The 144,179-nt window shown below is 36.7% G+C and overlaps 12 protein-coding genes and 1 long non-coding RNA gene across 16 annotated transcripts; 12 read left to right on the top strand and 1 right to left on the bottom strand.

Moving 5' to 3' along the window:
* The first annotated feature begins 16,030 nt into the window (after window positions 1-16,030).
* LOC141486844 (uncharacterized) lies at window positions 16,031-21,356 on the top strand. The gene is made up of 4 exons (XM_074185416.1): window positions 16,031-17,196; window positions 17,319-17,417; window positions 17,513-17,644; window positions 17,951-21,356. Exons 1-4 carry the CDS (start codon window positions 17,061-17,063, stop codon window positions 18,241-18,243), a joined length of 660 nt encoding a protein of 219 aa, XP_074041517.1. The 5' UTR covers window positions 16,031-17,060; the 3' UTR covers window positions 18,244-21,356.
* Window positions 21,357-24,858: 3,502 nt separating this feature from the next.
* LOC141486839 (uncharacterized) lies at window positions 24,859-35,981 on the top strand. Its single transcript, XM_074185410.1, has 5 exons — window positions 24,859-25,346; window positions 25,463-27,457; window positions 27,580-27,678; window positions 27,774-27,905; window positions 28,212-35,981. Exons 2-5 carry the CDS (start codon window positions 27,322-27,324, stop codon window positions 28,502-28,504), a joined length of 660 nt encoding a protein of 219 aa, XP_074041511.1. The 5' UTR covers window positions 24,859-25,346; window positions 25,463-27,321; the 3' UTR covers window positions 28,505-35,981.
* LOC141486845 (uncharacterized) lies at window positions 35,310-36,501 on the top strand. The gene is made up of 2 exons (XM_074185417.1): window positions 35,310-35,614; window positions 35,731-36,501. Exon 2 carries the CDS (start codon window positions 35,741-35,743, stop codon window positions 36,200-36,202), a length of 462 nt encoding a protein of 153 aa, XP_074041518.1. The 5' UTR covers window positions 35,310-35,614; window positions 35,731-35,740; the 3' UTR covers window positions 36,203-36,501.
* A 193-nt stretch (window positions 36,502-36,694) lies between these two features.
* Window positions 36,695-40,551, top strand: LOC141486841 (uncharacterized). The gene is made up of 4 exons (XM_074185412.1): window positions 36,695-37,725; window positions 37,848-37,946; window positions 38,042-38,173; window positions 38,480-40,551. The coding sequence occupies exons 1-4, from the start codon at window positions 37,590-37,592 to the stop codon at window positions 38,770-38,772; spliced, it is 660 nt and encodes a 219-aa protein (XP_074041513.1). The 5' UTR covers window positions 36,695-37,589; the 3' UTR covers window positions 38,773-40,551.
* A 35-nt stretch (window positions 40,552-40,586) lies between these two features.
* LOC141486838 (uncharacterized) lies at window positions 40,587-46,248 on the top strand. 2 transcript variants are annotated; one of them, XM_074185408.1, is made up of 2 exons: window positions 40,587-45,882; window positions 45,998-46,248. In XM_074185408.1, the coding sequence occupies exon 1, from the start codon at window positions 40,777-40,779 to the stop codon at window positions 41,917-41,919; it is 1,143 nt and encodes a 380-aa protein (XP_074041509.1). In that variant the 5' UTR covers window positions 40,587-40,776; the 3' UTR covers window positions 41,920-45,882; window positions 45,998-46,248. Both variants share the same exon structure in this region, with proteins under 2 accessions (XP_074041509.1, XP_074041510.1).
* Window positions 45,942-50,600, top strand: LOC141486843 (uncharacterized). Its single transcript, XM_074185414.1, has 4 exons — window positions 45,942-48,024; window positions 48,147-48,245; window positions 48,341-48,472; window positions 48,779-50,600. Exons 1-4 carry the CDS (start codon window positions 47,889-47,891, stop codon window positions 49,069-49,071), a joined length of 660 nt encoding a protein of 219 aa, XP_074041515.1. The 5' UTR covers window positions 45,942-47,888; the 3' UTR covers window positions 49,072-50,600.
* Window positions 50,601-50,628: 28 nt separating this feature from the next.
* Window positions 50,629-64,678, top strand: LOC141486836 (uncharacterized). 2 transcript variants are annotated; one of them, XR_012468069.1, is made up of 3 exons: window positions 50,629-52,422; window positions 57,714-64,311; window positions 64,428-64,678. XR_012468069.1 is itself a non-coding variant. In XM_074185406.1 (2 exons), the coding sequence occupies exons 1-2, from the start codon at window positions 52,406-52,408 to the stop codon at window positions 59,599-59,601; spliced, it is 1,905 nt and encodes a 634-aa protein (XP_074041507.1). In that variant the 5' UTR covers window positions 50,629-52,405; the 3' UTR covers window positions 59,602-64,678. The 2 variants fall into 2 exon arrangements, 1 of the variants encoding a protein (XP_074041507.1); XM_074185406.1 differs by having other exon boundaries at window positions 57,714-64,678.
* Window positions 61,877-68,429, top strand: LOC141486840 (uncharacterized). Its single transcript, XM_074185411.1, has 4 exons — window positions 61,877-66,454; window positions 66,577-66,675; window positions 66,771-66,902; window positions 67,209-68,429. Exons 1-4 carry the CDS (start codon window positions 66,319-66,321, stop codon window positions 67,499-67,501), a joined length of 660 nt encoding a protein of 219 aa, XP_074041512.1. The 5' UTR covers window positions 61,877-66,318; the 3' UTR covers window positions 67,502-68,429.
* A 17-nt stretch (window positions 68,430-68,446) lies between these two features.
* On the top strand, window positions 68,447-83,109 carry LOC141486837 (uncharacterized). 2 transcript variants are annotated; one of them, XR_012468070.1, is made up of 3 exons: window positions 68,447-70,853; window positions 76,145-82,742; window positions 82,859-83,109. XR_012468070.1 is itself a non-coding variant. In XM_074185407.1 (2 exons), the coding sequence occupies exons 1-2, from the start codon at window positions 70,837-70,839 to the stop codon at window positions 78,030-78,032; spliced, it is 1,905 nt and encodes a 634-aa protein (XP_074041508.1). In that variant the 5' UTR covers window positions 68,447-70,836; the 3' UTR covers window positions 78,033-83,109. The 2 variants fall into 2 exon arrangements, 1 of the variants encoding a protein (XP_074041508.1); XM_074185407.1 differs by having other exon boundaries at window positions 76,145-83,109.
* On the top strand, window positions 80,308-86,860 carry LOC141486842 (uncharacterized). The gene is made up of 4 exons (XM_074185413.1): window positions 80,308-84,885; window positions 85,008-85,106; window positions 85,202-85,333; window positions 85,640-86,860. The coding sequence occupies exons 1-4, from the start codon at window positions 84,750-84,752 to the stop codon at window positions 85,930-85,932; spliced, it is 660 nt and encodes a 219-aa protein (XP_074041514.1). The 5' UTR covers window positions 80,308-84,749; the 3' UTR covers window positions 85,933-86,860.
* A 12,296-nt stretch (window positions 86,861-99,156) lies between these two features.
* On the top strand, window positions 99,157-101,540 carry LOC141486795 (uncharacterized). Its single transcript, XM_074185357.1, has 2 exons — window positions 99,157-99,510; window positions 100,500-101,540. Exons 1-2 carry the CDS (start codon window positions 99,157-99,159, stop codon window positions 101,046-101,048), a joined length of 903 nt encoding a protein of 300 aa, XP_074041458.1. The 3' UTR covers window positions 101,049-101,540.
* Window positions 101,541-130,591: 29,051 nt separating this feature from the next.
* Window positions 130,592-133,607, top strand: LOC141486812 (uncharacterized). Its single transcript, XM_074185380.1, has 2 exons — window positions 130,592-131,147; window positions 132,472-133,607. Exons 1-2 carry the CDS (start codon window positions 130,937-130,939, stop codon window positions 133,296-133,298), a joined length of 1,038 nt encoding a protein of 345 aa, XP_074041481.1. The 5' UTR covers window positions 130,592-130,936; the 3' UTR covers window positions 133,299-133,607.
* A 5,419-nt stretch (window positions 133,608-139,026) lies between these two features.
* Window positions 139,027-140,343, bottom strand: LOC141486806 (uncharacterized). Its single transcript, XR_012468056.1, has 3 exons — window positions 139,964-140,343; window positions 139,491-139,894; window positions 139,027-139,402 (listed from the first exon to the last, which is right to left on the bottom strand). It is a non-coding gene; the product is annotated as an uncharacterized lncRNA (long non-coding RNA).
* Window positions 140,344-144,179: the final 3,836 nt, after the last annotated feature.

Consider the following 144,179-nt stretch of genomic DNA (forward strand, 5'->3'; position numbering starts at 1 on the left):
CCATGTTCACAAAAAAGTTGAATGAAGTGTTTTATTACGTTTTTGACCAAAAATTGCAAATGTAATATAATATAATTTTGTTTTTAAATGTTTTTTTACTTGTTGTATTTTTTCTGCTGGACCATTTTTACCCACTAACGCCATATGGCGTCATCCGCATATATCCTTGAAACTCTGGTACTGTGCGTAGGACGCCAATAGGCGTCCGAGCCTGATTTTTGTATAAATGAAGAATTACTGCTTTCCACAAAAAAAAAACATTAAAAAAGCATACAGCCCCAAAAACTTTATTTAAAAAAAAAACATGTCCCGCACAGGAATAGAGTCCTTAATTATTTTACGCACCGAATGTACTAGGCGGAGAGACCGGAATGGAGAGCATATACATTAGGGGGATGCTCTGCGACACCACAAAGGAGGAGATAGTTGACGCTGTGAGGACAGTAGTAAAAGCCTGGGAAGAGAACTGGGGGTTAAGTGAAAGATAGCAGAGGCAGTAGTACCCCAGGGATTCATAAAGGTAGGACTGACCCGATGTAAGGTGGAGATGAGACACAGAGTGCCAAACTGTAGGAAATGCTGGAGCTACGAACATAACTCTGAAAATTGCAAGGGAGAGGACAGGACAGGAAACTGTTTCAGATGCGGCAAAGGAGAGCACAATTCAGCAGCTTGCACAAATGAAATGTACTACCTAGTGTGTAGAATGAAGGGCCACAAATTGGGCTCTATGGGGTGCCCTGCTTTCAAGGTGGCACTAAGAAAAACAAAGCAGAAATACAACCAAGACAAGAGACAGGGAGGGACGGAGAAGAAAGGCTGGACTGGAAACTTCCTGCTGGGTGACGCGGTGACCAAGGCAATAAATGCTATGACGGCAGCGGCGGCAGAAAAGCAGTAAGAAAAGAGGAAGAGCGGGATATAGAAGAGAAAGAGGAAGGGAGAGGGGAAGAAGAGGAGGAAACACAAAACAAGTAATGCCAGTTAATATACTTCAAATGAGTGTAGGTAGGTCCAGGGCTGAACACGACTTAGTTTTAGCAACGGCATTGAGGGAAAACATCGATATTGCACTGGTCAGTATTCTAGCTAAGAATTCAGAATGGATTACGGATGCTAAAGGAGTTGCGTCAATCCTGTTTATCAATAAACGTATCAAAATAAGTAATCAAAGGAAGGATAGACACAAAAAATATGAATATATATAGCTGCTACATATCACCGAACATCCCCATCAATAAGTATAAGGAAACTACCGACGCAATAATGCAAGACGTAATTGACCAAGGCAAGAAAGCGATTATAGCCGGAGATTTTAATGCGAAATCATCACTATGGAGAGCACCACATACAGATGACAGAGTTAACTATCTAACCCCGGGTCCACACTGACGCGAACAATGTTCGCTAACATTGTTAGCTAAAAGTGTTCGCGAATATTCAAATAAAATTGAATTGAAATAACATATCCTACTAACGTTTGCATTAAAAATATCATTGTTAGCGAACAAAAATTGATGTTCGCTCAACGGGCGGTAAACTTCCAAGAAAACAATGTTATTTACGTTTTTTGATTGCAAATCCACTTCGTTCGACTGTCCGAGATGGGGTAGAGAAAGGCGGGAACTCGAAACTGCAACAGGGAGAAGCTTTACCGTAGGCCATTTTGAAAAAATGGTCGTTAGTTTCTTCAAAGAATTCAAGACCTTTGCAACTAAGATCATGTCTATCAAAGAGAGGGAGGAGAAAGAATATCAACAACGGTTAAGGGAACAGTAAGGAACCATGCAGGAGGAGGGGTTTAGTGATTAAACAGGAATTGCACCATCATGTCCTTGAGTCTCACACTTCCGGGTGAGGGCGGAACCTCAAACCCGGGGTCCATGAAGGATTTCCCCTCCAACCGGTTAATCCGAGATGCCATGTCAATCTGACGATTCCTCGAATTAACCAGATGAGCAAGAAAAGGTTAGGTTAGGTTAAGTTAGGTCGAGTGAGGTTGGGTTAGAAAGTGGAAGGTAGGTGGGTCGGTGGAAGGTATGACATAAATGCCAAATCACCGCAATGTGGGGCACCAAAATCGGACAACAGAGAAGAGATTTGGACAGAATAGATGAGCACCCTCGATCTGGTGGCAGTGAACACAGGAGAACCGACATTCATAAGGGAACAATCTCGAACACATATAGACGTCACCTGTTGTGAGGCCAGAAAAGCCAACAGAATAACAAATTGGAGGAGCGTGGAGGAAAACATATTGACGTACCACACCCATATAAGATACGACATTCTCACGGATCAGAATGGAAAAGCCGCCAAAGAGAAACCACGGAGAATAAAATCTGTTTTTCCGTTAATGTACGATATGAACATATTATCACAAGAAATAGCGAGAATAGGAACAAGGCGAGACATTCAGGAGATTAACCTGATTGGGAAAATAAAAAAAGGAATGAAAAAGGCAAAAATTAGTAACAGAGATTATCATGAAAGGAAAACTCCATACTGGTGGAATCAGGAGATATTTGACCTAAAAAGGCAATGCCTGAGAATGAGATCAATAACAAGAGCACACAGAACGGATTCGGAGGAGCAGAGGAGAACCAGGTACCAAGAAATGAAGAAGAAGAAACAGCTGAAAAAGGCAATCGGCGGATCAAAAAAAATGCTGGAGGAAACTATGCGAAGAGCTCGAATCGGATATATGGGGCCGAGGGTATAAAATGGTCGTGAGAGAACTGAACCCCTCACCCCCATACCCACAAACCATAGATAGTATGAAAGAATCTGTCAGACTACTGTTCCCGGTGAAGGACGACATATAGGAAATAAGAGAAAAAGTGGATCAGGTACCGGAAATAACCAGACAAGAACTACAAGAGGCACTAAGAGGGATGAAGAGGAATAAGGCCCCGCGACCAGATGGAATAACGACAGAAGTCATGAGAAAGGTAAAGGAACAAATAGCAGAGACGATCCTCAGCGTCCTGAACAAATTGATAGCGCAGCAAAAATTCCCAGAAATATGGAAGGTGGCAAAGTTAGTGCTGATATGGAAGAAGGAAAACCTGCAGAAGACCCAAAGGCGTATAGGCCCATATGTTTGATTGACGTACCTGGGAAAATATATGAAACAGTCATTAAAAACAGACTGGAGAGACAACTTGAGGAATCAGGACAAATATCGCAACACCAATATGGATTCAGGAAGGGAAGGTCAACGGTACAAGCAGCGAAACGGATACGGGAAGAAGTAGCAAAGTGCAAGGATAACTGGATGGCTATGGTGACGATAGATGTCGAAAACGCTTTTAATACTGCGTCATGGAGCCTGATAATACAGGAACTGGCCAGGAAGGGTATAGAGGCATACATTGTTAACATAGTGAACGAATACCTAAAAAATAGGAAGATACAGATGGGAGACGGCACTAAAATAAAAATAAACGGAGGAGTTCCACAAGGATTTGTACTTGGCCCGATACTGTGGAACGTGCTGTATGATGGAGTTCTCTCTCTGCCTCTAGACCATGGAACAAGAGCAATGGCATAAGCAGATGACCTAGTTATCCTTGTACAAGCAAACACGAGAGAAGGGATGGAAAAGAAAGCCAATGCGGCAATAAAAAAGGTGGAAAAGTGGATGATAGATCATGAACTAAGAATTGCAAGCCAGAAAACCGAGGCCGTTATACTGAAGGGGACCAAGCAAGAAATAATTAGAAACAAGATAAGTTTTAAAGTGGGAGAGAATATCGTAAGACCCAGCAGAAGCCTGAAGTACCTCGGAATACATATGGATTACCAAGGCACCTTCGGGATATATGTAACCGAAACTGCTAAGAAAGCCAAAAACAGGATGTCCATACTGGCTAGATTGATGCCGAACATAGGGGGGCCTAGCAGCAATAAAAGAAGAATGCTTTATGGAGTTGTACTACTGGACTGTAGTCCATCCTATAATATGGAGCTCCGGTGTGGCACAAGGCAATGAAAATCGAGAGACACAAATTAAAAATGACCAGCGTCCAAAAGAAGGCACTGATACGGCTAACGCGTGCATACAAAACCACGTCAGCAGCAGCACTCCAAGTGATATCGAGAATCCCACCAATACACCTGCTGGTGGAAGAGAGTGCATACATCTATGCAAACTCGGACGGGAACAGAAAAGGAGTAAGAGCGGCAGCTAGGGATAGAACGATGAGAAGTTGGCAGAGAGAATGGGAAGAAGATCATGGAAGAGCAGAATGGAACAAAAGTATTTATACCAAAGGTGGAGCCATGGGCGAAAACAAAACACAGGAAAACGGATTACTTCTTCGCAGTTTCTTACTGGGCATGGAACGTTTAAAAAAATACACGAGATGATTGGGAAAACGATAGATGATAGATGCGAGGAGTGCGGCGAAAGGGATACACCAAACCATGTTGTATTCGAATGCCCACGATATAAAGATTAAGACACAGGATGCGAAAGAGGTAGGAGAAGAAATAACAGCAAGAAACATAATAAGCCTCATGATGGATGATGAGAGAAAGTACGAGATAATATACAGTAGGGTAAGGAGAATTATAGAAAAGAGAAACGAAGAAGAAAGAAAAAGAGGATGGAATAAAGATCAAGCACCAAACTGCCTGACATTAACCGGATGCGGTGGTACCGGTCAGTTCTGGAGAACAGAACGGAGGGGTTTTAGTGGGTAACTGTCTGCTAGAGCAGCGGAGTCCCACACTACCGTCAATAAAACCCCTGTGACGTGTGTCCATAAAGGATTTCCCCTCCAAAAAAAAAGTTGGATTAGGTTAGGTTGAGTTAGGGTAGGTTAGGTTGAGTTAGGTCAAGTTAGCTTGAGTTAGGTTAGATTAGGTTGAGTTAGATTAGGTTGGGTTGAATTAGGTTAGGTTTGGTTGAGTTAGGTTAGGTTAAGTTGAGGGAAAAAAATCTAAAGCGCCGTGCCTGAAAGGTAACACCGTCCTGAATAAGGAAATATTTTCAGCCGTACTGACAATGACCTCCCACGACGTAACACCAGATAACGTTGTGGAAAAGCTAAGCGGTGCGCAGAACTTGGCCTCTGGAAGAAGTCATAGAGACCGAAGACGAGAACAACCGTACTGGTGGTCGTCGGAGATCGATACGTTACGCATGGCATGCAACTCCCGTAGAAGCAGGGTCACCAGGGCAAGGGCAAGAGGTGCTGAGAACGAAGATCAGGAAGTAGCATATAAGATCGCCAAATCTCGTTATGGAAAGGCAATTAAAAAGGCCAAAATAGAAAAGTGGAACGAGCTCTGTAATGAGCTGGACAACGATCCATTTGGGCAGGGGTATAAAATTGTCGTGCGGCACTTGAAGTACCCGCAGATCCCCTACGAAATCAGCGCGGAGGAAAAGTGGAAGATCGTGGAGGAATTAATCCCAACAAGAAACGACCCATGGAAAAGAAGCGAGGCTACGCCCCTTAGGGCAGAGCTTGAGTTCACGGAGGACGAGGTCCGACTGGCTGCGGGCAAGCTAAAAACTGGTAAATCTCCGGGTCCACATGGCATCAGTGTGGAAACGATAAGAGCTGCGCTAGAAGAAATTCCTGAGAGGCTAACTAATGTTTTTAATGATCTGTTAAGAGGGCAGAGCTTTCCAGTACCTTGGAAACGGGCGAAAGTAATACTTATCCCGAAGGGACAAATAACAGAAAATCGCAAATACCGTACGATTTGCCTCCTTGATACTATGGGAAAGTTATACGAACACCTCCTTAAAGGGAGACTGGAGACGGAACTAGAAAACATCGGAGGACTGTCGATAAACCAGTTCGGCTTTAGGAAGAAAAGGTCCACTATCGACGCAGCCAGGTATGTGATGGACATCGTTAAAAGGGGACCTGAAAGGTGGGCAGCTGCTATTGCATTTGACATAAAAAATGCCTTCAACACCGCAGGCTGGAGTACTATCCTGAAGTGCCTTAGGAAAATCGGCATCAGTGGGTACTTGGTGAGAGTCGTTGAAAGCTACTTCACAGACAGGAAAGTCTTCATAGGGAAGAAACAGTTGAATATGACGCAGGGAGTCCCCCAGGGGTCGGTCCTTGGACCGTGCTTGTGGAATGTCCTGTATGATGGGGTGCTTCATTTACAATTGCCTGCAGGGTGTTACACCGCCGCTTACGCGGACGATCTGGTGTTAGTCGTGAAGGCCCAATCCCCCTAAGTGCTCATGAATAATGCAAACGAAGCGGCAAGGAAGATAGTTGAATGGATAACCCAAAGGAACCTAGAAATGGCCCCTGAAAAGACGGAGGCGATCATTTTAAAGGGTCCCAGGAATCGCGATGGCATCTCCTTCGAAATCATCGGAAGGATTATAACACCGGCAAGGAAATTAAAATACCTGGGAATATGGTTCGACGACAAGTGCTATTTTGGACCACACGTTAGAGAAGCGGTTCGGAAAGCCGAAATGTTATCAACGGCTCTTATGAAGTTGATGCCAAACATGGGAGGAATGGGCAGCCAACGCAGAATGATTTTAAATGGGGTAGTTCAGTCCATAATCACGTATGGAGCTCCTATCTGGCATGGCGCAATGCGTATTAATCTATACCGGGAGATGGTGACTAAGCTTCAGAGAAAGATGCTCCTGCGTTTAGCTAGTGCTTACCGAACAGCAGCCACGGAGGGGTTATACGTGATCACCGGGGTCATCCCGCTGGATCTACTGATAGAGGAAAGAGCCGCAACTTTTAATAACCCAAATGAAAGAGATAAGACCGAAGAGAGGCGAGCTACGATCGCGAGGTGGCAGGCCAGATGGGAGCAACATATAGAAACGGCACAATGGACTAAGCACCTCATCCCGCGTATCGAACCCTGGGTATCTTGTATGTTCAGGAGACTGGATTACTTCCTAACGCAATTCCTAACAGGTCACGGGTCCTTTAAAACATACACATGTCGCATAGGAAAAACCGCAAATAACAACTGCGTGTACTGCGGGGCCCGTGATACTCCGGAGCACACGGTCCTGGAGTGCTATAGATGGACCCGAGAGAGGCAGACAATAGAATCCCACCTGGGAGTGAGGCTAACGTCCCGAAATATAACGGGAAAAATGTGCGAGGACCGCGCTAAATGGGACGGCATCTATGGTTTCATTAGAGATATCATGTCGCGGAAGGAAAGGGATGAACGGGAAATGAGTGAATAGATACTTGCCGAGCTACTCCGAAGATATGTCCGCAGAGGACGGTTCCGGATGGCTTAAAGGGCAAAAGGGGGGAGGTTTTAGTCAGTAAGAATCCGGCACAACGTCTTATGCAAGATTTCCTCCTCAAAAAAAAAAAAAAAAAAGGTTAAGTTGAGATGGGTTAGGTTGAGTTAGAGTCGGTTAGGTTGGGTTAGGTTAGGTATGGTTAGGTTAGGTTAGGTCAGATTGCAAGTTTCGTTCGGAATGTCATGAAACAAAAGGAGACAGAAGAAGGGGAGTTCCAGTCCAATGAGAGGAGACTTAACTAGCGAGACATGAAAATTGAAATCGGATAAGGAACATGTGACCAGATGATGCCGCTCATATCTGAGTTCATCATAAAGGACAGTTCCGGGTATGAGAGGGCAAAGGGTGGTTTTAGCCGGTAAAAGTCCAGCACTACTGGTGATGGACACCAAGCGGCCAGTGCCCATGAGAGTTTCCATCCTACAAAAAAAATGTTAGGTGAGGTCATATTATGTTAGGTTAGGTCTAAGAGTGGCTTGAAAGGAACAGATTTGAACCCATTGAAAAAATGACCATCGATGTGGAAATACAGACTGACCACAAACCCAATTGCAATGCCTCCACACAAACTAATCCCTGGAAGAGGTGTTACCTCAGCTCATCACTCAGATTGAGGAAAGCATGTCCTGGGGGGAGTTTCAAAAAATCGAGGCTCTAAAATGGGAAGAGGGAGTTCACACGAACACCAAGGTGTTCGTGCTGATAGCGGATAATACAGTCAAAGTAGTCATGGTCGAACCAAAGGATAAGGGGATGACCATGAGTATACAGAAAATTTATAAGGAAAACTATCCTGAGCTGGGAGAGCTAGAAGAGGAATTAATGGTCTTGGAGCAGTCTACCAAAATAAGAGGTACAGATACTCTTACCTGCAGGAAGGTCATTAGAATCATGAAGGAACCCCCGAAGATATATGGAGGCGCAGGGAGGAAACAATTGGAGATAGCAAGATCTACATCCACTATATAGAGGGAATCTCTAATAAGCAACTCCAAAAATTGACGAAGACTACCTTCCACTAGGCAGAAACCAAGGTTGAAATATACACCACAGCCAAATATGGTGGAAAGACTATAAAAGAAAAAAAACCTACGGGATTGTCAGCGGAGACGCTGGAAACTACAAGGCAATCCTAAGCAAGCAAGCATAATCTTCTAGAAACGCCCCCAGTAGAAAAGCAGGAGGAGTTGGACTCCATAGAACTCCCAGAGGGCACCGCATAAAGAAGTCTTCCCTCTCCAGAAAAGCCTTCTCAAAATTCTACAGATAAACGTAGACAGAAGAAGAAACGGTCACCATCTAGTACAAAGGATAACAGAGGAGAGATATTGATATCTTACTGGTTCAGGAACCGAACAAATCACTGGTTAGCAAAGACCAAAAATGAGGATATGAATACTGCAAACTGGCGTCGAAACCGCTTATGCGGAGTAATTGGACACGAATGTAAGAAAGGGCTTGTGTGTCTGAACTTCCGCAATTGGTCCATATATAACTGTTATGTCTCCCCAAACACCGGACAAAGGAATTTTGATATATATGTGGACTCTGTCATGGACCACATTAGAAACGCAGGAAAGGAGGCCATAATTGCTGGGGACTTCAACTCAAAGTCGGCGCTCTGGAACTCAGACACCACTGACAGAAGAGGGGAATGCCTAGCAGAATGGGTGCAGTCGCTACACCTCACTATACTAAACTCTGGACACACGCCAGCATTTGCTAGAGAGCCACAGAACTCTATAATAGACATCAATTTAACAACTTAGAGGCTGACAGGCAGAGTAAGCAACTGGGAGGTATCCAAGGAAGAAACTATGAGCTTGCATCGACATATATACTACACAGTGGAGACAACAGGAGATACTAGAAGGCGGAAAGGATTCAAAGCACGAATTATAAACAAGAACATATTAAAAATTATATTTCAACTGGTGGAGGGTAACCTAAACCAGCTGGAAGGCGTGAGTAAAGCACTACGGGATGGTCAAAATGCCCCAGTAGACCAAGGACAGAGCGGGAGGAGAAAAAAACAACCCGTCTGGTGAAATGATGACATCCAAAAAGCCAGAGTCAAAGGCAATCGCGTCAGGAGGGGGTTAATAAGAGCGAGAGGAAGAAACGGAGACCTGGAGGATATAAGGAATAGAATACAAAAGCGCAAGAAGGGAACCTAGGCGAGAAATAAACCGCTCACAAAGGGAAAGCTGTCAAATGCAATCGCGTCAGGAGGGGGTTAATAAGAGCGAGAGGAAGAAACGGAGACCTGGAGGATATAAGGAATAGAATACAAAAGCGCAAGAAGGGAACCTAGGCGAGAAATAAACCGCTCACAAAGGGAAAGCTGGAAAGAGCTCTGCGATGCCCTGGAAGATGACCCGTAGGGACAGGGATATCAGATTGCGGTTAAGCAACTGGGCATAATAAAACACCCATATGAAATCGATCCGCAAAGGGAGGCAGCCATGCTGAGAGAGCTTTTTCCAAACTGCGATGAGGAGCACATGGGACAACGAAAGGAATCGGATGAATCGGTACATTTCACGATGGAAGAACTAGAGTGCCGCGGATAAAAGGAAGAACAAAAAGTCCCCCGGACTGGACGGAATACTACTGGAAACAGTGAAGGTAGCGGCCCGGACAATGCCCATGAACATCCTCAGTCTTATGAACACGTTACTCACTACCGAAGTTTTTCCACGGTTTTGGAGAGTGGTCAAGGCAGTACTCATTCCGAAAGGAAACACGGAGGGACCTGAAACCAAATATAGATCAATCTCTCTTCTAGACTCTTTAGGGAAACTATTCGAGCAAATGTTCAAAGCTAGACTTGAGATAGAACTTGAGGAAAAAGGAGGCATCTCTGATGGCCAATACGGCTTTTGTTCTAAGAGGTCTGCCCCACAAGCAATACAAAGGGTGCTGCAACCAACAACTAGAACTAGAACATGGGGTGCGGTAATCCTCATCGATATAAAAAACGCCTTCAACACTGCCAGGTGGGGTCTAATAAGGAAAAACCTAAACCAGATGGGCATCAGCGGCTATCTGCAGAATATCGTCGAAAGTTATCTGAGTGATAGGTCAATCGTCTGTAAGAAGTACAGACAGCAACTGACGCAGGTTGTTCCACAGGGATCCGTGCTCGGGCCCACCCTCTGGAACGTGCTCTACGACGGAATCTTAAGACTGGAGCTTCCAGAAGGATGCAACACTGTCGCTTACGCGGATGACCTAGCACTCACAGTTAAAGCGAATAAGAAGAAAGACCTCATCACAAATGCTAACACAGCACTCACTAGGATAAATGCCTGGATGAGGAAAAATAAATTGGAAATGGCAACACAAAAAACGGAAGCGATAATTCTAAGGGGACCGCGTATGACAGAGGACATTGCCTTCACGATCGATGGAACTCAGACCATGCCCATGAAATAATGCATTCAAAATTTACAGGGACTCGTGATGGTGTTTCGAGGAGTACCCGACCCCGAAACTGAAGAAATTAGAGATGACCTGAAAGCCAAGGGCTTCCATATCATATCGACAGCCAGGCTTAAAGAACGCAATAAAAAGCCAGTCCCGCTCGTACTGGTTCTCGTTACGAGACAATAGAACCACATCTACGAGGTCAGGGAGTATCGTAAGTATTCGGACATATCCGTATTGTATTAAAAAAAAAGGAAGATCTAATAGTATAGCATTTTTATACTAGTTGACAAAATATTTGGATGTTATCGATACAACTGTACAAATATTTTCAATATTAAATAAATGAGTAAAAGCATTTTAGTTTTTAATAGTTACCTCAATGAAAGCTGCATTCATTAATTTTTGAATATTCCATAATTAATGCCATTCTAATATAGGTAATATTTTATTATTCTGTAAGTTTTCGTTTTTGTAGAATTAATATAATTTGTATTATAAAAATACTTATAAACAGGGAAATACTTCACTCACGATTCAATTAAAATATAAAAAAAGTTACATATCAGTGATTCAACTGACTGAAATAAGTGGCTGTTACCTATTAGAGAGACAGAGCATCAATATAATATAAAAAAAATAATGGTAGGATATCAACATATAAAAAAATTTATGTAATTTATCAATGATTCAACTGAGTATGTAAGTTACTGTCATCAGTATTGAAAAAAATGTATTTATGAAAGACACCATTTGTAGGGCATTTGAGGGCTTTATAGTTAGTTTTGTACAAGTTCTTGTGTGACATTCATGATTCATATATAAATTAGACTTTACAACAACGTAAAGAGTTACATAAAATTTAAAAAATCTGGAATAAATGATATATTTTTTCATTGTATTCGAAAAAAAGGAACATCTAATAGTATAGTATTTTTATACTAGTTAAAGACAAAATATTTAGATGTTATCGATACAACTGTACAAATATTTTTAATAGTTACCTCAATGAAGTTGCATTCATTCATTTTTGAATATTCTGTAAGTCTGTAAGTTTTCGTTTGTGTAGAACCAATACAATTCATGTTTTATAAAAATACTTATTATAAACAGGGAAATACTTCACTCATGATTCAATTACAACATAAAACAGTAACATATCAGTGATTCAACTGAGTGAATAAGTGGCCGCTGTTACCTATCAGTATTTATGAAATGTTTTAGCTATATTTTATTTACGAGAGACAGCATTTGTAGGGCATTTAAGGGCTTTTTACTTAGTTTAATTAGTTTTGTAAGAGTTCTTGTGTGGCATTCACGATTCATATGTAAATTAGACTTTGCAACAACGTAAAACGTTACATAAAATAAAAAAATCTGGAATAAATGATATTTTTTAGTTACTTTTGTAATACTTCTTGTGGGGCATTCATAATTCATATGTAAATTAGACTTTAACAACGTGAAAAGTAATACAATATAAAAAAATAATGGCAAGACCCCAACATATGAAAAAATCTTATGTAATTTATCAATGATTCAACTGAGTATGTAAGCTACTGTCATTAGTATTGAAGAAATGTTTTAGCCATATTGTATTTATGAAAGACAGCATTTGTAGGGCATTTAACCTTCTGTTAGTCGCGTTCGGTTTGTGAGACCGACCATACACTTTATTCAGCGTTATTCTGGAAATCAAAGTGGGGGCCACCTTCCACTCCGTGTATCTTCTCAAGCGGAAGCGACAAAACGGCAGTGCTAACGTGAGTGTTACAAAAGTACGTTGTGCCAAAAATATTTCGTCCTACGGTGTGAGAGACCGACGCGGCTAATCACGTTTTATTTTTGATTATCGTGCAATTTTTATTGTGAGGTAAGTTTTTCTTTTTATATGTAATACATGTAAATCAATAACAATATTTATTTTAGCTATGTGGTTTTACGAAAGAGAACAGACTCGACTGCAGGAAATGCTAGAACTTGTCAATGACGAAGAGGGACGTATGGCGTATGACGAACATTCAGATACAGATCAGTCTGATGACGAGGAGGTGGATCATGTTGAAGAGCAACACGATAATAGTGACTCTGAGCAAGATATTTCTGACGATGAAGAAATGATAGAAGAAATTCATAGCATAGCACGAGAAACCGCTTAGAACCACTGGCAATATGGGAGTATTTCTTCAATGACAAAATAATCAATATTATAGTGGAATGTACCAACGAATACATCGAATATGTTTCTGATAATTTTGCTCGAAGAAGAGATGCAACCCCAACGAATCAAATTGAAATTCGTGCATTTTTTTGAGTTATCTACGTGGCTGGTATTTATCATGCAAACCGTCTATATACCGAAGAATTATGGAGGGGTGATGGATCTAGTGTAGAGATTTTTCGCCTCACGATGAGTTCACAAAGATTTAGATTCCTAATTCGTTGTTTAAGATTTCACAGCAGAGAGACTCGAGTGATACGAAAGGAAATAGATAAATTGGCTCCCATACGCAATGTTTTTGACCGTTTTGTTGCTAATTGTCAGAACTGCCTCCACCACTCAGAATCTGTAACAGTGAACGAGATGCTTGCAGGATTTCGAGAAAAGTGCAGTTTTCGCCAATACATCCCTTCGAAGCCGAATAAATACGGGTTGAAAATCCTAGTATTGTGTGATGCCAAAATGTTCTACACGAGCAATATAGAAATTTACGTCGGAACACGTCGGAAGGTCCGTACAGAGTTTCGAATAGTCCTTTCGATGTAGTTTTACGACTCTGTCAACACTTTTTTGGTTCTAATCGCAATGTTACGATGGACAATTGGTTCACCTCTGTACCTCTTGTGAAAAAGCTACTTGACCACAAACTCACAGTTATTGGAACTATCCGGAAAAACAAGAGAGAATAACCAATAGAAAATTGTGCTGTTACTTTCTAGTATGCATGATAGAGTTGAAATAGATGCAGGAACAGATGCAAACAAAGCAGTCATGATCATAGACTACAATAAAACTGAAGGAGGTGTAGATACAGTGGATAAACTAACTGCAAGCTACAACTGTTCCAGAAACTCGAGCGGTGGTACTGAAGTAAAACAAGAATTAGACCTATTTAAATAATCATTTTCCGGTTCAAAGTCACGTTTTTGACATAATATATTATGCAAACATACAGCTGGTAAAATAATATCTTGTGCTGTGTCTGGCTGAACTTCTATGTATCGAATAAAAATTCTCCAGCGAGCAGCTAAAATCCCAAAACTGTTTTCTACTACTCTTCGTGCCCTTGGCAGACGGTAGTTAAAAATTTTTTGGCTTCATCTCCGCCATTTCTTTCACTATAAGGGCGCAGAAGATAAGATTTTAACGGAAATGCTTCGTCGCCTACTATAATTGCTGTCAGTTTCTCATCGGCAGGTACATTAGTAGAGGGGATAAGAGACTTTTGGGGCGTACGGTAGTGAGTGGGAAAGAGAGATGTGCGACGTAATCGATGCATAGAAGGATGGAATGAGCATCGAGTAGATTCATTTGACAGATAACGGCGCGGTGAAATTACAAAAATAAGGTATAATATTATTAATGAACGAAAAATCGGATTAACTCTTTCAGTCATGGTGTTCACCTTAGTATACGTCCATTTAAATGGTGAAGAGCTAATATTTCTTATTTTCGATAGCTTATGAAGACCACAGGGGAATATCGGGCTTAGTCACAAACAAATCATTTTTGAGTTATCCATGCCGCGTTGTAGCTAAACTGCGACTCTATCGTTTAGCTGTGAAGAACTGGCTAAAAACGAGCTAAGTTCCGAGATAGTAGCGTGGGAAAAAACGATGCTCGGGGGAAAAAGGTGGCGTAGTCCAGCGGAACAGGGGAAGAATGGGCTGAGTCCGACCATGTGATATGTGTGTGCTTGCGCGTTGACTCCGCCATTGTTGTTTACAAGAGTCGTTCTGCGTTGTTCGTGAAATTTGAACGCATTTGTAAGCTGTTAATATTATTTCAACTTAATTAACTGATTGAGAATGGAGTGTGACATTGATAAAATAAAAGTGTTAGAAAAGCAACAAAGAAGAGACAGTCGTTTGGTAGACTCACAGACGTAGCCAAGCGTCTAAGGCTGCAATCTCTTACTACTGGAGATGATTGCAAGTGCAAGAGACTGAATTATTTTACCAATATTACAGACGAAGACAGGAAAGCAACAATTAAGTATTTTGATGCCCTGGGAACGTATGATGAACAAAGTTTGTACCTAACAGGGCTCATCACAGTTCTGCATGTAGCTAGAAGGCGACCCCGTCAATCCGAGGCTGTTGCTGATTTTCATGAAGCAACCTACCGTTATAGGTGAGTGAAATAGTCCAGTTTTGTTATAAACCACTCTAAATTATGTTAATGAGAGGAGATAAAGGCCATAATCCAGCAGAATTCCGTTGAAATAAAATATTGGTGTTCATTTTTAGGGCTCGCGTCATGCGTGACGGAAAATATGAAGACGTCCCAGTCTGTCGCAAGGCATTCATTCACGGAACAACAAAGAGGCGCATAGAGCACATCGTCATGTCACTGAAACTTGAGGGACAGGCTCCTACCGATGGTCGTGGAAAACACAAAAACAGACCGCACAAGTTGAGTGAAGCAAAGGTGGCTGCTGTAAAGAATCATATCGCTTCCTTCAAAGGACGAAATGCTCACTACAGCCTTCAGAAAACTTCTAAGATCTTTCTTCCTGAGGAGCTAAACGTGAAGAAGATGCATCTCATGTACATGGAGAAAAATCCAGGTTTGGCTGTATCATATGAATCGTACAGGTCAAACTTTGTGAAAAACTTCAATATCTCGTTCGGCTACCCACGCATAAATACGTGCAGTTTCTGTGACGAAACTAAGGCAAAAATTAGCGCATTAGAAGCAGATTTAACGAAAGGTCTATAAGTGGAAAATGAGCTTAACACGCTAAAAGTTGATTCACAAGTCCATTTAGCAAGAGCAAACCGTTTTAATGAAGTAAAAAAGAAGGCTAAACTCCTCAGCCGCACTACTTCTGATACTGAAGCTATTGCAATGGACTACCAGAAAAATTTACCACTTCCCAATGTCACCACTAACGATGTTTATTATACGCGGCAGCTTTCTTTTTATTCGTTTAATATACACCAGCTATCAGACAACGAAAGTGTTTTCTACACGTATCCTGAAGGGAGGTGAAAAAAGGGGCTGATAACGTAGCATCCATGCTTCATGACTCTATACACAACTTCCTTAAGCTGTCGGTAAGAAAATTGCTTATTTTCTGTGACAGCTGCGGTAGACAAAAGAATTACAAACTGTTCCGATTAATGCATTACCTTGTGCACATGGAGAAACGGCTTGACTACACCACAGAACACCCTATCTATACAGAAGCGCATCTGAAGCGTTTCCGCTAAATCGCAAGCTTGGCTTGTATATTGTCAACCTCACATTAGTCATTTGTGTAAGTGAGGTTAGGTCTTAGAACAGTAACAATAATACACTCAACTATTAACAACTAAAGATGGCTAGCTACCGAGGTGGAAGTGTTTGTGCCTATCGAGGATGCGACTCTAAATCAAGGAATAGGACGACGTCTCTCTTTAGATTTCCTAAAGATATTGAGGCCCAGTTGTACAATCGTGGTTTAAGCCGAGGTTCACATGAACCAGGTTCAAAAATGAACTCGGCTCAAAAACGTATTTTGTTGTTCATACAATATTTGAGCTAAGTTCTTCGAAACCAAGTTCACGGAATAAAACCATAGGTTGGTATTATTGGCGCATGCGTATTTTCAATTCATGCGTTGAAATTTTCTCATAACCGTTTTTGACACAAAACAGTTGTGTAATTTTTGACTAATACTAATAGCAAATAACAAGTTTTTCATTATTCTGTGGAGTGAACGGTGATAAACTATTTGGAAGAATTTCTTATCAGAAATTTTACAATATTGTTAGACTCCTGACTTCCGAGGTAAGCAATCAGTGTCAGATGAAAAATATTTTATATTTTCTTGGGTCATATTCTTACTTATATGAATTTTTATAGTAGACAATGGAAACATCTTCAGAAAGTTAACACCAAAGAGCAACAAACTTCAATTCAAAAGAAGAAGCAGTTTTGCTTAGTATTGTTACAAAATATAAGGGAATTATTGAAAATAAAAAAACAGACAGTAACAATAATAAACAAAAGCGTGAATGTTGGGAAAAAATTGAAGTACAGTTCAACAGTCACAGTGGTGAGGTCTTCAGAGATTGGAACACGTTAAGGAAATAATATGAAAACATTAAAAAAAGGAGTAAAAGAAAAATAGCAGATGCAAAATGTCATGTAATGTCTACTGGAGGAGGCCCACCGAATAAACCAATTGAAGTCAATGATGTTGACATACTTGTAAGGGATATTTTGGGCAGTAGAGTTGAAGGACTGCAATCTGAGTTTGGAGGTGATGCATCTATTTCAGGAACAGGTTAGTTATTACCATCTTTAACAGAGAATTGTGTTTTATTCATTCATTCAAATTTCATTCAAGACTTTCTTACTGAAATAGCAATATGTCGCTAGGATAACTTTGATTTCCTTTGTTTTTAGAATTTATAACAATTGAATGTGAGGATAATGATATCTCTTTTGGAATACCTGAGGTGATACCAAATAATGATTTTACGGAGGAAGAATATGCCATTCAAGGTAAGATACTACACAATTATTTTAATGAAATGAATAAGGTATACTTAATGCCACATTTAGAAATATCGTTTACCAGAAAATTACTTTTTTTCAAGGACAATTGGAGAATACACAACATGAAACAAAGAGAATGGATCAGATGAAAGAAGAAACAAAGGCTAAAATGGACTGGTCCAAATCTACTCCCGACAACTTAAGGACCCCAAAATCTAAGGTTCTTATTTCAGGTAGGTAAACATGTACTTTTTTGAGATGAGCATCAATAGCCGATGTTTCAAGTACGATGTCGATGTTTTTTTGCCATCCAAATGTTCCATGTTGTTGGTATATCTCGATGGTATTGTTTTGAACTACCATCAATGTTTTGTACAATGGTACATATAGAATTTAGTGACGGGATAATTCGAATGGAAAATGATTATTCGATTCTTGCAATAATCAATTTTTGTCGACAACTTTAACATTTTGGTTAGATAATATTTAGTAAAATAAAACCTACTGACCGAAAAATAACGTTTCAATTTTACTTTCAGGCGAGTCTGGGAATAAGCGAAAAAGGAATGAGTATGAAACACTTTGTAGTAAAGTAAGTCACTGGGCAGAAGCCAAATCAAGTTTAGAGCAAATAAAAATTTCTCAGATGGAGAAAGAACACAATTTGAAATTGAAAATAATGAAAGATAAATCAGGAGCTGAAATTGAAATGATGAGAAAGGAGACAGAAGCCAGGATTGACAACTCCAGAAAAGAACTGGAGGTAACCAGATCGTCAGGACCAGATGATGTCCTACTACCCTTCTTTGAGAAAAACATTATTCTGGTATAAAAAACTTGGTGTTCATATCCTGCAGCTCCTTTTGTTCAATTCTTACGTGATATTTTGCAAATACTCGGGAAGAAAAATGACATTATATGATTACCGTTTAGCTGTGACTGAAAATCTATTGCCTGATATACCACGTAGAATAGAATATATGATATTCAAACACGTATCTAGTAAAATTGAAACGGTTGATGCCACAAAGAGAACACCAAGAAAAAGATGTCGTTTTTATTTCCAGAAGAAAATCAGGAACGACACTGTGTGGGAATGTAAGACTTGTCCAGATAAACCCGGTTTGTGTGTTGAGCCATGTTTTAGTCTTTTTCACACTTTTTTGACCAAAAATTGCAAATGTAATATAATATAATTTTGTTTTGAAATGTTTTTTTTACTTGTTGTATTTTTTCTACTTGACCATTTTTACCCACTAACGCCATATGGCGTCATCCGCATATATCCTTGAAACTTTGGTACTGTGCGTAGGACGCCAATAGGCGTCCGAGTCTGATTTTTGTATAAATGAAGAATTACTGCCTTTCCCAAAAAAAAACTATACAGCTCCAAAAACTTTATTTAAAAAAACATGTCCCGCACAGGAGTGGAGTCCTTAATTATTTTACGCAGCAAATGTACTAGAGACCGGAGAGTACGGAGAGACCGGAATGGAGAGCGTATACATTAGGGGAATGCTCTGCAACACCACAAAGGAGGAGATAGTTGACGCTGTGAGGACAGTAGTAGAAGCCTGGGAAAAGAATTGGGGGATAAGTGAAACCAAACCGGCAGGAAATAAAACTGTAACAGCCACTTTGAAACTGCCAAAAATAGATAGCAGAGACAGTAGTACCCCAGGGATTCATAAAGGTAGGACTGGCCCGATGTAAGGTGGAGATGAGACACAGAGTGCCAAACTGTAGGAAATGCTGGAGCTACGAACATAACTCTGAAAATTGCAAGGGAGAGGACAGGACAGGAAACTGTTTCAAATGCGGCAAAGGAGGGCACAATGCAGCAGCTTACACAAATGAAATGTACTACCTAGTGTGTAGAATGGAGGGCCACAAATTGGGCTCCATGGGGTGCCCTACTTTCAAGGTGGCACTGAGAAAAACAAAGCAGAGATACAACCAAGACAAGAGACAGGGAGGGACGGAGAAGAAAGGCTGGAATGGAAACTTCCTGCTGGGTGAGGCAATAAATGCTATGACGGCAGCGGCGGTAGAAATGGCAGAAGCGGCAGCGAAAGCAGCAAGAAAAGAGGAAGAGCGGGATATAGAAGAGAAAGAGGAAGGGAGAGGGGAAGAAGAGGAGGAAACACAAAACAAGTAATGCCAGTTAATATATAAATGTAGGTAGGTCCAAGGCTACACACGACTTAGTTTTAGCAACGGCATTGAGGGAAAACATCGATATTGCACTGGCCAGTGTTCTAGCCAAGAAGTCAGAATGGATTACGAATGCTAAAGGAGTTGCGTCAATCCTGTTTATCAATAAACGTATCAAAATAAGTAATCAAAGGAAGGATAGACACAAAAAATATGAATATATATATATATAGCTGCTACATATCACCGAACATCCCCATCAATAAGTATAAGGAAACTACCGACGCAATAATGCAAGACGTAATTGACCAAGGCAAGAAAGCGATTATAGCAGGAGATTTTAATGCGAAATCATCACTATGGAGAGCACCACATACAGATGACAGTTAACTATCTAACCCCGGGTCCACACTGACGCGAACAATGTTCGCTAACATTGTTAGCTAAAAGTGTTCGCGAACATTCAAATAAAATTGACTTGAAATAACATAGCCTACTAAAGTTTGCATTAAAAATATCATTGTTAGCGAACAAAAATTGATGTTCGCTCAAAGGGCGGTAAACTTCAAAGAAAACAATGTTATTTACGTTTTTTGATTGCAAATCCAGATATAATAGGTTCTTGAATAAGTCCAATTTTAAATCTTTCTTTATAATTTTCGTAATATTTCTTTTACAATGAAATTTATATCAATCTTAGTCTTCTCTACAATATATGTTTGCTCTGGGATCATCATAGAGCAATGTGACTATAATTTCTTTTTAACTTCTGATAAAAAGATATGTCAAGATGACATATGTACAAAAGAATTTTTTGGCCTATTCACCCTTGATAAAGGTTCTCGTATCTGTTTAATACGAAATGATGGATCAAGACTGAGTTTCAGCTTGCAGAGTATTAGCATGCATTACTATTATAAGGATTACTATTATGCTTGTATCCCCGCTATGAAGGTGTCTACGGAATACAAGTGCATTAACTCAGATAATTGTAATGCAGAAATGTGTAAGCCAACAGTGTTGAGCTCAGGACCTGGAACATTACCAAGAAGTACAAACTCAACAGATTTCTTTTACACCGGTTGTATTTATCAAGGATGGTGTACAGGATGGTGCTTCTATGACTTAAATGATAGATGCGGCTGGGGACTGGTGGAGGTTATCCCTCAGACATGTTATAAGATCTTACGAAGAGAAAGGTCCGAGTGGATAGCTGAGATAGTCTATGAAGATTCAGAAGTAAGGAATACAATCTACCTGAGTCAAAGCAATCCTGTTATTACTAAGCCTTTCGCCATGACGATAAATTCGATGATCCTCCAGTCTGAACCTATCCAAAATAGTAGGTACCTTCTTGAAGTCACTCCAATACTCTATAGATATGTTCAAGCATGCGAAAAGAACTTTCCAGTTACAGGGATGATAGGGGATTATCAACAGTCTCTCGATCACATAACAACGACATATCCATTAAACAATATACAGTGCAGAGGTGCATCTTGCGAAATCGCTTGTACTATACCAACTTCTCCTATAAGCAGATATTTGAATAGCTCTAGCCTTAATACGAAATTAGAAGATATCCCTTACGTCATCTCTCGTCCAGACTTAAAGAGTTTAGAGGTCCGACGTGAGGTAGAAGCCCACTTAACGTTAACAGCGGTGACTGGTGATGTAAAAAACCTTAAAGTTGTGAGTCCAAATTGCAAGATCTCTTCTATTTATACGATGGGATGTACGGGATGTTTTGAATCTTCTATTGTCGGTCTTCTCGCATCGGATATGAAGAATCCGGGATCGTTACAGTCGAATCAAATTAAATTGTTTTTCTGACTTCCGTAGTGCATTGAATTGTTGTGAGCTCAATATTTTCAATTCAGTTACGTTATAAGGCTTTTTCAAAACTTCGACAATTCCGGGGTGATCAGTCCTAGTTTCATCGTTTACACTCGGGTTATCCAGCAATCTCTTTGTTCGTGAACGTGTTTAACATTCACAGAGGCATCAATTTTTCTGGACATTTCTTTCAAGTTGTCAGATGGTATTTCTACTCGAGAAAGAGCGTCTGCAACGTTTGAATTGCCCTTAACGTACTGTACTACATAGTCATATTCATCTAAAACAAGTCGAAATTTCGTCAGTCTACTAGACGGTTGATTTGAGCCGTACAAAAATATAAGAGGCCTATGATCGGTCTGTATTACAAATTTTCTTCCATACAAATATGGTCTGTAATGTTTCACTGACCAAACTATAGCTAAAAGCTCTAGTTCAATAATGCTATAATTTCTTTCTGCTTTATTTAATGTTCTACTGGCATATGCAATTGGTTTATTGTCTCCGTTACAGAGTACTCCTGAAATTGCTATTTTTGAGGCATCAGTTTTCAGTATGAAAGTGTTTTCAGCTGAAAACTCTGGATATTGTAAAACTGGAGGTGATGTTAATCTTGATTTCAAATTTTCAAATGCTTCTTGACATTCATCAGTCCAGATAAATTTTTCACCTTTTCTAGAAAGTTTGTTCAGAGGTGATGTTATATTAACAGGGAAATACTTCACTCATGATTAAGTTACAACATAAAAAAAGTAACATATCAGTGATTCAACTGAGTGAATAAGTCGCTGTTATCTATCAGTATTTATGAAATGTTTTTATTTTATTTACGAGAGACAGCATTTGTAGGGCATTTAAGGGCTTTTAAGTTAGTTTAATTAGTTTTGTAAGAGTTCTTGTGTGGCATTCATGATTCATATGTAAATTAGACTTTGCAACAACGTAAAAAGTTACATAAAATAAAAAAATCTGGAATAAATGATATTTTTTAGTTACTTTTGTAATACTTCTTGTGGGGCATTCATAATTCATATGTAAATTAGACTTTAACAACGTGAAAAGTAATACAATATAAAAAAATAATGGCAAGACCCCAACATATGAAAAAATCTTATGTAATTTATCAATGATTCAACTGAGTATGTAAGCTACTGTCATTAGTATTGAAGAAATGTTTTAGCCATATTGTATTTATGAAAGACAGCATTTGTAGGGCATTTAACCTTCTGTTAGTCGCGTTCGGTTTGTGAGACCGACCATACACTTTATTCAGCGTTATTCTGGAAATCAAAGTGGGGGCCACCTTCCACTCCGTGTATCTTCTCAAGCGGAAGCGACAAAACGGCAGTGCTAACGTGAGTGTTACAAAAGTACGTTGTGCCAAAAATATTTCGTCCTACGGTGTGAGAGACCGACGCGGCTAATCACGTTTTATTTTTGATTATCGTGCAATTTTTATTGTGAGGTAAGTTTTTCTTTTTATATGTAATACATGTAAATCAATAACAATATTTATTTTAGCTATGTGGTTTTACGAAAGAGAACAGACTCGACTGCAGGAAATGCTAGAACTTGTCAATGACGAAGAGGGACGTATGGCGTATGACGAACATTCAGATACAGATCAGTCTGATGACGAGGAGGTGGATCATGTTGAAGAGCAACACGATAATAGTGACTCTGAGCAAGATATTTCTGACGATGAAGAAATGATAGAAGAAATTCATAGCATAGCACGAGAAACCGCTTAGAACCACTGGCAATATGGGAGTATTTCTTCAATGACAAAATAATCAATATTATAGTGGAATGTACCAACGAATACATCGAATATGTTTCTGATAATTTTGCTCGAAGAAGAGATGCAACCCCAACGAATCAAATTGAAATTCGTGCATTTTTTTGAGTTATCTACGTGGCTGGTATTTATCATGCAAACCGTCTATATACCGAAGAATTATGGAGGGGTGATGGATCTAGTGTAGAGATTTTTCGCCTCACGATGAGTTCACAAAGATTTAGATTCCTAATTCGTTGTTTAAGATTTCACAGCAGAGAGACTCGAGTGATACGAAAGGAAATAGATAAATTGGCTCCCATACGCAATGTTTTTGACCGTTTTGTTGCTAATTGTCAGAACTGCCTCCACCACTCAGAATCTGTAACAGTGAACGAGATGCTTGCAGGATTTCGAGAAAAGTGCAGTTTTCGCCAATACATCCCTTCGAAGCCGAATAAAGACGGGTTGAAAATCCTAGTATTGTGTGATGCCAAAATGTTCTACACGAGCAATATAGAAATTTACGTCGGAACACGTCGGAAGGTCCGTACAGAGTTTCGAATAGTCCTTTCGATGTAGTTTTACGACTCTGTCAACACTTTTTTGGTTCTAATCGCAATGTTACGATGGACAATTGGTTCACCTCTGTACCTCTTGTGAAAAAGCTACTTGACCACAAACTCACAGTTATTGGAACTATCCGGAAAAACAAGAGAGAATAACCAATAGAAAATTGTGCTGTTACTTTCTAGTATGCATGATAGAGTTGAAATAGATGCAGGAACAGATGCAAACAAATCAGTCATGATCATAGACTACAATAAAACTGAAGGAGGTGTAGATACAGTGGATAAACTAACTGCAAGCTACAACTGTTCCAGAAACTCGAGCGGTGGTACTGAAGTAAAACAAGAATTAGACCTATTTAAATAATCATTTTCCGGTTCAAAGTCACGTTTTTGACATAATATATTATGCAAACATACAGCTGGTAAAATAATATCTTGTGCTGTGTCTGGCTGAACTTCTATGTATCGAATAAAAATTCTCCAGCGAGCAGCTAAAATCCCAAAACTGTTTTCTACTACTCTTCGTGCCCTTGGCAGACGGTAGTTAAAAATTTTTTGGCTTCATCTCCGCCATTTCTTTCACTATAAGGGCGCAGAAGATAAGATTTTAACGGAAATGCTTCGTCGCCTACTATAATTGCTGTCAGTTTCTCATCGGCAGGTACATTAGTAGAGGGGATAAGAGACTTTTGGGGCGTACGGTAGTGAGTGGGAAAGAGAGATGTGCGACGTAATCGATGCATAGAAGGATGGAATGAGCATCGAGTAGATTCATTTGACAGATAACGGCGCGGTGAAATTACAAAAATAAGGTATAATATTATTAATGAACGAAAAATCGGATTAACTCTTTCAGTCATGGTGTTCACCTTAGTATACGTCCATTTAAATGGTGAAGAGCTAATATTTCTTATTTTCGATAGCTTATGAAGACCACAGGGGAATATCGGGCTTAGTCACAAACAAATCATTTTTGAGTTATCCATGCCGCGTTGTAGCTAAACTGCGACTCTATCGTTTAGCTGTGAAGAACTGGCTAAAAACGAGCTAAGTTCCGAGATAGTAGCGTGGGAAAAAACGATGCTCGGGGAAAAAGGTGGCGTAGTCCAGCGGAACAGGGGAAGAATGGGCTGAGTCCGACCATGTGATATGTGTGTGCTTGCGCGTTGACTCCGCCATTGTTGTTTACAAGAGTCGTTCTGCGTTGTTCGTGAAATTTGAACGCATTTGTAAGCTGTTAATATTATTTCAACTTAATTAACTGATTGAGAATGGAGTGTGACATTGATAAAATAAAAGTGTTAGAAAAGCAACAAAGAAGAGACAGTCGTTTGGTAGACTCACAGACGTAGCCAAGCGTCTAAGGCTGCAATCTCTTACTACTGGAGATGATTGCAAGTGCAAGAGACTGAATTATTTTACCAATATTACAGACGAAGACAGGAAAGCAACAATTAAGTATTTTGATGCCCTGGGAACGTATGATGAACAAAGTTTGTACCTAACAGGGCTCATCACAGTTCTGCATGTAGCTAGAAGGCGACCCCGTCAATCCGAGGCTGTTGCTGATTTTCATGAAGCAACCTACCGTTATAGGTGAGTGAAATAGTCCAGTTTTGTTATAAACCACTCTAAATTATGTTAATGAGAGGAGATAAAGGCCATAATCCAGCAGAATTCCGTTGAAATAAAATATTGGTGTTCATTTTTAGGGCTCGCGTCATGCGTGACGGAAAATATGAAGACGTCCCAGTCTGTCGCAAGGCATTCATTCACGGAACAACAAAGAGGCGCATAGAGCACATCGTCATGTCACTGAAACTTGAGGGACAGGCTCCTACCGATGGTCGTGGAAAACACAAAAACAGACCGCACAAGTTGAGTGAAGCAAAGGTGGCTGCTGTAAAGAATCATATCGCTTCCTTCAAAGGACGAAATGCTCACTACAGCCTTCAGAAAACTTCTAAGATCTTTCTTCCTGAGGAGCTAAACGTGAAGAAGATGCATCTCATGTACATGGAGAAACATCCAGGTTTGGCTGTATCATATGAATCGTACAGGTCAAACTTTGTGAAAAACTTCAATATCTCGTTCGGCTACCCACGCATAAATACGTGCAGTTTCTGTGACGAAACTAAGGCAAAAATTAGCGCATTAGAAGCAGATTTAACGAAAGGTCTATAAGTGGAAAATGAGCTTAACACGCTAAAAGTTGATTCACAAGTCCATTTAGCAAGAGCAAACCGTTTTAATGAAGTAAAAAAGAAGGCTAAACTCCTCAGCCGCACTACTTCTGATACTGAAGCTATTGCAATGGACTACCAGAAAAATTTACCACTTCCCAATGTCACCACTAACGATGTTTATTATACGCGGCAGCTTTCTTTTTATTCGTTTAATATACACCAGCTATCAGACAACGAAAGTGTTTTCTACACGTATCCTGAAGGGAGGTGAAAAAAGGGGCTGATAACGTAGCATCCATGCTTCATGACTCTATACACAACTTCCTTAAGCTGTCGGTAAGAAAATTGCTTATTTTCTGTGACAGCTGCGGTAGACAAAACAAGAATTACAAACTGTTCCGATTAATGCATTACCTTGTGCACATGGAGAAACGGCTTGACTACACCACAGCGTTTCCGCTAAATCGCAAGCTTGGCTTGTATATTGTCAACCTCACATTAGTCATTTGTGTAAGTGAGGTTAGGTCTTAGAACAGTAACAATAATACACTCAACTATTAACAACTAAAGATGGCTAGCTACCGAGGTGGAAGTGTTTGTGCCTATCGAGGATGCGACTCTAAATCAAGGAATAGGACGACGTCTCTCTTTAGATTTCCTAAAGATATTGAGGCCCAGTTGTACAATCGTGGTTTAAGCCGAGGTTCACATGAACCAGGTTCAAAAATGAACTCGGCTCAAAAACGTATTTTGTTGTTCATACAATATTTGAGCTAAGTTCTTCGAAACCAAGTTCACGGAATAAAACCATAGGTTGGTATTATTGGCGCATGCGTATTTTCAATTCATGCGTTGAAATTTTCTCATAACCGTTTTTGACACAAAACAGTTGTGTAATTTTTGACTAATACTAATAGCAAATAACAAGTTTTTCATTATTCTGTGGAGTGAACGGTGATAAACTATTTGGAAGAATTTCTTATCAGAAATTTTACAATATTGTTAGACTCCTGACTTCCGAGGTAAGCAATCAGTGTCAGATGAAAAATATTTTATATTTTCTTGGGTCATATTCTTACTTATATGAATTTTTATAGTAGACAATGGAAACATCTTCAGAAAGTTAACACCAAAGAGCAACAAACTTCAATTCAAAAGAAGAAGCAGTTTTGCTTAGTATTGTTACAAAATATAAGGGAATTATTGAAAATAAAAAAACAGACAGTAACAATAATAAACAAAAGCGTGAATGTTGGGAAAAAATTGAAGTACAGTTCAACAGTCACAGTGGTGAGGTCTTCAGAGATTGGAACACGTTAAGGAAATAATATGAAAACATTAAAAAAAGGAGTAAAAGAAAAATAGCAGATGCAAAATGTCATGTAATGTCTACTGGAGGAGGCCCACCGAATAAACCAATTGAAGTCAATGATGTTGACATACTTGTAAGGGATATTTTGGGCAGTAGAGTTGAAGGACTGCAATCTGAGTTTGGAGGTGATGCATCTATTTCAGGAACAGGTTAGTTATTACCATCTTTAACAGAGAATTGTGTTTTATTCATTCATTCAAATTTCATTCAAGACTTTCTTACTGAAATAGCAATATGTCGCTAGGATAACTTTGATTTCCTTTGTTTTTAGAATTTATAACAATTGAATGTGAGGATAATGATATCTCTTTTGGAATACCTGAGGTGATACCAAATAATGATTTTACGGAGGAAGAATATGCCATTCAAGGTAAGATACTACACAATTATTTTAATGAAATGAATAAGGTATACTTAATGCCACATTTAGAAATATCGTTTACCAGAAAATTACTTTTTTTCAAGGACAATTGGAGAATACACAACATGAAACAAAGAGAATGGATCAGATGAAAGAAGAAACAAAGGCTAAAATGGACTGGTCCAAATCTACTCCCGACAACTTAAGGACCCCAAAATCTAAGGTTCTTATTTCAGGTAGGTAAACATGTACTTTTTTGAGATGAGCATCAATAGCCGATGTTTCAAGTACGATGTCGATGTTTTTTTGCCATCCAAATGTTCCATGTTGTTGGTATATCTCGATGGTATTGTTTTGAACTACCATCAATGTTTTGTACAATGGTACATATAGAATTTAGTGACGGGATAATTCGAATGGAAAATGATTATTCGATTCTTGCAATAATCAATTTTTGTCGACAACTTTAACATTTTGGTTAGATAATATTTAGTAAAATAAAACCTACTGACCGAAAAATAACGTTTCAATTTTACTTTCAGGCGAGTCTGGGAATAAGCGAAAAAGGAATGAGTATGAAACACTTTGTAGTAAAGTAAGTCACTGGGCAGAAGCCAAATCAAGTTTAGAGCAAATAAAAATTTCTCAGATGGAGAAAGAACACAATTTGAAATTGAAAATAATGAAAGATAAATCAGGAGCTGAAATTGAAATGATGAGAAAGGAGACAGAAGCCAGGATTGACAACTCCAGAAAAGAACTGGAGGTAACCAGATCGTCAGGACCAGATGATGTCCTACTACCCTTCTTTGAGAAAAACATTATTCTGGTATAAAAAACTTGGTGTTCATATCCTGCAGCTCCTTTTGTTCAATTCTTACGTGATATTTTGCAAATACTCGGGAAGAAAAATGACATTATATGATTACCGTTTAGCTGTGACTGAAAATCTATTGCCTGATATACCACGTAGAATAGAATATATGATATTCAAACACGTATCTAGTAAAATTGAAACGGTTGATGCCACAAAGAGAACACCAAGAAAAAGATGTCGTTTTTATTTCCAGAAGAAAATCAGGAACGACACTGTGTGGGAATGTAAGACTTGTCCAGATAAACCCGGTTTGTGTGTTGAGCCATGTTTTAGTCTTTTTCACACTTTTTTGACCAAAAATTGCAAATGTAATATAATATAATTTTGTTTTGAAATGTTTTTTTTACTTGTTGTATTTTTTCTACTTGACCATTTTTACCCACTAACGCCATATGGCGTCATCCGCATATATCCTTGAAACTTTGGTACTGTGCGTAGGACGCCAATAGGCGTCCGAGTCTGATTTTTGTATAAATGAAGAATTACTGCCTTTCCCAAAAAAAAACTATACAGCTCCAAAAACTTTATTTAAAAAAACATGTCCCGCACAGGAGTGGAGTCCTTAATTATTTTACGCAGCAAATGTACTAGAGACCGGAGAGTACGGAGAGACCGGAATGGAGAGCGTATACATTAGGGGAATGCTCTGCAACACCACAAAGGAGGAGATAGTTGACGCTGTGAGGACAGTAGTAGAAGCCTGGGAAAAGAATTGGGGGATAAGTGAAACCAAACCGGCAGGAAATAAAACTGTAACAGCCACTTTGAAACTGCCAAAAATAGATAGCAGAGACAGTAGTACCCCAGGGATTCATAAAGGTAGGACTGGCCCGATGTAAGGTGGAGATGAGACACAGAGTGCCAAACTGTAGGAAATGCTGGAGCTACGAACATAACTCTGAAAATTGCAAGGGAGAGGACAGGACAGGAAACTGTTTCAAATGCGGCAAAGGAGGGCACAATGCAGCAGCTTACACAAATGAAATGTACTACCTAGTGTGTAGAATGGAGGGCCACAAATTGGGCTCCATGGGGTGCCCTACTTTCAAGGTGGCACTGAGAAAAACAAAGCAGAGATACAACCAAGACAAGAGACAGGGAGGGACGGAGAAGAAAGGCTGGAATGGAAACTTCCTGCTGGGTGAGGCAATAAATGCTATGACGGCAGCGGCGGTAGAAATGGCAGAAGCGGCAGCGAAAGCAGCAAGAAAAGAGGAAGAGCGGGATATAGAAGAGAAAGAGGAAGGGAGAGGGGAAGAAGAGGAGGAAACACAAAACAAGTAATGCCAGTTAATATATAAATGTAGGTAGGTCCAAGGCTACACACGACTTAGTTTTAGCAACGGCATTGAGGGAAAACATCGATATTGCACTGGCCAGTGTTCTAGCCAAGAAGTCAGAATGGATTACGAATGCTAAAGGAGTTGCGTCAATCCTGTTTATCAATAAACGTATCAAAATAAGTAATCAAAGGAAGGATAGACACAAAAAATATGAATATATATATATATATATAGCTGCTACATATCACCGAACATCCCCATCAATAAGTATAAGGAAACTACCGACGCAATAATGCAAGACGTAATTGACCAAGGCAAGAAAGCGATTATAGCAGGAGATTTTAATGCGAAATCATCACTATGGAGAGCACCACATACAGATGACAGTTAACTATCTAACCCCGGGTCCACACTGACGCGAACAATGTTCGCTAACATTGTTAGCTAAAAGTGTTCGCGAACATTCAAATAAAATTGACTTGAAATAACATAGCCTACTAAAGTTTGCATTAAAAATATCATTGTTAGCGAACAAAAATTGATGTTCGCTCAAAGGGCGGTAAACTTCAAAGAAAACAATGTTATTTACGTTTTTTGATTGCAAATCCAGATATAATAGGTTCTTGAATAAGTCCAATTTTAAATCTTTCTTTATAATTTTCGTAATATTTCTTTTACAATGAAATTTATATCAATCTTAGTCTTCTCTACAATATATGTTTGCTCTGGGATCATCATAGAGCAATGTGACTATAATTTCTTTTTAACTTCTGATAAAAAGATATGTCAAGATGACATATGTACAAAAGAATTTTTTGGCCTATTCACCCTTGATAAAGGTTCTCGTATCTGTTTAATACGAAATGATGGATCAAGACTGAGTTTCAGCTTGCAGAGTATTAGCATGCATTACTATTATAAGGATTACTATTATGCTTGTATCCCCGCTATGAAGGTGTCTACGGAATACAAGTGCATTAACTCAGATAATTGTAATGCAGAAATGTGTAAGCCAACAGTGTTGAGCTCAGGACCTGGAACATTACCAAGAAGTACAAACTCAACAGATTTCTTTTACACCGGTTGTATTTATCAAGGATGGTGTACAGGATGGTGCTTCTATGACTTAAATGATAGATGCGGCTGGGGACTGGTGGAGGTTATCCCTCAGACATGTTATAAGATCTTACGAAGAGAAAGGTCCGAGTGGATAGCTGAGATAGTCTATGAAGATTCAGAAGTAAGGAATACAATCTACCTGAGTCAAAGCAATCCTGTTATTACTAAGCCTTTCGCCATGACGATAAATTCGATGATCCTCCAGTCTGAACCTATCCAAAATAGTAGGTACCTTCTTGAAGTCACTCCAATACTCTATAGATATGTTCAAGCATGCGAAAAGAACTTTCCAGTTACAGGGATGATAGGGGATTATCAACAGTCTCTCGATCACATAACAACGACATATCCATTAAACAATATACAGTGCAGAGGTGCATCTTGCGAAATCGCTTGTACTATACCAACTTCTCCTATAAGCAGATATTTGAATAGCTCTAGCCTTAATACGAAATTAGAAGATATCCCTTACGTCATCTCTCGTCCAGACTTAAAGAGTTTAGAGGTCCGACGTGAGGTAGAAGCCCACTTAACGTTAACAGCGGTGACTGGTGATGTAAAAAACCTTAAAGTTGTGAGTCCAAATTGCAAGATCTCTTCTATTTATACGATGGGATGTACGGGATGTTTTGAATCTTCTATTGTCGGTCTTCTCGCATCGGATATGAAGAATCCGGGGATCGTTACAGTCGAATCAAATTAAATTGTTTTTCTGACTTCCGTAGTGCATTGAATTGTTGTGAGCTCAATATTTTCAATTCAGTTACGTTATAAGGCTTTTTCAAAACTTCGACAATTCCGGGGTGATCAGTCCTAGTTTCATCGTTTACACTCGGGTTATCCAGCAATCTCTTTGTTCGTGAACGTGTTATAACATTCACAGAGGCATCAATTTTTCTGGACATTTCTTTCAAGTTGTCAGATGGTATTTCTACTCGAGAAAGAGCGTCTGCAACGTTTGAATTGCCCTTAACGTACTGTACTACATAGTCATATTCATCTAAAACAAGTCGAAATTTCGTCAGTCTACTAGACGGTTGATTTGAGCCGTACAAAAATATAAGAGGCCTATGATCGGTCTGTATTACAAATTTTCTTCCATACAAATATGGTCTGTAATGTTTCACTGACCAAACTATAGCTAAAAGCTCTAGTTCAATAATGCTATAATTTCTTTCTGCTTTATTTAATGTTCTACTGGCATATGCAATTGGTTTATTGTCTCCGTTACAGAGTACTCCTGAAATTGCTATTTTTGAGGCATCAGTTTTCAGTATGAAAGTGTTTTCAGCTGAAAACTCTGGATATTGTAAAACTGGAGGTGATGTTAATCTTGATTTCAAATTTTCAAATGCTTCTTGACATTCATCAGTCCAGATAAATTTTTCACCTTTTCTAGAAAGTTTGTTCAGAGGTGATGTTATATTAACAGGGAAATACTTCACTCATGATTAAGTTACAACATAAAAAAAGTAACATATCAGTGATTCAACTGAGTGAATAAGTCGCTGTTATCTATCAGTATTTATGAAATGTTTTTATTTTATTTACGAGAGACAGCATTTGTAGGGCATTTAAGGGCTTTTAAGTTAGTTTAATTAGTTTTGTAAGAGTTCTTGTGTGGCATTCATGATTCATATGTAAATTAGACTTTGCAACAACGTAAAAAGTTACATAAAATAAAAAAATCTGGAATAAATGATATTTTTTAGTTACTTTTGTAATACTTCTTGTGGGGCATTCATAATTCATATGTAAATTAGACTTTAACAACGTGAAAAGTAATACAATATAAAAAAATAATGGCAAGACCCCAACATATGAAAAAATCTTATGTAATTTATCAATGATTCAACTGAGTATGTAAGCTACTGTCATTAGTATTGAAGAAATGTTTTAGCCATATTGTATTTATGAAAGACAGCATTTGTAGGGCATTTAACCTTCTGTTAGTCGCGTTCGGTTTGTGAGACCGACCATACACTTTATTCAGCGTTATTCTGGAAATCAAAGTGGGGGCCACCTTCCACTCCGTGTATCTTCTCAAGCGGAAGCGACAAAACGGCAGTGCTAACGTGAGTGTTACAAAAGTACGTTGTGCCAAAAATATTTCGTCCTACGGTGTGAGAGACCGACGCGGCTAATCACGTTTTATTTTTGATTATCGTGCAATTTTTATTGTGAGGTAAGTTTTTCTTTTTATATGTAATACATGTAAATCAATAACAATATTTATTTTAGCTATGTGGTTTTACGAAAGAGAACAGACTCGACTGCAGGAAATGCTAGAACTTGTCAATGACGAAGAGGGACGTATGGCGTATGACGAACATTCAGATACAGATCAGTCTGATGACGAGGAGGTGGATCATGTTGAAGAGCAACACGATAATAGTGACTCTGAGCAAGATATTTCTGACGATGAAGAAATGATAGAAGAAATTCATAGCATAGCACGAGAAACCGCTTAGAACCACTGGCAATATGGGAGTATTTCTTCAATGACAAAATAATCAATATTATAGTGGAATGTACCAACGAATACATCGAATATGTTTCTGATAATTTTGCTCGAAGAAGAGATGCAACCCCAACGAATCAAATTGAAATTCGTGCATTTTTTTGAGTTATCTACGTGGCTGGTATTTATCATGCAAACCGTCTATATACCGAAGAATTATGGAGGGGTGATGGATCTAGTGTAGAGATTTTTCGCCTCACGATGAGTTCACAAAGATTTAGATTCCTAATTCGTTGTTTAAGATTTCACAGCAGAGAGACTCGAGTGATACGAAAGGAAATAGATAAATTGGCTCCCATACGCAATGTTTTTGACCGTTTTGTTGCTAATTGTCAGAACTGCCTCCACCACTCAGAATCTGTAACAGTGAACGAGATGCTTGCAGGATTTCGAGAAAAGTGCAGTTTTCGCCAATACATCCCTTCGAAGCCGAATAAAGACGGGTTGAAAATCCTAGTATTGTGTGATGCCAAAATGTTCTACACGAGCAATATAGAAATTTACGTCGGAACACGTCGGAAGGTCCGTACAGAGTTTCGAATAGTCCTTTCGATGTAGTTTTACGACTCTGTCAACACTTTTTTGGTTCTAATCGCAATGTTACGATGGACAATTGGTTCACCTCTGTACCTCTTGTGAAAAAGCTACTTGACCACAAACTCACAGTTATTGGAACTATCCGGAAAAACAAGAGAGAATAACCAATAGAAAATTGTGCTGTTACTTTCTAGTATGCATGATAGAGTTGAAATAGATGCAGGAACAGATGCAAACAAATCAGTCATGATCATAGACTACAATAAAACTGAAGGAGGTGTAGATACAGTGGATAAACTAACTGCAAGCTACAACTGTTCCAGAAACTCGAGCGGTGGTACTGAAGTAAAACAAGAATTAGACCTATTTAAATAATCATTTTCCGGTTCAAAGTCACGTTTTTGACATAATATATTATGCAAACATACAGCTGGTAAAATAATATCTTGTGCTGTGTCTGGCTGAACTTCTATGTATCGAATAAAAATTCTCCAGCGAGCAGCTAAAATCCCAAAACTGTTTTCTACTACTCTTCGTGCCCTTGGCAGACGGTAGTTAAAAATTTTTTGGCTTCATCTCCGCCATTTCTTTCACTATAAGGGCGCAGAAGATAAGATTTTAACGGAAATGCTTCGTCGCCTACTATAATTGCTGTCAGTTTCTCATCGGCAGGTACATTAGTAGAGGGGATAAGAGACTTTTGGGGCGTACGGTAGTGAGTGGGAAAGAGAGATGTGCGACGTAATCGATGCATAGAAGGATGGAATGAGCATCGAGTAGATTCATTTGACAGATAACGGCGCGGTGAAATTACAAAAATAAGGTATAATATTATTAATGAACGAAAAATCGGATTAACTCTTTCAGTCATGGTGTTCACCTTAGTATACGTCCATTTAAATGGTGAAGAGCTAATATTTCTTATTTTCGATAGCTTATGAAGACCACAGGGGAATATCGGGCTTAGTCACAAACAAATCATTTTTGAGTTATCCATGCCGCGTTGTAGCTAAACTGCGACTCTATCGTTTAGCTGTGAAGAACTGGCTAAAAACGAGCTAAGTTCCGAGATAGTAGCGTGGGAAAAAACGATGCTCGGGGGAAAAAGGTGGCGTAGTCCAGCGGAACAGGGGAAGAATGGGCTGAGTCCGACCATGTGATATGTGTGTGCTTGCGCGTTGACTCCGCCATTGTTGTTTACAAGAGTCGTTCTGCGTTGTTCGTGAAATTTGAACGCATTTGTAAGCTGTTAATATTATTTCAACTTAATTAACTGATTGAGAATGGAGTGTGACATTGATAAAATAAAAGTGTTAGAAAAGCAACAAAGAAGAGACAGTCGTTTGGTAGACTCACAGACGTAGCCAAGCGTCTAAGGCTGCAATCTCTTACTACTGGAGATGATTGCAAGTGCAAGAGACTGAATTATTTTACCAATATTACAGACGAAGACAGGAAAGCAACAATTAAGTATTTTGATGCCCTGGGAACGTATGATGAACAAAGTTTGTACCTAACAGGGCTCATCACAGTTCTGCATGTAGCTAGAAGGCGACCCCGTCAATCCGAGGCTGTTGCTGATTTTCATGAAGCAACCTACCGTTATAGGTGAGTGAAATAGTCCAGTTTTGTTATAAACCACTCTAAATTATGTTAATGAGAGGAGATAAAGGCCATAATCCAGCAGAATTCCGTTGAAATAAAATATTGGTGTTCATTTTTAGGGCTCGCGTCATGCGTGACGGAAAATATGAAGACGTCCCAGTCTGTCGCAAGGCATTCATTCACGGAACAACAAAGAGGCGCATAGAGCACATCGTCATGTCACTGAAACTTGAGGGACAGGCTCCTACCGATGGTCGTGGAAAACACAAAAACAGACCGCACAAGTTGAGTGAAGCAAAGGTGGCTGCTGTAAAGAATCATATCGCTTCCTTCAAAGGACGAAATGCTCACTACAGCCTTCAGAAAACTTCTAAGATCTTTCTTCCTGAGGAGCTAAACGTGAAGAAGATGCATCTCATGTACATGGAGAAACATCCAGGTTTGGCTGTATCATATGAATCGTACAGGTCAAACTTTGTGAAAAACTTCAATATCTCGTTCGGCTACCCACGCATAAATACGTGCAGTTTCTGTGACGAAACTAAGGCAAAAATTAGCGCATTAGAAGCAGATTTAACGAAAGGTCTATAAGTGGAAAATGAGCTTAACACGCTAAAAGTTGATTCACAAGTCCATTTAGCAAGAGCAAACCGTTTTAATGAAGTAAAAAAGAAGGCTAAACTCCTCAGCCGCACTACTTCTGATACTGAAGCTATTGCAATGGACTACCAGAAAAATTTACCACTTCCCAATGTCACCACTAACGATGTTTATTATACGCGGCAGCTTTCTTTTTATTCGTTTAATATACACCAGCTATCAGACAACGAAAGTGTTTTCTACACGTATCCTGAAGGGAGGTGAAAAAAGGGGCTGATAACGTAGCATCCATGCTTCATGACTCTATACACAACTTCCTTAAGCTGTCGGTAAGAAAATTGCTTATTTTCTGTGACAGCTGCGGTAGACAAAACAAGAATTACAAACTGTTCCGATTAATGCATTACCTTGTGCACATGGAGAAACGGCTTGACTACACCACAGCGTTTCCGCTAAATCGCAAGCTTGGCTTGTATATTGTCAACCTCACATTAGTCATTTGTGTAAGTGAGGTTAGGTCTTAGAACAGTAACAATAATACACTCAACTATTAACAACTAAAGATGGCTAGCTACCGAGGTGGAAGTGTTTGTGCCTATCGAGGATGCGACTCTAAATCAAGGAATAGGACGACGTCTCTCTTTAGATTTCCTAAAGATATTGAGGCCCAGTTGTACAATCGTGGTTTAAGCCGAGGTTCACATGAACCAGGTTCAAAAATGAACTCGGCTCAAAAACGTATTTTGTTGTTCATACAATATTTGAGCTAAGTTCTTCGAAACCAAGTTCACGGAATAAAACCATAGGTTGGTATTATTGGCGCATGCGTATTTTCAATTCATGCGTTGAAATTTTCTCATAACCGTTTTTGACACAAAACAGTTGTGTAATTTTTGACTAATACTAATAGCAAATAACAAGTTTTTCATTATTCTGTGGAGTGAACGGTGATAAACTATTTGGAAGAATTTCTTATCAGAAATTTTACAATATTGTTAGACTCCTGACTTCCGAGGTAAGCAATCAGTGTCAGATGAAAAATATTTTATATTTTCTTGGGTCATATTCTTACTTATATGAATTTTTATAGTAGACAATGGAAACATCTTCAGAAAGTTAACACCAAAGAGCAACAAACTTCAATTCAAAAGAAGAAGCAGTTTTGCTTAGTATTGTTACAAAATATAAGGGAATTATTGAAAATAAAAAAACAGACAGTAACAATAATAAACAAAAGCGTGAATGTTGGGAAAAAATTGAAGTACAGTTCAACAGTCACAGTGGTGAGGTCTTCAGAGATTGGAACACGTTAAGGAAATAATATGAAAACATTAAAAAAAGGAGTAAAAGAAAAATAGCAGATGCAAAATGTCATGTAATGTCTACTGGAGGAGGCCCACCGAATAAACCAATTGAAGTCAATGATGTTGACATACTTGTAAGGGATATTTTGGGCAGTAGAGTTGAAGGACTGCAATCTGAGTTTGGAGGTGATGCATCTATTTCAGGAACAGGTTAGTTATTACCATCTTTAACAGAGAATTGTGTTTTATTCATTCATTCAAATTTCATTCAAGACTTTCTTACTGAAATAGCAATATGTCGCTAGGATAACTTTGATTTCCTTTGTTTTTAGAATTTATAACAATTGAATGTGAGGATAATGATATCTCTTTTGGAATACCTGAGGTGATACCAAATAATGATTTTACGGAGGAAGAATATGCCATTCAAGGTAAGATACTACACAATTATTTTAATGAAATGAATAAGGTATACTTAATGCCACATTTAGAAATATCGTTTACCAGAAAATTACTTTTTTTCAAGGACAATTGGAGAATACACAACATGAAACAAAGAGAATGGATCAGATGAAAGAAGAAACAAAGGCTAAAATGGACTGGTCCAAATCTACTCCCGACAACTTAAGGACCCCAAAATCTAAGGTTCTTATTTCAGGTAGGTAAACATGTACTTTTTTGAGATGAGCATCAATAGCCGATGTTTCAAGTACGATGTCGATGTTTTTTTGCCATCCAAATGTTCCATGTTGTTGGTATATCTCGATGGTATTGTTTTGAACTACCATCAATGTTTTGTACAATGGTACATATAGAATTTAGTGACGGGATAATTCGAATGGAAAATGATTATTCGATTCTTGCAATAATCAATTTTTGTCGACAACTTTAACATTTTGGTTAGATAATATTTAGTAAAATAAAACCTACTGACCGAAAAATAACGTTTCAATTTTACTTTCAGGCGAGTCTGGGAATAAGCGAAAAAGGAATGAGTATGAAACACTTTGTAGTAAAGTAAGTCACTGGGCAGAAGCCAAATCAAGTTTAGAGCAAATAAAAATTTCTCAGATGGAGAAAGAACACAATTTGAAATTGAAAATAATGAAAGATAAATCAGGAGCTGAAATTGAAATGATGAGAAAGGAGACAGAAGCCAGGATTGACAACTCCAGAAAAGAACTGGAGGTAACCAGATCGTCAGGACCAGATGATGTCCTACTACCCTTCTTTGAGAAAAACATTATTCTGGTATAAAAAACTTGGTGTTCATATCCTGCAGCTCCTTTTGTTCAATTCTTACGTGATATTTTGCAAATACTCGGGAAGAAAAATGACATTATATGATTACCGTTTAGCTGTGACTGAAAATCTATTGCCTGATATACCACGTAGAATAGAATATATGATATTCAAACACGTATCTAGTAAAATTGAAACGGTTGATGCCACAAAGAGAACACCAAGAAAAAGATGTCGTTTTTATTTCCAGAAGAAAATCAGGAACGACACTGTGTGGGAATGTAAGACTTGTCCAGATAAACCCGGTTTGTGTGTTGAGCCATGTTTTAGTCTTTTTCACACTTTTTTGACCAAAAATTGCAAATGTAATATAATATAATTTTGTTTTGAAATGTTTTTTTTACTTGTTGTATTTTTTCTACTTGACCATTTTTACCCACTAACGCCATATGGCGTCATCCGCATATATCCTTGAAACTTTGGTACTGTGCGTAGGACGCCAATAGGCGTCCGAGTCTGATTTTTGTATAAATGAAGAATTACTGCCTTTCCCAAAAAAAAACTATACAGCTCCAAAAACTTTATTTAAAAAAACATGTCCCGCACAGGAGTGGAGTCCTTAATTATTTTACGCAGCAAATGTACTAGAGACCGGAGAGTACGGAGAGACCGGAATGGAGAGCGTATACATTAGGGGAATGCTCTGCAACACCACAAAGGAGGAGATAGTTGACGCTGTGAGGACAGTAGTAGAAGCCTGGGAAAAGAATTGGGGGATAAGTGAAACCAAACCGGCAGGAAATAAAACTGTAACAGCCACTTTGAAACTGCCAAAAATAGATAGCAGAGACAGTAGTACCCCAGGGATTCATAAAGGTAGGACTGGCCCGATGTAAGGTGGAGATGAGACACAGAGTGCCAAACTGTAGGAAATGCTGGAGCTACGAACATAACTCTGAAAATTGCAAGGGAGAGGACAGGACAGGAAACTGTTTCAAATGCGGCAAAGGAGGGCACAATGCAGCAGCTTACACAAATGAAATGTACTACCTAGTGTGTAGAATGGAGGGCCACAAATTGGGCTCCATGGGGTGCCCTACTTTCAAGGTGGCACTGAGAAAAACAAAGCAGAGATACAACCAAGACAAGAGACAGGGAGGGACGGAGAAGAAAGGCTGGAATGGAAACTTCCTGCTGGGTGAGGCAATAAATGCTATGACGGCAGCGGCGGTAGAAATGGCAGAAGCGGCAGCGAAAGCAGCAAGAAAAGAGGAAGAGCGGGATATAGAAGAGAAAGAGGAAGGGAGAGGGGAAGAAGAGGAGGAAACACAAAACAAGTAATGCCAGTTAATATATAAATGTAGGTAGGTCCAAGGCTACACACGACTTAGTTTTAGCAACGGCATTGAGGGAAAACATCGATATTGCACTGGCCAGTGTTCTAGCCAAGAAGTCAGAATGGATTACGAATGCTAAAGGAGTTGCGTCAATCCTGTTTATCAATAAACGTATCAAAATAAGTAATCAAAGGAAGGATAGACACAAAAAATATGAATATATATATATATATATAGCTGCTACATATCACCGAACATCCCCATCAATAAGTATAAGGAAACTACCGACGCAATAATGCAAGACGTAATTGACCAAGGCAAGAAAGCGATTATAGCAGGAGATTTTAATGCGAAATCATCACTATGGAGAGCACCACATACAGATGACAGTTAACTATCTAACCCCGGGTCCACACTGACGCGAACAATGTTCGCTAACATTGTTAGCTAAAAGTGTTCGCGAACATTCAAATGAAATTGACTTGAAATAACATAGCCTACTAAAGTTTGCATTAAAAATATCATTGTTAGCGAACAAAAATTGATGTTCGCTCAAAGGGCGGTAAACTTCAAAGAAAACAATGTTATTTACGTTTTTTGATTGCAAATCCAGATATAATAGGTTCTTGAATAAGTCCAATTTTAAATCTTTCTTTATAATTTTCGTAATATTTCTTTTACAATGAAATTTATATCAATCTTAGTCTTCTCTACAATATATGTTTGCTCTGGGATCATCATAGAGCAATGTGACTATAATTTCTTTTTAACTTCTGATAAAAAGATATGTCAAGATGACATATGTACAAAAGAATTTTTTGGCCTATTCACCCTTGATAAAGGTTCTCGTATCTGTTTAATACGAAATGATGGATCAAGACTGAGTTTCAGCTTGCAGAGTATTAGCATGCATTACTATTATAAGGATTACTATTATGCTTGTATCCCCGCTATGAAGGTGTCTACGGAATACAAGTGCATTAACTCAGATAATTGTAATGCAGAAATGTGTAAGCCAACAGTGTTGAGCTCAGGACCTGGAACATTACCAAGAAGTACAAACTCAACAGATTTCTTTTACACCGGTTGTATTTATCAAGGATGGTGTACAGGATGGTGCTTCTATGACTTAAATGATAGATGCGGCTGGGGACTGGTGGAGGTTATCCCTCAGACATGTTATAAGATCTTACGAAGAGAAAGGTCCGAGTGGATAGCTGAGATAGTCTATGAAGATTCAGAAGTAAGGAATACAATCTACCTGAGTCAAAGCAATCCTGTTATTACTAAGCCTTTCGCCATGACGATAAATTCGATGATCCTCCAGTCTGAACCTATCCAAAATAGTAGGTACCTTCTTGAAGTCACTCCAATACTCTATAGATATGTTCAAGCATGCGAAAAGAACTTTCCAGTTACAGGGATGATAGGGGATTATCAACAGTCTCTCGATCACATAACAACGACATATCCATTAAACAATATACAGTGCAGAGGTGCATCTTGCGAAATCGCTTGTACTATACCAACTTCTCCTATAAGCAGATATTTGAATAGCTCTAGCCTTAATACGAAATTAGAAGATATCCCTTACGTCATCTCTCGTCCAGACTTAAAGAGTTTAGAGGTCCGACGTGAGGTAGAAGCCCACTTAACGTTAACAGCGGTGACTGGTGATGTAAAAAACCTTAAAGTTGTGAGTCCAAATTGCAAGATCTCTTCTATTTATACGATGGGATGTACGGGATGTTTTGAATCTTCTATTGTCGGTCTTCTCGCATCGGATATGAAGAATCCGGGGATCGTTACAGTCGAATCAAATTAAATTGTTTTTCTGACTTCCGTAGTGCATTGAATTGTTGTGAGCTCAATATTTTCAATTCAGTTACGTTATAAGGCTTTTTCAAAACTTCGACAATTCCGGGGTGATCAGTCCTAGTTTCATCGTTTACACTCGGGTTATCCAGCAATCTCTTTGTTCGTGAACGTGTTATAACATTCACAGAGGCATCAATTTTTCTGGACATTTCTTTCAAGTTGTCAGATGGTATTTCTACTCGAGAAAGAGCGTCTGCAACGTTTGAATTGCCCTTAACGTACTGTACTACATAGTCATATTCATCTAAAACAAGTCGAAATTTCGTCAGTCTACTAGACGGTTGATTTGAGCCGTACAAAAATATAAGAGGCCTATGATCGGTCTGTATTACAAATTTTCTTCCATACAAATATGGTCTGTAATGTTTCACTGACCAAACTATAGCTAAAAGCTCTAGTTCAATAATGCTATAATTTCTTTCTGCTTTATTTAATGTTCTACTGGCATATGCAATTGGTTTATTGTCTCCGTTACAGAGTACTCCTGAAATTGCTATTTTTGAGGCATCAGTTTTCAGTATGAAAGTGTTTTCAGCTGAAAACTCTGGATATTGTAAAACTGGAGGTGATGTTAATCTTGATTTCAAATTTTCAAATGCTTCTTGACATTCATCAGTCCAGATAAATTTTTCACCTTTTCTAGAAAGTTTGTTCAGAGGTGATGTTATATTAACAGGGAAATACTTCACTCATGATTAAGTTACAACATAAAAAAAGTAACATATCAGTGATTCAACTGAGTGAATAAGTCGCTGTTATCTATCAGTATTTATGAAATGTTTTTATTTTATTTACGAGAGACAGCATTTGTAGGGCATTTAAGGGCTTTTAAGTTAGTTTAATTAGTTTTGTAAGAGTTCTTGTGTGGCATTCATGATTCATATGTAAATTAGACTTTGCAACAACGTAAAAAGTTACATAAAATAAAAAAATCTGGAATAAATGATATTTTTTAGTTACTTTTGTAATACTTCTTGTGGGGCATTCATAATTCATATGTAAATTAGACTTTAACAACGTGAAAAGTAATACAATATAAAAAAATAATGGCAAGACCCCAACATATGAAAAAATCTTATGTAATTTATCAATGATTCAACTGAGTATGTAAGCTACTGTCATTAGTATTGAAGAAATGTTTTAGCCATATTGTATTTATGAAAGACAGCATTTGTAGGGCATTTAACCTTCTGTTAGTCGCGTTCGGTTTGTGAGACCGACCATACACTTTATTCAGCGTTATTCTGGAAATCAAAGTGGGGGCCACCTTCCACTCCGTGTATCTTCTCAAGCGGAAGCGACAAAACGGCAGTGCTAACGTGAGTGTTACAAAAGTACGTTGTGCCAAAAATATTTCGTCCTACGGTGTGAGAGACCGACGCGGCTAATCACGTTTTATTTTTGATTATCGTGCAATTTTTATTGTGAGGTAAGTTTTTCTTTTTATATGTAATACATGTAAATCAATAACAATATTTATTTTAGCTATGTGGTTTTACGAAAGAGAACAGACTCGACTGCAGGAAATGCTAGAACTTGTCAATGACGAAGAGGGACGTATGGCGTATGACGAACATTCAGATACAGATCAGTCTGATGACGAGGAGGTGGATCATGTTGAAGAGCAACACGATAATAGTGACTCTGAGCAAGATATTTCTGACGATGAAGAAATGATAGAAGAAATTCATAGCATAGCACGAGAAACCGCTTAGAACCACTGGCAATATGGGAGTATTTCTTCAATGACAAAATAATCAATATTATAGTGGAATGTACCAACGAATACATCGAATATGTTTCTGATAATTTTGCTCGAAGAAGAGATGCAACCCCAACGAATCAAATTGAAATTCGTGCATTTTTTTGAGTTATCTACGTGGCTGGTATTTATCATGCAAACCGTCTATATACCGAAGAATTATGGAGGGGTGATGGATCTAGTGTAGAGATTTTTCGCCTCACGATGAGTTCACAAAGATTTAGATTCCTAATTCGTTGTTTAAGATTTCACAGCAGAGAGACTCGAGTGATACGAAAGGAAATAGATAAATTGGCTCCCATACGCAATGTTTTTGACCGTTTTGTTGCTAATTGTCAGAACTGCCTCCACCACTCAGAATCTGTAACAGTGAACGAGATGCTTGCAGGATTTCGAGAAAAGTGCAGTTTTCGCCAATACATCCCTTCGAAGCCGAATAAAGACGGGTTGAAAATCCTAGTATTGTGTGATGCCAAAATGTTCTACACGAGCAATATAGAAATTTACGTCGGAACACGTCGGAAGGTCCGTACAGAGTTTCGAATAGTCCTTTCGATGTAGTTTTACGACTCTGTCAACACTTTTTTGGTTCTAATCGCAATGTTACGATGGACAATTGGTTCACCTCTGTACCTCTTGTGAAAAAGCTACTTGACCACAAACTCACAGTTATTGGAACTATCCGGAAAAACAAGAGAGAATAACCAATAGAAAATTGTGCTGTTACTTTCTAGTATGCATGATAGAGTTGAAATAGATGCAGGAACAGATGCAAACAAATCAGTCATGATCATAGACTACAATAAAACTGAAGGAGGTGTAGATACAGTGGATAAACTAACTGCAAGCTACAACTGTTCCAGAAACTCGAGCGGTGGTACTGAAGTAAAACAAGAATTAGACCTATTTAAATAATCATTTTCCGGTTCAAAGTCACGTTTTTGACATAATATATTATGCAAACATACAGCTGGTAAAATAATATCTTGTGCTGTGTCTGGCTGAACTTCTATGTATCGAATAAAAATTCTCCAGCGAGCAGCTAAAATCCCAAAACTGTTTTCTACTACTCTTCGTGCCCTTGGCAGACGGTAGTTAAAAATTTTTTGGCTTCATCTCCGCCATTTCTTTCACTATAAGGGCGCAGAAGATAAGATTTTAACGGAAATGCTTCGTCGCCTACTATAATTGCTGTCAGTTTCTCATCGGCAGGTACATTAGTAGAGGGGATAAGAGACTTTTGGGGCGTACGGTAGTGAGTGGGAAAGAGAGATGTGCGACGTAATCGATGCATAGAAGGATGGAATGAGCATCGAGTAGATTCATTTGACAGATAACGGCGCGGTGAAATTACAAAAATAAGGTATAATATTATTAATGAACGAAAAATCGGATTAACTCTTTCAGTCATGGTGTTCACCTTAGTATACGTCCATTTAAATGGTGAAGAGCTAATATTTCTTATTTTCGATAGCTTATGAAGACCACAGGGGAATATCGGGCTTAGTCACAAACAAATCATTTTTGAGTTATCCATGCCGCGTTGTAGCTAAACTGCGACTCTATCGTTTAGCTGTGAAGAACTGGCTAAAAACGAGCTAAGTTCCGAGATAGTAGCGTGGGAAAAAACGATGCTCGGGGGAAAAAGGTGGCGTAGTCCAGCGGAACAGGGGAAGAATGGGCTGAGTCCGACCATGTGATATGTGTGTGCTTGCGCGTTGACTCCGCCATTGTTGTTTACAAGAGTCGTTCTGCGTTGTTCGTGAAATTTGAACGCATTTGTAAGCTGTTAATATTATTTCAACTTAATTAACTGATTGAGAATGGAGTGTGACATTGATAAAATAAAAGTGTTAGAAAAGCAACAAAGAAGAGACAGTCGTTTGGTAGACTCACAGACGTAGCCAAGCGTCTAAGGCTGCAATCTCTTACTACTGGAGATGATTGCAAGTGCAAGAGACTGAATTATTTTACCAATATTACAGACGAAGACAGGAAAGCAACAATTAAGTATTTTGATGCCCTGGGAACGTATGATGAACAAAGTTTGTACCTAACAGGGCTCATCACAGTTCTGCATGTAGCTAGAAGGCGACCCCGTCAATCCGAGGCTGTTGCTGATTTTCATGAAGCAACCTACCGTTATAGGTGAGTGAAATAGTCCAGTTTTGTTATAAACCACTCTAAATTATGTTAATGAGGGAGATAAAGGCCATAATCCAGCAGAATTCCGTTGAAATAAAATATTGGTGTTCATTTTTAGGGCTCGCGTCATGCGTGACGGAAAATATGAAGACGTCCCAGTCTGTCGCAAGGCATTCATTCACGGAACAACAAAGAGGCGCATAGAGCACATCGTCATGTCACTGAAACTTGAGGGACAGGCTCCTACCGATGGTCGTGGAAAACACAAAAACAGACCGCACAAGTTGAGTGAAGCAAAGGTGGCTGCTGTAAAGAATCATATCGCTTCCTTCAAAGGACGAAATGCTCACTACAGCCTTCAGAAAACTTCTAAGATCTTTCTTCCTGAGGAGCTAAACGTGAAGAAGATGCATCTCATGTACATGGAGAAAAATCCAGGTTTGGCTGTATCATATGAATCGTACAGGTCAAACTTTGTGAAAAACTTCAATATCTCGTTCGGCTACCCACGCATAAATACGTGCAGTTTCTGTGACGAAACTAAGGCAAAAATTAGCGCATTAGAAGCAGATTTAACGAAAGGTCTATAAGTGGAAAATGAGCTTAACACGCTAAAAGTTGATTCACAAGTCCATTTAGCAAGAGCAAACCGTTTTAATGAAGTAAAAAAGAAGGCTAAACTCCTCAGCCGCACTACTTCTGATACTGAAGCTATTGCAATGGACTACCAGAAAAATTTACCACTTCCCAATGTCACCACTAACGATGTTTATTATACGCGGCAGCTTTCTTTTTATTCGTTTAATATACACCAGCTATCAGACAACGAAAGTGTTTTCTACACGTATCCTGAAGGGAGGTGAAAAAAGGGGCTGATAACGTAGCATCCATGCTTCATGACTCTATACACAACTTCCTTAAGCTGTCGGTAAGAAAATTGCTTATTTTCTGTGACAGCTGCGGTAGACAAAACAAGAATTACAAACTGTTCCGATTAATGCATTACCTTGTGCACATGGAGAAACGGCTTGACTACACCACAGAACACCCTATCTATACAGAAGCGCATCTGAAGCGTTTCCGCTAAATCGCAAGCTTGGCTTGTATATTGTCAACCTCACATTAGTCATTTGTGTAAGTGAGGTTAGGTCTTAGAACAGTAACAATAATACACTCAACTATTAACAACTAAAGATGGCTAGCTACCGAGGTGGAAGTGTTTGTGCCTATCGAGGATGCGACTCTAAATCAAGGAATAGGACGACGTCTCTCTTTAGATTTCCTAAAGATATTGAGGCCCAGTTGTACAATCGTGGTTTAAGCCGAGGTTCACATGAACCAGGTTCAAAAATGAACTCGGCTCAAAAACGTATTTTGTTGTTCATACAATATTTGAGCTAAGTTCTTCGAAACCAAGTTCACGGAATAAAACCATAGGTTGGTATTATTGGCGCATGCGTATTTTCAATTCATGCGTTGAAATTTTCTCATAACCGTTTTTGACACAAAACAGTTGTGTAATTTTTGACTAATACTAATAGCAAATAACAAGTTTTTCATTATTCTGTGGAGTGAACGGTGATAAACTATTTGGAAGAATTTCTTATCAGAAATTTTACAATATTGTTAGACTCCTGACTTCCGAGGTAAGCAATCAGTGTCAGATGAAAAATATTTTATATTTTCTTGGGTCATATTCTTACTTATATGAATTTTTATAGTAGACAATGGAAACATCTTCAGAAAGTTAACACCAAAGAGCAACAAACTTCAATTCAAAAGAAGAAGCAGTTTTGCTTAGTATTGTTACAAAATATAAGGGAATTATTGAAAATAAAAAAACAGACAGTAACAATAATAAACAAAAGCGTGAATGTTGGGAAAAAATTGAAGTACAGTTCAACAGTCACAGTGGTGAGGTCTTCAGAGATTGGAACACGTTAAGGAAATAATATGAAAACATTAAAAAAAGGAGTAAAAGAAAAATAGCAGATGCAAAATGTCATGTAATGTCTACTGGAGGAGGCCCACCGAATAAACCAATTGAAGTCAATGATGTTGACATACTTGTAAGGGATATTTTGGGCAGTAGAGTTGAAGGACTGCAATCTGAGTTTGGAGGTGATGCATCTATTTCAGGAACAGGTTAGTTATTACCATCTTTAACAGAGAATTGTGTTTTATTCATTCATTCAAATTTCATTCAAGACTTTCTTACTGAAATAGCAATATGTCGCTAGGATAACTTTGATTTCCTTTGTTTTTAGAATTTATAACAATTGAATGTGAGGATAATGATATCTCTTTTGGAATACCTGAGGTGATACCAAATAATGATTTTACGGAGGAAGAATATGCCATTCAAGGTAAGATACTACACAATTATTTTAATGAAATGAATAAGGTATACTTAATGCCACATTTAGAAATATCGTTTACCAGAAAATTACTTTTTTTCAAGGACAATTGGAGAATACACAACATGAAACAAAGAGAATGGATCAGATGAAAGAAGAAACAAAGGCTAAAATGGACTGGTCCAAATCTACTCCCGACAACTTAAGGACCCCAAAATCTAAGGTTCTTATTTCAGGTAGGTAAACATGTACTTTTTTGAGATGAGCATCAATAGCCGATGTTTCAAGTACGATGTCGATGTTTTTTTGCCATCCAAATGTTCCATGTTGTTGGTATATCTCGATGGTATTGTTTTGAACTACCATCAATGTTTTGTACAATGGTACATATAGAATTTAGTGACGGGATAATTCGAATGGAAAATGATTATTCGATTCTTGCAATAATCAATTTTTGTCGACAACTTTAACATTTTGGTTAGATAATATTTAGTAAAATAAAACCTACTGACCGAAAAATAACGTTTCAATTTTACTTTCAGGCGAGTCTGGGAATAAGCGAAAAAGGAATGAGTATGAAACACTTTGTAGTAAAGTAAGTCACTGGGCAGAAGCCAAATCAAGTTTAGAGCAAATAAAAATTTCTCAGATGGAGAAAGAACACAATTTGAAATTGAAAATAATGAAAGATAAATCAGGAGCTGAAATTGAAATGATGAGAAAGGAGACAGAAGCCAGGATTGACAACTCCAGAAAAGAACTGGAGGTAACCAGATCGTCAGGACCAGATGATGTCCTACTACCCTTCTTTGAGAAAAACATTATTCTGGTATAAAAAACTTGGTGTTCATATCCTGCAGCTCCTTTTGTTCAATTCTTACGTGATATTTTGCAAATACTCGGGAAGAAAAATGACATTATATGATTACCGTTTAGCTGTGACTGAAAATCTATTGCCTGATATACCACGTAGAATAGAATATATGATATTCAAACACGTATCTAGTAAAATTGAAACGGTTGATGCCACAAAGAGAACACCAAGAAAAAGATGTCGTTTTTATTTCCAGAAGAAAATCAGGAACGACACTGTGTGGGAATGTAAGACTTGTCCAGATAAACCCGGTTTGTGTGTTGAGCCATGTTTTAGTCTTTTTCACACTTTTTTGACCAAAAATTGCAAATGTAATATAATATAATTTTGTTTTGAAATGTTTTTTTTACTTGTTGTATTTTTTCTACTTGACCATTTTTACCCACTAACGCCATATGGCGTCATCCGCATATATCCTTGAAACTTTGGTACTGTGCGTAGGACGCCAATAGGCGTCCGAGTCTGATTTTTGTATAAATGAAGAATTACTGCCTTTCCCAAAAAAAAACTATACAGCTCCAAAAACTTTATTTAAAAAAACATGTCCCGCACAGGAGTGGAGTCCTTAATTATTTTACGCAGCAAATGTACTAGAGACCGGAGAGTACGGAGAGACCGGAATGGAGAGCGTATACATTAGGGGAATGCTCTGCAACACCACAAAGGAGGAGATAGTTGACGCTGTGAGGACAGTAGTAGAAGCCTGGGAAAAGAATTGGGGGATAAGTGAAACCAAACCGGCAGGAAATAAAACTGTAACAGCCACTTTGAAACTGCCAAAAATAGATAGCAGAGACAGTAGTACCCCAGGGATTCATAAAGGTAGGACTGGCCCGATGTAAGGTGGAGATGAGACACAGAGTGCCAAACTGTAGGAAATGCTGGAGCTACGAACATAACTCTGAAAATTGCAAGGGAGAGGACAGGACAGGAAACTGTTTCAAATGCGGCAAAGGAGGGCACAATGCAGCAGCTTACACAAATGAAATGTACTACCTAGTGTGTAGAATGGAGGGCCACAAATTGGGCTCCATGGGGTGCCCTACTTTCAAGGTGGCACTGAGAAAAACAAAGCAGAGATACAACCAAGACAAGAGACAGGGAGGGACGGAGAAGAAAGGCTGGAATGGAAACTTCCTGCTGGGTGAGGCAATAAATGCTATGACGGCAGCGGCGGTAGAAATGGCAGAAGCGGCAGCGAAAGCAGCAAGAAAAGAGGAAGAGCGGGATATAGAAGAGAAAGAGGAAGGGAGAGGGGAAGAAGAGGAGGAAACACAAAACAAGTAATGCCAGTTAATATATAAATGTAGGTAGGTCCAAGGCTACACACGACTTAGTTTTAGCAACGGCATTGAGGGAAAACATCGATATTGCACTGGCCAGTGTTCTAGCCAAGAAGTCAGAATGGATTACGAATGCTAAAGGAGTTGCGTCAATCCTGTTTATCAATAAACGTATCAAAATAAGTAATCAAAGGAAGGATAGACACAAAAAATATGATATATATATATATATATATAGCTGCTACATATCACCGAACATCCCCATCAATAAGTATAAGGAAACTACCGACGCAATAATGCAAGACGTAATTGACCAAGGCAAGAAAGCGATTATAGCAGGAGATTTTAATGCGAAATCATCACTATGGAGAGCACCACATACAGATGACAGTTAACTATCTAACCCCGGGTCCACACTGACGCGAACAATGTTCGCTAACATTGTTAGCTAAAAGTGTTCGCGAACATTCAAATAAAATTGACTTGAAATAACATAGCCTACTAAAGTTTGCATTAAAAATATCATTGTTAGCGAACAAAAATTGATGTTCGCTCAAAGGGCGGTAAACTTCAAAGAAAACAATGTTATTTACGTTTTTTGATTGCAAATCCAGATATAATAGGTTCTTGAATAAGTCCAATTTTAAATCTTTCTTTATAATTTTCGTAATATTTCTTTTACAATGAAATTTATATCAATCTTAGTCTTCTCTACAATATATGTTTGCTCTGGGATCATCATAGAGCAATGTGACTATAATTTCTTTTTAACTTCTGATAAAAAGATATGTCAAGATGACATATGTACAAAAGAATTTTTTGGCCTATTCACCCTTGATAAAGGTTCTCGTATCTGTTTAATACGAAATGATGGATCAAGACTGAGTTTCAGCTTGCAGAGTATTAGCATGCATTACTATTATAAGGATTACTATTATGCTTGTATCCCCGCTATGAAGGTGTCTACGGAATACAAGTGCATTAACTCAGATAATTGTAATGCAGAAATGTGTAAGCCAACAGTGTTGAGCTCAGGACCTGGAACATTACCAAGAAGTACAAACTCAACAGATTTCTTTTACACCGGTTGTATTTATCAAGGATGGTGTACAGGATGGTGCTTCTATGACTTAAATGATAGATGCGGCTGGGGACTGGTGGAGGTTATCCCTCAGACATGTTATAAGATCTTACGAAGAGAAAGGTCCGAGTGGATAGCTGAGATAGTCTATGAAGATTCAGAAGTAAGGAATACAATCTACCTGAGTCAAAGCAATCCTGTTATTACTAAGCCTTTCGCCATGACGATAAATTCGATGATCCTCCAGTCTGAACCTATCCAAAATAGTAGGTACCTTCTTGAAGTCACTCCAATACTCTATAGATATGTTCAAGCATGCGAAAAGAACTTTCCAGTTACAGGGATGATAGGGGATTATCAACAGTCTCTCGATCACATAACAACGACATATCCATGTTATATCGTGAGTAGGACGATCTCACCGGTATCAGATTACCAAGATAACGACTTCCAAGACTTTGAGTCAGCAGAGTCAGCAGAACGTGATACTTTTGTTATTCCCATCGTCTCCTGCTGACACCGCTGTCTACACATTATAAATGGACCCTGCGAGGTCAAATCATAGTCAGTATCTATTTAGAGTTGGTCAGAACTAATTTAGAATTCGAGTAGTATCAACTTAGATTCTGTTCCATTTTTCATTGTAGTTTTGTAACGATATTTTTGTTGTTATTCAAAGAAAGTCTGTAATTGAAAATAAAGTGTTTTTTAAAAAGTCGTATTCAAAAGAGTGAATATAACAATTGGCGCAGTCGTTGTAGGATCTGACAACGTTGCTAGAACAAGGAAACCCTAACTAGTAGCGGCGGATTCTAATCCCTCAACAGATAAAGAACCAACAACCCCTGAGGAGTCATCACTCGAGGAAGCAGCGGAAGGAACACCTGGTGAAGCCCCTGGCTGGACGACTTCGAGAACACGACGAATCGGAATGAAGATTGTAATACTGTAAGTCGATATTGAATTGTCTCGATTTATTTTGCAATCTATTTACCATCACTTCAATTCTTTTCAAAACCAATAATCATACTGATTGATTATTGCAAAAAAGTAAATAAGTACTGTTCGATCATTCAAATTTTGACACCAAAAATTTGTTAAGATAAATCAAAATGCCTCAAAACCAACCAGAACCAGAAGCAATCGAACCATACAAGTTATCAGAAATATTTTCAATAGTGCCTGAATTCGAAGGTGATCAAATATTTTTGAACACTTTCTTAAATGCTTGTGATTGTGCATATCGCATGTCAACAGCAGACCAACGCGATCTATTAGTGATTCACATCAAAAACAAACTCAAAGGTAGAGCAGCACAATTGATAAGTTCAAGGAATCCTGGAACTTATCCCGAAATCAAACATTTATTAAATTTATATTTTGGAGATTCTAGAGATCTAACATCACTGATTCACGATCTCCAGCGTATCAAACAACTTCCAAATGAAACACCTCTAATATTTTTCAATCGCCTTCAAGTCCACAATGCCAAAATGCACGCATGTGTACAAAAATCCGTCCTTTCTGCGGAACAGAAACACGCGCAATCCGCACTAATAGAAACAATGGCATTAAACACGCTTTTAACCGGACTAGAACCGCGAATAGGTCAAGTAATTCGTGCCTCAAATCCGGCAGATCTACTTGAAGCCCATGTTAGAATTAGGAGAGAAATGCAACTATCCTATTTCGAACATCAAAAAAATGAAAGACCAAACCAAACACGTCCTCAACAAACAATCAGACGAAACCCCCAACCAACATCCCAAAGAACCTGTCACACTTGTGGTCAGCTAGGTCACATTTCCACAGAATGTCGAATGAGACAACAAAGACCCCAAAATAATTATCAATATTCCAACCAAAGGTTTGCGAGACCGAACCCTCAACCCAATCAAAATTTTTCGAGTCAAACAAACCCTCAACCCAATCAAAATTTTCCAAGACCAAACTTTCAAACAAATTCTCAGCCAAACAGGTCCCAGACTAATCAAAACCAAACTCGACCTCAATCTCAAAACCAATTCAGACCACCCGTAATTCAAAGAAATTCTAATTACCCTGTCAATTTTAACCAAAACCAAAGAGCTCATTTCATGACATACGAATCTCAAGATTATCATACAGGTGATAATCAAGACTATCATACAGCTGATAGTTATAACCATCAATACAACGATTATTACCCCACCGATAATGACTATGATTACTATACCCCTAGTGATCAAGATTACCAATACAACCAAATTCAAACACCTGAAGATCCTTCAATATACCAGGATTTTCTTTCACTTCCGAATACGAACCACCCACCTATTCAACCCCAAACAACCAACAACCAATCGATCGACCCCATATCAGAAGTCCAATCCCAAATTCAGTCCCTGAATATACAAGACTTCAACCCGAACGCGAACTTCCCGGAACAAATTTTCATGTAAGCCCTTTGCTTTCTATGAATTCGAAGAATCTGTACTACATCAAAGACTCTTCCAATACTTTTAAAATCCTCATCGATACAGGTGCAGGAATATCCATTTTCAAACCCAAAACATGCGAAAAATACCCCCTTAGATTCCCTGAAAACGTCACTATACAAGGTATCACTGACCAGAAAATTGTCGTGAATGAATCCACTCTAATAAATTTCACACAAAACGATCCACACAAAGTCTTTATCTACGACTTAGACATCGACTTTGACGGTTTACTCGGATCTGACTTTCTCGAACATTACAATTGTATAATTGACCTGAAAAATAAACAACTTATAACAAACTTTAAAACGGTCCCTTTGTTCAAAGTTTCAGACATAAATGACCATATACTCACTGAAAAACCGAACCAAATTCAAATAGAACCCCGAATGGAGAAAATATTCAAATTACATTGCAACCTCAAGAACACTGAAGCTATACTGCTAGCTGAAGAAAGAGAAAAAGTAAGAATTCCCAACGCCATAGTCAAAATTGATGAAAACGGTATGTTCTACACTACTATCGTGAATACAAACGCGATCCCAAAACAAATAGATTTTTCTGAAATAAAACTCGAACCCCTTCCAACACATGAAACAATTTTGAATATTAATGAATCGTTTTCCCAATATCAACCCCATATTGATCGTATCCAAGAAATCAAAGCGCAACTAAGAACCGAACATTTGAACGAAGAGGAACATCAATCAATAACTGATTTATGCCTCCAATTCGAAGATATCTTCTATTTAGAAGGAGATAATCTCACTTTTACCAACGAAATTAAACATACCATCGATACTAAGGATGCTAGACCCGTCTTTACGAAATCCTACAGGTACCCACAGGTACACAAGGAGGAAGTAAAAACACAAATATCAAAAATGCTAAATCAAGGCATTATTCAGCCATCAATATCCCCATGGTCATCTCCAGTTTGGGTTGTACCCAAAAAGATGGATGCCTCCGGTAAACAGAAATGGAGAGTTGTCATCGATTACCGAAAACTCAACGAGCTAACGGTTGACGACAAATACCCATTACCCAACATCTCTGACCTCCTAGACCAGCTTGGTAAATGCGAATATTTCACCACGCTTGATCTCGCCTCCGGATTTCATCAAATTGAAATTGAACCCAAAGATATTCCCAAAACGGCTTTCTCCGTAGACAATGGTCACTACGAATTTGTTCGTATGCCATTTGGCTTAAAGAATGCTCCAAGCACGTTCCAGAGAGTTATGGATAATGTTCTTCTAGGTATACAGAACGAAAGATGTCTCGTATACATGGATGACATCATCGTATATTCTCCTACCATCCACGAGCACATAGCAAGGTTGACTGAAGTATTTAAAAGACTTCGAAAAGCGAACCTGAAAATCCAACCGGATAAATGCGAATTCTTGAGAAAAGAAGTCGCCTATCTTGGACATGTCATTACCCAAAACGGAGTCAAACCCAATCCAACGAAAATTGAATGTATCCAAAATTTCCCCGAACCAAAAACCCAAAAAGAAATAAAATCATTTCTAGGTTTAGCTGGATACTATCGACGATTCATTTGTAATTTCGCCAAAATTTCGAAACCATTGACCAAATTACTTCAAAAAGATACCCCCTTCAACTTTGACGCAGAATGCAGACAAGCATTCGAACAACTCAAAAATTCACTCATAACGAGCCCCATTCTCATTTACCCTAATTTTGAGGAACCATTTTTGCTCACCACTGACGCCAGTGCGTTTGCAATTGGTGCCATTTTATCACAAGGTCCCATTGGCAAAGATCTCCCAATAGCATATGCGTCTAGAACACTTTGTAACGCAGAATCGAAGTACTCTACAATAGAAAGAGAACTTCTTGCCATCGTTTGGGCAGTAAAGCATTTTCGCCCATACCTTTTCGGACGAAAATTCCGACTAATTACTGATCATAGACCCCTCACCTGGCTTTTTTCAATAAAAGACCCTGGTAGTAGGCTGGCACGCTGGCGACTCAAACTCGAAGAGTATGATTACCAGATAGAATATAAACCCGGCAAAATCAACAAAAATGCAGATGCACTATCCCGGATCAAAGTCAACTACTTCAAAGAATGCGCGAATTTCCAACACAAAATTTCCACACACGCATCCAATGAAAACGAAACCGAAGTAAAAGCGGACCCCGAAATAAGTGATAACCCTAATGAAAACATCCCTGAAGAGAGAAATAACCCTGAAGGAAACGACACCCCTGAAAACGAAATACCCGTAGAAACCATTCAAGAAGAATTTAATACATTTGTTAATTTATATAAATCAAAATCTCTAATCGATTATTCCAAAATAGAGTTCGACAATTCTCAACTTCTCGACAAACATCATAAAAACATTGTTAGTTTCTTTTGGCAAAACAAACTAGAACCGTTACATTATGAAATCATCGAAGACCTCTTCGAAGAACATCCAGAGTTTTACAATGATAGAATCAACATACTTTCTAGTAAATCAGTAAAAGATCGTAAATACTATATCATACCCCTTCCTTTTGATCCTGAATCTGTCATAGAACACATGTTCTATATTATTTATAAATCCCAAAATGAATTCGATCTAAGAAAAACTTTTTCAATCGAAAACAACCTAGAACTATCCATACTAGAAATATTTTCATTTATTTTTGCCGACAAGGAAATCAAATTGAAAGTCTGTCAAAACTTAACGACAACTCCTGACCCCGATCAAATTCCCATAATCATTGATCAATGTCATTCAGGAAAAACAAATTTACACCGTGGCATTAATGAAACCATCAGAAGAGTAAAACAGAAATACAACTGGCAAGGTCTCATTAAAGACGTCGAAAATTTCGTGAAAAAATGCGAAATTTGTCAAAAAGTCAAAATTTGTCGAAAAAACCTTAGCACACCTCTCGTCATAACTGAAACCCCAAAAACCCCTTTTGAACGTATTAATGTAGACATTTTCGAAATTCCTACAAAATACTACGCTTTGACAATAAGAGACGAACTGACTAAATTCACACAAGCATACGCCATAGAAGACAAATCCTCAAAATCAGTCGTGAATACCCTTCTTCTTTACTTCCAACACTACGGTACACCACTTAGGATACATTGCGACTACGGTCGAGAATTTACAAGTCAACTTATGAAAGACTTATGCTTTTTGTATGACATTAAACTAACATATTCGAGTGTAAATCACCCACAATCGAACGGATCAATCGAAAGATTCCATGCCACATTTGCTGAAATGATTCGTGCCCATAAAGCTGAAAATCCCGACGAACACCCCATGAACGTTTTACCATATGTAGTTATTTGCTACAATAACACGAGAAACAAAACAACAGGTTTCACACCGTACGAATTAATATTCGGACATACAGCTAGTCGATCCCCAGAAACGCTCTATAACCAAAAAGACCTAATTTCAAAATATGTGAGAGATCTCAATAACCGCATGACGTATTTCTATAAATTGGCCAGAGCAAAAACCGAAAGACAAAAAGAAAAGTCCAAAATCAGATTTGATAGGACAGTTTCCGAAAACGTCCCTAAATATAAAGTAGGAGCCAAGGTTTATGTGAAAGAGTCACAAATTTCAAATAAACTCGAAAATAAATTTAATGGACCATTCGAAATATTAGAAATTTATCCCAATTCCGCGATGTTAGTGAATTGGAAAACGCGAAATAAAACTAAAGTAAATTTCGACCGCTTGAAACCTTTTCATGAATAATAATCTTTTTCAGGACACTCCTGCTGTCATCAACAGCCAGTGCCCAATACAACTTAGAGTCAATCAATAACTCGATCGGCGTTTTCTTCCATCAAGAAGGAACCCTCAAAATAACGAACGAAAAATGGACCCTTTTGGTCTACAAAGATTTATCATCCATCAAAGACGCTCTATACAATAATGATAAAATCCTAGAAAACCTAATTTATTTTCTTGACAGAGACGAGCCTAGAATACTAGCTTTCAAAGCTCAAATAAAAACACATACCAGTCTTTTAACCCAAATATCAGACTCACTACAAGTAAAGTTTAGAGATATCTTCACGGACACAGAAAAATTCGAAAAAAGAACAAAACGTGGTTTAATAAATGGCGCAGGAACTTTTTGGAAAGCAATAACCGGAAACCTTGACGCATCCGATGGAGAATATTTCACGGATTGTATCAATAAAATAAGCCAAGACGAACATCAAATTGAAAATCTATTAAAAAATCAAATATCTGTAACCACCTCGGTGATCAAAAACTTCAATTCAACAATTCAAAAGCTACAAGTTGATGAAGAGACTTTCAATCAAGATATAAAAGAAATCGAAAAATCATTAATGGAAATATCAGACGATATGGCATTTTACGAAGCTCAGATAAAAACTCTAGAGATATGCGAATCACTCATGGAAAGCTACCTATTCCTTGAAACTTTTATTGGCGATATTATCAATTCAATTACTTTCGCTCGATTGAAAATAATTCATGGTTCAATCATAACATCAAGAGATTTACTTTATTCACTTCAAGAAATATCACAAACATTGAACAAAAATAATTTACCATTATACGTCAGTATTGGAAATATCCCCCAATACCTGGACCTTATTGAATTGCAAGCATATCAAACAGACAATAAAGTAGTATTTGTTTTAAATACTCCCCTAGTAGAGCCTGAAACGTACACACTTTTTCATTTATATCCAATACCAATCTTGGATGCTCGAACAGGACTTCACCATATATTATTAACATTTCAAAAATTTATTGCGCGAGACGACGATTCAATGTTGTACACTTCTTTTCAAAATTTAGATAATTGTAAAGTGATCAAAACCGACTTGAAAATTTGTGCAGAAGTGCTTCCATACCCGATAGACAGCAACGCTATTTGTGAAGCCCAGCTCCTCAAACAAACTCTGCAATTGCCTGAAAATTGTAAATCAACAGTGATCTACGCAAAAGACTACAGCGTTCAAGTGATTTCTCAGAATCTGTGGCTGATATCAATATCCGATCCTCTACCAGTCACCATAAACTGTATTGGCAGAGAAGTAATCACAAAAATCATCGAAACCAATACCCTCCTGAAACTTCAGCCTGAATGCAACGCCTTCATTGGAAACACGAGAGTTCATTCCAAATATTTCGTTGAAAAATACCAGAACGTAACTTACAACAAACATGCAGTCCAGATACCATATCGATGCTGTGACCACCTCCCGGAAAAATCAAAACTCCCGGAGCTGAAACCCCTGAAATTAAATAAAATAAATGTCGACGATCTCAACATTGCCGAACACAAGTTGAACCAATACTCAGATGAATTGGACAAACTCATCAACGAACCGTTCGTGAACAAACATATTTCTTGGTTCACGTATTTTACAATTGCTCTCATCATCGCACTAGTGATTTTGTATATTTTCTGCAAGTGCCGTCGCAAGAAGTCAATTGCGATCGGAATCACCCCTTCAAGCAACGACAACCCACCGAGACCACCAAGAACGAGAATAGTACCCAGAACCCTGGCAAGATTCGTTCCTAGAAGAAGACCCAGCGTCCGTCTAGAAGACCCTATTGAAGAAGATGTCGAGCTAACCACGAGTTTGAATGAAAAAACTTTTTCTTAATAAAAGTTGCTGCAAAGCACCAACTTTTCTTTGATAAGGGGAGTTGTTATATCGTGAGTAGGACGATCTCACCGGTATCAGATTACCAAGATAACGACTTCCAAGACTTTGAGTCAGCAGAGTCAGCAGAACGTGATACTTTTGTTATTCCCATCGTCTCCTGCTGACACCGCTGTCTACACATTATAAATGGACCCTGCGAGGTCAAATCATAGTCAGTATCTATTTAGAGTTGGTCAGAACTAATTTAGAATTCGAGTAGTATCAACTTAGATTCTGTTCCATTTTTCATTGTAGTTTTGTAACGATATTTTTGTTGTTATTCAAAGAAAGTCTGTAATTGAAAATAAAGTGTTTTTTAAAAAGTCGTATTCAAAAGAGTGAATATAACATCCATTAAACAATATACAGTGCAGAGGTGCATCTTGCGAAATCGCTTGTACTATACCAACTTCTCCTATAAGCAGATATTTGAATAGCTCTAGCCTTAATACGAAATTAGAAGATATCCCTTACGTCATCTCTCGTCCAGACTTAAAGAGTTTAGAGGTCCGACGTGAGGTAGAAGCCCACTTAACGTTAACAGCGGTGACTGGTGATGTAAAAAACCTTAAAGTTGTGAGTCCAAATTGCAAGATCTCTTCTATTTATACGATGGGATGTACGGGATGTTTTGAATCTTCTATTGTCGGTCTTCTCGCATCGGATATGAAGAATCCGGGGATCGTTACAGTCGAATCAAATTAAATTGTTTTTCTGACTTCCGTAGTGCATTGAATTGTTGTGAGCTCAATATTTTCAATTCAGTTACGTTATAAGGCTTTTTCAAAACTTCGACAATTCCGGGGTGATCAGTCCTAGTTTCATCGTTTACACTCGGGTTATCCAGCAATCTCTTTGTTCGTGAACGTGTTATAACATTCACAGAGGCATCAATTTTTCTGGACATTTCTTTCAAGTTGTCAGATGGTATTTCTACTCGAGAAAGAGCGTCTGCAACGTTTGAATTGCCCTTAACGTACTGTACTACATAGTCATATTCATCTAAAACAAGTCGAAATTTCGTCAGTCTACTAGACGGTTGATTTGAGCCGTACAAAAATATAAGAGGCCTATGATCGGTCTGTATTACAAATTTTCTTCCATACAAATATGGTCTGTAATGTTTCACTGACCAAACTATAGCTAAAAGCTCTAGTTCAATAATGCTATAATTTCTTTCTGCTTTATTTAATGTTCTACTGGCATATGCAATTGGTTTATTGTCTCCGTTACAGAGTACTCCTGAAATTGCTATTTTTGAGGCATCAGTTTTCAGTATGAAAGTGTTTTCAGCTGAAAACTCTGGATATTGTAAAACTGGAGGTGATGTTAATCTTGATTTCAAATTTTCAAATGCTTCTTGACATTCATCAGTCCAGATAAATTTTTCACCTTTTCTAGAAAGTTTGTTCAGAGGTGATGTTATATTAACAGGGAAATACTTCACTCATGATTAAGTTACAACATAAAAAAAGTAACATATCAGTGATTCAACTGAGTGAATAAGTCGCTGTTATCTATCAGTATTTATGAAATGTTTTTATTTTATTTACGAGAGACAGCATTTGTAGGGCATTTAAGGGCTTTTAAGTTAGTTTAATTAGTTTTGTAAGAGTTCTTGTGTGGCATTCATGATTCATATGTAAATTAGACTTTGCAACAACGTAAAAAGTTACATAAAATAAAAAAATCTGGAATAAATGATATTTTTTAGTTACTTTTGTAATACTTCTTGTGGGGCATTCATAATTCATATGTAAATTAGACTTTAACAACGTGAAAAGTAATACAATATAAAAAAATAATGGCAAGACCCCAACATATGAAAAAATCTTATGTAATTTATCAATGATTCAACTGAGTATGTAAGCTACTGTCATTAGTATTGAAGAAATGTTTTAGCCATATTGTATTTATGAAAGACAGCATTTGTAGGGCATTTAACCTTCTGTTAGTCGCGTTCGGTTTGTGAGACCGACCATACACTTTATTCAGCGTTATTCTGGAAATCAAAGTGGGGGCCACCTTCCACTCCGTGTATCTTCTCAAGCGGAAGCGACAAAACGGCAGTGCTAACGTGAGTGTTACAAAAGTACGTTGTGCCAAAAATATTTCGTCCTACGGTGTGAGAGACCGACGCGGCTAATCACGTTTTATTTTTGATTATCGTGCAATTTTTATTGTGAGGTAAGTTTTTCTTTTTATATGTAATACATGTAAATCAATAACAATATTTATTTTAGCTATGTGGTTTTACGAAAGAGAACAGACTCGACTGCAGGAAATGCTAGAACTTGTCAATGACGAAGAGGGACGTATGGCGTATGACGAACATTCAGATACAGATCAGTCTGATGACGAGGAGGTGGATCATGTTGAAGAGCAACACGATAATAGTGACTCTGAGCAAGATATTTCTGACGATGAAGAAATGATAGAAGAAATTCATAGCATAGCACGAGAAACCGCTTAGAACCACTGGCAATATGGGAGTATTTCTTCAATGACAAAATAATCAATATTATAGTGGAATGTACCAACGAATACATCGAATATGTTTCTGATAATTTTGCTCGAAGAAGAGATGCAACCCCAACGAATCAAATTGAAATTCGTGCATTTTTTTGAGTTATCTACGTGGCTGGTATTTATCATGCAAACCGTCTATATACCGAAGAATTATGGAGGGGTGATGGATCTAGTGTAGAGATTTTTCGCCTCACGATGAGTTCACAAAGATTTAGATTCCTAATTCGTTGTTTAAGATTTCACAGCAGAGAGACTCGAGTGATACGAAAGGAAATAGATAAATTGGCTCCCATACGCAATGTTTTTGACCGTTTTGTTGCTAATTGTCAGAACTGCCTCCACCACTCAGAATCTGTAACAGTGAACGAGATGCTTGCAGGATTTCGAGAAAAGTGCAGTTTTCGCCAATACATCCCTTCGAAGCCGAATAAAGACGGGTTGAAAATCCTAGTATTGTGTGATGCCAAAATGTTCTACACGAGCAATATAGAAATTTACGTCGGAACACGTCGGAAGGTCCGTACAGAGTTTCGAATAGTCCTTTCGATGTAGTTTTACGACTCTGTCAACACTTTTTTGGTTCTAATCGCAATGTTACGATGGACAATTGGTTCACCTCTGTACCTCTTGTGAAAAAGCTACTTGACCACAAACTCACAGTTATTGGAACTATCCGGAAAAACAAGAGAGAATAACCAATAGAAAATTGTGCTGTTACTTTCTAGTATGCATGATAGAGTTGAAATAGATGCAGGAACAGATGCAAACAAATCAGTCATGATCATAGACTACAATAAAACTGAAGGAGGTGTAGATACAGTGGATAAACTAACTGCAAGCTACAACTGTTCCAGAAACTCGAGCGGTGGTACTGAAGTAAAACAAGAATTAGACCTATTTAAATAATCATTTTCCGGTTCAAAGTCACGTTTTTGACATAATATATTATGCAAACATACAGCTGGTAAAATAATATCTTGTGCTGTGTCTGGCTGAACTTCTATGTATCGAATAAAAATTCTCCAGCGAGCAGCTAAAATCCCAAAACTGTTTTCTACTACTCTTCGTGCCCTTGGCAGACGGTAGTTAAAAATTTTTTGGCTTCATCTCCGCCATTTCTTTCACTATAAGGGCGCAGAAGATAAGATTTTAACGGAAATGCTTCGTCGCCTACTATAATTGCTGTCAGTTTCTCATCGGCAGGTACATTAGTAGAGGGGATAAGAGACTTTTGGGGCGTACGGTAGTGAGTGGGAAAGAGAGATGTGCGACGTAATCGATGCATAGAAGGATGGAATGAGCATCGAGTAGATTCATTTGACAGATAACGGCGCGGTGAAATTACAAAAATAAGGTATAATATTATTAATGAACGAAAAATCGGATTAACTCTTTCAGTCATGGTGTTCACCTTAGTATACGTCCATTTAAATGGTGAAGAGCTAATATTTCTTATTTTCGATAGCTTATGAAGACCACAGGGGAATATCGGGCTTAGTCACAAACAAATCATTTTTGAGTTATCCATGCCGCGTTGTAGCTAAACTGCGACTCTATCGTTTAGCTGTGAAGAACTGGCTAAAAACGAGCTAAGTTCCGAGATAGTAGCGTGGGAAAAAACGATGCTCGGGGGAAAAAGGTGGCGTAGTCCAGCGGAACAGGGGAAGAATGGGCTGAGTCCGACCATGTGATATGTGTGTGCTTGCGCGTTGACTCCGCCATTGTTGTTTACAAGAGTCGTTCTGCGTTGTTCGTGAAATTTGAACGCATTTGTAAGCTGTTAATATTATTTCAACTTAATTAACTGATTGAGAATGGAGTGTGACATTGATAAAATAAAAGTGTTAGAAAAGCAACAAAGAAGAGACAGTCGTTTGGTAGACTCACAGACGTAGCCAAGCGTCTAAGGCTGCAATCTCTTACTACTGGAGATGATTGCAAGTGCAAGAGACTGAATTATTTTACCAATATTACAGACGAAGACAGGAAAGCAACAATTAAGTATTTTGATGCCCTGGGAACGTATGATGAACAAAGTTTGTACCTAACAGGGCTCATCACAGTTCTGCATGTAGCTAGAAGGCGACCCCGTCAATCCGAGGCTGTTGCTGATTTTCATGAAGCAACCTACCGTTATAGGTGAGTGAAATAGTCCAGTTTTGTTATAAACCACTCTAAATTATGTTAATGAGAGGAGATAAAGGCCATAATCCAGCAGAATTCCGTTGAAATAAAATATTGGTGTTCATTTTTAGGGCTCGCGTCATGCGTGACGGAAAATATGAAGACGTCCCAGTCTGTCGCAAGGCATTCATTCACGGAACAACAAAGAGGCGCATAGAGCACATCGTCATGTCACTGAAACTTGAGGGACAGGCTCCTACCGATGGTCGTGGAAAACACAAAAACAGACCGCACAAGTTGAGTGAAGCAAAGGTGGCTGCTGTAAAGAATCATATCGCTTCCTTCAAAGGACGAAATGCTCACTACAGCCTTCAGAAAACTTCTAAGATCTTTCTTCCTGAGGAGCTAAACGTGAAGAAGATGCATCTCATGTACATGGAGAAAAATCCAGGTTTGGCTGTATCATATGAATCGTACAGGTCAAACTTTGTGAAAAACTTCAATATCTCGTTCGGCTACCCACGCATAAATACGTGCAGTTTCTGTGACGAAACTAAGGCAAAAATTAGCGCATTAGAAGCAGATTTAACGAAAGGTCTATAAGTGGAAAATGAGCTTAACACGCTAAAAGTTGATTCACAAGTCCATTTAGCAAGAGCAAACCGTTTTAATGAAGTAAAAAAGAAGGCTAAACTCCTCAGCCGCACTACTTCTGATACTGAAGCTATTGCAATGGACTACCAGAAAAATTTACCACTTCCCAATGTCACCACTAACGATGTTTATTATACGCGGCAGCTTTCTTTTTATTCGTTTAATATACACCAGCTATCAGACAACGAAAGTGTTTTCTACACGTATCCTGAAGGGAGGTGAAAAAAGGGGCTGATAACGTAGCATCCATGCTTCATGACTCTATACACAACTTCCTTAAGCTGTCGGTAAGAAAATTGCTTATTTTCTGTGACAGCTGCGGTAGACAAAACAAGAATTACAAACTGTTCCGATTAATGCATTACCTTGTGCACATGGAGAAACGGCTTGACTACACCACAGAACACCCTATCTATACAGAAGCGCATCTGAAGCGTTTCCGCTAAATCGCAAGCTTGGCTTGTATATTGTCAACCTCACATTAGTCATTTGTGTAAGTGAGGTTAGGTCTTAGAACAGTAACAATAATACACTCAACTATTAACAACTAAAGATGGCTAGCTACCGAGGTGGAAGTGTTTGTGCCTATCGAGGATGCGACTCTAAATCAAGGAATAGGACGACGTCTCTCTTTAGATTTCCTAAAGATATTGAGGCCCAGTTGTACAATCGTGGTTTAAGCCGAGGTTCACATGAACCAGGTTCAAAAATGAACTCGGCTCAAAAACGTATTTTGTTGTTCATACAATATTTGAGCTAAGTTCTTCGAAACCAAGTTCACGGAATAAAACCATAGGTTGGTATTATTGGCGCATGCGTATTTTCAATTCATGCGTTGAAATTTTCTCATAACCGTTTTTGACACAAAACAGTTGTGTAATTTTTGACTAATACTAATAGCAAATAACAAGTTTTTCATTATTCTGTGGAGTGAACGGTGATAAACTATTTGGAAGAATTTCTTATCAGAAATTTTACAATATTGTTAGACTCCTGACTTCCGAGGTAAGCAATCAGTGTCAGATGAAAAATATTTTATATTTTCTTGGGTCATATTCTTACTTATATGAATTTTTATAGTAGACAATGGAAACATCTTCAGAAAGTTAACACCAAAGAGCAACAAACTTCAATTCAAAAGAAGAAGCAGTTTTGCTTAGTATTGTTACAAAATATAAGGGAATTATTGAAAATAAAAAAACAGACAGTAACAATAATAAACAAAAGCGTGAATGTTGGGAAAAAATTGAAGTACAGTTCAACAGTCACAGTGGTGAGGTCTTCAGAGATTGGAACACGTTAAGGAAATAATATGAAAACATTAAAAAAAGGAGTAAAAGAAAAATAGCAGATGCAAAATGTCATGTAATGTCTACTGGAGGAGGCCCACCGAATAAACCAATTGAAGTCAATGATGTTGACATACTTGTAAGGGATATTTTGGGCAGTAGAGTTGAAGGACTGCAATCTGAGTTTGGAGGTGATGCATCTATTTCAGGAACAGGTTAGTTATTACCATCTTTAACAGAGAATTGTGTTTTATTCATTCATTCAAATTTCATTCAAGACTTTCTTACTGAAATAGCAATATGTCGCTAGGATAACTTTGATTTCCTTTGTTTTTAGAATTTATAACAATTGAATGTGAGGATAATGATATCTCTTTTGGAATACCTGAGGTGATACCAAATAATGATTTTACGGAGGAAGAATATGCCATTCAAGGTAAGATACTACACAATTATTTTAATGAAATGAATAAGGTATACTTAATGCCACATTTAGAAATATCGTTTACCAGAAAATTACTTTTTTTCAAGGACAATTGGAGAATACACAACATGAAACAAAGAGAATGGATCAGATGAAAGAAGAAACAAAGGCTAAAATGGACTGGTCCAAATCTACTCCCGACAACTTAAGGACCCCAAAATCTAAGGTTCTTATTTCAGGTAGGTAAACATGTACTTTTTTGAGATGAGCATCAATAGCCGATGTTTCAAGTACGATGTCGATGTTTTTTTGCCATCCAAATGTTCCATGTTGTTGGTATATCTCGATGGTATTGTTTTGAACTACCATCAATGTTTTGTACAATGGTACATATAGAATTTAGTGACGGGATAATTCGAATGGAAAATGATTATTCGATTCTTGCAATAATCAATTTTTGTCGACAACTTTAACATTTTGGTTAGATAATATTTAGTAAAATAAAACCTACTGACCGAAAAATAACGTTTCAATTTTACTTTCAGGCGAGTCTGGGAATAAGCGAAAAAGGAATGAGTATGAAACACTTTGTAGTAAAGTAAGTCACTGGGCAGAAGCCAAATCAAGTTTAGAGCAAATAAAAATTTCTCAGATGGAGAAAGAACACAATTTGAAATTGAAAATAATGAAAGATAAATCAGGAGCTGAAATTGAAATGATGAGAAAGGAGACAGAAGCCAGGATTGACAACTCCAGAAAAGAACTGGAGGTAACCAGATCGTCAGGACCAGATGATGTCCTACTACCCTTCTTTGAGAAAAACATTATTCTGGTATAAAAAACTTGGTGTTCATATCCTGCAGCTCCTTTTGTTCAATTCTTACGTGATATTTTGCAAATACTCGGGAAGAAAAATGACATTATATGATTACCGTTTAGCTGTGACTGAAAATCTATTGCCTGATATACCACGTAGAATAGAATATATGATATTCAAACACGTATCTAGTAAAATTGAAACGGTTGATGCCACAAAGAGAACACCAAGAAAAAGATGTCGTTTTTATTTCCAGAAGAAAATCAGGAACGACACTGTGTGGGAATGTAAGACTTGTCCAGATAAACCCGGTTTGTGTGTTGAGCCATGTTTTAGTCTTTTTCACACTTTTTTGACCAAAAATTGCAAATGTAATATAATATAATTTTGTTTTGAAATGTTTTTTTTACTTGTTGTATTTTTTCTACTTGACCATTTTTACCCACTAACGCCATATGGCGTCATCCGCATATATCCTTGAAACTTTGGTACTGTGCGTAGGACGCCAATAGGCGTCCGAGTCTGATTTTTGTATAAATGAAGAATTACTGCCTTTCCCAAAAAAAAACTATACAGCTCCAAAAACTTTATTTAAAAAAACATGTCCCGCACAGGAGTGGAGTCCTTAATTATTTTACGCAGCAAATGTACTAGAGACCGGAGAGTACGGAGAGACCGGAATGGAGAGCGTATACATTAGGGGAATGCTCTGCAACACCACAAAGGAGGAGATAGTTGACGCTGTGAGGACAGTAGTAGAAGCCTGGGAAAAGAATTGGGGGATAAGTGAAACCAAACCGGCAGGAAATAAAACTGTAACAGCCACTTTGAAACTGCCAAAAATAGATAGCAGAGACAGTAGTACCCCAGGGATTCATAAAGGTAGGACTGGCCCGATGTAAGGTGGAGATGAGACACAGAGTGCCAAACTGTAGGAAATGCTGGAGCTACGAACATAAATCTGAAAATTGCAAGGGAGAGGACAGGACAGGAAACTGTTTCAAATGCGGCAAAGGAGGGCACAATGCAGCAGCTTACACAAATGAAATGTACTACCTAGTGTGTAGAATGGAGGGCCACAAATTGGGCTCCATGGGGTGCCCTACTTTCAAGGTGGCACTGAGAAAAACAAAGCAGAGATACAACCAAGACAAGAGACAGGGAGGGACGGAGAAGAAAGGCTGGAATGGAAACTTCCTGCTGGGTGAGGCAATAAATGCTATGACGGCAGCGGCGGTAGAAATGGCAGAAGCGGCAGCGAAAGCAGCAAGAAAAGAGGAAGAGCGGGATATAGAAGAGAAAGAGGAAGGGAGAGGGGAAGAAGAGGAGGAAACACAAAACAAGTAATGCCAGTTAATATATAAATGTAGGTAGGTCCAAGGCTACACACGACTTAGTTTTAGCAACGGCATTGAGGGAAAACATCGATATTGCACTGGCCAGTGTTCTAGCCAAGAAGTCAGAATGGATTACGAATGCTAAAGGAGTTGCGTCAATCCTGTTTATCAATAAACGTATCAAAATAAGTAATCAAAGGAAGGATAGACACAAAAAATATGAATATATATATATATATATATAGCTGCTACATATCACCGAACATCCCCATCAATAAGTATAAGGAAACTACCGACGCAATAATGCAAGACGTAATTGACCAAGGCAAGAAAGCGATTATAGCAGGAGATTTTAATGCGAAATCATCACTATGGAGAGCACCACATACAGATGACAGTTAACTATCTAACCCCGGGTCCACACTGACGCGAACAATGTTCGCTAACATTGTTAGCTAAAAGTGTTCGCGAACATTCAAATAAAATTGACTTGAAATAACATAGCCTACTAAAGTTTGCATTAAAAATATCATTGTTAGCGAACAAAAATTGATGTTCGCTCAAAGGGCGGTAAACTTCAAAGAAAACAATGTTATTTACGTTTTTTGATTGCAAATCCAGATATAATAGGTTCTTGAATAAGTCCAATTTTAAATCTTTCTTTATAATTTTCGTAATATTTCTTTTACAATGAAATTTATATCAATCTTAGTCTTCTCTACAATATATGTTTGCTCTGGGATCATCATAGAGCAATGTGACTATAATTTCTTTTTAACTTCTGATAAAAAGATATGTCAAGATGACATATGTACAAAAGAATTTTTTGGCCTATTCACCCTTGATAAAGGTTCTCGTATCTGTTTAATACGAAATGATGGATCAAGACTGAGTTTCAGCTTGCAGAGTATTAGCATGCATTACTATTATAAGGATTACTATTATGCTTGTATCCCCGCTATGAAGGTGTCTACGGAATACAAGTGCATTAACTCAGATAATTGTAATGCAGAAATGTGTAAGCCAACAGTGTTGAGCTCAGGACCTGGAACATTACCAAGAAGTACAAACTCAACAGATTTCTTTTACACCGGTTGTATTTATCAAGGATGGTGTACAGGATGGTGCTTCTATGACTTAAATGATAGATGCGGCTGGGGACTGGTGGAGGTTATCCCTCAGACATGTTATAAGATCTTACGAAGAGAAAGGTCCGAGTGGATAGCTGAGATAGTCTATGAAGATTCAGAAGTAAGGAATACAATCTACCTGAGTCAAAGCAATCCTGTTATTACTAAGCCTTTCGCCATGACGATAAATTCGATGATCCTCCAGTCTGAACCTATCCAAAATAGTAGGTACCTTCTTGAAGTCACTCCAATACTCTATAGATATGTTCAAGCATGCGAAAAGAACTTTCCAGTTACAGGGATGATAGGGGATTATCAACAGTCTCTCGATCACATAACAACGACATATCCATGTTATATCGTGAGTAGGACGATCTCACCGGTATCAGATTACCAAGATAACGACTTCCAAGACTTTGAGTCAGCAGAGTCAGCAGAACGTGATACTTTTGTTATTCCCATCGTCTCCTGCTGACACCGCTGTCTACACATTATAAATGGACCCTGCGAGGTCAAATCATAGTCAGTATCTATTTAGAGTTGGTCAGAACTAATTTAGAATTCGAGTAGTATCAACTTAGATTCTGTTCCATTTTTCATTGTAGTTTTGTAACGATATTTTTGTTGTTATTCAAAGAAAGTCTGTAATTGAAAATAAAGTGTTTTTTAAAAAGTCGTATTCAAAAGAGTGAATATAACAATTGGCGCAGTCGTTGTAGGATCTGACAACGTTGCTAGAACAAGGAAACCCTAACTAGTAGCGGCGGATTCTAATCCCTCAACAGATAAAGAACCAACAACCCCTGAGGAGTCATCACTCGAGGAAGCAGCGGAAGGAACACCTGGTGAAGCCCCTGGCTGGACGACTTCGAGAACACGACGAATCGGAATGAAGATTGTAATACTGTAAGTCGATATTGAATTGTCTCGATTTATTTTGCAATCTATTTACCATCACTTCAATTCTTTTCAAAACCAATAATCATACTGATTGATTATTGCAAAAAAGTAAATAAGTACTGTTCGATCATTCAAATTTTGACACCAAAAATTTGTTAAGATAAATCAAAATGCCTCAAAACCAACCAGAACCAGAAGCAATCGAACCATACAAGTTATCAGAAATATTTTCAATAGTGCCTGAATTCGAAGGTGATCAAATATTTTTGAACACTTTCTTAAATGCTTGTGATTGTGCATATCGCATGTCAACAGCAGACCAACGCGATCTATTAGTGATTCACATCAAAAACAAACTCAAAGGTAGAGCAGCACAATTGATAAGTTCAAGGAATCCTGGAACTTATCCCGAAATCAAACATTTATTAAATTTATATTTTGGAGATTCTAGAGATCTAACATCACTGATTCACGATCTCCAGCGTATCAAACAACTTCCAAATGAAACACCTCTAATATTTTTCAATCGCCTTCAAGTCCACAATGCCAAAATGCACGCATGTGTACAAAAATCCGTCCTTTCTGCGGAACAGAAACACGCGCAATCCGCACTAATAGAAACAATGGCATTAAACACGCTTTTAACCGGACTAGAACCGCGAATAGGTCAAGTAATTCGTGCCTCAAATCCGGCAGATCTACTTGAAGCCCATGTTAGAATTAGGAGAGAAATGCAACTATCCTATTTCGAACATCAAAAAAATGAAAGACCAAACCAAACACGTCCTCAACAAACAATCAGACGAAACCCCCAACCAACATCCCAAAGAACCTGTCACACTTGTGGTCAGCTAGGTCACATTTCCACAGAATGTCGAATGAGACAACAAAGACCCCAAAATAATTATCAATATTCCAACCAAAGGTTTGCGAGACCGAACCCTCAACCCAATCAAAATTTTTCGAGTCAAACAAACCCTCAACCCAATCAAAATTTTCCAAGACCAAACTTTCAAACAAATTCTCAGCCAAACAGGTCCCAGACTAATCAAAACCAAACTCGACCTCAATCTCAAAACCAATTCAGACCACCCGTAATTCAAAGAAATTCTAATTACCCTGTCAATTTTAACCAAAACCAAAGAGCTCATTTCATGACATACGAATCTCAAGATTATCATACAGGTGATAATCAAGACTATCATACAGCTGATAGTTATAACCATCAATACAACGATTATTACCCCACCGATAATGACTATGATTACTATACCCCTAGTGATCAAGATTACCAATACAACCAAATTCAAACACCTGAAGATCCTTCAATATACCAGGATTTTCTTTCACTTCCGAATACGAACCACCCACCTATTCAACCCCAAACAACCAACAACCAATCGATCGACCCCATATCAGAAGTCCAATCCCAAATTCAGTCCCTGAATATACAAGACTTCAACCCGAACGCGAACTTCCCGGAACAAATTTTCATGTAAGCCCTTTGCTTTCTATGAATTCGAAGAATCTGTACTACATCAAAGACTCTTCCAATACTTTTAAAATCCTCATCGATACAGGTGCAGGAATATCCATTTTCAAACCCAAAACATGCGAAAAATACCCCCTTAGATTCCCTGAAAACGTCACTATACAAGGTATCACTGACCAGAAAATTGTCGTGAATGAATCCACTCTAATAAATTTCACACAAAACGATCCACACAAAGTCTTTATCTACGACTTAGACATCGACTTTGACGGTTTACTCGGATCTGACTTTCTCGAACATTACAATTGTATAATTGACCTGAAAAATAAACAACTTATAACAAACTTTAAAACGGTCCCTTTGTTCAAAGTTTCAGACATAAATGACCATATACTCACTGAAAAACCGAACCAAATTCAAATAGAACCCCGAATGGAGAAAATATTCAAATTACATTGCAACCTCAAGAACACTGAAGCTATACTGCTAGCTGAAGAAAGAGAAAAAGTAAGAATTCCCAACGCCATAGTCAAAATTGATGAAAACGGTATGTTCTACACTACTATCGTGAATACAAACGCGATCCCAAAACAAATAGATTTTTCTGAAATAAAACTCGAACCCCTTCCAACACATGAAACAATTTTGAATATTAATGAATCGTTTTCCCAATATCAACCCCATATTGATCGTATCCAAGAAATCAAAGCGCAACTAAGAACCGAACATTTGAACGAAGAGGAACATCAATCAATAACTGATTTATGCCTCCAATTCGAAGATATCTTCTATTTAGAAGGAGATAATCTCACTTTTACCAACGAAATTAAACATACCATCGATACTAAGGATGCTAGACCCGTCTTTACGAAATCCTACAGGTACCCACAGGTACACAAGGAGGAAGTAAAAACACAAATATCAAAAATGCTAAATCAAGGCATTATTCAGCCATCAATATCCCCATGGTCATCTCCAGTTTGGGTTGTACCCAAAAAGATGGATGCCTCCGGTAAACAGAAATGGAGAGTTGTCATCGATTACCGAAAACTCAACGAGCTAACGGTTGACGACAAATACCCATTACCCAACATCTCTGACCTCCTAGACCAGCTTGGTAAATGCGAATATTTCACCACGCTTGATCTCGCCTCCGGATTTCATCAAATTGAAATTGAACCCAAAGATATTCCCAAAACGGCTTTCTCCGTAGACAATGGTCACTACGAATTTGTTCGTATGCCATTTGGCTTAAAGAATGCTCCAAGCACGTTCCAGAGAGTTATGGATAATGTTCTTCTAGGTATACAGAACGAAAGATGTCTCGTATACATGGATGACATCATCGTATATTCTCCTACCATCCACGAGCACATAGCAAGGTTGACTGAAGTATTTAAAAGACTTCGAAAAGCGAACCTGAAAATCCAACCGGATAAATGCGAATTCTTGAGAAAAGAAGTCGCCTATCTTGGACATGTCATTACCCAAAACGGAGTCAAACCCAATCCAACGAAAATTGAATGTATCCAAAATTTCCCCGAACCAAAAACCCAAAAAGAAATAAAATCATTTCTAGGTTTAGCTGGATACTATCGACGATTCATTTGTAATTTCGCCAAAATTTCGAAACCATTGACCAAATTACTTCAAAAAGATACCCCCTTCAACTTTGACGCAGAATGCAGACAAGCATTCGAACAACTCAAAAATTCACTCATAACGAGCCCCATTCTCATTTACCCTAATTTTGAGGAACCATTTTTGCTCACCACTGACGCCAGTGCGTTTGCAATTGGTGCCATTTTATCACAAGGTCCCATTGGCAAAGATCTCCCAATAGCATATGCGTCTAGAACACTTTGTAACGCAGAATCGAAGTACTCTACAATAGAAAGAGAACTTCTTGCCATCGTTTGGGCAGTAAAGCATTTTCGCCCATACCTTTTCGGACGAAAATTCCGACTAATTACTGATCATAGACCCCTCACCTGGCTTTTTTCAATAAAAGACCCTGGTAGTAGGCTGGCACGCTGGCGACTCAAACTCGAAGAGTATGATTACCAGATAGAATATAAACCCGGCAAAATCAACAAAAATGCAGATGCACTATCCCGGATCAAAGTCAACTACTTCAAAGAATGCGCGAATTTCCAACACAAAATTTCCACACACGCATCCAATGAAAACGAAACCGAAGTAAAAGCGGACCCCGAAATAAGTGATAACCCTAATGAAAACATCCCTGAAGAGAGAAATAACCCTGAAGGAAACGACACCCCTGAAAACGAAATACCCGTAGAAACCATTCAAGAAGAATTTAATACATTTGTTAATTTATATAAATCAAAATCTCTAATCGATTATTCCAAAATAGAGTTCGACAATTCTCAACTTCTCGACAAACATCATAAAAACATTGTTAGTTTCTTTTGGCAAAACAAACTAGAACCGTTACATTATGAAATCATCGAAGACCTCTTCGAAGAACATCCAGAGTTTTACAATGATAGAATCAACATACTTTCTAGTAAATCAGTAAAAGATCGTAAATACTATATCATACCCCTTCCTTTTGATCCTGAATCTGTCATAGAACACATGTTCTATATTATTTATAAATCCCAAAATGAATTCGATCTAAGAAAAACTTTTTCAATCGAAAACAACCTAGAACTATCCATACTAGAAATATTTTCATTTATTTTTGCCGACAAGGAAATCAAATTGAAAGTCTGTCAAAACTTAACGACAACTCCTGACCCCGATCAAATTCCCATAATCATTGATCAATGTCATTCAGGAAAAACAAATTTACACCGTGGCATTAATGAAACCATCAGAAGAGTAAAACAGAAATACAACTGGCAAGGTCTCATTAAAGACGTCGAAAATTTCGTGAAAAAATGCGAAATTTGTCAAAAAGTCAAAATTTGTCGAAAAAACCTTAGCACACCTCTCGTCATAACTGAAACCCCAAAAACCCCTTTTGAACGTATTAATGTAGACATTTTCGAAATTCCTACAAAATACTACGCTTTGACAATAAGAGACGAACTGACTAAATTCACACAAGCATACGCCATAGAAGACAAATCCTCAAAATCAGTCGTGAATACCCTTCTTCTTTACTTCCAACACTACGGTACACCACTTAGGATACATTGCGACTACGGTCGAGAATTTACAAGTCAACTTATGAAAGACTTATGCTTTTTGTATGACATTAAACTAACATATTCGAGTGTAAATCACCCACAATCGAACGGATCAATCGAAAGATTCCATGCCACATTTGCTGAAATGATTCGTGCCCATAAAGCTGAAAATCCCGACGAACACCCCATGAACGTTTTACCATATGTAGTTATTTGCTACAATAACACGAGAAACAAAACAACAGGTTTCACACCGTACGAATTAATATTCGGACATACAGCTAGTCGATCCCCAGAAACGCTCTATAACCAAAAAGACCTAATTTCAAAATATGTGAGAGATCTCAATAACCGCATGACGTATTTCTATAAATTGGCCAGAGCAAAAACCGAAAGACAAAAAGAAAAGTCCAAAATCAGATTTGATAGGACAGTTTCCGAAAACGTCCCTAAATATAAAGTAGGAGCCAAGGTTTATGTGAAAGAGTCACAAATTTCAAATAAACTCGAAAATAAATTTAATGGACCATTCGAAATATTAGAAATTTATCCCAATTCCGCGATGTTAGTGAATTGGAAAACGCGAAATAAAACTAAAGTAAATTTCGACCGCTTGAAACCTTTTCATGAATAATAATCTTTTTCAGGACACTCCTGCTGTCATCAACAGCCAGTGCCCAATACAACTTAGAGTCAATCAATAACTCGATCGGCGTTTTCTTCCATCAAGAAGGAACCCTCAAAATAACGAACGAAAAATGGACCCTTTTGGTCTACAAAGATTTATCATCCATCAAAGACGCTCTATACAATAATGATAAAATCCTAGAAAACCTAATTTATTTTCTTGACAGAGACGAGCCTAGAATACTAGCTTTCAAAGCTCAAATAAAAACACATACCAGTCTTTTAACCCAAATATCAGACTCACTACAAGTAAAGTTTAGAGATATCTTCACGGACACAGAAAAATTCGAAAAAAGAACAAAACGTGGTTTAATAAATGGCGCAGGAACTTTTTGGAAAGCAATAACCGGAAACCTTGACGCATCCGATGGAGAATATTTCACGGATTGTATCAATAAAATAAGCCAAGACGAACATCAAATTGAAAATCTATTAAAAAATCAAATATCTGTAACCACCTCGGTGATCAAAAACTTCAATTCAACAATTCAAAAGCTACAAGTTGATGAAGAGACTTTCAATCAAGATATAAAAGAAATCGAAAAATCATTAATGGAAATATCAGACGATATGGCATTTTACGAAGCTCAGATAAAAACTCTAGAGATATGCGAATCACTCATGGAAAGCTACCTATTCCTTGAAACTTTTATTGGCGATATTATCAATTCAATTACTTTCGCTCGATTGAAAATAATTCATGGTTCAATCATAACATCAAGAGATTTACTTTATTCACTTCAAGAAATATCACAAACATTGAACAAAAATAATTTACCATTATACGTCAGTATTGGAAATATCCCCCAATACCTGGACCTTATTGAATTGCAAGCATATCAAACAGACAATAAAGTAGTATTTGTTTTAAATACTCCCCTAGTAGAGCCTGAAACGTACACACTTTTTCATTTATATCCAATACCAATCTTGGATGCTCGAACAGGACTTCACCATATATTATTAACATTTCAAAAATTTATTGCGCGAGACGACGATTCAATGTTGTACACTTCTTTTCAAAATTTAGATAATTGTAAAGTGATCAAAACCGACTTGAAAATTTGTGCAGAAGTGCTTCCATACCCGATAGACAGCAACGCTATTTGTGAAGCCCAGCTCCTCAAACAAACTCTGCAATTGCCTGAAAATTGTAAATCAACAGTGATCTACGCAAAAGACTACAGCGTTCAAGTGATTTCTCAGAATCTGTGGCTGATATCAATATCCGATCCTCTACCAGTCACCATAAACTGTATTGGCAGAGAAGTAATCACAAAAATCATCGAAACCAATACCCTCCTGAAACTTCAGCCTGAATGCAACGCCTTCATTGGAAACACGAGAGTTCATTCCAAATATTTCGTTGAAAAATACCAGAACGTAACTTACAACAAACATGCAGTCCAGATACCATATCGATGCTGTGACCACCTCCCGGAAAAATCAAAACTCCCGGAGCTGAAACCCCTGAAATTAAATAAAATAAATGTCGACGATCTCAACATTGCCGAACACAAGTTGAACCAATACTCAGATGAATTGGACAAACTCATCAACGAACCGTTCGTGAACAAACATATTTCTTGGTTCACGTATTTTACAATTGCTCTCATCATCGCACTAGTGATTTTGTATATTTTCTGCAAGTGCCGTCGCAAGAAGTCAATTGCGATCGGAATCACCCCTTCAAGCAACGACAACCCACCGAGACCACCAAGAACGAGAATAGTACCCAGAACCCTGGCAAGATTCGTTCCTAGAAGAAGACCCAGCGTCCGTCTAGAAGACCCTATTGAAGAAGATGTCGAGCTAACCACGAGTTTGAATGAAAAAACTTTTTCTTAATAAAAGTTGCTGCAAAGCACCAACTTTTCTTTGATAAGGGGAGTTGTTATATCGTGAGTAGGACGATCTCACCGGTATCAGATTACCAAGATAACGACTTCCAAGACTTTGAGTCAGCAGAGTCAGCAGAACGTGATACTTTTGTTATTCCCATCGTCTCCTGCTGACACCGCTGTCTACACATTATAAATGGACCCTGCGAGGTCAAATCATAGTCAGTATCTATTTAGAGTTGGTCAGAACTAATTTAGAATTCGAGTAGTATCAACTTAGATTCTGTTCCATTTTTCATTGTAGTTTTGTAACGATATTTTTGTTGTTATTCAAAGAAAGTCTGTAATTGAAAATAAAGTGTTTTTTAAAAAGTCGTATTCAAAAGAGTGAATATAACATCCATTAAACAATATACAGTGCAGAGGTGCATCTTGCGAAATCGCTTGTACTATACCAACTTCTCCTATAAGCAGATATTTGAATAGCTCTAGCCTTAATACGAAATTAGAAGATATCCCTTACGTCATCTCTCGTCCAGACTTAAAGAGTTTAGAGGTCCGACGTGAGGTAGAAGCCCACTTAACGTTAACAGCGGTGACTGGTGATGTAAAAAACCTTAAAGTTGTGAGTCCAAATTGCAAGATCTCTTCTATTTATACGATGGGATGTACGGGATGTTTTGAATCTTCTATTGTCGGTCTTCTCGCATCGGATATGAAGAATCCGGGGATCGTTACAGTCGAATCAAATTAAATTGTTTTTCTGACTTCCGTAGTGCATTGAATTGTTGTGAGCTCAATATTTTCAATTCAGTTACGTTATAAGGCTTTTTCAAAACTTCGACAATTCCGGGGTGATCAGTCCTAGTTTCATCGTTTACACTCGGGTTATCCAGCAATCTCTTTGTTCGTGAACGTGTTATAACATTCACAGAGGCATCAATTTTTCTGGACATTTCTTTCAAGTTGTCAGATGGTATTTCTACTCGAGAAAGAGCGTCTGCAACGTTTGAATTGCCCTTAACGTACTGTACTACATAGTCATATTCATCTAAAACAAGTCGAAATTTCGTCAGTCTACTAGACGGTTGATTTGAGCCGTACAAAAATATAAGAGGCCTATGATCGGTCTGTATTACAAATTTTCTTCCATACAAATATGGTCTGTAATGTTTCACTGACCAAACTATAGCTAAAAGCTCTAGTTCAATAATGCTATAATTTCTTTCTGCTTTATTTAATGTTCTACTGGCATATGCAATTGGTTTATTGTCTCCGTTACAGAGTACTCCTGAAATTGCTATTTTTGAGGCATCAGTTTTCAGTATGAAAGTGTTTTCAGCTGAAAACTCTGGATATTGTAAAACTGGAGGTGATGTTAATCTTGATTTCAAATTTTCAAATGCTTCTTGACATTCATCAGTCCAGATAAATTTTTCACCTTTTCTAGAAAGTTTGTTCAGAGGTGATGTTATATTAACAGGGAAATACTTCACTCATGATTAAGTTACAACATAAAAAAAGTAACATATCAGTGATTCAACTGAGTGAATAAGTCGCTGTTATCTATCAGTATTTATGAAATGTTTTTATTTTATTTACGAGAGACAGCATTTGTAGGGCATTTAAGGGCTTTTAAGTTAGTTTAATTAGTTTTGTAAGAGTTCTTGTGTGGCATTCATGATTCATATGTAAATTAGACTTTGCAACAACGTAAAAAGTTACATAAAATAAAAAAATCTGGAATAAATGATATTTTTTAGTTACTTTTGTAATACTTCTTGTGGGGCATTCATAATTCATATGTAAATTAGACTTTAACAACGTGAAAAGTAATACAATATAAAAAAATAATGGCAAGACCCCAACATATGAAAAAATCTTATGTAATTTATCAATGATTCAACTGAGTATGTAAGCTACTGTCATTAGTATTGAAGAAATGTTTTAGCCATATTGTATTTATGAAAGACAGCATTTGTAGGGCATTTAACCTTCTGTTAGTCGCGTTCGGTTTGTGAGACCGACCATACACTTTATTCAGCGTTATTCTGGAAATCAAAGTGGGGGCCACCTTCCACTCCGTGTATCTTCTCAAGCGGAAGCGACAAAACGGCAGTGCTAACGTGAGTGTTACAAAAGTACGTTGTGCCAAAAATATTTCGTCCTACGGTGTGAGAGACCGACGCGGCTAATCACGTTTTATTTTTGATTATCGTGCAATTTTTATTGTGAGGTAAGTTTTTCTTTTTATATGTAATACATGTAAATCAATAACAATATTTATTTTAGCTATGTGGTTTTACGAAAGAGAACAGACTCGACTGCAGGAAATGCTAGAACTTGTCAATGACGAAGAGGGACGTATGGCGTATGACGAACATTCAGATACAGATCAGTCTGATGACGAGGAGGTGGATCATGTTGAAGAGCAACACGATAATAGTGACTCTGAGCAAGATATTTCTGACGATGAAGAAATGATAGAAGAAATTCATAGCATAGCACGAGAAACCGCTTAGAACCACTGGCAATATGGGAGTATTTCTTCAATGACAAAATAATCAATATTATAGTGGAATGTACCAACGAATACATCGAATATGTTTCTGATAATTTTGCTCGAAGAAGAGATGCAACCCCAACGAATCAAATTGAAATTCGTGCATTTTTTTGAGTTATCTACGTGGCTGGTATTTATCATGCAAACCGTCTATATACCGAAGAATTATGGAGGGGTGATGGATCTAGTGTAGAGATTTTTCGCCTCACGATGAGTTCACAAAGATTTAGATTCCTAATTCGTTGTTTAAGATTTCACAGCAGAGAGACTCGAGTGATACGAAAGGAAATAGATAAATTGGCTCCCATACGCAATGTTTTTGACCGTTTTGTTGCTAATTGTCAGAACTGCCTCCACCACTCAGAATCTGTAACAGTGAACGAGATGCTTGCAGGATTTCGAGAAAAGTGCAGTTTTCGCCAATACATCCCTTCGAAGCCGAATAAAGACGGGTTGAAAATCCTAGTATTGTGTGATGCCAAAATGTTCTACACGAGCAATATAGAAATTTACGTCGGAACACGTCGGAAGGTCCGTACAGAGTTTCGAATAGTCCTTTCGATGTAGTTTTACGACTCTGTCAACACTTTTTTGGTTCTAATCGCAATGTTACGATGGACAATTGGTTCACCTCTGTACCTCTTGTGAAAAAGCTACTTGACCACAAACTCACAGTTATTGGAACTATCCGGAAAAACAAGAGAGAATAACCAATAGAAAATTGTGCTGTTACTTTCTAGTATGCATGATAGAGTTGAAATAGATGCAGGAACAGATGCAAACAAATCAGTCATGATCATAGACTACAATAAAACTGAAGGAGGTGTAGATACAGTGGATAAACTAACTGCAAGCTACAACTGTTCCAGAAACTCGAGCGGTGGTACTGAAGTAAAACAAGAATTAGACCTATTTAAATAATCATTTTCCGGTTCAAAGTCACGTTTTTGACATAATATATTATGCAAACATACAGCTGGTAAAATAATATCTTGTGCTGTGTCTGGCTGAACTTCTATGTATCGAATAAAAATTCTCCAGCGAGCAGCTAAAATCCCAAAACTGTTTTCTACTACTCTTCGTGCCCTTGGCAGACGGTAGTTAAAAATTTTTTGGCTTCATCTCCGCCATTTCTTTCACTATAAGGGCGCAGAAGATAAGATTTTAACGGAAATGCTTCGTCGCCTACTATAATTGCTGTCAGTTTCTCATCGGCAGGTACATTAGTAGAGGGGATAAGAGACTTTTGGGGCGTACGGTAGTGAGTGGGAAAGAGAGATGTGCGACGTAATCGATGCATAGAAGGATGGAATGAGCATCGAGTAGATTCATTTGACAGATAACGGCGCGGTGAAATTACAAAAATAAGGTATAATATTATTAATGAACGAAAAATCGGATTAACTCTTTCAGTCATGGTGTTCACCTTAGTATACGTCCATTTAAATGGTGAAGAGCTAATATTTCTTATTTTCGATAGCTTATGAAGACCACAGGGGAATATCGGGCTTAGTCACAAACAAATCATTTTTGAGTTATCCATGCCGCGTTGTAGCTAAACTGCGACTCTATCGTTTAGCTGTGAAGAACTGGCTAAAAACGAGCTAAGTTCCGAGATAGTAGCGTGGGAAAAAACGATGCTCGGGGGAAAAAGGTGGCGTAGTCCAGCGGAACAGGGGAAGAATGGGCTGAGTCCGACCATGTGATATGTGTGTGCTTGCGCGTTGACTCCGCCATTGTTGTTTACAAGAGTCGTTCTGCGTTGTTCGTGAAATTTGAACGCATTTGTAAGCTGTTAATATTATTTCAACTTAATTAACTGATTGAGAATGGAGTGTGACATTGATAAAATAAAAGTGTTAGAAAAGCAACAAAGAAGAGACAGTCGTTTGGTAGACTCACAGACGTAGCCAAGCGTCTAAGGCTGCAATCTCTTACTACTGGAGATGATTGCAAGTGCAAGAGACTGAATTATTTTACCAATATTACAGACGAAGACAGGAAAGCAACAATTAAGTATTTTGATGCCCTGGGAACGTATGATGAACAAAGTTTGTACCTAACAGGGCTCATCACAGTTCTGCATGTAGCTAGAAGGCGACCCCGTCAATCCGAGGCTGTTGCTGATTTTCATGAAGCAACCTACCGTTATAGGTGAGTGAAATAGTCCAGTTTTGTTATAAACCACTCTAAATTATGTTAATGAGAGGAGATAAAGGCCATAATCCAGCAGAATTCCGTTGAAATAAAATATTGGTGTTCATTTTTAGGGCTCGCGTCATGCGTGACGGAAAATATGAAGACGTCCCAGTCTGTCGCAAGGCATTCATTCACGGAACAACAAAGAGGCGCATAGAGCACATCGTCATGTCACTGAAACTTGAGGGACAGGCTCCTACCGATGGTCGTGGAAAACACAAAAACAGACCGCACAAGTTGAGTGAAGCAAAGGTGGCTGCTGTAAAGAATCATATCGCTTCCTTCAAAGGACGAAATGCTCACTACAGCCTTCAGAAAACTTCTAAGATCTTTCTTCCTGAGGAGCTAAACGTGAAGAAGATGCATCTCATGTACATGGAGAAAAATCCAGGTTTGGCTGTATCATATGAATCGTACAGGTCAAACTTTGTGAAAAACTTCAATATCTCGTTCGGCTACCCACGCATAAATACGTGCAGTTTCTGTGACGAAACTAAGGCAAAAATTAGCGCATTAGAAGCAGATTTAACGAAAGGTCTATAAGTGGAAAATGAGCTTAACACGCTAAAAGTTGATTCACAAGTCCATTTAGCAAGAGCAAACCGTTTTAATGAAGTAAAAAAGAAGGCTAAACTCCTCAGCCGCACTACTTCTGATACTGAAGCTATTGCAATGGACTACCAGAAAAATTTACCACTTCCCAATGTCACCACTAACGATGTTTATTATACGCGGCAGCTTTCTTTTTATTCGTTTAATATACACCAGCTATCAGACAACGAAAGTGTTTTCTACACGTATCCTGAAGGGAGGTGAAAAAAGGGGCTGATAACGTAGCATCCATGCTTCATGACTCTATACACAACTTCCTTAAGCTGTCGGTAAGAAAATTGCTTATTTTCTGTGACAGCTGCGGTAGACAAAACAAGAATTACAAACTGTTCCGATTAATGCATTACCTTGTGCACATGGAGAAACGGCTTGACTACACCACAGAACACCCTATCTATACAGAAGCGCATCTGAAGCGTTTCCGCTAAATCGCAAGCTTGGCTTGTATATTGTCAACCTCACATTAGTCATTTGTGTAAGTGAGGTTAGGTCTTAGAACAGTAACAATAATACACTCAACTATTAACAACTAAAGATGGCTAGCTACCGAGGTGGAAGTGTTTGTGCCTATCGAGGATGCGACTCTAAATCAAGGAATAGGACGACGTCTCTCTTTAGATTTCCTAAAGATATTGAGGCCCAGTTGTACAATCGTGGTTTAAGCCGAGGTTCACATGAACCAGGTTCAAAAATGAACTCGGCTCAAAAACGTATTTTGTTGTTCATACAATATTTGAGCTAAGTTCTTCGAAACCAAGTTCACGGAATAAAACCATAGGTTGGTATTATTGGCGCATGCGTATTTTCAATTCATGCGTTGAAATTTTCTCATAACCGTTTTTGACACAAAACAGTTGTGTAATTTTTGACTAATACTAATAGCAAATAACAAGTTTTTCATTATTCTGTGGAGTGAACGGTGATAAACTATTTGGAAGAATTTCTTATCAGAAATTTTACAATATTGTTAGACTCCTGACTTCCGAGGTAAGCAATCAGTGTCAGATGAAAAATATTTTATATTTTCTTGGGTCATATTCTTACTTATATGAATTTTTATAGTAGACAATGGAAACATCTTCAGAAAGTTAACACCAAAGAGCAACAAACTTCAATTCAAAAGAAGAAGCAGTTTTGCTTAGTATTGTTACAAAATATAAGGGAATTATTGAAAATAAAAAAACAGACAGTAACAATAATAAACAAAAGCGTGAATGTTGGGAAAAAATTGAAGTACAGTTCAACAGTCACAGTGGTGAGGTCTTCAGAGATTGGAACACGTTAAGGAAATAATATGAAAACATTAAAAAAAGGAGTAAAAGAAAAATAGCAGATGCAAAATGTCATGTAATGTCTACTGGAGGAGGCCCACCGAATAAACCAATTGAAGTCAATGATGTTGACATACTTGTAAGGGATATTTTGGGCAGTAGAGTTGAAGGACTGCAATCTGAGTTTGGAGGTGATGCATCTATTTCAGGAACAGGTTAGTTATTACCATCTTTAACAGAGAATTGTGTTTTATTCATTCATTCAAATTTCATTCAAGACTTTCTTACTGAAATAGCAATATGTCGCTAGGATAACTTTGATTTCCTTTGTTTTTAGAATTTATAACAATTGAATGTGAGGATAATGATATCTCTTTTGGAATACCTGAGGTGATACCAAATAATGATTTTACGGAGGAAGAATATGCCATTCAAGGTAAGATACTACACAATTATTTTAATGAAATGAATAAGGTATACTTAATGCCACATTTAGAAATATCGTTTACCAGAAAATTACTTTTTTTCAAGGACAATTGGAGAATACACAACATGAAACAAAGAGAATGGATCAGATGAAAGAAGAAACAAAGGCTAAAATGGACTGGTCCAAATCTACTCCCGACAACTTAAGGACCCCAAAATCTAAGGTTCTTATTTCAGGTAGGTAAACATGTACTTTTTTGAGATGAGCATCAATAGCCGATGTTTCAAGTACGATGTCGATGTTTTTTTGCCATCCAAATGTTCCATGTTGTTGGTATATCTCGATGGTATTGTTTTGAACTACCATCAATGTTTTGTACAATGGTACATATAGAATTTAGTGACGGGATAATTCGAATGGAAAATGATTATTCGATTCTTGCAATAATCAATTTTTGTCGACAACTTTAACATTTTGGTTAGATAATATTTAGTAAAATAAAACCTACTGACCGAAAAATAACGTTTCAATTTTACTTTCAGGCGAGTCTGGGAATAAGCGAAAAAGGAATGAGTATGAAACACTTTGTAGTAAAGTAAGTCACTGGGCAGAAGCCAAATCAAGTTTAGAGCAAATAAAAATTTCTCAGATGGAGAAAGAACACAATTTGAAATTGAAAATAATGAAAGATAAATCAGGAGCTGAAATTGAAATGATGAGAAAGGAGACAGAAGCCAGGATTGACAACTCCAGAAAAGAACTGGAGGTAACCAGATCGTCAGGACCAGATGATGTCCTACTACCCTTCTTTGAGAAAAACATTATTCTGGTATAAAAAACTTGGTGTTCATATCCTGCAGCTCCTTTTGTTCAATTCTTACGTGATATTTTGCAAATACTCGGGAAGAAAAATGACATTATATGATTACCGTTTAGCTGTGACTGAAAATCTATTGCCTGATATACCACGTAGAATAGAATATATGATATTCAAACACGTATCTAGTAAAATTGAAACGGTTGATGCCACAAAGAGAACACCAAGAAAAAGATGTCGTTTTTATTTCCAGAAGAAAATCAGGAACGACACTGTGTGGGAATGTAAGACTTGTCCAGATAAACCCGGTTTGTGTGTTGAGCCATGTTTTAGTCTTTTTCACACTTTTTTGACCAAAAATTGCAAATGTAATATAATATAATTTTGTTTTGAAATGTTTTTTTTACTTGTTGTATTTTTTCTACTTGACCATTTTTACCCACTAACGCCATATGGCGTCATCCGCATATATCCTTGAAACTTTGGTACTGTGCGTAGGACGCCAATAGGCGTCCGAGTCTGATTTTTGTATAAATGAAGAATTACTGCCTTTCCCAAAAAAAAACTATACAGCTCCAAAAACTTTATTTAAAAAAACATGTCCCGCACAGGAGTGGAGTCCTTAATTATTTTACGCAGCAAATGTACTAGAGACCGGAGAGTACGGAGAGACCGGAATGGAGAGCGTATACATTAGGGGAATGCTCTGCAACACCACAAAGGAGGAGATAGTTGACGCTGTGAGGACAGTAGTAGAAGCCTGGGAAAAGAATTGGGGGATAAGTGAAACCAAACCGGCAGGAAATAAAACTGTAACAGCCACTTTGAAACTGCCAAAAATAGATAGCAGAGACAGTAGTACCCCAGGGATTCATAAAGGTAGGACTGGCCCGATGTAAGGTGGAGATGAGACACAGAGTGCCAAACTGTAGGAAATGCTGGAGCTACGAACATAAATCTGAAAATTGCAAGGGAGAGGACAGGACAGGAAACTGTTTCAAATGCGGCAAAGGAGGGCACAATGCAGCAGCTTACACAAATGAAATGTACTACCTAGTGTGTAGAATGGAGGGCCACAAATTGGGCTCCATGGGGTGCCCTACTTTCAAGGTGGCACTGAGAAAAACAAAGCAGAGATACAACCAAGACAAGAGACAGGGAGGGACGGAGAAGAAAGGCTGGAATGGAAACTTCCTGCTGGGTGAGGCAATAAATGCTATGACGGCAGCGGCGGTAGAAATGGCAGAAGCGGCAGCGAAAGCAGCAAGAAAAGAGGAAGAGCGGGATATAGAAGAGAAAGAGGAAGGGAGAGGGGAAGAAGAGGAGGAAACACAAAACAAGTAATGCCAGTTAATATATAAATGTAGGTAGGTCCAAGGCTACACACGACTTAGTTTTAGCAACGGCATTGAGGGAAAACATCGATATTGCACTGGCCAGTGTTCTAGCCAAGAAGTCAGAATGGATTACGAATGCTAAAGGAGTTGCGTCAATCCTGTTTATCAATAAACGTATCAAAATAAGTAATCAAAGGAAGGATAGACACAAAAAATATGAATATATATATATATATATATAGCTGCTACATATCACCGAACATCCCCATCAATAAGTATAAGGAAACTACCGACGCAATAATGCAAGACGTAATTGACCAAGGCAAGAAAGCGATTATAGCAGGAGATTTTAATGCGAAATCATCACTATGGAGAGCACCACATACAGATGACAGTTAACTATCTAACCCCGGGTCCACACTGACGCGAACAATGTTCGCTAACATTGTTAGCTAAAAGTGTTCGCGAACATTCAAATAAAATTGACTTGAAATAACATAGCCTACTAAAGTTTGCATTAAAAATATCATTGTTAGCGAACAAAAATTGATGTTCGCTCAAAGGGCGGTAAACTTCAAAGAAAACAATGTTATTTACGTTTTTTGATTGCAAATCCAGATATAATAGGTTCTTGAATAAGTCCAATTTTAAATCTTTCTTTATAATTTTCGTAATATTTCTTTTACAATGAAATTTATATCAATCTTAGTCTTCTCTACAATATATGTTTGCTCTGGGATCATCATAGAGCAATGTGACTATAATTTCTTTTTAACTTCTGATAAAAAGATATGTCAAGATGACATATGTACAAAAGAATTTTTTGGCCTATTCACCCTTGATAAAGGTTCTCGTATCTGTTTAATACGAAATGATGGATCAAGACTACATTTTTATCAAGACTCGTTGCTCCGATCGACTTTCCACACGAGTACTTTTATTCATAAAATTGTCCAAGTAACCTTATTTTGTTGAAAAATATTGAAAAATATCTGTCATTTCAAAGTTTTGGGGTGTGGACCATCGGGGGTAGTCCGTTCTTGACTTTGTAGAAAAACAACTGACTCCTGCATGAAAGCTCATCGACGGAATTCATTTGTTTAGTCAATTACCAAAATTTGGATGATTTTGAATATTCACTTGAAAAGTTATCAAAGAAAAACATTTCTCATTTTGTAACTTCGAGGGCCCGTAACTTGGTTACGAAGACTTTTAGGAAAAAAAGTTATATGAAGTACTGGTGATATTTTGACCCCATCTATACATTCCCGAGAGGAAAAGAGGAAGTCCAGGGACACCCTGTATACATGTTATATGAAACTATACAATGGCTCATTATCCAGAACTACGTCGCATTATTGGCGCAGTTATAGACGAACCTTGAAATCAGCAGACTCAGCATTTCCTGTTTACCAGTCTAGAAATAGAACACAAAGGTCTCCCAGTGGGAATTACCTATAAAAGCAGGCAAGACCCGAAGCCAGCGTTCATAATTTATTATTACTCGTATAATTCACTTCAGCTCATGAAGCTCAATAATTGTATTTGTACTTGTGAACCAAAATAAATTGTTTTTAAAAAGCTTATATTTGAAAACCAAATATAACATACATGGTATAACCAACGAAAAACTTGAAAACAAATACAATGACATTAAGAAAGCAGAACTACAAGGAGCGTGGAACATTTTTAAAAATGTTATCATAGAAACAGCTATCAGTACATGTGGCACCTACAAAACAAATAATAATAGAAAACAAACATCATGGTGGAATGATGACATAAAGGAGGCTATAAAAGAAAAAAAATACAATGGAAGAAATACTTGAACAATAATACAACAAAACAGTATGAAATATATAAAAACCGAAGAAAACAAGTAAAAACATTAGTTAATAAAGCAAAAGAAATGTTATGGATTGGATTCGGTAATAAACTAGAGGAAGACAGTAAAAGTAACCAAAAACTATTCTACAAAGCACTAAAATCCATGAGATCAGATAAACCCGTAAAAGACGTACAAATCAAGAATTCAAAAGGTGAAATAATTACAAACGAAATAGATATAATGAAGAGATGGAAAGAATATTTCCAGACACTACTAGGTCAAGGAAATGAAGAAGGATCAATAGAAACAACAGAAAGAAACCAGTTAAACGAAAGCGAACCATTGATAGAAATGCAAGAATTAGATGAAGTAATTAAAACATAGAAAAATTGGAAAGCACTAGGAGAGGACAAAATAACATCAGAAATGATGAAAAACTTAGGAGAAACTGGAAGAAAGAGCTTACTAGAAATAATCAATAAGGCATGGAAAAAAGAAATTATATTAGAGGAATGGGTAACAGCTCTAATAACACCGATACATAAAAAAGGAGACTACAAAAATTGCAATAATTATAGAGGGATTACGCTACTGAATACCATAACAAAAATAATGGAAAGAATAATTAACAACAAACTCAGGAATAAAATAGAGTCACAACTCTCAGAACCACAAAGTGGGTTCAGGCCCGGAAGAAACACACAAGACCACATCTTCACAATAAAACAAATAATAGAAAAGAGATAAGAAAACCAAAATATATATTTGGCATTCATAGACCTAGAAAAAGCTTTCGACAAGGTACCAAGAACAGAATTATGGGAGAGTCTGAAAAATAGAAATATCGATGAAAAAACCATAAATATAATTAAAAACATATATAGAAATAATAGAAATTATGTTATCAAGAACAACATGAAATCAGAAGATTTCAAAACAAAAGAGGGTTTGAGACAAGGTGGATCATTGAGCCCAATGCTTTTTAATATTTTCATGGGCGACATTATCAAGGAATGTGATAGAAATAGCAAAAAAATGTGTATTGGATACAAAAATATGCAAAGAGTAGAGATAGCTGAGGGAGCATTTGCCGATGACATAATACTGATAGCTGAAAATGAAGAACGATTACAACATAATATAAAAATATGGAATGAAACACTGAAGAGAAAACAAATGAGAATAAACAAAGATAAAACCAAGGTGATGACCATAGGAGGCGAAGAAATAAATATAATGATAGATGATAAAAAAAATAGAACAAGTAAGAGATTTCAAATATCTAGGCGTAACAATAGACGAAAAAGGAAGACAAGAAGCAGAAATTAACAACAGAATCGAAAAAACCATAAAATTGTACTATACAATGAATCAAACAAAAAAATCAAAAGTAGAATACAAGCAACAGAAATGAAATACCTGATAGGAGTGACAAGGAGAGATAAGATGAGAAATACACGAATAAGAGAAGAACTAGACATAGAAGACATTATTTCATTTATAGAACAAAAACAGTTAGGATGGTGGGGACACATACAGAGAATGCCAAACAAGAGACACAAGAGACCTGTGAAACAAATCTATAAAGCGAAAACACAAAACAAGAGAAGAAGAGGAAGACCTGAAAAAACCTGGAACGACATGATAGGAAAGATTCTAAAAGGAAGAAATAAACAATGGAACGAAGTAAAGACACTGACTGAAGATAGAAAGGAATGGAAAAAGTTCATAAAGCAACAATAAAAAAAGCAACAATAAAATGATAACCCGACACCCTGAGGGTAAAAGGGTTCAAGATTATATATATATATATATATATATATATATATATATATATATATATATATATATATATATATATATATATAGTATAGTATAGTATAGCACTAAACAAATTACGATTGAATTATAAAACTATTTCTTTTCATAACAGAAAATGGTTTAGATTCTGCATGTGATACAGAAAGCTACATTAATGTGTACTTCCAGGAGACAACAGGTAAGCTCTAGTATATCATTCAATTGAAGAATTGATAAAATGAATTTTGGTATTATTTTAGGTTATCACAACACTGCACTACTGTAAAGTATATTCATCAAGGTAAACATAGTGACATTATCAATTCACAAATGAAGCTGTAAATTTTATGCTGTTGAATTTAATCTCATGGTAATGAATAGTTCACATATAAAAAAAACAAATAGCATTTCATTTTTATGTTACTTTAAATTCAAATGCTACACAGATATAATATGGAATTCAAAAAAGGCTCAGGCCTGAAAGATTAGAAAATATAGGCAACACGTGTATGAGGAAAAATGTTTATCGAACACAAAATGTTTGTTGAGGTATTTGAGAAAGAACACCTACATGTCTGATAACAATACCAGTACTTCTGGTACGAGGGGTGCTTCAATCACAGCTGTGGCAAAAGCGATGAAGGAGATGTACAGCAACTATCGGTTTGTTTTAGGAATTTGAGAAAATGTACGAAACCAGATTCAAAACCGTGAATCCTCAATTAAAATGGAGGATTGCATGTTATCCATGATATGAGTAGTTTATTCAAAGATATTGTACAAAATAAGTTGAGGCCATGTAAACTTCCGAATAATAAGAAATCTAGATTCGTTGCTATGGAAAAATAGAATCGATTCGATCCTTCATGTATGAAGTCCCACACAATTTTTTTTGTTAGTTTTTGAAGTGAATGTATCTAACGTTTCTTTTTATTATAGATGAAGAGAATTTGAAATCTACTGAAGAGCGAAATCCAAATCGAGATGAGCGTTTTGAAAAAAATATCTATATGCAGAAGAATTTGGGCCTTTCACTGGGACTCATCTCAAGTACTAAAAATTTGTTCAGATAGAATATGGAATTCAGAAAATGCTTGAGTAAAACCCCTGGCCCTGAAAGATTAGAAAATATCGGCAACACGTGTATTATGAACAATGTTCACAAAATGTTTGTTGAGGTATTTGAGAAAGAACACCTAGATATCTGATATCAATATCAGTACTTCTGGTATGAGGGGTGCTGCAATCACAGCTATGGCAGAAGTGATGAAGGAGCTGTGGTCGATAGATTCCTTAGATAAAGTGGTGAATCTGTTTTTGATAAAAACCCAAATACAAAAGTTGACCTCTCAGTTCACACGTTATGCGCAGCAAGACGCGATATCTTTCAATTGGATTGCAATGAGACTTTGAAAGACGGAGAGATTTTGCCGAGATCCCAAGATCGCAAATCATAAGTAAAACAACATCAACATCATGTTATTTATTCTGTATAAGATCAGTTAACCCATTAGCGCCTACGGATACCATTTGGTATCGCAAAACAAGCCTCTCGTCAACTGCTCGCTGTCGTTAGCCATCCCTGTATACGATCGCGCACGTGCATTTCTTTTATTCATTGGGCAGTCGGCTCTTGGATTTTGCTAGGAATAGGACGTTTTGAACTGTGTTATTAGCATTTTTTCATTACATGACATTGTGTGCCATTTGAAGGTGGAACCTCGATAGGCGTAAGTAATATTTTCTTAACTTATATATTTTTTTTTGAAACGTGATACATATTGTAGTGAAGGTTATGAATGAATGAATACTTTTTGAAATGATGTTGAAGAGTTCTAATAGCAGTGCAGTATGGCGTCTCAAAGGTTGATGATACCATGTGGTATCCGTAGGCGTTTTGAGATTACATAGTGTTTTATACGATTTTTGGTTTGATTATACTTTTTAATGTTTTAGAAAAAGTTTTTCGCTCTCTGAAATGTTGGATATGATATGGAGAGATGACGGACTCCACAGCACACTGTGGATCAAATTTTTGTGGAACCTCCTGAACCCAACATAAAAACAGATGAGGATTCGGCAGATGAAGATGATGAGGGAATGATACATAATCTCAATGGTGAAATCTTGTTCTTGTTTCAGGCCAAACATTAATATTTTTGAACTTTACAGGTCGTCAGCTGCGTGCTCCTGCTGAAATCGAATTGCTGAATAATGACAGACTTGGCGAGTGCAGTGGAAACGACTTGGCTGAAAACGTAAGTAAAAATATTCTTCCTTCATTGGGAAAAGTGTTTCTGTTTTTTTTTTTGGAATACTGTGAAAAAACCACCAGCACAACGGAGCCAATAACTGAAAAAAATATTTCGAATTGTACAGAAGATGTTGACTGGATTTTCCAACGGCTTTCTGAAAAATTATTGCCAAAGTGGATTTCTGGTGATCTTGAACTTTCGTCTCGGGAATTTTCCAACCCTGATTTTTCCCTGTATAAAAAGTAAGTCACCAATTAAGCTATTTGAATTATTCTTTGACGAAACAATTTTTCAATATCACATTCAAAAATGAATGTGATCCGTGGATCAGTGCTTCAGAATTACGTTGTTTTATCGCCATTCTAATTTCGAGTGGTAACAATGTTTGCCATCAAAAAGGTTATATTGTGACATGAAAGATGACGTGCATAACAAATTGGTGGCAGATTCTAAGAGGAGAGATAGATTTCTCGAGATTCAAAAATTCATCCATATTGCTGATAACACTCAAATAGATCAGTCAAATAAGGCCTGGAAATTGAGACCTCTCATGAACCATATAAAAGAAAAGTTTTTAAATAATTCTCAACCAGTTCAGAATTTATCTTACGATGAGTCTGTGATCAGATACTACGGTCGCCACGAATGTTAGCAATTCAACTGTGGCAAACCCATACGATTTGGATACAAAATGTGGTCCCTCAACTCGAAAGATAGATATCTTGTAGATTTTGATCTGTACCAAGGCACTGATCCTCGAGAACAAAAATACATTAGCCGGTTAATTGGAAAATGTGCCGCACCGCTGGTTTTAATGCTGAAAGAATTACCAATACCAAATTTGCCATATGTTCTTCACGTTGATAATTTGTTCACTGGAATAAATTTATTGTCTTACCTTTCGACATTTGGGTTATGGAGCCGTCGGCACAATTCGAGAAAATCGAATCCCAAAATCTTGTCCATTGACCAGCAAACAAGAATTTAAAAAAAAGAAACGTGAAGATTTTGAACAAATTATTGACAAAAATGACGGTGTTCTCTTGGTTCGTTGGATGGATAATTCAGTTGTAACTTTAGCTTCAACAAGTGCCGGTGTTAAGCCAGAACGAACAGTTAGACGGTACTGCCAAAAAGAGAGAAAACATATGATGGTTTCTCGTCCATTGCGTGGCTGCTTACAACCAAAATATGGGCGGTATTGATTTAATGGATCAAGGTATTGCTGCCTATCGTATTGGGATACGCGGCTAAAAGTAGTATTGGCCTATATTTACATGGCTTATTGACGTAGCAATTCACAATTCTTGGTACCTCTGCTGTGAAAACAATAAAATAACTTCCTTAAATTTTAGACCTGAAATAGTACAGGTGTATTTAACTAAATACAAAACACTTGCTGAAGTTTCTGGACGTATTAGCATGGGTAAAAATTTGCTTCCAGATATCAGATTTGACAGACAAGACCATTTCGTAATTTCGTGTAATAGACGCAGATGTGCTGGAGCCGGATGTAAATCTTTCGGAAGGACAATGTGCCAGAAATGCAACGTTGGCCTTTGCATCAATTGTTTTGCAACTTACCATGTTAAATAAGTTATTTTGTTCAAAACAGTGATTTTCTCTGTTAACCCCTACGGATACCATATGGTATCAGGCCATAACTCAAAAACACAATTGAATACATTTTTTTTACAAATTTTTCATTTTTGTTTAGACCTAGTTTATTGAGAAACCAGAAAAAAAACTTTGAAATTCAAAAAAAAAATAATTTCGGCGCTAATGGGTTAAAGTATTTGTCTATCATAGGAAAGTCTGTCACCGAAATGTGTAGGTGTTAATCCGATTATTTTCATTTTGAATTGCTTTCATATTTAAGTTACAAGTACTGTAGCGGGATCTCTGGCTATTATAATAATCATCATCACACTTTGAATATTTCATCTGCAATCATCATTGTTTTCATATTATGTATTCCAAGCGCACTCGACTCATCTTCCGAACAGCGAATTCCCCAGAGAATACGTAACAAAGTTCCCAGAGAAAACGCCTCAAAGTACGTAATTTTCAAAAGATAATATTGGAAATAATGGGTTCTGGACAAAAATCATCTAGAAAGCATAAAATATGTTTACAAATTATCGAAACGTCATTTATCCTATTTCAAAATCAAAGAAACAACAACGAAGCCGTTCTATAGGAATGTACAATCTGTCCCTCAACTGTCTGGCAACGCATTAGGAAACCAGTCACAAGGTACCCCTTCCCAAATCAGTCGAAATGGTGTTTCTAGGACAATCACAAGTGCGAAACGGCATAAGCCGAAAACGCCAGGATATGATGTAATGGTAAATTTTCGTTATGTGGACACCCGGCGATTTTGAAAAATTTTTTGACTGTTCTTACGTATTTTGATGCGTAGATTACGAATCCGAAAGAAAAAAGCGGCGTTCTCCCTTATTTAAAAAGTTACGGCCCTTCAAAGTTCAGGAAAGGGCAACGTTTCAGCCTTCTTTTTCACTAAATAAACTATTTGAAAACACAAGCATTTATTCACTAGGTCACCTTTACACCTTATTCCTCCTTCTTTAACACTTTTCACTTCAATAATCAACATTTTTCTTATAAAAAACTCAATTTAAAAACGAATGCTTCTCCTGGTGACACTCTTATATTTGTAGGTTAGATACTAGGGACATTTTAGAAAAAAGCGGTTGGTATTTGTCGTCACCTACTATTTTAAATTCGTAGATTTGAATTTTCAGTTTGACGTGAGAGAAAAATACAAGATGAATTTGAAAGAAATTCATGATTTAGTGAAAGTAAGAAATAATTTAATTCTATATTTGGTTCAAGTAGGAGTGTTTGCAGCAACAATACGTTGTACTAATTGCAATGAAAAGTGCAAATTAAATTATGACACTTTATGGTATAGATGCAATAGAAAGCGGATTATGAAAATACCGAAGAACAAAGCTCAATACATTTGTTGTAATTTTAAGAAGAGTGCCAGAATGGGAACCTTCTTCGAATGCAGATTAGAGTTGGAAAAAATTGTATTGTTCATAGCATACTTTTTGTTTATTCCACAACCTAGATTTAAATTTATTAAAAACGAACTGAAAATGAGCTCTGAAGCTATAATCGATTAGAGTAATTATTGCAGAGAAGTAAAACGTTTGGTTTTTGTTGAAGTATTCTGTATTATTACATTCACTATCATTTTAGATTAGTTTATAATGGTGCAATAAAAACACATTTAAATTAGGCGGAGCTGGAAAAGTTGTGGAAATAGATGAAGCTGAGTTTGGTAAACGGAAATATAATAGAGGACGATTGGTAGAAGGACAATGGCTTTTTGGAGGTATTGAAAAGAATACCAAAAAATTTTTATTGTCCCAGTTCCTGACAGAAATGCGACAACATTGATTAAAATTATAAAAGATCATATCGAGCCAGGAACCACTATCATATCGGACTGTTAAAAATCTTATAATCGCTTGGATACTGAGGGTTATAAACATCTAACTGTCAATCACAGTATGAATTTTGTTGACCCTCATACAGGTAAGCTGTGCAAATGTTTGTTTGTTCTATATATATATATATATATATATATATATATATATATATATATATATATATATATATATATATATATATATATATATATATATATATATATATATATATATATATACAATTTCAGGAATATTAGCATAACTGCCTTATACAAATCCCCCAGCGTAAGTCCAAAGTTTTTTAATGATGAATTAATTCAATATATAGAAAAACGCAAATGAAGATTACATAGAGGCAAGGAAGGCAAAGAAGATTACATAGAGGAATATAAAAATATCCTAAATACATACAATTTCAGGTCCTTTATAAATGAAGTGACAAGACCTCTGAGCAAAACGTACTTAGATCACATATTTGTGAAAGGAAACCAACAGAAAAAAATGACACAAAATCATTCATATTCCATTATGACATTACAGACCATTTTCCTACAGCGATCGTTCTTCCTGGTATACCCGAGATATCAATTAGCCAGAATAAAACTCATTTTAAAAAAAATCTTGAATATGAAAATCTTAAAATAGACCTTGATAGGGAAACATGGGAGGAAATCTATAGATCAGATGATTTAAGTTATTCCACAAGAACCTTTATCGATAAACTGAAACACTTTATAGAAAAAAATACTAAGTCAATAAGAATTACAAAAAGTAAAAACAGAATAAGAAAGGAATAGATTACAACAGGAATTCTTAAATCAATTGATGAAAAAAACCAAATGTATCTAAAAATATTGGAAGACCCAAACAACATTGTTCTGAAAAAAAAATACAAAAATAAAATCAGTTCGTTGATTAAAATTTCGAAAAGAAGATATACAAATATTTTGATAGATACAAATAAAACCAATAGTTCTAACTTGTGGGAATCAGTTAACAAAATCTGTGGTAAATCGAAACCCAAAACTAAAATAGAGAAAATTAAATTGAGTAACAATCATATTTTCACAGATAAGGTAGATATATCTAATAGCTTCCACGACTACTACAGTGAACTTGGCCAAACGCTTTCGGAAAAAATAGACCAACCACAAAATTACATTAATGAAAATCACAATGTACCTATATGAAACATCTGAGGAAGAAGTAAACTTAGTCATAAAAAATCTCAAAAATGGAAAATCTCCGGGATGGGATGATATTCGTGCTGAGACTCTGAAAAAAATTTCAAGCCAAATCAGTTCACCACTCACTTATTTGATAAATGAATGTTTTCGAAAAGGATGTTTTCCAGACTGCTTAAAAATTGGTATAATTAAACCACTACATAAGAGTGGGGACAAAACCAGTATAGGTATTATCGCTCTATATCCCTGCTGTCTATCTTTTCTAAAATTATCGAACGAATTCTGAAATCAAGAATTAGTAAGTTTTTAGACGAATTCCATATAGTATCTGACTTACAATACGGTTTTAGAAAGGGAAAATCGACAGAAGATGCAATACATCATTTTACCCAACAGATTTATGAAGCTTAGGATTCTAAAGTTCCAGCAAGTTGTATCTTCGATACAGTATGCCATAAACGACTTTTGGAAAAGGTTAGACAGTATGCACTTGGAGGTAATATATATGAACTCCTAAGGAGTTATCTCTCAGAAAGGATACAATTTGTTAACATTGGTGTTATCAGCAATCCCAGGAAAGTAACCTTTGGTGTCTCTCAGGGAACCGTTCTGGGACCCTTACTTTTTACAATTTATATCAATGACATGATGACATTGCACACGAAGGGGAGAGTCCTTAGTTTTGCTGATGACACTGCAATATTCTACCAGGCAAAAACGTGGTATGACCTAAAAAGTGATATTGAAAATGACTTCAAAATATTCAAGTCTTGGTTTCAGTTCAACAAACTCACTTTGAACTGTAACAAAACACAATATTTACCATTCACATCTTACTCGAACAACTTACCAAACCTTGGCTCCCTGAATATAGACAATAACACACAAATACCTGAAGCAACAACAGTGAAATACCTAGGTATTATACTTGATCGACACCTCCGATGGGACAACCACATAAAAAATGTTGTCAATAAAATAAGGGGCCAACTGTCTAAATTCAGGTACCTGAGAGACTTCCTAGATTTAAAAAATCTTAGAACGTTGTATCTTTCTTTGGTCCAGTCGCTTATTAGTTAAGCCGCATTTTCACGTGTCAAGTAGCTAAAGCGAGTTACTAAAGCAAGTAACTAAATTTAGTAACTTGTATGGTGTAAACAACTTGATTTAGTACTTGCGCAAGTACATAATTTAGTAAACTGTTTAGTCAAGTGAATAGAAAAAGTTCTATTTACTTGAGCAAGTTGCCTCTCCCACCTTCGCTTTCTAGCAACTACCAAGCCGACTAAACAAGTGTAGACAGCTCAGTTTAGGCAAGTTCATAGTACAGACTGCAAGGTTGGTTGTGTTTTAATTTGGTGGCGTGTTTTGAAAATGTCTCGTTGGAGTGAAGCGACTACAATAAAGTTTGTAGAAGAGTATCGGGAAAGGCGATGTCTATGGGATACAAAGGCTGTGATTTATAAAAATAAACAAGCTCGGGACGCGGCGTATAAGGAAATTGAGGAGATCATGGGAATAGAAGGATTCGGAGTGCCTGAAATCAAGAACAAAATACGGGCGTTGAGGTCAACTTATTCTCAAGAAAAAAAGAAAATAAGGGACTCGATGAAGTCTGGAGCAGGAGCGGAGGATATTTATGTCCCCAGTGTGAAATGGTTCAAGGAAATGGACGCATTTTTACGTAATATAGAGGATAATAAGAGGCCCACGCAGGATAATTTCAATGTAGGTATATTATAGTAGTGTTCATATGATAGGTAATTAATCCGTATACGTGTTTTCCCGTCCCGAAAGTATCAACTTGTAATAAATTAAAGCAATACATCTCTCCAGCTATGTAACCAAATACGGAATAAGTATGTACATATTATAATATTAATATTAAAGTAGGTATAGTCAAAATATCATCCGTTGCTGCCATGGCACCGCACCTTCGCCCACAAAGTACTGGCAGAGTCGATCTCGCAGTTCTCTTGCACGTCGTGACGAATGATTACTCCCCAAAGGTCTTATTGACGGCAAGGGTATATTACTGTCATTTCTCCAAGAACCTGGTCTAATCTGACCGCGTTCTCTATCTTCTTCATCTAACGATCCATTTGGTGTGTAAGTGTTCTGAGAAGTGATTCGCAAATAATTGTGTAGTGCGCAACTGGCCTTGATAATTTTGTCCACAGTTTCTGGTAAGCATGCCATAGGCTTTTCAAAAATGCGAAATCGGCTAAGCAGAATTCCGAACGCATTCTCTACTATCCGTCTTGCCCGTGAAAGGCGGTAATTGAAAATTTTCTGATTTTCCGACAGTGTTACTTTTGAATAGGGTTTCATCAGATATGTTTTCAATGAAAATGCATCGTCACCTACGATGAAACCACCATCTGGTAATAAACCATTCTCTAGGGCTTCAAATAAAGATGATTGTTGGAAAACCCCACCATCGGATTGTCTTCCAGAACATCCAACATTAATATAGGAAAAACAATAGTTGTCATCTACCAGAGCTAACAGAATAATGCTGTGAGTACCCTTATAATTGAAGAATTCACTACCACAATTTGCCGGCGCATGAATCGTCACATGTTTCCCATCAATCGCACCGTAACATTTGGGGAAGTTCCACTTCAAACGAAACCCCTTTTCAATAACGTTCCATTCTTCTTGGGACTCCGGTACCTAAAATACATAATACGGTATATCTATTTGTTCTATTTCAGATGCAACGCGAAGAAGCAGTTGACGAACAACAACAACAAGATGAAGAGGCAATAATGACTGCCAGACAGGAAAAGTCTCAGGAACCACCACAGGAAAAGTCTCAGGAACCACCACAGAAAAAAATCAGAGCTACGGCAAAATTGAGACAGGTTACTGCAGTAGTTAACGACCTAAAAAAAATAACCGAAACTATCACACATGAACCTGCCAATGAACATGAATACATAGCTTTTGGTCGCAGTGTTGCTGCACAATTAATGACGTTAACTGCTTTTTCTGCAATAAAAGCACAGGAACGTATTCAGTCTGTTCTTACCAGTTTTAAACTCCAAGACCTCCAGAGTATTCGGTACGACACAGACACACATACCAGCAGTGCTAACGCCCCATCTGCCATCTCTACACCAATGCAGTCCCCTACATATTCCGACATGCCTTCTTCGTATAGCGATGGCTTCAGCACTATAATCCATGCAGAAGCAAATCTTACCTATGACGACGATATTAGAAGATCACAGATGATAGCACATGCTTTTTCCAATATTTAACATGTTTTGTTCATCAACAACTTGTTCGCAATAAAAATATTCAAAAAATACATACCTTTATATATTTTCTCAGACTTTCAAAAATAGCATCACACACCTCGGGTATAAATTTGGAGATTGCAGGTGTTGACACACGAAATAACCTCTGCAACGTTCTATAACTATTCCCTGTGGCTAAATAGGACAATGTGATTTCCAATTTTATTCTAGCTGGAACAGCCGATCTCATTACAGTGTCGTATTTCGTAATTTGATGCGCAATTTGAGCCAGCAATATTTCAAACTGTTCTTGAGATATCCTCAGACAATTTCTATATTCTGGTGCGTCTTCAGCTGCTAATTCTCTTAATAACGTAGATGAAGCACCATATCTTTCTCTTCTACTCAGCCATTTACGTACCCAGCAACGCTTCTTTTTGTTTTTGTTCATTTCTTCTGCAAGTATTTCGGATACTTCGCCACATAACGTCAATATACAATTTCGCACTGCTGCACGCGTCACTTTTCCTGCCATGTTTAATCTGTACTAAACAACTAAACAACAAAGCAGGTACCTACACATGTGAACGCTCACTAAAACGAACGGACTAAATTTTAGTTACTTGCTTTAGTAACTCGCTTTAGCTACTTGACACGTGAAAATGCGGCTTTATGGTATTTTGGGATGGGGTGGAGTGGCTGAAACATCACTTACATAACCTGAATGTAACCCAAAAATGGATTATTAAAATCATCTACCGAAAGAATATTGACGTCCCAACTGATTTCCTGTTTCAAGAGAGCCAAGTTCTTGATGTAAGGAGCTTTTTTGTCAAAATGTATTAAATAACATCCACAAGAAAAAAATACCAGTAAATACTCTAGATCATAATTATGAAACAAGAGGGAAATCAATATATACCTGCACAAGTGCAAAAACAATTGGTCAACGTTCATGTAAATACATCGCTACAAAGTTATATAATCTACTACCAGCTAAAATAAAAAGCATAGACAAATTCAGAAAATATAAAGATGAGGTCAAAGATTGGATTATGCAAAGTGGAAGAGACACTTTTAACAATCTTATTAATCTAAAATACTTACTACGGAGAAGCAAAACACAAAGAGAGCTTGTTTTCATTTAAATTCAAACTCTTTTATATTCTTTATCTTCTTTATTTTAATATTTTAACAATTATAGCTAAAGTTTTTGGTTGAAGAAATCCTTGATCAGGATAGCACGTTACAGGATAGGACCCCCGTCTTCCCTTGCTTGTAAAAGTCTGTCTAAGACTTCTGAGGGTTGCTCGTAGGGGTGCGACCGGTTGACGGAGGGAACAATTATATTCAGTTGCTCTGCTGGTTATATGTGTATACTGATATATAAGTAGTAGATATATTAGATGTGTGAAACAGTTAGTGTTTACGGTTATGGTACTATATATGTATATATTTGTTTGTTTGTTCTAGCATCATCACATACAAGTATCTTGAATACTTCCGTGATGTTTTCAATGTTTACTCATTATCATTCATGTAACACTGTTTTCTTTATGAACTATTTCCTTGAATAAACATTATTATTATTATTATTATTCTGTTACTGGTTCAATTTACTTCTGCACCTTCTCTTTTTATAATCTGACTGAAGATTTGTGAATCAATCGGCCAATATTTCATTTTTATGATAAATATTTCAATTATTATTCGAAGCATTATCAATATATTTTTTATACAATAGGCAATAATATTCTATACTGGAACATAAATAGCTTCTTCAGTGACCCATATCAGAGAATATGATATAGATATTGTAGCTCTAAATGGAACTTGGTTGAATGCCGAGGGATGACAATAAAGGAGGAGTGGGTTTAAGGCGAGTTCATATTAGAAAGATTGCGATAATATTTTTGCGGTTCCGCAAATTTGGCCTAATTGTCAAAATACCCTGGTTCATGTTGAAGTGGGCACTATCTAAATTTTATTGTTGAATTTCAAATTTTTGTTACATGAACCTGAATTATGACATACGAATTACGACTTTTGAGACCAGACTCCATCATATCAGAATATAGAACTAACAATTTTCTCAAATTTTATTTAATAGGAACGTGTCTTCATAAACATGGATTCTAAAACGGAATATGTAAGTCAATATACTAGAAAACACCTACAAATGTGTGTCAAAAGCCAAATTGTCAAACATATTAATTTCCGAAAATATTCAATTTTCCAAATTTATAGCCTCAGTGCACCGCACTGTATGAGTCGATCTAGTAAAAGTTCATTTACCTAAATAAAAGTTATGATATTCGGCAATTAGCGATAATGCAATAATGCTGATTGGCAATGTTAGACATTGACCCAAAAATCGGAAACAAGAATATTTGAGTATGGATCATTGGTTTGCCACCTTCTGAAGATAACACATCCATCATCCCTGAAAATGTACCTTCGGTAAGTGTATTATTTTTTGATTTGTATTATTGGCTGTTGAACTATATTTTTTTATAAAGCGTAACATTGTTGAGGGTTATGTTGTAACTTTATTTTAATAAACTCCAAAATTTTTTATCTATGATTATTATTTTTATATAAATCCTATCATCTGAGTTAACCCCCCACTCGCGAGCCATTTGGGCCGCGACAATATAGAACTAACAGTTTTCTCAAATTTTGTTTAATAGGAACGTGTCTTCATAAACATGGATTCTGAAACGGAAAATGTAAATCAATATACCAGAAAACACCTACAAATGTGTGTGAATATTTAATTTCAGCTGGTTTATTGTGATTAGTGTGGTTATCTGAAACTGGATGATTTGCGTCGAATTGAAAGGAAGTGAATCAGTGAGTGGATTTAGTGTTGACCATTCTGCTTGTGAATCTACTTCAGGTGAAAAATTTCAAGAACTATTAATCTCTCTAGTAGAATGTCGTCCTCCTTAATGGAATATCAGCTTACCTATATTCGAGAGGAATAAAAGTATCCGGGACAATTTATGGATTGAAATTCATAATGCCCTGAATGGTCAATATAAGATTGAAGTCCTTCATAAAAAATAGAGAAATCTTCGTGATCAATATATCAAGCAAAAATCAGAATTTGAAGAATACGTCTCGTGATTTGGCAACACATAATGAGTAGAAAAAGCCTTATTATCAACTGAAATTCCCAACAGTCACTACTATTCGTAGGAAATGTAATATTTTTGCAGGTATGCTAGGTTTTGCTGTTTTCAGGAAAATAATTACAAGTTTAGAAAAACTAGAAACAACTTCAACAGCTAGCTTTTCTCCAACAAAGATGGAAACCAAGAAGCAAGTGGGTTCGATCAGCAAAGAAAAAGAAATTTTGATAGATGCTATAGTGTAAAACCTTCGGCACAAATATCAGAAAAACATTCCTATGAGATTTACCCTATTTGTTTGAAGATGTTTCATGTACTTGATGAAATGAAAGGACCAGAGAAAGGAATATAAAAAATTCAACTTTTGTCACTGATATATTCTGCTGTATATCCAAATTTAGATATGTAAAACTTACCTCTTGAAGTATTGCGATAATTACTAGCTCAGTAGTAAGAACAACTTATTCCACTGGAAGTCGACTGATCCTCCAGACATAAAATATGGTGCTAAATCTTCTCTTACTTGATAAACATTCCGAATGTAGTTATTAGTACCAAAGCGTATTTCATTGTTGAGTATATGTTGGACTGCTCTTTTCCTCTCTAATGCTGGAGCTCCATTGATCTTTCCGTGGTCCACATAATCGGTAAGGCAATACACATTTTTTGCTTCATGGTCTTTCATTATGAAATTATGCAAGCAAAAAGTAGCTCGTATTACCAACACTGATGTATTTAGGGATGTCATTAAAAGTTTCTAATATATCCTCCAACTTGCAACGAGAATACCAAAGGCATTTTCTATAACACGCCTTGCTCTGCTGAGCCTGTAAGGACTTTTTATTATCTAATAAAGAATTCAAGTCAATTACATTATACCTATTGTTGAATATTCTTTTCCTTTGGTTTGAAAAATTGCCTAGATAAGGTCTCATTAAATTGCCTCTCAAAGGGAAAGCTTCATCACCAATAATAAAATAAGGTATGTCCTTTCCATTTTCCTCAATAGGAACAGGCTGTGGAGTTTCCAGCATGTTATTGTACTTGCGTCTTCCAATTTCAGAGTTCCTAAGAACTTCTCCATCCATCACTTTGCCTTCCTTGGGCACCTATATCTATCATGGTAAAGATATATTTTGCATCACAGAAAGCCGAAAGAATGATACTGAAAGTGCTTTTATAATTACAAAATTCTGATCCTGAAGTGGGTGGTGCCAGAAATAATATTGTTATGTAGCAACAGTCTCACACTTATCAGTTTACCTGAATATTACAGTGCTTGCCCTCTATAACTATTGGTAGTTGCCATCTTTTTTCAAATTCGTTGGATATGCTACATCATGTATGTTCATTAGGTTGTGGGAAACATTGCATATGTAGAACATCCCATAAAGTCATACATGTTTCAGAAATAATTTCAGAAACTCGGGATTTGCCAATACGGTATGTATATGATAGAAGTCATGCTATTACCAGATGATAAATATCTTTGTTCAAAATACTTCATAATAAACTACTTACCTTAACATTACTGCCAACTTAAGTGCAAGAGCAAGAACTTCTTTTGCAAAATGAGTTTTCTTTAATGAAGGGCCAACCAAATTCAATAATTTATTCAATAATGATAGTCAGTCAGCCTGAAATACTTGAAATGTTTCTCTGGATCACTAATTCTCATTCCAGCCACAAGGTTGTGATATTTTCCATATTTTCTTGTGTTTTTGAAAATATTTCTCACACCATAATGACGGGGTTCTATCAACGATACTTTATATGTACGGTAAAGTTGATATAACTTGTAAAACCTGACACATTCGTCTATTTCGTATTCAACTTCGATACATGGACTTAAAAAACGAGAGTCAAATAAAATAGCAATATAACCTCACTGTATATTGACGTCTAAAATTTTGCGGAAATCGCAAAAAAATTCATTTTTTTCAAGTTTTTCAAGATAAACACGACGCAGTTTTAAATAGCACTATTGTGCGATATTCGTTTCAACATGAACTAGTCCTCATTCGTTCGTTATCACATTGCATACGACATTTTGGTTCTACCTCATATTCAGTTGCCTCGGCAAATGCAGGTTTAAGGAATATAATAGAATAGTATTTTCACAGCCTACTCATCTCTGGCCGAATATAATACTCCAGATGATAGTCATCTCGCAAACCATTTCTTTTGCTTAGAGACCTGGATGAATATCATCTAGTTTGGGATTCAAGCACCAGCAACCACAATGGAATCATTTTATATGATCTTATTCATTCATATGGAAGGAGCATACTGAACGATGAGAGAGGAACGCGGTTTGTTTCACCTGAGCACACTGTGGATGTGCTGGATATTGCTATTTGCTCTCCATGAATTTGATCCAGTTAGTAGATGCTTCGATGAATCATTTTCGAGGATATCACAAACTGAAAGCAATAGGGTAAACTGTAATTTTTCAGCACATTTTTCGAATTCTCCAGGTAAACAGACATTCATAATTTTTAAATCACGCACAGGGTAAAAGGTTTATTAATATAAAAAAAAATGAAATTCATGGTGAAGTCATAGTGCCTCCAATAAAGATTGGAAGATGACTGCAACTTGGTTGTTACTGTAATTGACGAATAGAAATTTAATTTCATGATTTTTTCCTTTTCAAGCGACAAAGAAATAACAAAATATTTCAGTTTATGAACTGACTGTTATAAGGAAACAAGTATATCTGAGGCACCATCTAATTAGGCATTATCTAATAATAACACTGATGATCTTCAAACAAGACTCAACCTCTAACGGAAGCAAGATACTCTTTGGAAGGTTCGAAATAGATGAACATTTCAATCTAGCAGACCACTATTAAAATATTCATGCAGTCATTGTTCACTGTGGTTCTGGCGTTGAATTTGGTAATTATTACGCCTTGGTCAAAGACGAAACGGACTGGTTTAAGTTTGACGATTGTCGTGTCACGAAGTGTTCTGGCGATGCATTGAATTTATAGGAGCCTCTGAAGACACCCTACATTTTGTTTTATAAGACAGATGACATTTGTTGATCAAGATCTTCAGATTATGTGGTGCGGCAGGTTTTTCCGGGTTTTCCTGCAGCTGAAAAAGCAAATGCGCCACTGGAATCAATGAAGTCGTCCTAAAGCGCCAATTAATGTTTATTGTTGTTTTAATTTTTATCGTTGTTTCAATAAAGTATACTATTGACAAAATCAATTAAAAAATGTTTATGAAATATTTTTCTCATAATTGAATAAATAATAACCTGAAAGAAAGAAATTTTAACCAGTGTGTTTCCTCTTCAACCAGTCTTCTGTTATTCATTTACCTGTAGCTCACAACTGATACGTTTCATCTATTGCTTTGAAACATAGTAATCATATAGCCCAAAGCAAAAATATACTTATATTTATATTTCAATAAATATAATGGAGTTAGCATATGGTGGTATGTGACACATACCACTTTGTAACAGTAAGAAATGAGAAATATGTTAATAGGATACTACATACAATTTTGTTATTCTGTAACTAGATCTTCAGCATATCGTGCAAAACTAAACATTGTGAAATTAATGGACTAAAAATAAATTAAATAGCATTGTGCCGCTGTAAATAAGTTGTGATAAGAGTTGAAGATTCATTCTATAGTCTTAAGTAAGTGCTAAGAAGATATAGAGGATATATCATTGGAAATAAAGAGTGAGATTAGGTTACATTTACTGATAATAAAGTTTTGTACTGAAAGTTTATTGTTATATTTTAGAGACGAGATCTTGGGTGATATGGATAGACATTCAAGAGATTCTGAATCTGATAACGAACTACTCGCTAATTTAAAGTAATAATGCTTGTTAATATATTTTAATTTTGGGTTTATAATGTATGCATTTTGTTACGTTTTAGGGCCAAGATTAACAAAAATGAGGCTGCTGCAGCTGCAAGAAGCCTAAAAAACTACCCAGAAATTTTCAATGGGTTTGATGGATATGATTCAGACAAAGACAAAGAATATTTACCACCAGAAGACACGTCTGAGAGCGAATCTACCGATGAGTCGTCCCAAGATAATGTAGTTGAACTTGCCCAAATTACCTTGCCTAGTTATGCAGATTCACACGTTTGTGCTGATAATGCAGTCGAACTTACCCGAACTGTTACATTGCCTAAATCATTGAAACAAAAGAGAGTAAGAAAACCAGAAACTTGGAAATGTAATGTTAGAAAAAATGCCCACAGTGCTGGTAAAGAATATGTCTCGATTAGAAATAAAGTAGTTCCTGAGAAACGTATACAGACACTGAAAGACTGCAGGAATAATTGTTTGTTCAAGTGCCAAACTAAAATCAGTGAAGATGAAAGAAAAGCAATTTTTGATGGATATTATACTTTAAGCGACCACGCAAAAAGACTTTTTATATTGTCTACAACAAAAAAGTTTCAGGTTGACCGTCACAGAAAATACAAAACTGATGTAAACAGTAGAAGAAAGTTCTCATTTGCGTATTATTTTCAAATTGGAAGTAATGAAATTCAAGTATGCAAAGTATTTTATCTGGGAACTCTAGCTATCAGTCAAACTCCAGTGTATACTGCCCATTCCAAGAAGGACATTTCAAATATACCCGACACACCGAAGGTTGGCAAGCATATTAAACATAGAATACCGGATGAAGATGTCAATTTCGTGAAAGAGCACATAGAATCTTTCCCCAAGATTGAATCGCACTACTGTAGGACAAATACACAAAGGGAGTACCTAGATCCTACCCTCAGTATAAAGAAAATGTACAGTCTATACGTTGAATTTTGTAATAATGCTCAAACGAAACCTGTAAAAGAGTCTTTTTATAGACAAATTTTTTATACACACTATAATTCATACTTTCATGTTCCAAAAAAGACAGGTGTGACGTCTGTGAAGAGGTAAAATTAAAGAAAAAGGAGAATACGCTAACTAGAGAAAAGACTGAAGAATATGAGAAACACATAAAAGAAAAAACTGCAACTGGAGTTGAGAAAGCGAAAGATAGAGAAACCAAAGAATGTCCGTTTTTGACTTGTAAAATGTTCTGCCGTGTCCCAAAGCAGAAATTAGTAACTACTATTACAAAAGCAAACTTAATGTATATAATTTAACGGCTATATTTTCAACTACAAAACAAGTATACTGTGCTGAATGGCATGAAATGTTGATGGGTAGAGCTGGCAACGATTTAGCCAGTGCTTTGGTTAAAATTTTGGAAGCTGTTTTTGCTGACAATAAAAGTTTAAAAAACCTAATTCTCTGGAGCGATAGTTGCGTACCACAAAATCGCAATTCTCTTATGCCCTATGCAATAGCATATTTCTTACAACTGAACCCTTCAATCGAGAGTATAACTATGAAATTCTCAACTCCAGGACATTCATATGTTCAGGAGATAGATTCAGTCCATAGCTGCATTAAAAGGATTCTAGACAAAGTTGAATATTTTTCACCACTATCGCTCTTAAGAATTCTTTTAAAGATCAACTCTGTTCGGCCTTACAAGATTATACAGATGTGTGCAGAAAACTTCAAAGATTATATATCATGTACTACTGCTTTTAATTATAAAGTCCTACCTTTCTCAAAAGTAAAAGCTCTTAAATTCTCAACTTGTTTTACCGAGGTAGAGTTTAAAGAATCACACCAATCACTAAATTGGAAAAAAGTTTCAATCAGACCATTACAGAGAACCAGATCACTTGTAATAATGAAATCTCCGAAAGTTTCAAACGAAAAGAAAACCTTATCTGCAGAAAAAATTGAAGCAATTAAGAGTATGTACCCATGGATGCCGCAAGTAGATAAAGAATACTTTCAAGCCATTTTACCAAAATAATCATTACTGTGTCAAAGTAATAATATAATATACATGAAACAAGTTATTTGTATACATTACACCCCTTTTCAAATAGTTTTACTTAGTAAGTAGTCAGTAGTTTTGCATATTTTTGTACTCATCATATATCATTCAATAAAAAGTATTTTGTAACAGAGTTGTATGTGACCATTTTTTTCAAATTCATATGTTTTGTGATATAACAAAGTTGTATGTGTTCAATAATTTATGAATACTTTAACATTTCAAGCAATGGTAGATGTGTGGCATATACGCAAATTTTCTTTTTGCTATAACTCAGAATTATCAATAATGTACATACAACAGTATAACTCTAAGGTGACGAACTGTCAAGTTGTTTATTAAATGCTGCAATCGTTTTTTATTATTATTTATGGTATTTTCAGAAGAGTGCTAAATTCAATGATGCGGCGGCTACACGGTTATACTGAAGCCGAAGGAGGCCATTTCCATCGCCTAATTTAGTGCAATTCGTTAGTCTAGATGTTAATGTTATTTAATATTTGTTGTTATTGTTACATAATTAGTAATGAAAAATTGTAAAAATAATAATTTTCAAAAGAAACATTTAATTCTCCATATTATTCCTTGTGAGGTCCCGCTTTTTTTTCTTAAAAACTAAGCAAGTTACGAAAAAAAATCAAGAGATCAAAAATATGTATCTCTAATAGCTCAATTCAAAGATATTATAAAAATTGCACAAAAGTCAGTGGCGTACATTTTTAAGTCAAAAATATTCGTTCAAATCCCGCTTGAGACGCCACTGTACTTAATAAATTGAATGACGTTCGGGCTAAATTAGCTCTTTAATGTTATAAATACCATTGTCAAATTACAACAAAATTAGGTAAATGATATTTAAGATATTTACGAATAATTTTTTAAATTATTTTAACACCCTGTGTCTTGAGAACGAAGGATTTGCGGACCCATGTTTATATGAACATTTCATCTTAAAATTACCTAAAGAATCGAATTTATGGTACATACTTAATTAACACCCTGTATATTATGAAAAAACCCTGACGAAAAATGGGTGTATTGCAACAAGAAGGACACCCCAGCGCACACCATCTTCCAGTGCGATAGATGGGAAAGAGCGCAGGAAACTCGAAATCGAAATGGGCTAAACATTCACGCAGGCGAACATAATAGTGAAGATGCTGGAAAGCATGTCAAAGTGGAGTATGTTACATAACCACGTGAAGGATATTATGAAAAAATGGACTCTCCAGCTTGGATAGAGGTAAGCTTGGTAAGATAACTTAGACATACGCCATGTATGTCCAACTAGAAATATTCCACGTGTAGCAATAGGGCCAACGGGGGACATTTCAGCTGGTAGGCGTCTTTCGAAGATTTCCTCCTCCAGAAAAAAAATTGTTAGGTTAGATTCCCTCCTGGTCTTCACTGATTGTAAACACGTGAATGGCAACCCCAGAGTTGTGAGGTGGATCTGACTGTTTCGACTAGTCTCAGGTCAGATCCCTCACTTTTGTCTTTACTATCGGTCTCCCTTGACCAACACTTGCTCCTTTCTGATGCTGATACTACAAGAGTGTCCGAGGGCTAGGGACTATTCACTCTTCTTACTACCGGATACAAGGAAGGCAGATGTATCCTCTTCTTAATAATATCCAACTTGAAAATGGGGATGATTCAGATTAGGAGACCAATGCAGCACCAATTACCAATGAGGAAGATCAGCCAACCAACGCAGCAACAATTATTGATGATGAAGATCAGCAGACCAATGCAGCACCAAATATTGATAATGTGGCTCAGCAGACCAACACAGCATCAATTATTGATTTGCAAAAGCCAAGCTCTTCAATTCCTTTTAACGTGTCTTCACCTTTCAAAAAGTGTTTGTTCTGGCCAGAACCTCCAAAAAGCTCAAACTGAAACGATCCAAAGAAAAAAATACCCTATGTGGCCTCTTCAGAACAGTGACAGGCTTACTATATTAAAAAAGGACAGATTAAAGATCAGTAAGAGAATGAAAAAGAAGGGTAAAATTAACGAATATGGTAACCTTCAGGATCTTCATGAAACTTGCACAGGTGATTCAAAACATGAAAAAAAAAAAACACTGTATCAAGCGGAATTTCCATGCGGAAAATATAACTTTGGGAGATATGCTCTTTTTTAGTTGAAAAAAATATGTTTTTTTTGGGAAATGGTAACTTTACCAATCTGTACAACACTATAAACTTTCATTTTTTTTTTTTCATTATTTATTTATTTCATTTATAACTTTCAAATTGCTAACGTATTTTCCTTCTCTGCCAACCCGATAAATGATATGCAGGAAGGGTAAAGAAATTTCGAAACTGAGGAGTTGGCCATGTCCGTAAATTGCAAATCTAAATGATTGAGTAAAACAATTGCTATTCAGTTTTGACAGTTCGTGGCATTTGTACTGCTCAATATAAATTTGGTCAAAATTTATAAAATTTGTGATAATAAGCAATATTTACTTATGCATTTCAGAAACTGGCAGCTAATACCGCAAGAAGGTGAATATTTATGTCCCAAATGTGATGGACGACGCATCAAGATAAGAGACGCTTCAGTTTTTATGTGGGTGGCTTCAGGTCTATGCTGGGCTTTAAGCGGGATTTATAAACTTGACGTTCGCCGTTTGCGTTGACGTTCGCGCTGACGTTGGCGTGGGCAGTTCGTAGCAACGGAATTGACCATTTATAAACTTGCCGTTGGCAGTTATTGAAACTATCATAACCTCAACGTAATGTGTCATATGACAGTGAGAAGTTGTCAGCAAAGATTAGAGGTTCTTTGTTATCAGTGCGTGTTTTTATTTTATGATATCTAGGGTGTTCTGTAATCCCGAAAGGAGGAGCAGCATCTTAAAATTATATTCTTTAATAAAGATGAATTTGGATTTTGAAGCCGAGTATTCACTTGCTGTGTGTGGACTTATTTTGTGCTCATGTGCAGCATATCTAGTAACAAATCGTCGGAGGCAAAGACGATTTAAAGTGAGACCCATCAATAGGGCAAGAAGGACCTCAGGAAATTTTAACTATTATAAAAAAATGAAATCTTGGGACCCAGAACAATTTTTTAAATATACCAGAACGACGGTTCCAGCCTTCGAAAAACTGTTGACTAAAGTGAGGGCAAAAATCGGTAAACAGTTTAGATCCGATGGTATTTCACCTGAACAAAGACTTGTTGTTACTTTACAGTAGGTTACATTTTTAATTATTGAAAAAATTTTAATTAGCCATTATTTTATTCCATATATTTGTCACAAGGTGCTAGTATGCAAATCCTCGCTTGGAATTATCACATAGGACTCACTACTGTTCATAAAATCATACACGAGACTTGCCAGTGTCTGTGGGATATTCTTAGTCCAGAATATTTGAAAACTCCAGAGTCTGAAAAAGATTGGTTGGACAGTTCCAAACGGTTTCATGAAAAATGGAATTTTCCTCATTGCTTAGGAAGTATTGATGGAAAACACATAAATATTCAAGCTCCAGCTAAAAGTGACTCTTTGTTTTTCAATCATAAAAAAAATAGTATTGTTTTATTAGCCTCATGTGATTACGAGTATAAATTTACCTTTGTTGACATTGGTGCTTATGGTTCGCAGAGTGATGGTGGAGTTTTTAAAAATAGTGTGTTTGGGCAGAGAATGGAATGTTCAAATTTAAACATACCTGCAGAAAAACAGTTACCAGGAACAAATGCTGTCGTACCGTTCTGTTTTGTTGCAGATGAAGCATTCCCATTAAAAAAATATATAATGAGACCTTATCCTGGGAAAAATTTAACAAATAGTCAAAGAATTTTCAATAATAGACTTTCCAGGGCCAGGCAAGTCATTGAAAATACTTTTGGCATATTAGTGGCTCGATGGAGGGTTTTAAAAACAACAATCAATGCCAAATGAACAACCTGCTGAGCGAATGCGAGTTTCCAGAGAGGTGGGAGCTGGCGAAAGTAATTCTCATACTCAAGGGGAAGAACCTGTACGAGCATTTGGAAGTTACGTCAATCTGTCTCATCGATTGCATAGGCAAGTTATACGAATATTTACTGAAAGACAGGTTGAAAGTGGGACTTACCGAATTAGATGGCATATCACCGACACAATTCGGTTTCAGACCTAACAAATCCACAGTACACATGTACTCAAACTTGCGGGTAAAGGAGTTCCCACTTGGGGAGCAATTATCTTCATCGATGTGAAAAATGCTTTTAATACCGCTAAATGGGTGAATATTATAGACAATCTTCAGGATATCGGGATCAGTGGCTATCTGACAAATGTCCTGGTGAATTACCTTAGTCACAGGACACTCAAATGTGGAAATTGTGTATAGGAGATGACGCACGGAGTACCGCAAGGTTCCATAATAGGGCCGACACTATGGAGCATTCTGTATGGTGCTGGGAATCTTAATTTTCCTCAGGGCTGTTATACAACAGCATTCGCAGATGACTTGGCCCTGATAGTTAGATCAGAAAACGCAAGCTTCCTTATGGAAAAAGCAAACGAATGTCTGACATTAATTCATGAGTGGATACAATCAGTAGGATCAGTGAATTACAATCAGTAGGAAAAGAGAGGGAATTGTGTTTGAGCTGGCCGGTTCAATCATTAAACCAAAAAAGTTCGTCAAATATTTGGGCGTTTGGCTGGACGACAAGATCATTTTTAATGAGAACAAAAGGAGTGCACGCGAAAAAGCGGACAGACATACAGCTGCTCTGTCCAAGCTCTTACCAAATATGAAGGGCCAAGCACGCAAAAGAGACGCTTGCTGTATGGTGTTGTACAATCCGTCATTTTGTATGCAGCACCTGTGTGGGAAAACTTGACACCTATAAAAAGATGGTAACGGCATCTCAGAGGAAAATGCCACTGAGAGTAACTTCAGCTTATAGGACTGTATCAGCAGAGACCCTCTGCGTGATCGCTGGAATACCCCCCATTGACCTCCTTGTGAAAGAAATAGGATGACTGGATGAGGCAGGAGCCGCGGTCACAATTGCTATAAAAAAAATGAAAGACAAAAAACTATAGATGCGTGTCAGGGAAAATGGGAGAGGAATGAAGAAAAAAGCTCAATGGACAAAGAGGTTGATCCCAAACATCGGAGAATGGTTGAAGTGCCCGCACAAACTGATTACTTCCTAACCCAGTTCCTAACGGGTCACGGGTCCTTCACAGTGTATACTAATAAGATAGGTAAAGCAACTGACAACCTATGTATATACTGTAACAACATAGACGACGTAGAACACACCATCTTCCAATGCATCAGGTGGATAAGGGAGCGATACATCTAGGAAGTAGAGTCGGGGAGGGACATGACCCCGGACAACACTGTAGAGGACATGTTAACCTCAAGAGGAAAATGGGAAAAGGCCGTAAGATTTGTTCGAAGTGTCGTCAAGCAAAAGGAGGCCGAGGAAAGGATGTACTAGTCCAAAGACAATAGATCCGTTATATGAATTTATATAACAGGAGACTAGACATTCAATTGCTATATAAATGCCGCTCATATCTGAGTATTTCCTAAAGGACAGTTCCAGGTACGAGAGAGGGTAAGGGGTGGTTTTTGTCGGTAAAAGTCCGACACTGGCTCGTGATGGATACCAAGCGGCCAGTGCACATGAGGGTTTCCACCCCACCAAAAAAAAAGTTTGGGTAAGATTGCCGACGATCTGGCCATCATAGTGGAGGCTGATGATGAGGCAGGGCGAGTAAGGCTGTAGACACAGCTACAAGATGGATGACCAGCCAAAAGCTGGCAATAGCACAACAAAAATCGGAGGCAGTAATTCTGAAGGGCCGAAGAAACAGAAGCAAAATAAAGTTCAACATAACGGGAGTCGATATAGAGCACACGAGACAGCTCAAATACCTAGAAGTCCTCGATGACAAACTGTGGTTTGGACCACATATTAGGTATGCTGTACATGAGACTGAAAAAAAAATGTCAGCACTCACTAGGCCCATGCCAAATATACGGGGCCCCAATTTGGATGAATGCGCTCAACGCAAAAAAATACAAGAATATGCTGAACAGCAGCCAAAGGAAGGCCCTACTGAGGGTGGGCAGCGCATACAGAATAGTATCGGCGGCAGCAATACAAGTAGTCACAGGAATTGCACCAATAACTCCACTGGTCCGTGAGAGAGCAAAACTGTATAGCAGGGAAAATGGACACCAAAAACAGGTAAGGGATGAGAAAAGACCATGAAATAATGGCAAAGAGAATGGCAAGAAAACACCACAGATGCACAAAAAAAGCTTATAAAAAACGTAATAAACTGGCACAGAAAGACTGAATATTACCTCACCCAATTCCTGACAGAACAGGGGTCTATCGACAACTATAAGGTGAGAATAGGGAAGACCGAAAATTCAAAGTACCCTTACTGTGAAGCAGATGACTCACCCAAACACGCAGTTTTCGACTGTGTGAGATGAGAGAGAGAGAGAACTGGAACTAGATATGAGAATACGCATGGACCCTGAAAACATAACAAAAATATGATAATAAACAAAATATCAACTGTTCAAATCTGTTTTTCGTTAATCAGCTGTCGCCCCCATACGAACAACAACTGTGAAAAAATCCACGCATACATAAAGGTGGTCCTCTCCACGAAAGAAAGAGAAGACAGAGAAAGACAGGCCCAAGAATAAAAAAAGACGCAAAAGAGACAAATGAAAGCAGGATATGAATAAGAAGAGCAAAGGAGAAGAACAGCCCCTGAACTGATGTATACCATAGTCATGGTCATCCCGGAGGCAAGGGAGAAGAAAGGGGATTTTAATCGTAGTAGCGCACGACACTATCAGGGCTGATTGAAACAAGGCCCTGGTACCATGCGGTTTCCCCCTTCACAAAAGAGAGGTCAAAGATTAGGTCAGTTTAGAGCAAGACAGGTCTGGTTAGGTTAGTTTAGGTCAGGTCTGGTCTAGTCATGTGTCCGACCGAAAGTTCTGTTTCGGTCGAGTTTCGGCAAAAAACGGGTTTCGGTGGCAAACCTGCCGAAACTACGGCCGAAACTGAAACTACATTCGGAAGTTCCCGCGCTGTGATCGGTCATATTCGGCGCGTAGAATTTCTTACAACCGACGAAGACATTTTGCCGCGTCCATATGCCTAATCATGTCGTGACTCGAGACTTATTTTGTGACTTACTTTGTTTATTACTTATTACCTAGTACCTATTGTGATACTAGGAAACAACTTAAATAAGTAATTTTATGTTTAATATTTTTGAAAAACCATCAATAATATTCAAAAGAAGGATCTACAACTACTCAAATAAACACCTCACCTATTTTAAATATTTTTAAAATGCAATGAATATCTTTTCTTAAATAAGGGTTTGTTATGTTGATTATCAATGAGTAAAAATGTCGAAGAATGCATAACGCTGTAATTTAAAGATACAAAATAAAGACTGACTAATTACAATAACGTTTTCTTTATTTTTCCCTCAAAACATAATCTTTGTAAGGAAGTTTCGGTTTCGGCCGAAACAGAGATCGTTGCAGAAATTCATTTTCGGTTTCGGTCGTAAAAACCAGAAAAAATGGAAATATTCTTAGGCAAGAGAATTTCGACATGGAACATCTTTTTCCAAATCCAAATTATCTATTTTTCAAATATTGGGATTTGTCAATCTTTGGGTGTCAATGCAAATTTGACACCCAAACTATAACAGACTATATAAACATGCTAAACATTTGACCTGCTATAAATAATCCTAATGTACCACTCATCTTAACAGGAACACCTTCAAAACTCTTTCAAATTGTTCATATAGACATTGTGTCAAAAGCCAAATTGTCAAAAATACTAATTTCTGAAAATATTTTATTTTCCAAATTTATAGCCTCTATGAACTGCACTGTAATGATCGATCTAGTAAAAGTTCATTTACCTAAATATGGTGTGCGGGCATTCGGCTGCCACCTTCTGAAGCGAACAGATCCATCATCCCTGTAAAGCCCGTATGACAGGGTTCAGTTTTTCATCTATTTTCTGAAAGGGAAACTGTAAACAGATTTTACTGTATCGTGTAATACAGAAACACAGATATTGATTCGGAAAATATATGAAAGATATTTTTCATTCAGATTATCTTGGAGCGCATACGCATAACACATGTCGATGCCTTTTTAGGGTTATCTGAGTTTATGACCACAGAAGAACTGTATATATACGTGCGTTGTGTTTATGATTTTGATAAATATCGGTGTTTTGAACAGGTAATCAATATAATGTAAAGTGCATATAATATTACTGATATATTTGCTATACCTCCAATAGGCTAATCTGTCGTTAGAATGGTTTGGTCGTCTGCACATGTTAGTAATTTGATTGAAGAATACCAGAAATACCCTGCCGTTAAACATCCATTATACCACAATAGAAATGCTCGGGTAAATGCTTTGACAAAGATTTGTGAAGTATTATGTGAATTGAGACCAGAACAACTATAAAAGAAATTAAGGCTAAATTCTCTAGCCTGAGAACAAAATTCCTTGGTGAGAAAAAAAAGATGGAAAACGCCATAAAAAGTGGATCTGGTGTAGATTGTGTGAGTATCAATATTCTAGAATATAGAAATAGAAAATATTACACATATTGTGCTTTGTTTATAAAGTGATGATGATATATTTCAGGTTTAGGTACCATCATTATGGTATTTTGAAAAAAATTTGTTACTTGACTGAACATGTGACTCAAAGACCATCAAAGTCAAATCTAGATGCTTGCGAAGAACAGGAATCATATAGAATCCTTTCTCCTATAATACCTGAAAGTAAAAACAAAAGCACTATTCTCCTCGTAGAAGACGTACAGGAATATGGAGATCAAAATAACTTCTCACAGATTTCATGTGATGATGAAACAAAGGACAGTGAAAATGAACAATATGAGGAAATTATTATAGAGACAACAATGGATGTAAGTAATTGCATACAATGTCCAGTACTGGCAGAATTATGAACTTTAAATATTATAATATATACAGTGTATAAACGCCAATTTGAATGAATACATTATTTCGGTTACTGTACATATTTACAGAAATAATTTGACATTCTTCACGTAAAAAATGCCCCCCCTATCTTCAACCCCCCTTCGAAATGACAGGGGGCATTTTTACATTGAAGAATGTCGCATTATAATTTAAATTTGACATATTCCCGAATTTTTTCAATTATGTGCAGTTACCGTATATGTGAAGTAATTAGTATTTTAAAATTTCACGAGGTTCATGGATTTCAGCAGGAAGATAATAATTCTCAAAAACAATCTACTCCACAGAATAAAAACAAAAAATGAACAAAAAACCATTTGAAAGTGCAGAACAAAATGTAATGAAAGATGCCAGTAAAGCACTTAATGATATAACTAATGCTATAAAATCTGCATCACAAAAAACTAATTCTGCTGAAGATATGTATGGCAAACTTGTTGCTGAATGTTTGAAATCCATCACAGATCGCAGAAAAAGAGTGAGGGCACAACAAAACATTGATGCCATTTTATATCAGCACCTCATTGATGACTGATTCATTGAAATCCATTGATTATAATTTTATCAACGAATGTGATGAATAGTAACTGTAGAAATTATAGTTTTTATTTTTTGTTATAGATTCTAAATTTTATAGAACCATTTGATGGATAGGTATTATGTATATTAGTCATTTTGTTTTGTTTTTGGAGATTTTGTACATGTATTTGAAACGAAATCAATGAACTTTAATGAATAATATCAAGTACATGTAATGAAAAAGTATAAGGAAACTGTGTTGGTTTCCATAAACTGTCTGGTCATGATATGTCAATGGTTATATTTATTTATTGCATCTATCTGCAAAGGTACTGCTCCTTCAGACATAAAATAAGCCATGAATTCATCCCTCATATGCTGAGCAAGTTTAGCTGGCCTATTTCCTCCGTGGTGATTTTGTAGACCTTGCATTCTCTTTAAACTGACTTAAAAAAATCCTCATTACAATTATCAGTAATTGATGTTTTGATCAGATAATTATGTAAACAGCAACAAGCAAGTGTGATTATTTCAACTTTATCTGGATTCAAAGTAATTGTTGTTAATAATATTCTAAACCGATTACTAAGGATCCCAAAAGCGTTCTCCACTACCCTACGAGCTCGAGATATTCGGTAGTTGAAAATACGCTGCTCAGTTCGAGCATTCCTGAAGGAAAATGGTTTCAGAATTCTTCTTGTCAAGGGGAAAGCATCATCTCCAACTATGGTATAGGCGACAGGAATATTTCGTCCCGGTAGTGTTTGGTCTGGAGGAAAGTTTAATTTATTAGTTTTCGTCAATCTGCATAACTATCCCTAAATACTCCACCATCACTAATGCGACCATTTACATCAACATAGTTACATGAAAAGTTCGCATCAACCAGTGCTAGCAAAACAATGCTATGATTCCCTTTATAATTATAATAAAAGCAACCAGCACTTCTTGGTGGTCTGAAGTTTATATGTTTTCAATTCAATGCACCTGAGAACATTGGAAAATTCCACTTTATATGGAACTCGTCAGCCACCTTTTTCCATTCATCTGATGTAGAAGGACATTTCAAATACTCTTCTCTCAACCTTGAGTAGATAGCTTGACATACTTCTGGAATTATTTTAGCTTATAATACTTTCATGTATACGAGATGCATACATCAATGAACGATAAGTCTACCCAGTTGCTAAGTATCGAAGAGTTATAGTCAGTCTGAAAATTTAAAAATTAAAATCTAAACATAATAGAATTTGTCAAACGAACTTCTCTTCTGCTGAAATACATTCTCTCATAGTTGTATCCTTTTTAGAAATTGTATCTTTAATTTTGTCCAATAGAAAAGTGAACTGTTCTTCACTCATTCTCATAAAATTAGTATATGATACAGGATCTTCAGTAAGGAGTCCTTTTTCAGCAAATTGAGAACTCCTCGTCCCTCATTCCTCTTTTGCAGCCATTCTCGAGACCAAAGTTTCTTCTCCTTTTCCCATTTTTTTTCAAAATAAATAATCTGAGAGTAGTATTAACTACTGCCGAACTACATATCATAAGATATTGTTGAAAGGAGACCATTATTTTTAAGTATACCATGTACAATATTATTCCTAACCTTACTTTGATTTTACTATGACATAAGTGTCTATGATTTGACATTTGAATGGGATTCTTTGGACATGTCACTGGTGAGAATATCTTGTATAATGTCACACAGCATATATTTCCGCACATCAAATCATCCATTTTATTACTGATATATTCCTGACTACAAAATTGATTCATTTTATGAGTGAAAAATTAAACCGTGTCATACGGGTTAAGTGTACCTTTTGATTTGTATTATTGGCTTGTTGGACCATATTTTTGAAAAAAAGCGTAAATTGTTGAGGGTATGTTGTACCTTCGTTTCAAATAACTTTAGTATTTTCTACCTATGATTATTATTTCTATATAAATCCTACCATCTGAGTTAACTCCCAACTTGGGAGCCATTTGGGCCGCGACAATATAACAGAACTGAACCGCTTACCGGAAAGAGAGTGCTGAAAACTGTTCATTCGAATTGACAGAACACCGACATATCTTCGCATATGAGGATCCAAACTGATGGGGTGGCGAAATGCAAGAAAAAGAAAAGGTGTACTGATGGCTCCAAGAGGGAGAATGAACCGTGGAAGCCGACGGAGAATAGTAAGATCCCGGCAGATAGGCCTATAAAGATGATTGACGATGATAGGGATGAAGTGAATTCAATCCCGGCATCAGAGATATTCCGAGTGAAAATGTTATCTCCGTTGAAATCGCCTCCAAGAAGGGATGAATTTCTGGAATCTCAGAAAATTATTTCGACAAATATGAGTAACACGAATGCTTAAATGGGACGTTCGGACATGACTGAAGGTCTACCACCGATTCAGAAATATTACTCGAGCAACTTCGTACCTTAATTACATTTTTCGCCCACTTTCCCTGGACTATGATGCCAACATTCCCTGGACTATGATGACGACTTTCTCTGGACTATCCACAGAGATAAAACTCGGAAAATGCTGACACCTCTTTTATTCCGAACGTTATCTTTGTTTATTGATGACTATGCTTTTAAACCAAACTTTATCTGCATGAACGTGCTTAGATATAATTCATCATGTTATTCATCATTGCTTACTAATAGTTTATTCCAGAATATTCTTTGATGACAACTATTACGCATAGCATTCTCATAATATAAATACTATGATTTATGTATTGTAGTTAGTTCAGCTTTCACTTCAGTTACAACACGTTGTTACCTGCTATCTATTAAATAAAACAACACATAGTAAGAATCGAACTATTCTTTATTTGTGGGTGTTATTTCATATTCAAGAGTAATTCAATCAAACTGTCAGTAAACTGTTCTCACAACACAGGGGGGCTTCAACAAACCACAACTGCTTGAGAACCAACGTAATTGGCGCAATCGGTAGGATACCTGTACAGGCAACAAGCAAAACCAACTGCCTGGTGATTACCAAATCTTCAACAGGAGCCACTACCAACAACCACAGTGTACCGAAGAGGACTGGATATTCTCTCTCGACACACAGGGCAGATTCTTGGACTGGATATTCAAGAAGAAGCTAACAACCTTTCTGGACAACCGATTGTCCCTGGACTGGTTCAACAAACAGAAAAAAAAGAAAGCTGAAAGCAAACAACCCAAGAGATCCACACACACAAAGGGAGTCTCTCAGTCTTAGTCCCTACATTTCATATCCTATATATTTACCCCTTATTTTGTTTTAACTTAGTTCCTAGTGAATTATATTAACTATTATTTTATGTTTCGTCATTTGCAAAATCTCGCAAACAAAAACAAAGAATTAAGACAGCAAATAAAACAAATTTTTAACGAATCTAGTTCTACTTCTGAAGAAGAAAATATAAATACTTTTTATCCAGATTTAGACTCAATAACCCAAGATTTATCAACTTTGAATATTTCTGAAACAACTTCAAATACACCAAACGTAACAATGGTCGACACAAATTATCAACAACTAAGACTATTTTTAGACATAATTCCAACTTTTGATGGAAATGCATGTGAGTTGAATAATTTCATTTCAGTTTGCAATGAACCGTTTATACAATATAATAATGAATCTGAAGCTATAAAAAACTTATTTTGAGAGCAATTATCGGAAAATGAGAGGAAAAGCACTCACCCTAGTCTCCAGAAGAACATAATTAAATACATGGAATCAAATTAAAGATTTATTAAAACTTTCATTTGCCGATCAGAGATCTTTCACATGTTTACTACAAGAATTGCACAGTTTAAAACCAATTCTCAAAAGAAAATTCTTACAATTTTGGTGTTAGATGTCAATATACTAGAAGTTTAATTTTTTCTTCTATAAACAATGATCCAAATTTAACACATTCAGGAAAAATTGTCCAAATTAGTAACATTGAACAATTAATTTTGGTCACATTTTTGAAACATTTGCCACCATTAATTCAAATGGGTGTTAGATTGAAAAACCCAACTTGTTTAGAAGAAGCACTGACACAAGCCATTGAAGAAGAAAATTTTCTTTCATTAGCTAATGATGGAAAAAGAAATAATACTCAACAAATCCCATCTCCAAATTTTAAAACACCAATGGCACCAAAACAAAATTATTCACAACCCCAAAGTCACCAACATTATCAAATTCCTAATCAACAATTTCAAATTCAAAATCAATTACAGCAAAACCCTCAATACCAATTTCATACACCTCAAAACAAGTCAACCCATTCAAGTGAATCCAAGACAGGTTCCACGGAAGTTCTTTACAAACAAGCAAGTTTTTGGTAATACTAAACCTAATAATACTAATGTATGGAAATCTAAAAACCAAATTCCATCTCATAGACCCACATCAATGTCAACAGTATCTAAAAATATACCACCAAGAAATGATTTTTTCCAAAGTCAATCTAGACCAACTTTTCGATCTGAAGAAATTCACTTTCACTTTCAATTCATTGATCCAAATTTAAATAATAATGAAGAAAATAATTTTGAATTCAGTTATTCTAATGAACAAACATTTTCGGAATCAAAATGATCAAATTGATGATTGATCAAACCCAATAATAGAAACTGAAGATGAAAATTTTAGTTTAACAGCCTATTGAAAGGAAACCACTTAGAAATGAATTGCAGTGACAATAGAAAGTTACCTTTCATAACAATAGAAGGACATCATAAACCATTAAATTTTCTTATCGATTCAGGCACCCATATTTCTTTAATAAATCCAATTATACCTAAAGAATATTATTCAGAATATATATTTATTATACCGAATATGATTAAAACATCTTGCGGACAACAGTTAGCTAAATATGAAGCTTACATTCCCGCATTTTCAGAATTTCAAATCAATGAAAAAATTGCATTCACTTTATTTGATTTTCATCCATTTTTCGACGGATTAATAAGTTTTAAAGATATTAAAAACATGGTTTTAATTGGAACTTACAAGAAGGTTATTTAATTAGAGGAAATGTTAACCTACATGTTAAACAGTGTTCTCCTTCAGAATATAGTTTATATAGTATTAGTTTAAATGAAAATGAAATTTCAAGAACAAAGCTACCAACTAATGCAACAGTTGATGGAACATACTACATTCTGTATAAAGAGATAAATGAACATTGCTTTATACCAGAAAGTATTACAACAGTAGAAAACAGTTAAGCAATTGTGGAAATTCATAATGTTAGCATTAAAGATACCTAAATAAAAATGACATCACCATTACAAATTTATCCTTTAATAGATTGCGAAATTTTTAAAACCGAAATAATTAATTGGAATCCATATCCCGATTCTGAACAAATTGAAAATTTATTAAGATTAGATCATCTCAATGAAGAAGAAAAATTTAAAGTACTTAAATTATGCAAACAATTTCATACCATATTTCAATACCCAAATTAACCCCTATCTGCAACAACTCAAACCACTCATGTAATCAAAACTACTGATGATGAACCCGTTTATACCAAATCTTATAGATTCCCAGAAATTCACAAAAAAGAAGTTCAAGATCAAATTCAAAAAATGTTAGAGGACGGAATTATTAGAAATAGATCTAGCCCTTGGTCAAGTCCTATTTGGATTGTTTCAAAAAAAAAACAGATGCTTCAGGAAAACCAAAATGGCGTATATTAGTCGATTATAGAAAACTCAATTCAAAAACTATTCAAGACAGATCTCCTATCCCAAATATAGACGATTTGTTAGAAAAACTGGGTAGAGCCCAACATTTCACAACCCTAGATTTAGCTAGTGGATTTCATCAAATCAGAATGCACCCTGATAGTATTGAAAAAATGGCATTTTCAACAGAAACAGGACATTTTGTATTCCTTAAGATGCCCTTTGGATTGAAGAATGCTCCTTCCACATTTCAAAAAATGATAAATTGAACTTTAAAATCCCAGCTGAATAGAATATGCTTAGTATACATGGACGACGTTATAATTTTTACTTCAACTTTGGACGAACATATCAAAAACCTTGAAGAAGTTTTCAAACAATTTGATAAATATAATTGAAAATAAAATTAGACAAAAGAGAATTTTTGAAAAAAGAAGCTGAATTTTTAGGTCACATTATAACAACTGACGGAATCAAGCCAAATCCGAGAAAAATTGAAGCAATAACAAAATTCCCAATTCCTAAAACACATAAAGAAATCAAAAGTTTTCTAGAAATGATTGGTTTTTATAGAAAATTCATTGACAATTTAGCTAAAATTACAAAACCTCTTACACTTTGTTTAAAAAAATGTAAAAAAGTAGAACACACAGCTGAATTTATTGAAGCTTTTGAAACGTGTAAAAAACTTTTATGTAATGATCCTATTTAAGTTTATATGCTATTGGAGCAGTTTTATGTCAAGAAGGAAAACCAATTTGCCATGCTAGTCGTACTCTAAATCCAAATGAAATAAATTATTCAGTCATTGAAAAAGAAATGTACACTATACTATGGGCAGTGAAATATTTCCGACCATACATTTTTGGCCGCCATTTTAAAATTGAAACTGATCATAAACCCTTAAAATGGTTAGATAGTTTAAAAGAACCAAATTCTAAATTAGTTCGTTGGAAATTACAACTCTCTGAATACGATTATGAAATTGATTATATAAAAGGAAAAGAAAACATAGTTGCAGATGCACTATCAAGAAATCCATTAGAGAACGCATCAATTGTTAACGAACCAGGTGATATAGATGAAATTATATAGGAATTCATTGATGAATCTGAAAATTATACATCTACAATTCATTCTGCAGAAGAAATGCCTTTACTTACTTTTTCATATGCAGATAAACCCCTGAATTATTATAAACATCAAATGATTATAAAAATATCAAAATATCTGACTCATCACCTGTACCACTTTGCATAAGAGAAAACATTTTTGATAATCAAAGATATTTCATAAATCTCAGAAAAAGATACATGGAAGAAGATTTAGAAAAATTCGTAAATGATTCAGTGAACAACATTACTTATCATTTATACTTCCCAGACAAAGAACATGAAAAGTATTTTCTGAAATTAAATCAAGAAAAACTACTTAGAATAAATTCCAAATTGATAATTTGATCCAGTAAAGTTAATGATGTAACATTAGAAAAAGAAAAATAAGATAAAATGAATTATCACCATGTTTATAAAACCGGATATAGAGGAATAGAAAAAACTATAAACTCAATAAAAAGAAATTACTATTGGCAAAATATGGATAGAGACATAACAAATTATATAAACAATTGTAACATTTGTCAAAATCAAAATATGATAGACAACCAAATAATTTTGAAGTTTTACCCGTTCCAATAGGTACAAAACCATTTGAAAGAATTCATATTGATGTTTTGTCAATATCGAAAGAATAATTCTTCACTTTGATTGATACATTTTCAAAATTTGCGCAAGCCTATCCAATAATGGGAACAAATGGAATAAATATATTAGATGCTCTTTTAACATTCATATCACACTACGACGTACCGCATACTATTGTTTGTGACGGAGGTTCAGAATTTAATAATCAAAATTTTCTTGATTTTTGTAAAATTCATAAGATAAATGTACATTTCACAACACCTAAAAACCCCAATTCTAATAGTTATATAGAAAGATTTCATTCAATACTATTAGAACAAGTAAGAACTCAGACTAGACAAAATCCAGCAGAATCTTTAAGTAACCTTGTTAAATATTCATTGTTACATTAAAATAATTCAATCCATTCAACAACCGAATTTACCCCCTTTGAAATTGTTACTGGGCATTTTAATACAAAAGATCCATTTGACCTAGCAGAAAAAGATGTTATATCAAAATATGTTCAAGACCATGAAGAGAACCTTCAGAAAACGTATAAAGATATTAATGAAAAACTAAATGAAAAAAAAAATTAAATTGCAAAAGATAAACTCTAAACGAACAAAACCAATGGCTATATCCCAAGATGATCAAATATACCATAAAGAACAAACACGAGACAAATTAGCTTCAAAATTTATAGAAATAAATCCCATTGCTCAAACAGATAATAAAATAAAAACTGATAACTCCAAATATTCAAAACATAATTTAAAAAAACGTAAAAAATATTAATCTATTTTTTTTTATTAATTCAGATGATTCTAATGGCCATCATTCTCTCATTTATTATCTTGCCTTACCTTAGCGAAACATCAATTCACAAACTTAATAACCCTATTCTACCCATAAACTTAGAAGAAACAGATTATTGTAAGTAAACATACTTTTGTTAGTTATATGAATATTACAGAACTTTTAGAAATGAAACAAAACTTAGACTTCCAATTAAATTTTATTAACGAAAAACAAAATGTAAGTTATCAGTCAGATTTGTTACTTAGACAAGCAAATACAATATCTACACAAGTTGATCACCAACTACAAACAATCAACACACATGTTATCTCCAAACGCGGATTGATAAACCTCGGAGGAAAAATATCTAAATGGTTATTTGGTACTCTCGACAATGATGATGGTGAATGAATTAATGTAATCCTTAACCATTTAAATAAAAACGATCATTTATTACAAGAGGCAATTAATAGTCAAATATCTATAGCGAAAGAATTCGTGGTACAAACTAATCGAACATTATTTCGAATCAGGTCAAATATACTTATAACAATGAATTTAATAAATAAATTTGAGAAAGAAATCAATGAAATAAATGTTCTTCATTTAATTATTCATTCTTTAATTAATTTCCAAAGTCAATTAAATCAAATTATATGCAATAACATTTGCTAACCTTCATATAATTCATCCAACATTTCTCTCGATGTACAATTTAAATACAATTAAAAATAAAATGAATACGTTATATTCTTCAAATCAAATAGCAAATTCCAAAAATCAACATAGTTACTATACCTTCTTAGGAAATCAACTAATTTTTACAGAACAGAAAATTGTTTTCCTAATACATTTTCCAGTATTGAGTCCCATTCCATATAAAACCTATTTTATCTATCCTATTCCACTTCAAAATAAAATCATTCCACCTCAAAAACCCTACCTTATTTTGAATGAGAGAAATGAGCTATACCAATATCAAAACGAGCCATGTGCTGAAATTGAAGATACTTGCTGTTGTCAGAACAAACTTCAAACAGAAGAGGATTGCAACGTAAAAATTATTCTGAACAATGATGCCACCAATTGTTCAACCGTCATGGTACACCTAGACCAAGCCATAGCCAATCAAGTGACACCACAACATCATTTTCACGACACCTTCCAATATCATTCTAACTGAAAGCTGTTCCATTGAATCACACCATGAGGTACAACTTGGAAGCTAATTCATTACAATTCCAAAATCATGTTATTTTCTTGTGGATCAAGAAGAATTCTTTCATGGAAACGACGAATTATCCCCAATGACAGTGATAAAACTTCCATCACTGGATATCTCCACTCTCTCTACAAGGACTATCAAAGTGAAACTTAATAAAATGGACTTAGAAGAAATCCAACATCTGACTTCCAAGATGAGCACTCATCATGAAGTTAATTTACCCCAAGTGTCAATGCGTGGACAATCATTAACTGTATGGATGATTGTTATCATTTGTTTAATGGTCAGTCTTGCCATTTATATCTTAGTGACATGTTACTATAAAACATGTTATCCCTACAACCTGATCCAGTATCGCAATTATACAAGAAAACTTCCAAAGACGACTTAGAGATGCATGATCAGACCAACTAACCAAACCAACCCTAGTCTTCCACTTAAGAGGGAAGGAATTACATTTTTTGCCCTCTTTCCCTGGACTATGATGCCAACATTCCCTGGACTATGATGCCAACATTCCCTGGACTATGATGCCAACTTTCCCTGGACTATCCACAGAGCTAAAACCTGGAAAATGCTGACACCTCTTTTATTTCGAACGTTATCTTTTATTCCGAACGTTATCCTTGTTTATTGATGACTATGCTTTCAAACCAAACTTTATCTGCATGAACGTGCTAAGATAAAATTCATCATGTTATTCATCATTGCTTACTAATATTTTATTCCAGAATATTCTTTGATGACAACTATTACGCATAGTATTCTCATAATATAAAAATACTATGACTTATATATTGTAGTTAGTTCAGCTTTCACTTCAGTTACAACACGTTGTTACCTGCTGTCTATTAAATAAAACAACACATAGTAAGAATCGAACTGTTCTTTATTTGTGTTTACTCTGTTTACTCGAATGGACAGAACAACAAATCTTCGGGTACGAAGATCCAATCTGACGAAAAGGCGAAGAGCACGGAACAAAAAAGGTATACTGATGGCTCCAAGAGGAAGGATGAACTTTGGAAACCGACGACGGAGACGAGTAAGATCCCGGCGGATAGATCCATGAAGGTTCGATTCGACAAAGAATTGAAAGGATGAATCAAAAAACATGTACTAACGACAGAGTCAGGAAGGATGGCGGACGATTTCCTAAATTTTCGACCTTGAAATGGAAATTTGTTGAGCTGGATCATGAGGGTGACTTACCGCAAAAACGTTCGAAATTTGAAAAAGCGGCACCAAATTCTGGAAAAGTGCAAACAAATAAGAACTGCACTGCACTTTTCAGGGATACACCACCATGGGCAGCAAGATTGTTGAAAATTGGACTTTTGGAAGACATATGGCTGCAGTTGAGGCAACCACAACATTATGGCCGCGTTGACTGCACTTCGCTGTTGATTCAACTACATTTTTGTGGTCGACTTGCGGTCATATAAACCGCACTTGCAGTTGAGGCAACTGACATCTATATTTTGTGGTGTCAGAGTTTACAGCTCTTTCATACGATCCGGTTCGCGCCGTGCGGCTCGCGCCTTATGCGGCGTTGAGCTATGGCAGTAGATGAGTCTTTCCACACTACATGCGGCGCGCGCCGCACGGCGTAGACGCCTCGCGGCGCGCAAATTGCCGCCGGACTCCCCTACGCCGGACATGCGGCGTTCACGCCGGATTAGTCTGCGAAGGGCTATTGTTTCTTATTGAGGTTTTTACACGGTCCGGCGCGCGCCGCACGACTTTAACCTCTAGTCTTGGATCTGCCATTGGAGAGTGAAGACCTACTATGGTATTGTGTTTGATCAATGTTTTGTTGCTGAAGTGATTGAGGATTATAAAAAAAGTTTTCATATCCTGAAACGAAAGAGAAGTAGAAGTTAGAACATATATTTAAGGAGTTAAAATGAGTGAAACACAAAAGGTCATTGAGACTGATATTGATGATATTGACATGGAAAAATTAATCATGTTTGTGGAAGAAAGACCATTGCTGTGGGACAAGTCGCTAGAGGAATATAAAGACAGAAACAAGAATAGGGAAGCTTGGAGTGAAATTTGTCAGGAGCTATTTGAAGGATTTGAAGAAAAATCTGCTTCGGAAAAGAAACAGTTGGGTAAGTACCATTTGAAAGATTATATAGTTAAACACGTAGCATATGATGAATATGTTCATTGAAAATAACAGGTTTTTTTTAAAATTTTAATAGTACTGGGTAAATAAAAAAGATTAGAACTAGCAACAAGAAATACCTGAAAATATTTTATAATTGTAAACAGTTCACATTTTTGACCACAGATGTTAATTAGATGTTTTTTAACTGCAATGATACTGATCCAACGTTTGTCATGAAATACTTAGCCAAAACATTCCTAACCTGGATAGGCTCGTTCCCACCCCGCAATGACTGGTTAGTTCCTTGATTGGTACGTACTGGCAAATCTTCCCATCCAACAACAGTAGATGCATCTTCTAACCTATTTCCATCCCTTACTCTAACGAAGTTGTGTAGAATTACACAGGCTTTGGTTATCTTTACAGCTAATTCGATGTTCACATTCATAGGTCGATGAAAGATCCTCCATTTATTGCTCATGATGCCAAAGGTGCATTCAATCAATCTTCTACCTCTACTCAACCTATAGTTGAAAACTCTTTTTTCAACAGTTAAGTTGTGGCCTCCAAAAGGACGCATAAGCTTAGTTCTCAAGGGAAACGCTTCATCTCCTAGGAAGAAATAAGGCATATTAGGTGATTCACTCCCTGGGAGAGGTTCTGGTTTAGGATATTCTATTGTTTGATCCTGAATGTTTTTCCATAGACTTGATTTCTGGAAAACTGAGGGATCTGCTTCTGATCCGTGAGCCCCAATATTAACAAAGGTAAAACGATAATTTGCATCGCATCGCACACGGCCATTAGCACAATAGAAAAATAACCTTTGTAGTTGAAATACAAAGAACCACTATGCTTCGGCTTGACCACTCTGATATGTTTTCCATCCACAGCTCCTACACAATGGGGAAATTGTGTTTTATTCAAAAATCTTTCTGATATTTCCTTCAGATTCTTTGCCGTCAACTCAGGAAAACACTCAGATCGGAAGACATCCCATATATTGCTGCATACGTTTTCTACAATTTTACTTATTATTATTATTAGTTTTTCGGAACCGGTCCCTCCCTCAGCCGCATTTCGTCTTTTGTTTCTTTCCACGCCATAGGTCAAATCAAAAGAGAAGTTAGAACGCTAGAACAAGTTCAACCTTTCAACAATTATTGCCACTGGTCAAAAAGCCACTTTTTCTACCATGGTTTACCGATACTTGTCCGTTCGACGGAAAAATATATTTATAAAAAGTAATAATGGACAAATAAATTTATTTAACGCCACACGTTTTATATAAATATTCATATAACTAATGCGGGTTTTAATTTCAGGGGACACCTTGCTTAAGAAATGGCGAAATGTAAGGGACAGGTGGATGAAGCATATTCGACAAGATAAGGATTCAAAAAAATCAGGAGCTGGAGCTAGTAAAATAAAAAAATACGTATATCACGACCAACTTCAATTTTTGAAGAAAATAGCACACCAACATGATACAGAGTCATCCATCAACGTACCCGAAGGCAATAATACTGCATCACCAACGGAAGACATAATAGACAATCCTGGAACTCGTATTCCAGCGCAACCGACCAAATCACAGGTAACAAGAAAAAGGAAGAGAAACGAGGACGAGTTCGAACCGAAGATGATGAAAATTTTAGAAAACCCGCATGACGAAGAAGGAACTTACTTTGGCTTCTTCAGAAGTATGATTCCAACATTAAAAACGTTTACTAATGACCAGTTTGTTGAATTTCAACTCGGGGTTCTCGGGGTTTTAAAAAACGTCAAGGCCCAAGGACAGGGTCAAGGAACCATCCAAGCCCCTACTCCGCAATACCAGCAAGTCCACTATCCATATCCCGGGCGTCAGCCTCCAAATATGTATTATTCTCAACAACAGCCGCAATTTCCTCCGCAATTTCCAAACCAGACCTACACCAACCCATACATTCGTCCGATTCACCCTCACACCTCAACCAGCAGTGAACAATACTATCCAATGAACCAACAAACCAGTCAAGAAGCAAGCAACCTGCAACCAACGCAACCATCACGCACACCAACCCCGCATCGTGCTACACCTACACCATCAAGTGTGTTGTCCTTAGATTTTGAGGGAGATTCACATGATTGGAATATTTTAACAAAGTAAAAAATATCAATTTCGTATGTAGCAGTATTACATTTATGTATATGTCTTTACATTTATAAACTTACCTTATTGTAACGGCAAGCATTTCCATAGGTTGGATGGAGTTCCTCATGTTTGTATCTTGTTTTTGTAGCTTGTCTTTCAGTTTGTCACAAAGTTCATCAAATGATTTGATTGACATGCGAAAGTACGAAAAGAATCTTTCCTCACTGTTCCGCAATGAATTGAATAAAACTTTGAAGGACCCAGAAGTATGTCGATTTTGAAGCAATGGGTGAATCCAAAACCGCCTATTTATTTTTCTTATTCGCCTTCCATAGCAAGTACATGGCTAGCACTTTCTTCTTCCGCAATGTTAACATTTCAATAGTTGAGCCTCTACTGAACAGTCATAATACGGAAGCGCCGCGCGGTGTGCGCTGGACGAAACCGACCTCTTGTGTAAACATCACATTTTTCATGCGTGCACCGCGCGGTGCCCGCCACGCGGTGCACGCCACGCGGTGCAGTTTGTGGTTAGAGACTAACCACAAACTGCAAGTTTGTGGTTAGTGTACGGCGGATGCCGCAATGACCACTCGGCGGAGATCAACAGCTAGTTGACTGCAGACGCTAGTTGACTTTTCTGAACGCCCGTGTACGTGTACTACAGTATTTCTTATGGGCGCCTTGAGTTCGCTGTAACGCGACTGCAATTGTGTGGTCGATCCGACCGCAAAATGTGGCTCGTATACGGGCTCTATAAGGCCCATTCAGAAACATGACACACGCATCTTCGTACCTCTTAGGCGATATGACAAAAGTAATCCGATTACCTGGAAGACAGTGCAGAAAACTATTCTTTCGGATGGAAATAATACAGCCGAAGAGCAGGACAAAATATTTTCTGAATTTCCGAATTTGAAACGGAAATATATGAACGTGGATCATGAAGGTGACCTTCCGGTAAAACGTTGGAATTTGGAGAAAGGCGCACCAAAATCTGATAAGGTGCAAATTAATAAGGATGGTCCTGCACCTTTCAGAGATTGGTCGAAATGGGACTGTTGGATCCACTAAACGGTTCGTCTCCTATTTTCTTGCCACCTGGAAAAATATTGTGCCCAGAATGAATGCCGACATTCAACAGACGGTTGTGAAGTTGAAGAAAGGTTTTCTGGATGAAAAACCCATTCGACCCACCTGAAACTGACGGAAGGTCTTCCCTCGTATCTTCGTCCACTAATGCAGATAATAGAATGAATGATGCAACATATTGTTTTTGAAAGATTGTTATTTTGATATTTGGACCACTGAATGTTCGTGTCCATTGCAAAACGGGAAGTACTGATACTATCAATGGGATTCGATGATTTTTGAATAAGCGATTAGACAAGGGTTATTGAATGTTCACAAACGAATATTATTGTTATAATAAAGCGATACATAGTTATTCAATTTTTTTATTGTACTACGAAAGTCTGCAAAAAAAAACAAAGTAGCAAGTGGAGAAAATTATTATTGGCAGTTTTATAATTTTCATAACCATGCAACACAAAATATATGAGTATTACTGGAGTTTTTTCCAACACCAAACACTTATTTTAATCACTTTGTGATCGAAACACGTGTCGAGGTATTGAAAATAACGATTTGGTGTTGGAAGAAAACCAGTAATATTAATAACTACGTCAAAGGTTCCAAACAGTGCATCATAAGAACAAACATATAGGTGAATGAATAATCCGCGAATGACTTCCACCCAACCAGCAAAGTTGTTTTATAATTTCATGATGCTGCAACAGTTTCATTTTATTAGTATTTTATAATAACTTCCAAAATGCTAATTGATTATATTAGAGTACCCATGAACACAATACAGTTGCAGGCAATAAAAGTGGTATATGAATTTGTCAACGAAATGTTTATGAAATAAAATTGAAATACAGTTATAAAATAGTCAAGAAATTATCACGAAAACGTTTTTACAACTAACTTATAAAACTTATTTTCCAATAAAACTAAATTGTTATGTACCAGTTTTATAGCACTTTTCTGCGAAGTTTTCATGATAGTTATGAAACTATTTCAAGCTTATTTTATAACTGTTTCCTGTAGCTTTAATGAAATTATTTTATTAAAATGTTTTCAAACACTATTTTATTTCCATTACCATATTGTCACTTCAATGATGATTTTCCAACTATTTTATAGTATGGTACACTTAGTACAATTCCAAAACACTAATATAACTGTTATAAAATCCAATTGCTCTCGAAAATATATATTTGCTGCCGCCAAGAATGAAATGCAGCATTTAAGAACAACCAGCTGATATCGATTTCTAAACACAGCTTTGAAAAATTGTTCACAATTTCAGTTGTGTTTAGTAAGAATATTTTTTGTTATTTGAGTGGCATACCATCAATATCGTGATGGAAATTATTAATAATAATAATAATAAACGTCTTTATTACTAAAACCACTGAAAAAATCACAATATTAAGTTCTAACGCAACGAAGACATAACTGGGTGTTCCATAAAATAACTTTCTGAAAGCTTTTTGAGCCGCCCTGTATGTTGCAAATACTAAAAAAAACACTTTAAACTATCCCACATAACCTAGCGCTCCAATTTGTTTCTTGCGAGAAATAGGAAAAGGTTATTATAATGGTTAAAACCCGTCGTTTAGCCTTTATAATCGATGAAAGAAACTTTTTAGCTAATACATCCCGTTAGATGATATTTATCGAAACTATGGGCCTTATTCAGGTGTTCACTTGAATATTGAATATTTTTCAACATTGCATATTGGAACTTTTCAATAACAATAAGTATGTGTATTCATGTGTCACTCTTGAAAGTCGCTTTCTTGAATGTTGAAACACTGTTATTGAATTGAATTTTTAGACTTGGCAACAAAGGAAATTCGAACAAATTACTAATTTTTGACAGAGTAGTTCGTTTATTATTGAGTTTTGAAGGTTGATTTGGGATGGGATTTATTCATTCTATTATTTGTACGAAACAATAGACAATGGAAAGAAAGAGAACTTCTAAAAAACAATTTAAAATTTATATAGACTATATAAAATCACATAAAATATTACTAACGGGAAAATGGAGTCCTTCGAATAATCCGGAGGACATGGAAGCTCTCTGGAGGAATTTGAGTCAAGAATTGAATTCCTGTGGAGATGGTCCCATTAGAGATACGAATGGCTGGAAAAAGGTAAGTAAACTGGCATAAGAAAATGTTAAATGAAACTATATAATACCTATCAAGACAAAATTCTGAATTTTCGTAGTTTCTGTTAAATTATATTGATACTGCCTATAGGTAGGTAAAAATTTAAAAATTATAAATGCTTGTATTTTACGGTTTTCACAGAGTGGAAAGGCGTCTGCCGAAAAAAGGCTAGGGAAAGCAAAGCTCTATCTGAGCTTGAGGCTGAAATAATTAAGCTGACTGGCCAAAGAGCAGTAACAGGGCTCGACTTGGGTGAACTAGGTCTTAACCCGAGTTGTTCTTCAACGAAAACGACAACAAAGCAGCCAGGTACTTCATATACTCTAGTGAGTACTGTGGTAGGTATATTCATCTTAAAAGCCATTTCTTCAACTCTAAATCGCTTTTACGATATACATTATATTAAATCTAAAGCAAATGGAACTTCAAACGTTCAAGCTAGTCTCTATATACCTACACAGTAGGTTTAATGGACTGACGCCTATCAGAAAACAACTACTCCCCTGGCTAATACCACGAAGGGCGTTGGATTATATCAGACAGGCGTCAGTGCAGGAATCTTCACAGAAAATATCCTGCATATGCAATTGGCAATACAACTGAAAGAGTCGACCTTCAATTATGGAACGGGCACACCATAATTGAAGGTCGACTCTTTCAGTTGTATTGCCAATTGCATATGCAGGACATTTTCTGTGAAGATTCCTGCACTGACGCCTGTCTGATATAATCCAACGCCCTTCGTGGTATTAGCCAGGGGAGTAGTTGTTTTCTGATAGGCGTCAGTCCATTAAACCTACTGTGTAGGTATATAGAGACTGGCTTGAACGTTTGAAGTTCCATTTGCTTTAGATTTGTTTATTGCCAGTCTTCAAGCATAGCCCATTGACTAATAAGTACATTATATTAATTTTAGCACTCTGAAGAAAGAGAGCAATCAGATGAGGAAACAAAACCTGCTTCATCCCCTGAAAACCAACCATCCACTAGTAAGGGTACAGTTAAAAATAAAAGGAGCAGTAAGTTGAATTTAACATCTGTAAAGATAAGAATGAATGCAATTAAAATGAATTTTGAAAGAACAGCTTTAAGCTATGCTCATTCAGTTAACTTATTTTTTGTTTGTATTATAGAACTCAGAAGAACAAGAACTGGTGATATTCTTTGTCAGACATATGAAAATGCGGTAAACATTCTAGGAGGAAAACTGTTTGATATAAGCCTTGCAATTTTAGAGGTTGCAAATGCCATCAATAGATATTGTGATATAGTGGAAAATAACATTGAAAACACAGTTATCATTGACCAAGAATGAAATATTTAAAAAAATATTCAATATTTTGCTTTAGTACATAATGAGAAGATTGTTTTTTTTAGATTAGGGAGAGAGTTTGACTTTTATTTAATAAAAATGTGTTTTTTGTTGTTTTATAAAATTTTTAAAGATTATTTTTTGTTGAATTTCATGTAGGTATCATAATAAATTTTATAACTATACTATTAGTAATTTTTCTGTATTTACTTTTTGTAACAGAAGGCAATCTTTTTAGAGTCAAAAAAATTGGTTTACAAACAGTATGCATTGTACATACAATTCTTGGAAAATAGGAACAAAGACTTCACCGAATTATGTGAAGAATTGAACAAGGTGCCTGGTGGCGCTTGCGAAAAGATTAAAGAATGGCAAGAGGCATTTTGGAGATGGAAAAATTATGTGAAAAGGAAAGCCAGGGATATTTATATTGATCAGCATCTCACAGGTGGTGGTTTGCCAATTCCAATAATATTAACTGAGCTTGAAAAAAAACTGTTAGCCATTCTGAGTGTGCTGTGTATTGAGGGGATGTTAGTTCCCGAGCTAGGGTTTTTAAAACAAAAGGTATGTAGCCTTGAAGCACTATTAAATATTACCACACCATGATTTTAGGAACTTGGACATATGATGAAGCTCAAGCAACCTACAACAAAAAAAGTTGTAAAATGGTGCTACACCAGGAAACAAAGAAGTACGAAAAAATATAAGACAGTTTTGAATTTGTTGAAAGCTACAAGCAACAAGTTGGAGAATAGCATGGACGAATTAACTATAGCCATTCAAAAAGTTGTAGATGCTATGGAAAGATATTTTTCTTTGAGTTGAAAGGAATGAATATCAAATGTAAACATTATTTAAATAAAAATCTATTTCGAAATGTTGAGTATATTTTATAGTGACAAAAAATCAAAAATACATATTGATTATCCTGTTTCTGGTGCGTACACCTTCATTAAAATAATTCCGACTTATATTCAGGTCATCAAAATTGATTGGCTGATCTGGAATAGGTGCATCATCCTCCGAATTCTCTTCTTCAAAAAAGTCCTCCCTTTCCAGCAATATATTGTGAAGAATAGCACAAGCATTTACAATTTTTGCTGCTTTCAATGGGGCATGATGTAGGGCTCTGTGACCAAAGCAGCATCTAAATCTGGATTTGAAGATGCCAATAACCCGCTCAATTATATTTCTTATTCTTTTGAAACGAATGTTGAATCTTCTTTCCTGCTCAGTCATATCTCCTATGACAGGAGTAATAAGCCAAGGTTCTAAGGGATATCCACTATCTCCCAATAACCAGGAGGATCTGTCTCCATTTCTAAATTGTTGCATTAAATGAAGCCTGGGTAAACTTGTGCTCCATACTGCTGAATCATGCACACTCCCTGGATATCTGGAATTAAGCGCAAGAATCTTATAATCTGCAGAACAAATGATTTGAACATTGAGGCTGTAAAAGCCTTTACGATTGTAGAAGAGAATCGCCGGAAAATTTTGATCATCTGCAGGTGGTGCTACTATTTTTACGTGAGTTCCATCTACAACTCCAATGATGCCTTCAATATGTATTATTCAAAGGGGCCAATTTGAAATTTAAACAATTATAATAAAGAACAGCTAGTTAATATTTAAGCAATAACCAACCTGGAAATGCATTGAAGTTGTTGAAAAACTTAACTTTTTCCTCATTTTTTTCTTCATCTGTTTGAGGAAAATGAACCTTATATCCAAAGTGTTCATTTAGGATTTCAGTAATTATGCCGATGCACCTGCTAACGGAAGATTGACTCATGGGACAATTCATATCTTGTCCAGTGGATTTTTGATATGTCCCTTGGGCATAAAAATGTAGGGCACATAGAATAATTTGGGATTTTGGAATTTTTAATTCATTTCTTTCTGGGTCGCCTATAAATGGTTCAATTTCATCTATTAGGTACCTTGCTGTATCTTTGTTGACTCTATACACAGATTTGAAAACGATTTCAGGCAGATCAAGAGGATCTGATGTACTTCTTACATTTTTTTTCCTCAGGTTGTGCTCAAGTCTGAAAATATGTTTTGTAAATGCCTACAGAAAAAAATATTTATATATTCCTGTTGTTTTTACTTTTTACCTTTCTTCTTCGTTTTGCAATGCTGCAATTAAAAGAGGAAAATTTAATAAATCGCCCATTTTTCTCTCTAAAAAAGTAGACTAGTTGATTATAAATACCTATATAACCTATAAACAATATTCAATATTTCAAGATACAACTTTATAAACAGTTCCTTAATCATTTGCTTATGATATATGGAACTTGGAAAACTGTTGTTGGAAGTTTTGGGTCACCTGAATAAGAAAAATTGAAAAATATTCAATAGTCGAGAATTTTTCAATAATCAACATTCAATATGTTTTTCGACAAACACCTGAATAGAAATTCGCCATACTTTGCAATATTCAATTCAATATACAATATTCAAGGTGCACCTGAATAAGGATGTATATGTGAGAAATCATTTATTCATACAAACACTTTTGTAGGAACCTATAGCTTTAAAAGTAGTTCGACTCTGCCGCAATACCATCACTCCTAGAACTAAGTGTTTTTAAAGGGGTGACAGCGTAGCTAAAATACGTTGAAATTCTTGCTACTGATACCAAATTATTTTATAGAACGACGCCATTTCAAATGATAGCAATCCGGGATACTGAAATTAGATGAGTTGAAAATATGAAATACCGCATATATAGTGATATTTACAGCTGAAAAGTACATAGATATTATAACATTATATTATTCAGAACCAAGTGAGTTAAGTTTGCGACTAGAAAATCAATATATTGACAGAGTGAATTTTTGTATAATTAATAATTTTTCCGAAAACACTTATAGATGAGTGGCGCGCTTAAATTTTGCTAATAATAAGCTATATATTTGACAATAAAATTTCATTTGCAGTAAAAATATCAATCTTCGAAACAAAAACAATGTATTTAACAGTTTTATGAGTGCAAAAGTGAAATTTTAAAATGGCTTCAAACTTTTTATTTGTTAGTTTTTAGTTGGCGACATATCTATTATATTTTCCTAGTGCCAATACAAAATTACTTCTGGAGCCATCAAGAAAACAATTTTAACACTATTTTATTATATTGTTATCGTTTTCAGCTGTATTATATTTTATAACGCTTACTTGGAACTACTAAACAACTCTTATAAAATATTCTTCTGATTATTTTATTTATTTTTGAAAGTGTTAGAAGTAACTGCCAAAATGATTATAAAACTGTTTTGTAGTGTTTGTAAAATGCCCTACAAAATATTGATAAAGACTATAATGTTTTATAAAACGGTGCCAATTTCCTATTTATAGCTGTTTCATAAACACATTGAAAATATTTCTGGGAGAAATGCAGTTTTATAATTTGTTCCTCCGAAACGTTTCCGCAACTATTATAAAATACGAAATTGCTAGTTGGGCATGTAATGATCCACTCATGCTGGACGTGTTTAATTTTTCAGAAAAACGCGAAATTATTTGTGGGATATTTTTCAACCATTCCATTTCGAAAAGCTCAACGTTGGCCTCAATACTACATTTTGTTGGTTCTGTGGCGACATTCAAGAGAAATTTGTATGTATCGAAATTGACAGTTTTTGTGTGGTAGCAGATTTTGTGTTGATTGAATCGCTGAACAATGGACGGTAGATACTGTTGCGAACGTTGAGGATAAACGCGAAATCGTTTCAAAATTGAAGAAAGGGAATCCACCCAGTAAAACAACAATCGATATCAAAAAAAAGATAAAAGAACTTTTTGGCGATGAATCGGACGAAGATAATTCAATTCTGGCATCAAAGAAGTTCCGTATGAAAATGTTATCACCGTTGAAGTCTTCTCCACGAAGAAATAAATCAGTGGAATCTCAGAAGAGGATTCTAGCATCCGTAAGAACAAGACATTCGGACATGACTGAAGGCCTACCGCCAATTCAGAAATATAACTCACGCACCTTCGTACCTTGTAGAAAATATTGCACCGAAATGTAATGATCGATCTAGTGAAAGTTCATTTACCTAAATATAGTTATGATATTCAGCAATTAGCAATAATGCTGATTGGCAATATTAAACTTCGACCTAATATCGAGAACAAGAGTGTGTGGCCATTCGGCTGCCACCTTCTGAAGAGAACAGATCCATCACCTCTGAAAATGTACTTTCGGTAAGTTAATCTTTTGATTCGTATTATTGGCGTGTTGGACCATATTTTCCAAAAAAGCGTGACATTGTTGAGGGGTATGTTAGTAGTTGTTTACAGCTGATTCTCGGCCTCCCCCCACCACTATGACGTATTAATTGCTTTTTTTATTGGTTGTTGTTTGGTGAAGTTTTTTTGTTGTGCAGTGAAGTCAAGGCGTTGTGACCTTGAAGTGTCTGGTGCATGGATCGTTCAGATTTTTTTTTCATATGAGATTTTGTGTGTTTATGTGTGTGTGTGTGTAGGAGAATGCACGGTACAGGGTTTCATCATGTGCTTGTTTGTCTATGTACAAACATACGTCTGCATACTTCGAAGATCCTCCAAGTAATAAATGCTCCATCGGTGTTAGGGCACCAAGTTAGTAGTGGAGTGACGTCACAGCAATAACCGTTCAACGGCTAGAGAGCGACATGTTCACTCCACGACGTGTGGCAGAGTAATGCGTATTCATCGGTCTGCCCTCACCTCTCCCGAAGCGATGAAGGTTCGCTCTAGCCCCGCTATCGATGGTGACACAACGGCAGCCGAGGACCGTTTGCCTAGCGTCTACCCTCTCCGAGACCGCAACAACCACTGCTTGCTCGTATATCGACATCTGTTATCGCATTCAGTTGGGAGGTAATCTTGGCGCATGTAGTTGAGAAGTGGGGTTGGCTATGACGTCTTGACGGGTCCTATCAGAGTGTATTTAAGAAGCGTACGAGTGTTGGCTATGTCAGTTTACATCAAGTGAGTTAGTGAGAACTATTATATAAAATGTATTCCTGTGACTGTGGTAAATCTTTCACTCGTAGTGATAATCTTCGTCGGCATCAGCTCCAGAGTTGCCAAGGAGGGCCTGCAGTGAAACGGGTGAGAGTGGATAATGCAACATCTATGTATACGTGCAATTGTTGTAATGTGACAATTCCTATGACCCAAGTGAATTCTCACCGAAGAACCATGAGTCATAAAAATAATGCATGTGTTCAATTGTCTGACGGTGTTCAAATTATAACGAATGCATTCAATTGCCGCATTGCTACATACAGGATGGAGAGTTCGATTGTAACCAGTGACTACATGTCATTTTTCAATGAGATTAGGCAGAAGGTCATTGAATTACTGGAATCAGCCATCAGGATCCATAAAAGCATCAAGGTGAATATGGAAGTTTTTGGGAATTATATTCTTCAGACTGATGATTCGAGGGACACGAAGTCATTTAATTCCCAAAATAAAATAGTGGACCAATCTTCAGATTTGAATGCTGTTTTTGATGGATTCCGTGATGTAATTGTGGCTCAAACGACTGAGTTCCAGGATCGTGACTCAGGTATTTATTTTTTAAAAATTTCAATAAGATTGAATAGTAATTTTTTTTTTAATAATTCAGGTTGGACTTGTGAAAAAATATTGTTTCTCGAGGTCAACATTAATAAATACAGTCCACTGGAAGGACGTTCATATGTGAAGCTGCCTCAATGTATTCAATGGAAGAAAGCTGTTGTGAATGTTCGTAATGAAGATCAATATTGTTTTGCTTGGGCTATAACATCAGCATTATATCCTGCAGATAGTCGAGTGTCCGAACTTACGTCATATCCACATTTTTCCACTGTTTTAGATGTCACAGGTATGGATTTTCCGGTTAAAGTTAATAATAAGAGTATCGAAATATTCGAAGATAGGAATGATATTTCAATTAATGTTTACGGTTTAGAGAGTACATTTGAGAAGGGTAAAATGAAGTATGAAGTGATTGGTCCATTGCGATACTCACAGAGAAGACTCCGGAGACATGTCAATTTGTTGTTTATAACTGATGACTCCGGTAATGGTCACTATTGTTGGATCAAAGATCTTTCAAGATTAGTTTCTAATCAACTATCAGCTCATAGACAGAAAAAATATTTTTGTGACGGATGTTTGATATATTTTTCTGATGAGAGATTGCTTTTACGTCATAATATGTATGATTGTAATCACATTAGTACCACAACACCAACTACTAATTTAAAGATCAATAAATATGGTAGAATGGTTGCGGAAAATAAACTAATGTTTGAAAACTTTGAGAGGCAAATGAGGGTGCCATTTGTA

This window comes from Leptinotarsa decemlineata, unplaced genomic scaffold, assembly GCF_025532065.1.
Source record: "Leptinotarsa decemlineata unplaced genomic scaffold, Ldec_3_MD MMD2_tig00026374_RagTag_RagTag, whole genome shotgun sequence".
Lineage (NCBI taxonomy): Eukaryota > Metazoa > Arthropoda > Insecta > Coleoptera > Chrysomelidae > Leptinotarsa > Leptinotarsa decemlineata.

Bases quoted from the DNA above. Each gene is read 5' to 3' on its own strand.
- LOC141486842 (XM_074185413.1), top strand. From the start codon at position 84,750: ATGTCTACTGGAGGAGGCCCACCGAATAAACCAATTGAAGTCAATGAT. The intron at 84,886-85,007 runs GTTAGTTATTAC...CTTTGTTTTTAG, and splicing joins TGCATCTATTTCAGGAACAG to AATTTATAACAATTGAATGT. The intron at 85,334-85,639 runs GTAGGTAAACAT...TTTTACTTTCAG, and splicing joins ATCTAAGGTTCTTATTTCAG to GCGAGTCTGGGAATAAGCGA.
- LOC141486845 (XM_074185417.1), top strand. From the start codon at position 35,741: ATGCGTGACGGAAAATATGAAGACGTCCCAGTCTGTCGCAAGGCATTC.
- LOC141486839 (XM_074185410.1), top strand. From the start codon at position 27,322: ATGTCTACTGGAGGAGGCCCACCGAATAAACCAATTGAAGTCAATGAT. The intron at 27,458-27,579 runs GTTAGTTATTAC...CTTTGTTTTTAG, and splicing joins TGCATCTATTTCAGGAACAG to AATTTATAACAATTGAATGT. The intron at 27,906-28,211 runs GTAGGTAAACAT...TTTTACTTTCAG, and splicing joins ATCTAAGGTTCTTATTTCAG to GCGAGTCTGGGAATAAGCGA.
- LOC141486840 (XM_074185411.1), top strand. From the start codon at position 66,319: ATGTCTACTGGAGGAGGCCCACCGAATAAACCAATTGAAGTCAATGAT. The intron at 66,455-66,576 runs GTTAGTTATTAC...CTTTGTTTTTAG, and splicing joins TGCATCTATTTCAGGAACAG to AATTTATAACAATTGAATGT. The intron at 66,676-66,770 runs GTAAGATACTAC...CTTTTTTTCAAG, and splicing joins GGAAGAATATGCCATTCAAG to GACAATTGGAGAATACACAA.
- LOC141486812 (XM_074185380.1), top strand. From the start codon at position 130,937: ATGAGTGAAACACAAAAGGTCATTGAGACTGATATTGATGATATTGAC. The intron at 131,148-132,471 runs GTAAGTACCATT...TTTTAATTTCAG, and splicing joins TTCGGAAAAGAAACAGTTGG to GGGACACCTTGCTTAAGAAA.
- LOC141486841 (XM_074185412.1), top strand. From the start codon at position 37,590: ATGTCTACTGGAGGAGGCCCACCGAATAAACCAATTGAAGTCAATGAT. The intron at 37,726-37,847 runs GTTAGTTATTAC...CTTTGTTTTTAG, and splicing joins TGCATCTATTTCAGGAACAG to AATTTATAACAATTGAATGT. The intron at 38,174-38,479 runs GTAGGTAAACAT...TTTTACTTTCAG, and splicing joins ATCTAAGGTTCTTATTTCAG to GCGAGTCTGGGAATAAGCGA.
- LOC141486838 (XM_074185408.1), top strand. From the start codon at position 40,777: ATGAAATTTATATCAATCTTAGTCTTCTCTACAATATATGTTTGCTCT.
- LOC141486795 (XM_074185357.1), top strand. From the start codon at position 99,157: ATGTCTCGTTGGAGTGAAGCGACTACAATAAAGTTTGTAGAAGAGTAT. The intron at 99,511-100,499 runs GTAGGTATATTA...GTTCTATTTCAG, and splicing joins CCACGCAGGATAATTTCAAT to ATGCAACGCGAAGAAGCAGT.
- LOC141486844 (XM_074185416.1), top strand. From the start codon at position 17,061: ATGTCTACTGGAGGAGGCCCACCGAATAAACCAATTGAAGTCAATGAT. The intron at 17,197-17,318 runs GTTAGTTATTAC...CTTTGTTTTTAG, and splicing joins TGCATCTATTTCAGGAACAG to AATTTATAACAATTGAATGT. The intron at 17,418-17,512 runs GTAAGATACTAC...CTTTTTTTCAAG, and splicing joins GGAAGAATATGCCATTCAAG to GACAATTGGAGAATACACAA.
- LOC141486843 (XM_074185414.1), top strand. From the start codon at position 47,889: ATGTCTACTGGAGGAGGCCCACCGAATAAACCAATTGAAGTCAATGAT. The intron at 48,025-48,146 runs GTTAGTTATTAC...CTTTGTTTTTAG, and splicing joins TGCATCTATTTCAGGAACAG to AATTTATAACAATTGAATGT. The intron at 48,246-48,340 runs GTAAGATACTAC...CTTTTTTTCAAG, and splicing joins GGAAGAATATGCCATTCAAG to GACAATTGGAGAATACACAA.